Genomic DNA, 144,179 nt, shown 5'->3' with positions numbered 1-144,179 from the left:
GGCTTTCTTCTTCTTCTTTTTTTTAATGTGAATCATAAGTACTCCTTGAAAATAAATTGTCTGCTTGACTTCAAAAATAATTTTTAAAATTTGGGTTTGAATTACCTTTCATCTTCCTTCTTTTAATTTGAAAAATCTCACAAACCTTTTGTTTTATATTTTTTTGTTTACTAAGATATTTAAATAGTTCCCTTCTTATATAAGGACACTATCATATGACTTTAGTGTGATGACCACGTATTTTAAAATCAGCCCGAGTCAGGAATTCAGGTTAGGGGGAAATCGTCAATCTTTATTGTCAATGAAGAAAGATCGGAGGTGGAAGAGAATCTGCGATAGCAATGTGTGCAGCTGAGTCAAGAAGCTAGCTAGACCAGAAGCCAAGAGACCAGCACCACCAGAGTAGAACCCAGGCCCAATCTCTCCCCGCCTCTCTTCCTGTCTCTCTTCTCCACCCACCAAAATCATTTCCTATACAACACATCAGGACTTGCACAGAGAGTGGGCGGGGGCCATTGTTTATCCAAGCATGTATATTAATAGAGTATAGTCCAATTACTATTTAGCCTCACGTGCTTGGGACCTCAGTGCATCAACTCAAGCCTCAGCCCATTACACTTTAGTCATAAATAACAGAAATTACATAAGTTTTCTTTTCCTTCTCACTGAAACTATATATGATTCCAATAACCTTTCCTAATTAAAACACAAAGGCACACATACATACACATACTCATATATATATACTCAAGACCCAAGTGCATCTGTGTTGCCCTACATTGAACACCCTCTCCAAAGTATGTCTTTTATGTCCAGAGATGATTAAAACCAGTAACAGTATTCTTCATAGATGCCAATGAGTACTTTGCTGAAATAACTGTGCCTCTTTTCTTATGTGTTCTATCCTGTTGAAACCTAACGTAGTCCCTCATTTGTCCTATTTGATAGCTTTCTGAAAAGACAAATTCACTGATATCCTTAAATCCATTTCCTGATTAGATTGCAAGGTGATTATCCTGGTTAGCACACATTCCTTTCTTTAATTCCTTGTTCTGAAATTAATCATTTTTATACTTAGCTCCTTTGAACTGAATTTGCTGTTGTGGTTTGTTTCTAATTATTATTATTTTTTTTTTTTTTTGCAATCCTGTAGAAACAATAATCTCTCAAAACTTTGGTTTATTTCATATAGTTAACGTCAGAACCTCATGGATCTTGATTTCAGTGATATGAATATTTCATCCACAGAAGCAAATTATAATCCCTCTCTAACTCAATAGTTATAGAAGTTTTTCCCTTCTCTTTCCCCCCTTTCTTCTTCCATTTTCCCCCTTTCCCTTGCCCTTCTCTTTCTTACCCTTCTCTTTCCCTGATAGTTTGATGATTTGCTTCTTCAAACTAAAGCTAAACTAGACCTCTGGAGCTCAACATCCCTGATACTAGGAGACGGAAGCTGATTGATTACTTAGGAGTTTAGGAGTTCTAAGCTAAAGTAACACAAAGCTGATTGGGTATCCTCATAAAGACAATATAGTGATTCTCTAAGGAACACCCCTAGGATGCCCAAGGAGAGTCAAATTAGTCCAGGTCAAAAATGGAGCAGGTGAAACTTCTGTGCTGATTAGCTATGTGGTTGGGTCCATGAGTAGCCTCTATATTTCCAGCTTGGACAAGATTTTTATTGTTTAGTTGCTTCAGACACTTTATAATTTCATTTTTGAGTTTTCTTGGCAGAGATGCTAGAGTATTTTGCAATTTCCTTCTTCAACTAATTTTATAGATGAGGAACTGAGGCAAACAGTGTAAATTTTGATTTTCCTGGGGACATACAGTAATTGAGATCAGATTTGAACTCAAGAAGAATCTTCCTGATTCCAAGCCCAGTGCTTTGTGCCACCTAGCTAGTTGTCTTGGGCAAGATAGGGAGACTAATCTCAAGGTAAACAAAGAAAGAAACAAGGGAAGAAAAACAAACAAAAGAAAGAAAAGAAAAGAAATTAGCAAAGAAAGAAAGAAGGCAAAAGAAATAATGAAAGAAAAAACAAAAGGAAAGAAAAGGAAGGAAGGAAAGGAAGACAAACAAAAGAAAGGAAGAAAGAGAAAGAAGGAAAAAAGAGATAAGAAAGAAAATAAAAGGAAAGAAATGAAGAAAGAAAAGAAAAGAAAAAAGGCCAGTAGATATATAATATTTTTGGGGAAGGAGGAGGGAAGGAGGGGGAGTATGTCAGGTCTATGATTTCCTTGGTTATAGGGACTTAATAAGATAGAAATTCTCTACCTATACTGATAGAGATTTCCAATTCATCTTTAACTTAACACTTCTTTTTCCAGAGTTTTTCAGGGCTCTCTGACTTTTAACAGTGCTCACACAAATAGCATAATAGACCACTTATACAGTTTATCACCAGATGCATGCTCTGGAGTCTTCAAAGATTTTGTTCCCCTGACATATCCTTTGAGATCACAAAAATCTCCTTTGTGCTATATTATAGCATATGGGTGAAACCATTTCATAGACATGATTGCTCAAGCTCCCTGGTGTGCTGTCACAACTGTTTGACAATTTAAAAAATTCTTAATTTAATGCCTTTTTTTCTTTTATTCTCATTCTAATTGTATAGATTTTCCACTGTTTTAAATTTGAATAGTTCACCTATTCAAATTCAATTTAATCTTTACTTTCTGATTTATGGGTTTTATATGATTTATAGATCATGTTTATGATCTATACTTTCTGATTTTTAATACAAAAAGTCAACAGTGTGATGTGGCTATCAAAAAAAAAGCTAGTTTAGTGTTAGGCTGTATTAAAATAACATTTTATCCAATGCAAGACAGGTATCAGTTTTTTTACTTAGTATAATGTAGCTCATAATAGAGCACATAGTAGCACATAGTAGATATTTAATAAATATGTGTTTACTTGACTTCTATTTTACTGTGCATTAGTTATAGTCAATAGTGTGTTTATTGAGCACCATCTTATAAGGACATCGGCAAGCTAGATGACCAAGAGTTCTGGATAACATCAGTAAAAGATAAAATATTTCCAGTCTGTGTGTTCCATCTTGAGGGAAGTTCTGGCTGTTAAATTTTTCCTTATATCTACCTCCCTGAAATTTCCACCAATAAGTGTTAGTTCTTCCCTCTGAATTATACCCTCATCATCTTTATTAACTTCCTAAAAACCTCTTTTGCTTTCCTCAGTGACTTTAGCCCTTAGATATATTTTTCTCCATTTGTTCAATCCTATGCCACCATCAATGGCAATTTCAATCTCTATATGGAAGAATTTTCTAACACTTCATTCTCACAGTTCTTTAGTGTCTTGGGATCTAATCACTTTCCTTTCTGTTCCACTCCACCTAGTCATTGGTATGTACATACTTTGGTCTTTCTCACTAATAACTTCCTAGGTTTCAAATCGTAAAACAGAAATTTCTTAGCATTTAGTGGTGCAGGGTGATTGAAGGGATTGAAATGTAGCTGGCAACATTCATTAGATAAATACTATGAATCTCTTCCCACACTAGTATTAGTAAAAATTAAATATTTTCCTAAGCTCAATGTGTGTCTCTCTTCCCCCTATGCGCTTGACCTTATCTTTCTATCTTCAGTGACCTCTTCTATCTATAGTGACTTTACATCAGTTATTCTGTTTCTATCAAGGTGTATGTATTCTCTCCTTCTTCAATGACTTTCCTCTCTGTCTACAAACACACTCAGGTTTCCTCTCTCCTAAAGCAGAGCATCCCTTGATTCTGCTATTCTCTAATTTTTCTTCACTTTCAAACATTTTGATTCCATTCCGATGCTATTAGCCCAGTTTTAAACCTCTTTCAATCTGGCTTTTGTATCCACTATGTAACTGACATTGTTCTCTCTGAGATCACCAGTAAGCCAGTAAAAATCTAATCAAATGATTTCTCAGTATTCCAACTTCTTTGCACAATTTCATGCTGTTACTACCACCTCCTTAAAATTGTATTTCTGAGTTGTCCTTTCATAAAAGATTATAATTATTACTCTTGTCTCTTCCCTCTCCCTCAATCCTCTAAAGTCCAATCAGTTTTCAAGTCCGTGAATTAAAATTTATTCCATATCAACTAGACTCAGCTAGTTTGCAAAGTGGATAGAATGTTGAACCTGGAGTCAGAAAGATTTGAGTTCAAATTCAGACTCAGGCACTAGATGTGTGACCCTTGGCAAGTTGTTTAATTTCTACCTCAGTTTCTTCATTTGTAAAATGATTGTAATAAATAATAACATCTACTTTCTAGGCTTCTTGTGAGAATAAAATGAGATATAAATACAACGAGATGGCATGTTCAAAGTGCTTTGTTTAAACTTTAAACCTCTTTAAAGGATTATTATTATTATTATATTATCATCTCACATCTGTCTTCTGAATATTTATAGCTACAGCTTACCTAAATTTTTAGCAATGCATGAGGCAGTTCTCACATCATTTGTGTGAACTGAATGAAAAGATCTTGGTCAGATGATAATATGGTGAGGGAGATTCAGAAGTGTTTGAATGTCCAGATCCAAAGTATAGTTATTAATGTGAATTTGGAAGGAGAACTTTCTTGAAATGTCCCAGAAATCTGTCTGTAATGCTATGAAATGTAACATTTTTATCAATGACATATATTCAAGTGACAGACACAAGCTAGGAAGCAAAAGAAACAGCATATTGGATGACAAAAATGGAATCAAGAATATTTTCCATAGGTTCCAACAGTGCACTGAAACTAGGAAGAAATGTAATAGGGAAAAACAAAGTCAAAAAACCAACTTCCTAAATATAGACTGGGAGACAGAGATTTACTATGCCAATCTAACTATGCCTTGCTTCTGCTAACAAGTTGGGGGATGTATAGCTATAACTGAAGTTCATCTGAAAAAGATCTGGAGACTTTAGTGAACTTCAAAAATTTTTCAAGTCAACAGTGTGATTTTCAGGTACCTGTAAAAGTTGAAGTATCTTTCCCCTTCTGCCATTGGCTTAAGCCTCCACCTATTGTGTTCATTCCATTTTATGGGTACAGTGAGTAGCATTTTAACATGAGATTAGATTTTTCTAAAGCTTTTTATTTTCAAAACATACGCATAGATAATTTTCAACAATCGCCCTTGAAAAGAGTGTTCCAAGGGTAGCTAGGTAGTGCAGTGGACAGCGCACCAGCCCTGAAGTCAGGAGGACCTGAGTTCAAATCTGGTCTTTGACACATAATACTTCCTAACTGGGTGACCCTGGGCAAGTCACTTAACCCCAATTGGCTCAGAAAAAAAAAGGGTGTTCCAAATGTTTTCCCTCCCTTTTCCCTGTTCCCTCCCCTAGACAGCAAGTAATCCAATATTTGTTAAATATGTGCAATTCTTCTATACATATTTCCACAATCATCATGCTACACAAGAAAAATCAGATCAAAAAAGAAAAAAATGAGAAAGAAAACAAAATGTAAATAAACAAACAACAAAAAGAGTGAAAATACTATGTTGTGATCCATACTCAATCCCCACAGTCCTCTCTCTGGGTACAGATGGCTCTCTTCACCCCAAGACCATTGGAATTGACCTGAATCACATGAGATCAGATTTTACAAAAGGGTATTCACTTCAAAAATAGAGTAAGAACATATAAATTTTGCCCCAACATCTTGGAAGCATAGTTCTTTTTATTTTACCTGTTTGGGGAAGGAAGGGGATTAGGATTATAGCACACCTCAGTGCCTTCCTTATATTCCTTCACAATATATTCCTACCAAGCTCAACTCAAAACCTAGAAGTGGCATTTTTAACCAGGACCTAGAACTGTGAGCTTGAGGATGCTGCTGCTTCTGAGCTGACTGAAATATCTGGCTTGGATTCCTGGACTTCTGAAATCCATGGCTCACTGTTCCAGGCTAGGTCAGACACTCCATTCTCTGCACCTATATAAGAAAAAAATGAACAAAAACTAAAGGACCCAGGGCTGTTTCTACTGGCCAGATGGCTTGGGAGTGGGAAATAGAGGTAGAGAAGAGCTCTCAAGCCACATACCACATGGTATGAGTGAAGAAGCCCTAAGGCAAAAATATAGAAAAAAAAAAAAAAAAAAAAACCTTTCAAATACGAAATCAAGCCATTTAAAAAATGTCTAGAGTTCTGGTTACATCACTAATGGAATAAGGCTGTTTCCAACCATGTGGTAGGACAATGCAGAATGTCCATGCACATTCTACTCCTCACTGTATTCTCCTGGAACCAATTCTTTTTCATATGGATGAATCCATTTTAGCAAAGCTGATAGTGTTTGCACCCGGGCCTGACTTTTATTACATTAGAAAGGACCATTATAAACTGGAAAGCAAGCAAGTTGGCTAAGGGTTTTAAGACTGAGCCATGTGAAGATCAGTTAAAGGAATTAGAGATGTTTAACCTAGACAAAAAAAGACTTAGGATGGACATGAAAACATTCTTTAAGTATTCTTCCATGTATAAGAGAAGTTAGCACTTATTATACATAAAATGTATTAAATTTTCCTTGGTCCATACTGTGATTTGTTGGGAATAATCCCTAATCCAGACTGTCATTCTCTTTCTTCACCCCTGGAAATTCTACCCATTCTTCAAGATACAGTTCAAATACCATTTCCTTCATGAATATTCTTCTGATTCTGATGGCTAGATCTGAGCTCTCTTTATTGTTCTTTTTTTTTATACCTTTTTAAAAATACCCTTTTTTATAACTTTATTATTGCATCTATCTAATTTCAAAAAAAAAAAAAAAGTTCTAAAGGTTTCACCATACTCTCAAAGTTCCATAAAGAAAAGTTAAGATTTCCTTATTCATAACTTCCTGGAAAATGGGATTGAAATAACCCTATTCAATGACCATGTGATCATATCAGGAGAGGTATTAAATAAGAACATAAATGCTCACCAAAAGTATTTGCTTCTGTGAGTGAAAAGATCCATTTTTGTAAAGGGCTGAAACTCTGAGTAGGTGCACTGGAATCAGACAACCGAGCACTTAAGGCTAATTACTTATTGGACAATACTCTATTAGCATATGCTTGGAAAATGGCCCTTCCCACTATTCTGGCTTGGCTCGATCTTTTGGTGTATACAGAGAATTGTAGGAGGGATTAGGGGGTGGAGTAAGACAAGCCAGGGTCACTTTTGCAGTGGATGAAGAAAAGAGAGGTTGTAGAGAGCTTGTGTCCATTCCCTTCACTTCTCCCCCTAGAGACTAAGAATAAAGACCAAGGACTTTTGCTTATCCTGACTCCAGCTGATTCTAAGGCATCCAGGGTGCTAACCCAGACTTTACACATTTTAATGTCCAGGTTGAGGGACATTCCCAAGGTAAGATGAGATCCTATTTATAGGATAAATTGTGTTGATGGCATCAAGGCCCAGGACAATGCATAGCCTTCTGAAAATTATCTGTAATCATTCTAAGAAGTTTGACCTGCCAATGCACATAGGAAGTCCAGAGTGGAAGAAGAATGTGTATTACCTAGATTTCAGCATGCATTTGGATGTACACTTTATAGAGCTTGTCCAATAATGTGTATATGTGGATTAGATAATATAGCTGGACAGTGAGTTGAACAGAGAGTTGTAGATAAAGAGGCAAGAAGGCTATATTTTTTTAATAAATTGCAAAATTGTGTCTCATTAAAACAAAGGTCTACCTTTTAAAAACTAACATTTTACCAGTTACTATCTCATACCTCTCAGACTGCCTAAGAAAACAGGAAAATTTAATGATAAATGTTGGAAGGCAAATGGGAAAACCAGGACACTAATGCATTGGTGGTAGAATTGTGAACTAATCCAACCATTCTGGTGAGCAATTTGGAACTATTACCAAAGGGCAAAACAACTGTGCATGCCCTTTGATACAGCAGTGCCATTAGTGAGTCTGTATTCCAAAGAATTCATAAAAGAGGGAAAAGGACCCACATGCACAAAAATGTTTGTAGCAGCTTTTTGTGTGTGTGTGTGGTGACAAAAAAATGGAAAATGAGTAGATAGCCATAAATTGGGGAATGGCTGAATAAGTTATGGTATATAAAAGTAATGACATAATATTGTTCTATAAAAAATGAACAGATTGATTTTAGAAAGGCCTGGAAGGATTTTCATGAACTTATGCCGAGTCAAAAAAGCAGAACCAGAAAAACATTGTACATAGCAACAGCAAGATTATGTAATCATCACCTGTAACAGACTTGGATCTTCTTAGTGGTTCAGTGTTCCAAGGCAAACCCAGTAACTTTGGATGGGAAACACTACCTGCATCCAGAGAGAGAATTATGGAGACTGAATGTAAATTAACACATGCTATGTTCATTTCTCTTTTTTTCTGTTTTCTGTTTTTTCCCTCTCATGGTTTTTCCCTTTTTTTCTGATTTTTTTTCTCTCCCAACATGCTTCATAAGGAAATACCTTTTAAAAAAAAATGTGTGCATGTATAACAAAAAAAAATTGCTTTTACATGTAATCGGGGGGGAGGGGAATTAAAAAAAAATTCTATCAGTGCCACTATTAGGAAGCTAAGGAGTGTAGTGCATAGAATGTTGGAGTTGGAATCAGGAATATGTGTATCTGAATGTGAATCTGAAATCTGAATAATCATGTGACTATTAACTTCTCTCGGCCTCAGTTTCTCCTCTGGAAAAAAGGAATAATAACAGAATTTAGGTCACAGTATTATTTGAGGATCAAATGAGTCAGTGTATATAAAGAACTTTGCAGGGGTTGCTAAGTGGCACAGTGGATAGAGCACCAGCCCTGAAGTCAGGAGAACCTGAGGTCAAATCTGGTCTCAGACACTAAATACTTCCTGGTTTCGTGACCCTGGGCAAGTTACTTAACTCCAATTGCCTCAGCCAAAAAAAAAATAAAAATAAAATAAAATAAAAATAAAGCACTTTGCAGACCTTAAAGTACTATGTAAATGCTTCTCCTTCATTATGATCATCATCATCATCATCATTATATGGAATAGTTCTGTCTCTGAATAAATGAAAATGGGTTTCACAAAGATCTAAATGGAAATGTTCATTGGGATATGGAGATCCTAAGTGGGTGTAAACAAGTAGCAATATATAACCAACCAGGAGCTCTGAAAAATAACAGAAATAAATTATACTGTCAAAAAATTTTATAATATAAAGAAAAAATTGGTGAAGTATATAGTAAGATAAAAAATAATATAGATGTACACAGCTTTAAAATAAAAAAAAATAAAACTTACTTTCAATTAGAGGGAATAAAATGTTGAAAATGCAAGAAAAGTGCTCTAAACACATTGAGGGGTCCTTTCATGACAAATTTTTGGGACAATATAAATAAGAAACATAGGATAGGTAAGCATAGATGGAGTGTCATCTATATTGAATAGGGAATACCAAAATGGATGAGATCTTGTGTCTATCTGAGTATTTGAGGTCTAAACCAACAGAGAATTAAACCATATACTGGGTTCAGTAATTGTTCCATAAATTATGTTAAATAAGAAATTAATCTCAAATTTAAGCCTCTGAGTTTTTGTTATTTGTTTGGAATATCGTTTTGCTGTAATTTTATTCCTTGGATTTATGTCATGGAACTGGCTTACTCATGAATTAATTTCATAATTTGGACTTCTTGAAACTAAGCATTTCTGGATGAAATTTATCCAATAATGGCTGCAATTTTGAGAGGAGAGAGCAATAGGATTATAGTAAAATTCCAATGTAATAATCATAATTATGTTCTATAAATGGTCTAGTGGAAGAATTATATATTTTTTAAAAATTATCCTTTACTCAAGTCTTTGTTAATTATCAACTTCCAGTGTCCTAAAACTCATTTATAAATTTTATTTTATAAAAACTCAAATATAAATTTATAAATTTTATTATATAAAAACTCAAATATAAATTTCTAACACTAGATTATTGATCTCTCTAGTTCTAATACTAAATAAATTGTTTATCTCTCTTTTTTTACCTTTTAATTAAAGTAATGGGTTAATCTAATTCTGTAATGTTGTAATCTTCCATAATATCTTATCAACCTAATAACTTCTTTTAAAATAGTCATTTCAATATTTCATCAATTTCTTTGAAAAGTCATAAACATAATTTTTTCCAATTTCCTGCTTTGTCTAATTTAATTGAAAGTAATTTGTATTTTTTAATTTTAAAACTGTCCACATCTGTTGTCCCAGGAAAATTATTGTCTGGTTGAGGTAGCTCTACACCTGCTTTCTCCTAAGATGGAAGCATAAAAACATCTGGTTTCTTATCTCCAAAACAAAAGCCTAGTTACTGTCTTAATTAGTCTAGTCATTTACTTTTATTCGTTGCCAGTTTTTTTGAATAACATTTTACTGCCATTTCAGAGTTTTCTGTAACTTGGCACTTATTGTTTTTCTCTCTTCTAATATATAATTTTTTCTGTATTTTGGCTTGTTTACTTAGTTCCCTTCCTGCTTCACAATTTCTTGTAAATGAGTATTTTTAAATCTCTCCCATATGTCTGTGCAACAGGCCCGAGATCTCATTTTTAGGCATTGATTTGTGCTTTAAAAAAAGTTTCATTGAATAAATTCACCTTAATCTTGCTTCATTCTTTAGAAGGACTTTGAGGGAAACCACTTGAGATCAGAGATAGTCATGACAAGTTGAGGGAGGGAATAGAAAGACAAGTGAAGGAATCTGAACTGGGCAGAGTAGACAAGACAAAATTCCAATGAAAATATTCATGCCTTTGTGTATATTAAGATACAAAGGAATTTAAAACTATTAAATATCACTTTCTGAGAGTATATAAAAGCTTGGAGGGAAATAAACCAAATAGGAAGGGTGTCTGAAATTTATTGCCAAGGTATAGATAAGAAAAAGGAGTTCAGAATTTTCTTTAATTTCCTCATCTACTTCCACCCAAACCCCCAAAGGGTATAGTCTTTATGCATACCCTTTAATCCAGAAGTGCCACTATTGGTCTGTATCCCAAGGAAATCATAAAGGAGGGAAAAGGATCCACATGTGAAAAAATGTTTGTAGCAGCTCTTAGTAGATGCCTATCAATTAGGGAATGGCTGAATAAGTTGTGGTATATAAAAGTAAAGGAAAATTATTGTTTCATTAAAAATGATGAACAAGCTGTTTTTAGAAAGGCCAGGAAAGATTTACATGAACTGATATTGAGCAAAACAAGCAGAACCAAGAGTACATTGTACACAGTAACTGTAAGATTGTGTAATGATCAAATATGAAAGACTTGGTTCTTCTCAGTGGTTCAGTTATCCAAAGCAATCTCAATAGACTTTGGAGAGAAAATGCCATCTGCATCTAGAAAAAAAATGAGGGAGACTGAGGTAAATCAACATATGCTTTGTTCACTTTTTTTTCTGTTTTTTTCTCTCCCATGGTTTTTCCCTTTTGTTCTGATTTTTTTCTCCTAACATGATTTCATAAAGAAATGTGTTTTAAAAGCTTATATATAATGTATAATCAGAAAAAATAAAACAATTAATGAACCCAAAAGAGTAGTCTTGCTAGGGAAAACAATGTAGGTTGTCCTGGAGACAGACTTTTTATTTGTTTAGTACTATGTGGTGTGTAGCATTATTACCTAGTGATTAATTAGACTTATAGTGTAAACACTGGAATCATACCCAAGAGGTTATGAAACTGTCCCAATTGGTCAAATTTTGATATACTGAATTAAATTGTTCATTCTGTAATGTCATACCTTCACAGTCAGTAAAGATTTACTCTAATCACAGACCTGTTGTGAATGCTTTTCAGACTTAAAAGAAAGATATAATAAAGTTTACATGGTAATGACATTTGTTAAAAAGTTTTAGGTCTATCTAAATCTATGTAAATCACAAGCATGAAAAATAGGAAGTCCTTAAAACATTAGGTATAAATTAATGCAAATAAATGTTGTAGAAAGAAGCACAGGAGAGATTGCTACATCCAACCTTAGATGAGATACAATGTAATTCCTAAAAGTAAGATGGTCATCAAAGAGCTGTAAGGAAGGTTCCGTTTGGTGTAATCCTTTCATTTTAAAGATAAGTAAACTGAGACCCAGGGATGTTGAATAATATGCCCAATACCACAAGGTAATAATCATTTTAGGTAGGATTTGAATCCAAGTAGTCTGTTTCCAGAACTAATATTCCTTCTGTTGTTCTATTTTCTAACTGATGACAATAATTAAATGTGCCCTTCTTTTCAATGGTAGCAAATTAGCTATCACAGTGATTTGTGGATGAATAATAAGACCAAGATATGAAGAACACTCTATGTTACACTACAAATTTTGAGAAAATTATTCTTAAATTTAAGACTACACTTACTATTTGAAAAACTGGTATTAAGGACTTGACCTCATTAGGTTTCTACTAGTACTGAAATATTTGTTGAAAAAGAGCTACTTTGCTTATTGTAACCACCTACTACACTGGGTTCTGTTTTGTTTCTTAATTATATATTTCTTTATTATTCTGAAAGCTCCCCCCCCCCATTTCCTTATTTGCAAGAGCTTTTTCTTAATTTACCACACAGCCTGGATTCTGTTTTTAAAAAAATATTTTTTGTTACATTTTTTATTTTGAACTGTCTCTCTCTCCTCATACTGCACTACAGAATGCCACCATTCAACATAGATAATATATATGCATATATTTCTGTATATATAAATATATATGTATATTAGGTGTCTTGATGTCCTTTATTTTTAAAATATATCAAACCCAGATGACTTGTGGCATAGTGAGTGCTGTAGATATGAACTACTCTCATATTTGTTTCTAAAAACTATATGCCTTGACTGAATTCCAGTGACCCACTGGTACAACTTAAAAGTAGAAGTTGTACATTTTGCCTTAATATAGCACATATATAATTATTTTCTCCTCTGAAAGTAAATCTAGAATTTTTCTGTAATAACTACCTTGCATTATTCTCTCCCTATAAAGCATATTTTTGTAGATGTGTTTTGGAACCACAACAGTAACATTTAGACCAATAAAATTAAAATTACCTGCATTTTAATTCTGAAGCTCATTGTTCTCAAAACAAAGAGAAAAAAATCTCCAAAGAAAAAAAGCCTAATGAAATATTTGTACCTCCCTCATATATGTTTAGTTTATTTTTTATTACTATCATTTGTTAATGAAATTATAACAGAACAGTCTGAGAACCAGTATTAGGTCAGTTTTACCAATCAAGCCCAAAGTGTTTGAACATACCTAAAGTTAACTCCTGTCTTCCACCAAAGCACTACCCATAATGAGATTCAAATCAACCATTAGAAGATAAAATCACCTGAAGTCCTGGGAAATACTTACATAGCAATAGTGCCATTTGATTAAAGAAATCAACTGTCTAATTTTGTCAACATTGCTTTTATAAGCTTCATTAAACACTCTACAAATAATTCCATGAGAGCTTTATGAATTCACACCCAAGTATAGAGCCTTCCATGAATTTTACGTGTAATTGTGATTTCCTGTTACAAAGAAAAATCCTAGAAGTGGATTTTCTATATGATGATGCTTAAATTTTGGCTAATTCATTTAATTTTCACAACATGTTTTTCTAGGTCTCCCAATGCTTCATGGCAGCATGGAGATAATCCTTGGTTTTTGGCAGGGGGACATAACCTCTGCCAGATTCTACCAATTTATAAAACCTTTAAGTATTATCCTGGAAACAGACTGGGTCTGTCTCCCTAGAACTAATCTAAATAAATTTAGGGAGGTTCAAACCAATAGCTGGCCAATTGGTAATGAATTCTTTGGTCATGATATGATATGATATAAGCTATGATATGAACAAAATTACCAAACAAACTTTCTATAATAAAGGAAATCCAACACAAAGTTGAAGTTGAGGAAGGATTCCCTATGGATAGAAACTCACTGTCAGTATTATTATTATTATTATTATTTACTGTAAAGTTCTTTTAAATGCTTCTGTTTGTAAATGACATTGTGTTCATTACTTTAAGGCTCAGACCACTGCAGAGATTAGAAACCAATTCATAACCTCTCCAAAGAATCTAATTTGACAATCTACAAAGAAAAGCTCAAGTAAATTGAGAATATCTATTGTTGACTGGAATGTGCATTTGAATAGAAAATCTATTAAGAGTATCCATCCATCAGTCAATAAACATTTTAAGTCCCATGTGTTAGGCGCTTTGCTGAGTTCTAGGGATACAAATACAAATAAAAACAAAGTCAGTTTCTGCCTTCAAATGGCTTACAATTTAATACCTTATTTGCCTCAATTATAAAATTTGGAAATTCCAGTGCTTCGTGTCATCTAATATCTTTTTATTCCCCACCTTACTTTTTTATACTGTTATTTTGAGCTCTTTGAGGTTGTCTCTAGAGCAATGGTCCTAGGAGTCACTAATGCACAAGTAGGAAGTAGATTCACCAAACATCAAGATAAAGTAAAAACTAGAGAAAAGAACTATATGGAAAGCCCTATGGCCATTCAAAAACATTTTGCAAATATTTATTCAATATTTGTTGGGTCCATGAGACTGTGCAATGTTCTGGCAATATAAATACAAAAGTGAAATATTCCCCACCTTCAAGAAGCACATCTTTTACAACATGCATGAAGATGAGTAAATATAAAATAATTTAAGGAAAGAGAAATATGGGGACAATTAAGGAAGTTTTTCTGGAGAAGATGATATCAGAGCTAAATAATCCTTGACAGGTTTAAATAAAGAGGAAGTACCATTAAGATTGGTTCTTTCCAACTTTAGGAATACAATAGAAAAAGGGAAGGAGCATTGATATACTTCATATAAGCAATTAGGGGACTTTTTGTCATCTCAGTTTGCAAATCCTTTATCCTTGAGTCACATATGACCAAAAGAGGCCACAAAGTTGAAAAGAAGTTAACCAACTAGCTTTCTAGATACTGATGAAAAAACTGATGAAGGAAAATGAAAACAACTCTGAAAATTAGAATTGGGCAAGAGGAAGCCAGTGAAATAATGAAAGACCAAGAAATAACAAACATAATCAGATTCTGAGAGGTGGAGGTGAGAAGGGAGTACATTCCAGGCATGAAGAACAGACTGTACAAAGACACAGAGATAAGAATTGAAATGGTGTTCCTAAGAACAGCAGCCTACTTTTTTTCCATAATCTTCTTGTTTTTCTTGGATGATTTCTATTTTTTTTTATTGTTTTTAGTTTTTCTCAATGTTTTTCATTTGATTTTTAATTTTTTTTTTGGGGGGGGGTTTCTTCTACAAATTCTCTTTGGGCAGGGAGCCATTTCATGGTAATCTTTGCGATAAAAACATTTTTTTACTTCACTGTTTTTCTCTGAAGATGAACTCCAGTCTCCCCTGTTCCCATAGTAGGTTTCTATAGTTGGGTTCTTTCTCTCTTTTTTTTTTATGCCAGTTCATTTTATTTTAATAAGAGGTATTAATGAAAGGACTTCTGATGGTGGGATGGGGGTAAGTGCCTCAAGCTTCCCTCCAGCTCTCTCCTCAGACCAGGAATCCCAAACCAAGAGCTCCACCCTCCTGCAAGTGCCCGTAGCCAGCAGAGTTCCTGCCCCACTACTTCTGCCCTCACTGGATACTGGTTCCTTCTCTCCCAGGAGCACTCTGACATTGCTGGGCCTGGAGTTCCTAATCATCCAAGATTCCCTCAATCTTACTGTACTAAGACCCCCAACTCCACAAAAAGTCTGGAGGCAAAAAGTCTCTGTAATTCCTGTTGAGGCTCCAGTCACATCCAATTAGCCCCAGGACTCCCCACTTGGTGTTTCTGTGGAATTAGCCTGTAGGCGTTTGCACTTCACACAGATTAATACCAGTCTGTGGTCTTTCTTCAGATCTTGTTGAATTATACCAGGAGGACCCCTGCTCAGCCCCAAATTTTCTTGATTTTTCACCAGTCTATGTTCACCCTGAAGCATAAATTTGTTCTATTTGTGGGGGAAATCTGGAGAGCTTGAAATTTACCCATCTACTCCACCAACTTCCCAGAATCCAACCCCCTACATTCTTTTGCTTATATGCCTACAGTAAGATAGGTGTTATTTTCTTCAATAGAATATAAATTCCTTGAGAGCAAGAATTATTTCTCTTTTGTTTGTTATCAGAACAACTCCTGACACTTAGTATGTGCTTAATAAGTGCTTGTTAACTAGTTGATCCATTTATTGGATAATGGAATATGAAATATCTGACACTCAACAACTAAAATATGGCAGCTGAAACTACAGACAATTCTGATGTGTATGTTTGTAATTCATAGACAAAATGAGTAATCCATATCAATTGACTTCAGAAGATTCTTAAAGAAATTAGGAATGAAAAGAGATGGAGGAAGAATTACTGTTGGACAAAGAAAAGTCCCCATAGAGTATACTCTTGAGGTTGTCCTGTGATTGTAAATCTTCCTTTTTATAGAGGCTAGGTTTTTACTTTTAGAAGAAACAAACATCTGTGTTTATACCAGATGGTATCTAGACACTTCCTATTATTATTCATTCTTTTGTCCATTCCTACAGATGCTTCAAGTATATTTTACACTTTTCCCCTTACCCACAGGCTAAAAATGGAACATAGCATTAAACATAACAGTAAAGTAGGAGAAGAAGAAAAGCTAGGGCTGAAATCAGGTGTATAATTAGATAAATTTTGTCCTTCTTAATTGTTCACCTCTACAAAACAATACATACTTGCATTGTTACCAAAGCTACACGGTTCAGGGTTTTACTTTTTTTGTAGAAATAATAGTGAAAAAGGAACTACATTTTCCTTTACAAAAATTAATTTTATATGCTTCAAGCATATTTTATTTACCCTAAAACACAAATCCTAGATGGAAACTTTGTTTTCTTAGCTCTGATTTCATTCTCTTTATTAGCTAAAATTTGTACTGAAACAGAAAATAAATAGTACACATTTATCGAATAGTTTCTTCAAATTTTTATTGAAGAAAAGAAAAATACTTGTATCTTTTTACTAAGAGTATCAATTGGATGACCAAAGAATACAGTGACATTATAATAGACAAATTAAATTTAAAAACAAAGTTTAATAGAAGGGAAAACTGAAATTATAGCTAGCCTTTCTAGAGCACCTTAGGTTTGTATAGCACTTTACGTATGTTAACTCATATATTTGATTTGCACAACAATCTTGAGAGGTAGGTGCTATTTTTATCCCAATTTTCTAAAAAATGGACCTGAAGTATTCAGAGGTTAAAAGACTTTCCTGGAGTCACACCACTAGGTAGGATCAGATGAATTCAGATCTTCCTTATTCCAAGTCCTGTGCTCTATCTTCTTTGGCCCATTTAACCCCAGAAGATGAACCTCTTAACAATAGTTCTTGAAATCTTGTTTGGTAAGTTTTCTAATCGAATTAGTGCTACTATTAGCAGATCATACTTCTTTGCCTTATTATTCTCAATATGGGGAATCTCAGAATTGTATACTTAGTTTCTACCTCCAAGCAGCATTACTATTCCCACCTTCTCTACCTTGGTGATCTCAAAACTAAAGAGGAAGAAAACAAAAAGCTGTCTCACAAATAAGAATGGGGACTATTGATCTTTGCTGAACTATCCTTGTCCCAGGAATAAATGCAAGCTAGATACAATTTTCTCTTTATCCTTGCCAAAGTCAAATGTTCTGTTCATAACCTCAATCACATTTCCTTTCATTTTGCCCCCTCTCTCCTCTCTTTCTCTCCCTTTTTCTTCTCTTTCAATTGACCGATTCCTTAATGATTACAAATATATTTAGATGTATGATATCCATAAAAACATCTTCACTTTTTCTTGACATCCTTTTAATATATTACTCTATATCTCTCCTATTTCATAGGCAAACTCTTGGTAGAATCAACAGCCCATTGACTTTTCATCCTCTTGAAATTTAACTTCTAACTTCTTTACTCAATTAATTGAAATGACTTGACTACTAAAAGTTATTATGTTATCGTCCTTAACCTCTTTGTAGTTTCTAAGACTTTCATCTTCTTGATTTATTCTTACTTCTTGTATTCTATGATGCTGTTTATTTTTCCTGAAATCTCTTTCTACTTGTCCCACTACTGCTTCTCACTCTGTTTTGCTTAATAATCATCTGTCTCCTGACTGTTTACTTAACCTCTGTTCTGAGCTGTGTTTTCTAATTTTCTATTTCTCTATAGTCTTTTCTTAGTGATCTCATTTAGTGCCATAGATTTAATGTCATCTCTACAGTGATGACTCCCAAATTTGTATTTCCAACCTTGATCTTTTTTCTTAAATAATTAAGGCTTACTAAAGATCACTTCCTGGTTGCTCCTGCCTACATCTCAAAATCATCATGACCTAGTAGATCTGTAAATATCTTCACTTCTCTGTTTTTCCATTTTTCCAAATTTCCCCTTTACTATTGGTGGTACTATCGTTTTTCAACTAACATAGGTTTAATCTCCTAATCATCCTTGATTTCTCCCTCTCCCTAATCTTTATCCCTTATGTTCAAATAGTTGGAAAATTTGTACCAATTCTTCCTCCACAATACTGCTTGCATATATTACCTTCTTTTTATTCATAAAGCCAACACCTTGATTCAGCTCTAGCTCTCATCATCTCTTTCCTGGACCACTATAATAGTGGCTAATTTTTCCTTGGGCTTGAACTCTTTTTGTTCCACAATGCTTCATCCACACAATTGCTAATTTCTCTAAGGCCTAAATGTGACATTCCCTTGATCAAAAATATACAGTGGATCCCTCCTACCTATAGGATAAAATACAAGCTTTTTAGTCTGGCATTAAGCTTCTCCATGATATGGCTCTCACTTCCTTCCAGTCTTATTTCATGCTACTTCACAAACTCTGTGATTTAATCAAACATATCCCACCTTGATACATTTGTACAAGCAATCCACCACATTTAGAATGCAATGCTTCCTTATCTTCAGTGCACGGAATCCTTATCTTCCTTCAAAAGTCAGTTTAGGTTTCACATCTTATGTGAAATCTTCCTTGATCCCCTGAATTATTAGTACCCTCTCCTATCTCATTTTCCATCAGTTATTCTTCTTGGGAAATGGAGTTTCCATCTAGGAATTCTCTACACCAAAGTAAACACATGTTCAGATCACAAAATAAAAACAAAAATTTCATGTGTATATGTTATACCTAAATATAATCTCAGCTCCTAGAGAGCATGAATGTTAATTTTTGTTTCTGAATGCCCAATATCTATTACAATTCCTTATACATATTGGGTGATTAATAAATGTTTATTGATTTGGTGAAATGATGTAGCATTTACTTAAAGCTTTTTATGTAAGTAACATCTAAAACCTACCACAAGAGGAACAAAAATAAACTTACCTAAAGATCACAAGATTAAGGACTACTAGTTTCATTGAGGGAAGCAGAATTGGGAAATTAATAGAGTTCCAAAGTCAAACAAAATGATTAATAATAGGTTTTATTTGATCAATGAACCATCATGACAGGCAGAGCATGCCTATGACTTTAGAATGGTCTTATGATTTAGTAAAAAGGAGAAAAGCTCATAAGAAAAAACCTCAAGTTTCATGATAGGAACTTCTTGATTGATATATTGGGCTTTTACTTTCCAAGCCTTGATCTTAGTGGTTTTTCATATAATAGATTACATACCCTTTATCAAGATGCTTTAAAACCCTGCTGTTAGAGGAGACTATATCAACAAAATGCCTGTTGCACAGAAGGAAAGTGACTGATAGCTTGAGGATTTTCAAAAGGAAATGTCATTTAAAAATGAATAAGGATATCATTAACCCCTCTATTTGATTATCATACTTCATTAATAAAGGAGAAAAGAATACTCCAAGGCTTTATTTTCCCATAATTATGCAAACAGTGTAGATATGGATTTATTTGATAAAAGTCTTACAAAGAATTAGCCATTTAGTTCATATTGAAAAATATATTTATTGGAAACACTTGGTCCTGCTTCTTACTCTTCAACACTGTCATCTACTTGGGCTACTCTTCTCTCTTTCCTCCATTACGTTGTTTTGGTTTTGTAGACTGTGTACTTCATTCCCAATCCAGGCTTCTTACCACTGTGTCTTCTTCATACTTCTGAAGTTCATTCTTTCTTTCCCTAGGTAAGGAATTTTGGTGTTATGCAATGAAAAAGCGGTTATTTCTCATTCTATTAAATGTTCCAAATTTCTAAGTATTTCAATTATATTTACATGTGATAATACATTATTGAGCCTTTCCTTCTCATATAGCATTTACAATTTAATCAGGAGTCCAGAATATTTATGAAAATCATCATAATTCAGAAGGTCCTTGTATAGTAATTGTGAAACCTACATGAAATGAGATAACTGAGCTAGCTTTGTAAGAAGCCTAATGTAGCAAAATGTCAATAATTTAAGCTTCACTTATTTAGAAAGTATGATAATTTGGGAAAAGTGCTGGACTGTTTACTTTGTTCCCTGTCTAAAGCAAGGAAAGTTGATAGCCTAATGAAGATTGAATGGTTTTAAAGTTGCTTAAGAAAATGTTATTTCCAATTATTTTGAAGTATCCATTTATATTTTATACATTTAATTAAACAAACATTTATCAAATACCATTCAGTACATTTGTACCATGGAAAACTGAAAGAATAAAAAAACTGATGAATTAATTATGAATAATTCTTAACAACTCATTAAATTGAAAAAAACAACTTTTTTCTACTAAGGAATATTTTGCTGGTGAGAGAACTACAAATAATGCATTTATCATAATCCCAGTTTCTCTAGTACAAATTCTCCTTTTATTTCACTTATATAGAATTTTCTATTAGGGATCATAGGATCATGAGTTTAAGTAAGTTATTCCTTATATAGAAAAAGAGGTACATATATCTTATCTTGGAATAGCATAAGAGATTTTTTAGACACACATATGTGAAGCAATATTTTATGACAAATAAATTTTATTATTGTTTTTATATTTGTTTTAAAACATTTACTATGGGCATCTTATGAAATTATTAGAAGGGGAGAACAAATTCAAAAATGATTTGATTTCTATTTGATCAGTGTTGAAAACTAGGAAGGCAGGAAAGATAGCACTGATAAATATATGTAGAGCTAATGAATTTTGGAAAGACTATAAGTGTAGTGAAGACTTCAGAGAACCCTCTTGTATAAAGTAATAAATTACTAGGCAAAATGTTATTTGGGGAAAAGATTTTTTTCCAACATTTATTTATGGAATTATTAAGGAAGACTTGAAACTTATTATTCTTTAAGGTATATATATATATATATATATATATATATATATATATATACTCTTGGTTTTTTTTTTTTTTTGAGGCACAAGATTTTCCAGATTTAGGACTAGCAATGTTGTCATTCTGATATTAAAGCTGAACGAGTCAAAGCATTTACTATTCCTTTTCATTCATAAATAAATTATATATATATATGTATATATATATATAAAAAACATATAATTATTTACTACATTACCTTGCTTGATTGAAAGCTTTACACTACACATTATATAGCTGTATAATTTGTAGTTAAGTGCATATGAAGTGTTGTAATAATTTCTATAAAAAGTCAAGCACAGGACCCTTAGAAACATAAATTCCCAGTATAACATTATTTCTACAGGAAAATTATATTGGACATTATTATTTCTACATATGACATGTTCTCTAGGAGAGGATCTTGTTGGGAATTTGAGACCATTTTTATTAAAGCAACTTATTGTAGGATATATCCAAATAGGTAGCATTGTGCTGATAAATATAATAATAATCAGCTCTTTAATAAAAAAAAAAGTGTTCATGACATACTTTTAAATTTAATCTGCTTTATTAATATTTTCCCATCTATTTTTTTTAAAAATCTAGACAATAAAAAACAAATTAAAATCTGATTTATAGGATTTGCCATATTCCAATGTATAAATATTCTCACTGAAAATTCAACAATCAACTTTTAGCTCTAGCTCTTTCTAATACACCTCTCTTTTTTTTAGACTAGGTAACTATTTTTAGTCTAGATCTCATCTTTAACGTTATAAATTTTATATATAAATATGTATATATATATACATATATGCATAATATATTTGTATACATATATCTGTACACATAAAATATATATACATGTGTTTATGTGAAATATTATTCTGAACCTAAGTCCAACAAAAAATGAACATTTCCACAGAAAAAGAACAGAAAGAAAGATTATGAGTGTTAGTAATAAGAGAATTGGTACTACATATAGTGTTTTAAAATATACAGAAATTTCAATAGTAGCTTCACAGCCATTTTTTATTTTTGCATGTCTCTTTTGAATCTCTTGTTTTCTTCTATACATTCTTTTGTTTCTTCTCTCTTCTTCTGAATCTTTGTCTCTAGCTTTTTTCTCCCTTCTAATCCACTCCCCCCCCCCAATTAATGAAACCTTTCTCTTAAGAAATAATCATAATTAAACAAAACAAATCTACATATCTGCCATATCTGAAAATGCATTTAATTTTACCTATCTAGTCCATCTATCACCTCTTTGCCACTAGATGAGAAGCATACTGCATTGATCAGAGTTTTCATGTCTTTCAATGTTACTTTTATTTATAATGTATTCATTGGATAAATTTTTCTGGTTCTTTTTTACTTTGCTCTTCTTTAAATCATAATCTCAGATTTCTTTGAATTCATTCCCTTGTATTACTTTAATATAGCATATTTATCCAATTGATGGGCACTCCTTTAGTTTCCCAGTAATTTTTGCAACCAGAAAAAAATGTTAATATAAGCATTTTTGGATCTTTCCTTACTTTCATTGCTTTAGGTATATATTTAGTGGCAGTATTATTGGGTCAAATTGTATGTACAGTTTATTAACTTTGGAGATATAGTTATTAAACACACTGGATGAGAAGGCTATGCAGTTTCCATGTAATTTTCATAAATTTAATAATTTTCATTGTCAGGACACAAGGGATTTGAAGAAAGGAATAGCAAAGCAATTAACAGGGACATCCATGGAAGGTCAAGGTCTTCTCTTTAAGCCTTCTGTTTAACCAATGTAATCTTCACTCTTCCTTACTTTGCTTATAATACTTTATCTGTACACATACGAAGGGGAGACAAAGAAGAGAGAAAATCTTAAAGGAAGGAAATAGATTATTTGTACTATATATAAATAGGGGAACAAAAAAAATTGTGTTTTGCCATTATTTTATTTGCACATGTTTATATCTAAGGTATCCTGTTAGGGTGTGATAATTCTTGAAAGTTACCTCCCCACCTCCCCTGGCCTGGAATTCCAATACAACAATATAATGCAATAAACAAGCCAATTAAAGTTAAGAATTATTAAGACTCTAGGGCTCTTTCAACCTCAAATTAGTTCACCATCTATGAAAGTCCCTGGTGGAGAAATATTGGATCAGGCCATCTGGTCTCAGATAATATGAAAAAAAAAAAAAAGAAAGAAAGAAAAAATTAAAAACTCAACCTCAGTCTCTTCATTACTGTCTCTAAAGGGAAGAATTTCTTTCCAAAAAAAAATCTAAAATATTTTTGATGCTTAGATTAATTACACTAAACCTTTGCACTACAATTGTAGATTATGTAGTGAATTTTTATCATTCACCACAAATAAAGCCTAGTACAGTTTTGTGGCAGAAAAGTCATAGTGCTCAAATATTCTTGAGAATAGCTTTAGCATTTCAGAGCTTTTCACTTCAAATTTCCCTCTGGTATCATTGCCAGTCTTAGAGTGGTTTAGGAATAGTGATAGAAGCCAGGAGAAGATCAGCCTATTTCATTCAAATAACATGCTATATACACTTTTGCCTTTGCCCAACAGCTGTTAGCAGATCTGCCACTATAGACTCTCCAGTTCCTTCCAGACATTCCAGTGACCCTGACCCTCATGGGTGTTCTGATGCCCAGCATGAGAAGCACTGAGCTATGCAAACAGAATTAATTATCTTATATGGCTTTATTTTTATCTGCCGCTGTTTATTCTGGTCCTAGCATTTTTTTTTTCTTTGAACTCACCTGGAAGGGCCTGAAAAATTCTCGAGTAAGCACTGAAACTATGTTCCAATAGGTAAGGGGAAAATGAAGAAGATAAAAATGGAAGGATATTATCTATTGTTGGTTTTCTAGTCTAAAAAATAAATATTCTCCCAATATCCCTATAAGTTGAAATACTAAGAAGAAGACATTGTATTGCAATGCATTCTTACTATAAGGAAAATGAACAAAGCTGCAAATAGAATATATTTCTAGGTCATGGTGGGTTCTTCTATTTCCCTTGGTTTTGTTTGTTTGTTTGGTTGGTTTTTTTAAGAGGTTGGGGAAAATATTTGTGTTTAAGTTGTGTAAGGTATTCCAATGTAACTGGCTGGAGTAAATTGGGGAACATTTAAATTAGCTTGTCAATTTCAGGAATGTGTGTCATCAAGAAAAAAGTAAGCATTGGAGAAGAACAATATTTCATTTTTTGAGGAGACACCAAAATTTTATTTCTTTTGATTCTCATGTCTTGAATGTAAATAGTTCTTCTATGTTCTCTTATAGTTGGGATCATGAATCACCAAACAGTGGGACAAGACCCCTTATTTACCAATACCTTGGCTGTGCAACCAAAGCCTGACATCCAGACTCTGTAGGAACTATTTATAATATTAGGAGGTAAGGCTCCCTGAGAGTCACTTATTCCAGAAGATGGTTAAACAGCAAGTAAGGACTGAAGGAACTCCGATAATGTTTGCAGAGAAAAGAGCAATTGGAAAGAGGTCCTGTGACTTTGGGGCATCTCAGGGGGAGAGAATAGGAGAAATAGATTTACCATCACAAATAACTTAATGTGTTATCTGTTTTCTATTAAAATTTTCTTTTCTGCTATGTTGCAAGGCAGTATTTAAAGAGTTATATTTTTTGGTGTTTTTTTTTTTTCAATTGTGTGACTCCATTTTAGAGTTTTCTTAGCAGAACTATTAGAATGGCTTGCTATTTCCTTTTCTAGCTTATTTTGTAAATGAGGAAAATGAGCCAGAGTTAAGTGGCTTCCCTAGGATCACACAGCTGGTAAGTGTTTGAGGCCAGATTTATACTCAGAAAGATGAGTCTTCCTGACTCCAGGCACAGGCACTTTACTATTACATTACCTAGGTCACCTCCATTGTGTAAGTGGAGAAGCACGGCCTCCAAGTTATTCATCTGTGGATGATTTTCCAAGTTTATAGATGAACTCAACCCAAGAGAAGAATGGTACACCCAAATTAAACTGGATCCTTCCTACTCTAGAAGTTTCTTTTTCTTTCTTCTTCTTCTTGTTCTTTTTCTTCTTCTTCTCCTTCTTCTTCCTTCTCCTCCTCCTCCTTCTTCTTCTTCCTTCTCCTCTTTCTTCTTCTTGCTTCTTCTTCTTCTTCTTGCTTCTTCTTCCTTCTCCTCCTTCTCCTCCTTCTTGCTTCTTCTTGCTTCTCCTCCTTCTTGCTTCTTCTTGCTTCTTCTTCTCCTTCTTCTCCTCCTCTTCCTGCTCCTCCTCCTCCTCCACCTTAAACAAGGTATTTAGCTTCCCTGAGGGTTTTCCCCTCCCTTAGATAGTTTATAAGTTGAAGCAGAACAAAAGTTGGTTCATGGAGAAAAATTTCAATTAGAGATGCCCCACTCACCCCCTCCAGTGGCACTGTATATACTTTACAACCATAGCATTAAATTATAGTGGTAACCCTGACAGGGTTACCCCTCTCCAGGCCAACTTGGTTGCAGATTTCCTACACAGTAGCTTTTTGTTTCTTGCTAAAGATTCCATGCAATGAGCTTTGAATGTGCTACTATTATGCTAGAATCCAACTACAGGTAAAGAGGTTCCAGGGAGCCTTTTATTCAGAGGACTTCTTTGCACGAGGACTGCCAAACCAAGCTTTTTCTAAGAGTTCTCAAAGTAGCTTCAAAATAATGGCAATCCTTAAATTACAGAATGTCTGTTGAAAATCCTCAGACAATCCATTTTTAATTTTTCTCAATAACAGATTTTGTTTTTATTTTTCTTCTTCATGGAATGTGGAATTAAGTCCTTGAATTTATCCCTTGGATGCATTTACATTTTATGTCTAATTTCCTGATCCTTTTAATCAAGTCTTTACTAGAAAATGTCTTTTGGGGGATTATAGTGCTTATTCTTGTTTGCCTGACAAATATATGACATCAAATATTCATCACTTAAATGTAAATAAAATATAGATTCCCTGAAACATCATTATAATGATTAAAATTTCTCTGGCTTTAATTAAGGAACTTAGGGCAATGGGGGATTAGGAACATAATAGGACATATGAAAGACTGTATTTCTATAGGTTTTTAATCATTAAAGCTCTTACAATTTTAAGATTAACATATTTTGGAGTAGGGATATATATTTATCAGAAACAAATAGTAAGAAAGTTAAAAAAAAATTTAATATCAATGAATAAAGACTTAGCCTTACAGAGAGATGTAAAAATTTCTTAATTGTCACTCAGTTGTTTCAATCATGTATGACTCTTTGTGATTTCAATTAGGGTTTTCTCAGCAAAGATACTGGAATGGTGCCATGTCCATCTCAATTTATAGATGAGGAAACTAGGTAAACAGGGTTAAGTGACTTGTCCAGGGTCATACAGCTAGTAAGTGTCTGAGGGCAGATTTGAATTCAAAGCCCATCACTCTATTCACTGTATCTTTCAGTAATTCAAATAAATTGTAGCTGCCTAAGAAAAAGTGTTAGATAGCATTATCTGTGGAAAACCAGATGGCAACTGTGAGATTTTTGCTGATCATAGGATCATAAATTTAAAACTGAAAGGAAAGGCAGAGAAGTCACAAGATAAAAAAAGTCACTTTACATCTCAGTCAGTTAATAAACATTTATTAAGCATTAATTCTGTGCAGTATAAAGAAAGGCAAAAGATAATCCATACCTTGCTCTCAAGTAACTCACTATCTAATAGGGGAAGGTAACACTGAAAAAGAAATTAAAAGGTAGAGGGAGGAGAAGTGAGGTTGGATAGGAAATGAGGACATTCTGAACAATTAGGGGTTGAGTTAGGATAATAGAATCAGAACTGCAAAGTACCATAGGAACAATTTGGTTCAACACCTTCATTTTATAGATAATGAAATCAAATTTCTTGTGTTCCAGGTCACATAGGTACCAGGTGACAAAGTCAGGATTTGAATCCAGTTCTCCTGCTTTCGGGCTTTCAAAACCAACATCCTTTCTACTATACCAAACAAGAATTCCTATATAGAAGTAAAGGAAACGTGCTGTATTTTAAATTTTTCTTAAAATTCTTCCTTGCTTGCAGCACTATTTCTCTAGGTTCATTCTACTTTATAATCTTGGGAATTGTGGGGCTATGCTAATTTGCATAATTGGAAGAGGTAGTCTAAAACGTGCCATGGTGATAAAACCTAAATTATAGGTCAAATTTTCCAAATTAATTGACACCATCATCATTCAGCTGACCTCCAAAGTGACTCCATATAAATTATATTGCAAAGTATAAATCGTTCACACTTTGGCTGTCACATTTTCCATATAAACTAACAGCAGCTATAAACAGTGTGAATTCAAGCATAAAGCCCTTTCCCTATAGAGGTACTAAATGGGAAGTCTCTTATTATTTTCAGCCTTGTATACTAACACAGTCAGCCTCTCATCCCATTTTTAATTGCACTATCAGTACATAAAGGAGTACCCAAGCTCAGTGGCCAACCAAATCATACATTCAGTTCTGGATGCAGGCACTTCTATTTCTCTCTTTTAGCCTCACCTCAAATCAATAAGGGCACAATTGTAAAACTACAGCAACACAGAAATGCTTGAACTTTTCAAAGTTGCTATGTGGTCTTCCATAAAGAGTTTCATCTGGAGATGACCTTGAGAGAGCATCTGGTTTAACTTTTGCATTCAGACCAAAGAATTATTGTATCCAATCCAGATCCTCATTACTCTGAAGTTACAATTTCACACTGCAATATCCTAAGAATAAACTTTTCTTCCTTAACTTGAGAAGATCATTTTGCTATGAATTTTTGGCAATAAATTCAAAATGTCATCTTGGATTTATATATCTCTAAGGTCTATGATAAGACATATGAATCTTATCATATGATCTCTTCCTGAGTCAGGGAGAGAAGGAAAGAAGGAGATAGGGAAGAAGGACACTTCACTATATATAGATAGGCTTGAAACCTATGGTGGATTCCATATTCTCTTTGATTCCTTTCCTGCCAAATCCATCTTGAGGCTAACCCTTGTAATTACTACCTTCTTACAGATAAAGTCCTGCGTAACTAGGTGGGGTTAGCAGAGAAAGCCTAAAGTACTGATAAGATTATAATACTCCCTGAGGCAATCAGGGAAGGGCACTGATGCAATTAACTCAGCCTTGCAGTCCCATTTCTGGGGAGGTCTTGGGAAAGGTTTCCATAAAGATGCCTTAGTGTATCCAATCAGAAATTCAAGTTATGAATTCAAACCCCTGAAGTTAAATTTCCTCTATAAATCTGACCATGGTCTGTGCCATCTTTGTTAAAATCCCTTTTTAGTCTTCCATGTTCTGCTTCTTCACTTTCTCCCCCATGCCTCATGGTGTCTTTCTCCTTGTTATAGCTAACTGTTTTAGGGTGCTAAATCCTTTTTAGAGTTATCAATGGTATAATCTCTTTCCATTGCAAACTCCTTTTTGAGATTAGTCTGCTAAACTCTTCTATAGTTTTAACCTGCAAGTTAATGGCATATTCCCACCTCATGGCATGTTACCCTTCTCCTGATTAATTGTGAGTTTCCCTTAAGGAAACTTCCTTTTCTATTAACTGTTAAAAGCCCTTTCCTTGCTAACTAGAATCTTTCTATTGCTTTTTTGAATCTATTTTTTATTTACCTCTCCTGATGTCCTGATGTCTATTTTACTTTTTCATTTTGTTCGTAACCTTTTCTTATAAATAAAGGTACCTTTTGGCAAAAAGGATGCCATTGTGAGTTCTTCACATGTGCCTTGCACCTTGTGCTTTATACCTAATATTTCAAAGTAAGAATTGCTATCCCATCTTATCATTATCACCTCTCATATTTATTGCCTTCTCTCCTCTCACAATGACACTACCCTGCTACAGGTCCTTATCCCCTTGGATTAGAACAATAGTTTGCTGTTTGGCCTTCCTGTTTCATTTTTTCTGATTCTAGTTCATCCATTTAGCAGTTATGCTCCTAAAGGAGAAATCTGACCATATTGATCACCCCACTCCCATTCAATAAATCTCTGACTTCTTGTTATCTCTAAAATCAAATATACTTTGGCTTTTAGAGCCTTTCAGATTCTGGCCATCTTCAACATTTCCAAACTACCTATACCTCAGTCCCTTGCATTTAATCTACTGGTCACCTTACTGTTTCTTGTGCAAGATCCTCCATTTCCTTTCAAACATTTTAACTGGCTGTCTACCATATTTGGAATACTCTTCTTCCTAGATTCTTGTTGGCTCTCTTTTACTGAACTTCCTTCATGCCTCATTTAAAATCCCATTTTCTACTAGAACTCTTTCTCAATCTATCTTAATGCTAACTAATGCCTTTCCTGTGAGGTTATACCCGATTTATCCTGTCTATTTAAGTTATCTCCTCCCATTAGATTGTAAGCTCCTTAAGGGTAAGGTTTGAATTTGCTCTTCTTTATATTCCCATTAAATAGTAGGCACCTAATAAATACTTACTGATTTGATCTCTATTATTTTACATACTGGATGGAGCTCTAGATTTAGTCAGAAAGACTTAATTTCAAATCCTACTTCAGGCACTTACTAGTGTGATTTGGGAAATTCATTTGACTCTGAACCCTACTTCATAGGATTATTGGAAAAATCAAATTAAAGAATGTATACTGTATGTAAAGCACTTTATAAAACTTAAAGTATCATACAAAAATAAGTTACCAGGTCTATAATTATTATTCAAGACCTCTAAACTCACATGCTAATAAGCTGCTAGTGCTTGTGAATTTCATAGACCAGAAAAGTTGAAAATGAAAATTATGCTAATAGAATAAATCTAGGGTAAAAAAAAAATTTAGAGTAAAACTAAGGACATCATATAAATTTAAGTTCTCACATCTGAGGCAGATCCACACTGGAGTCAATTTGAGACATTTTTATTGGCATATTGAAATGTGCCCCAAGTGTCTATTCATTGGGGAATGGTTGAACAAATTATGGTATATATAAACATAATGAAATATTATTTTGTATGAATTTATGCAAATTTCAACAAGAACTAAGTAGAAGCTAATGACTTTATGAAGCTACAAATATAAGTAAAACAACTGATCTGGTAAACAGACCAAGAAGAAATATTTTACAATCACTGGACTGTCTGAATGCCAAGAATATCATATTTCAATAAACACTAAAAGGAAAACTGTGATGACAGCCTTAGCACCCTGGATACTTTAGAATCAGCCAGAGTCAGGATAAGCAAAAGTCCTTAGTCTTTATTCTTGGTCATTAGGGATAGGATTGAATTAGATGGAAGCAGAATTGTTGGGACCTTCTTCTTCTTCTACCGCCGAAGTGACCGTGGCTAGTCTTACTTCACCCTCTAGTCCCTTCTACAATTCTCTGCATACATCAATCATCAAGCCAGCACAGGATAGTGGGAAGGGCCATTCCCCAAGAACATGCCCATAGAGTATTGTCCAATCAGTAGTTAGCCTCAAGTGCTCGAACTGATCTCAGTGCATCAACTCAAGAGTTTCAGCCCTCTACAGAAAATTGCATAGAGCTCTTAGAACCAGAGAGCAAAGTAGAAATAGAATCTTCCAATCACTTCCTGAATGAAATTCCAAAATAAAAACTCTCAGGAACATTATAACCCAAATCTAGAATTTCCAGGTCAAACAAAAAAAAAAAAAAATTTACTTACTGCAAGCAGCTAGAAAAGGAAGAAAAAAAAAAGTATTACTGCAAGGAGACAGTCAGGATCATACACAATTTAGAAGTCTATAGGTCAGATAGCTTACAGTATGATATTCCAAAAGAAAAAGAGTATGGGTTTAAATTAAAAATAACTTACTCAGCAAAACTGCTACAGAGGGAAAATTATTTTTTTCCTCTTTTTTAATGAGAACATTTTAAAAGCATTCCTGATGGAAAGAGCAAAGCTGTGGAGAAACTTTGAAGTTCAAACACAGGGATGAAGAGAAACCTGAAAAGGCAAACATAAATGAATAATAAAGGACTAAGCAAAGATAAGCTGTTTACATTCAAATATTAAAATTGATATTTGTCTCTCCTCTGAACCCCATCATCATCAAGGCTTTTAAAGAGAGTCCAATTAAATGAGATCTGGGAGTGGTTCTGTTTTGTCTTGACAATATTAAGAAAACAATGGAAAGAAAAATATACTGGGAGGAAGGGGTGAGGAGAAAAGAAAGGTTAGGGGAAAATTATGCCACATAATTATAGTACACAAGTAGATAATTATAAAAACAAATAGAAGGGGATAGGGAAGTGTTGACTCTTGAATCTCACTCTATTCTGAACTGTGCAAAAGATGGAAGAGTACACTTGTACTTGTACTTGTGTGCACACACACATACTGAGTTGGGTACAGTAATATATTTCATTCAATGGGGAAATAGGAGGGAAAGTGGAAAAGGGAAGGATTAGAGGAAGAGTAGATTAAGTAAGGGATTAGTCCTAAGCAAAACAAAATCTAAGGATTTACAAAAATATTTATGGCTCTTTTTGAGGTATCAAAGAATGGAAGTCGGAGGGGGTGCTCTATTTGAGGAATACAGGTTACTGTATATAAATGTGATGAAATAACATTTTACTGTATTCTTATTAGTGTAAGGACCAGCCAGGATTGATGAAACATGTTGCCTACCTTCAGATAGGACTCAGAATGCAGAATGAGCAGTTTTTTGTTTTTTTCTCTCTTTTAAAACATTTTTTAATATAGACAAGGTAGAAATTTGTTTTGATCAACTCTACATTTGTAATGAGTTTTGTTTTTCTTGTGTCCTTGGGAGGAAATTTTAGTTAAGAGGGTGATAAGGTGGATCTTGGATGATTAATACAAATGAAAAAAAAAATTATAAAAGAAAATGTTTCAGGGTGAGGAGTTCTTAGGTATTGAGGGAAATATAATAAATAAATATATTAGCTCCAAAGGGAGTAAGAGACTGTAATTGAGTGTGCCAACTCCTTTTGGATCCTGATTAAGGATCTTAAATGGAATGTTCTTGTTTTGTTATATCAGTTTTTGGAGGACTTCATCATGATCATAAATGCCAGATAGTCATTAAAACTGACCCATGTAAGTGGATAGTGTAGTGGATAGAGTGTTAGATTTAGTCAGGAAAACCTGAGTTCAAATTCTAACACTAACTAGCTATATGATTTTAGCCTTAACTTTTCAATTTCAGTTTTCTCATCTAGAATATGGGTATTATAAACCCACATATATACCCATATATAGCACCTACTCTCTCCCTATATATTTATATGTACATATATATGTCTATATATTTATATATATATATATATATATATGTATGTATATATATATATATGTGTGTGTGTGTGTGTGTGTGTGTATGTATGTCAGGTCCAGTACCCTATCTACTGAGCCATCTATCTCAAGACATGAATAGAGATATAAATGCTAACTATCAAGTTAACTTAAATGGAAAAAAAAAAGTTATTGTTCATTTATCATTTTTGAAGCAGACCAATGACATCATGGGTGATGCCTTGACTTGCACATGAATTAGATTTAAATTTCAGAGTTACTCAAAGTCACCAATCTTACTCTCTTTTCCAGAGTCATCAAAGTCCAGTGGCAGACAAAAGTCAAGGTGACAGGTGGTGCCAAGGGATGCATCTTCAATGTCTGATCAACTACTCCACAGCACCTGCTTCTCACAGAGCTATCACCCCAGTTAAAGCTCTTAACAGCCTTTCACCTGGACTACTTACTGTAATAGCCTATCTGACTGTGATAATCACATCTTTGAAATTTTAAGACATGTATTTTGGAACCTGGGGAGAGTGGATTGGTTGGGTAGAGAGAAAGATTGATGTGATTATGACCGGCCTGTGTTCAAATCCCAATAAATGTCTCCCTGGTGTCTCTAGAGAGTCTGCCCTTTTAAGCTTTCTAACCTTTTAAAAAATATATTCAAATTTAAAAAAAATATCAACTGTCTTCGGACTACAGCTGCTTCCTTAAAGAAGAACTGATGAAATGGGGGTGCTCTTGATGAAGTGAATTTATTGCCTGGGTTTCACAGGACAATAGATGAGATAATGTTTAAAATCAAGCACGATGCCAGAATGCCTAACTAGGCATATGGAGCACAGCACATGGACACTGAAAACTAATTCTTTTCTGAAACAGCCTTAGATGCACCCTCCCAAATGCCCTCCTGTTTCTGGGCCACACAAGTTAGGGAGGGGGATTAAATTAAATAAAATATATATAGTTGATTTTAAAAATATTTTAAACTAGAAACTTAGTAAAGAAACAAGGTTTGTCTGGCTGGGAGGAAATGTTAAGGTATCTTTCCAAGTTCAATGCAAATTCCTTTTTAACTGATGAATATGAGAAATTGGTTCTCCTTCCCTTCTCTATAGGAAAAATTTTAAAACATCATAGTTCAGGATAAATAGTTTAGCTCATGATAATATAATGTGTATTCTTGTAATAAATACAAAGGGTTATGACACAAGAATGGTAACTGGTTTCCATAAAGTTATTTAACCAAGAAATGTTTTTCCAATGCACTATTACTTTTCTGTCTTTGTGTCTTCAATGCTTGGTCTTTAGTAGGCACTTAATAAATGCTTAAAAGTTGATTGATTGATTCCATGTGTTAAGGGATGATGGTGCTGAGGATCCAGACTCTTTTAAATTACCTCCTGGAACTTCCATTTTGGAACTGTGTATGGAATGGGATGAGAAGGGAAAGAAGCATAAAATTATAAAGAAATGAGGATTCATGTGACTGAGGCATATATTTTCATGAAATAGGTTATTCCTAAACTGAATTTTGAAGGAAGAGGATTCTGAAAGGCAGAAATAAAAAGTTATGGTATTCTAGAAATTGGGGGGAATAGCTGAGAAGGCTAATAATCTGTGTGAGTATGTAGAAATAAGAGGCAGTATGTCTGGTGAAGAAAATCACATTTTATTTGAAGCTGGAAGACCCAAGTTCAAAATCAAATCCTGGTTTTGCTATTGACTAGCTTTACAACTTAAGGAAGGTCAGTTTCTTCATATCTTGTTGTTGAATGTGAGGAATTCGGAATAAATGACTCTATGGTCCCTCCCAATCTAAATTTAGGATCCTATCAGAAAAAAAGATGCCATTTCTGAGGAAAAATTGTTCATCATCTGTTTAATTTTAAGAATGGAGGCAACATTTCCAGGAGAAGGGGCATCTCATCATTGTTCACATTGATCTAGGAACCCTAGAACATCTTCAGACAACTTAACAAGTCCATCAGGGCCAATTCTATCTACCGTGCCTTATTTTTCAACTTTATCATTACTTGTGTTCCTGTAGAAAGGGGAACTTAACAGCGAATTGAAAGCTGACCTCAGTGTCAGTAAGATCTGGCTCACAGTCTCTTTGCTACACCATCCTGAGGATTCTGGGGAAATACCAGAATCTTCCAGGCCCTGGACCCCTTTCTAAGGGTATACATTGTTACTTATATTGGTAGAGGTAGTTTCTTCATAAGAAGTTGCCTATTCTAGTGAAATCACAAGTCTGGTTAAACCTAGAAAAAAATCTAAAAATGTGGTAGAAAGATCTGGTTAAAAAAAAATCATTCATTCCAATTAGTTCTTTATATCAATCATAAATTCCATAGCCAGAAATTCTGTCAGAGCTATGGGAGTTTGTTCAAGACTTTACACATAAACAAATAAGAGTGAATTTTGGTGGCTAACTTATGAGATAACATCAGGAAGTATATCCACTGGTATGATAATTAAGTCTGGGAAGGCCAAGAGTAAATACAACAAGAATTTATAAACGCCTAGTATGTACCAAGCACTATATTAAGCACTTTACAATATTATCTAATTTTATCTGGAACAAAGGAAACAGTTAGCAGGCTTGCTATGACTTTGGGCAATATTATTTCAACCTGGATCCTAGGAAACAATGACATTAGACTTTGTTACTGACTTGCTCACAGCTCAAGGACATAATATCATGATAATAGTGGCAGATGCCTTGATCAAAATGACTCACTTCTTCTCAAAGGTTGGATCTCCCTCCCTCTGCTGCTGGGGCTACCTGTTCTTTAAGAAAAAAAAAAATTATGACTTTATCTGATCAAATTTCCCAGTTTACCTCAGATTTGTGAATTACTCATTTATTCACAATCTTTCAATTTACATGTTAAAAACCATCATGACCTCTCCATGGTTTATCTTTTCTAATTTGATGAAAACAGAATGTCCCAACCAAAACTTAGTTGTAAATTTTTTCAGTGCCATACCTTTTACCATTGGGTTTATAGAATTTCCTACTGCTACATTTGGCATAGCTAGTTGGTCCATTAAGTGGCACAGAAGGTAGAGTTTTGCTGGACCTTGAGTTAGAAGGTCCTGAATTAAAATCTTACCTTAGAAATTTAATATCTGAGTGATCTAAGGCAAGTCAATTTAGCCTATGTACCTCAGTTTTCAAATATAAAATAAAGAAAGTATTACCACTGCTTCTTTAGTTGTGGAAATAAAATGTGACAATGTTTTAAGGAACTTTCCAAACCTTAAAAATGCTATGTAAATGCTAGCTCTTATTATAATATACCTTTTTACATGAACTATGGTTTCTCCCACCATTTTTTTTCTTTATTTACCCCATATTCAAGAGTTCCTACACTCAGCAAGGGGAGAACTGGAGGCTACCCAGAATGATTTGTATCATGTTTGAAGAGCAGTCATAAGGGTATACAAATACAAACTGAACACTACCACACTCCTGGGGAAACTTTGAGTATAGGGTACCAGGCTCAGCAATCTACCTACAATCTCTGTAATAGTGCACCTTCCTAGACACTTATAGGAAGAGTGTTGAATCCTTTCCCTAACACTCCAGGGATTTTCTGATAGTCTTGTGGCCTATAGCTAGGTAAAAGGCCCATATACTTCTTGTTCTATGGGTCTTGGTTATGAGGGGCTAGCTTGACCTCAAAATTTACCTTTTAGGTTCCTGTCCACCACTGCTAATAGTAGTAGTAAATGGTATCTTCTACCCTGACTTTAGAGTTACTTCTAATACACAGAGGAGGAAAACACAAGAGCAGGTGAACAGTGTACATTCTCTGGCCTTGGTAACTCCATCCTACCAAACTATAGGTGGCCTCAAGCATTTTTTCTTTGGAAAGGAATACTGTACATATTGTGTGACTGGGGGACTGAAGAAGAAGGAGTAATGAGGTCTTCCCAGGAGAGAGGAGGGTGTCCGTGTTAGCCAAAGTAGCACATACAATGGATGGCAATGGGTCTTTCATCTTTGAAAGATGTGACGAACAATTTGGAACTTTGTTTTTAAAAATCACAAAAATTTCACTTCTTTGTCCAAGAGATCCCACTAATAGGCATCTACCCAAGTGGGACCAATGACAAAAAATATAAAATAAAGGGTCCATATACAAAATAAAAATATTCACGAAAACATTTCTGAAAGAAAGAATTAGAAATAGAGTAGATGTCCATCAGTTGCAAAATGGCTTTAAAAATTATGGTATTTATTTTAATTTAATATTACTGTTATAGGAAATGATGAAAATTAAGAATTCAGAGAATGTGCAAAGTTTAGAATCAAGAAACAATATGAATAACTGCAATGTTATAATAGTAAGAATAATAGCAAAAAAAAAAAGAATTTTAGATTTATACATAGTCATATGTAAATTATACAGGATTATATGGTGCAGCTAGATGGTAACAGTGGATAGTGTGCCAGGCCTAGACTCAAGAAGACTTATCTTCCTGAATTCAAATTTGACCTCAAACATTTACTAGTTATTTGACCCTGGGTAAACACTTAATCCTTTTTAATCTCAGTTTTCTCATCTCTAAAATGAAGTAGAGAAGGAAATGACAAACCACTTCCGTATCTTTGCCAAGAAAACCTCAAATGGGGTCACAAAGAGTTGAACCTGACTAATAAATGACTAAACAACAAAGAATACTAAAATAAAACCTGTTAACTGCATTCAAGTGTTTAAAGTCATATGAACAAGACATTAACCTTCTTGTTTTGCATGAAACTAGAAGAAATGGATAGAAATTGCAAAGGGGACAAATGTAATTTTGATGTAAGGAAAAAATTTCCAACAATTAAAGCAATCCAAAAGTGAGAGGAAGCAATAAGTTTGCTCCTCAAGGAAAGTCTTCAGGAAAAAGTTGAATGGATATTTGTTGGTATCTTATAGAGTTGATTGTTGTTTGAGCTTTGGGTGGGCTCAATGGCCTCTAAAGTACTTTTCAAACCTGTGATGCCATATTTCAATGAAACAGAAATCTTTGACAAGTAAAATGATTACTTGAAGACTTCCAATTAGGAAAAATCTTTTAAATTGAGTAGAAGCCAATCAAATCTTTTAAATTCACGCACTTTCACTCATCACCTTTTTAGAATGCTTGTTCTCCTTCAAACATTTCCAATTTTCATACTGGAACTTTCAAACTCTAGTCTTCATACAAAGAGTTAATTACAACTTTTAAGAGGAAATTTTTTACAATGTTGACAAAACAGAATTTCTTTTTTGATAACCTCAAATCTATGTAATTCATTTTGCCTGCATGTCAAAGAACTTATAATATTTCTAAATTGACCAATTAAAGCTTAATTGGTTAAGTAATAGGTAGAAAAAAAAGAAGTAACCTTCTTACTGAAATAGTCTCTATTGATATAGAAGCTTATTTGAGTTATAACTAGACAGCAGTTTAAAACAGTGAATGCTGAGGCCAACATATGGGACAGGAATTCAAATGGGTGGAAGTATGAAAATAGGGCAGGAAGCTAAAATAGATGTGCACTCAATTTCTTTAGTATAAATAGCATTGTCTGTAATCTTAGGTACATGATTCAGCAATTGCTAACGTAAATCATTTCCAGCAATACAAATGAGGAAACAGCATATCTATGGAATCAAATGAATTAAAGAGAATGAGTTTAAAGAGGGGAAAAGCTACAGAAAGACCCTAAGAAATCTCAATTTAGAGTCAGCTAATGTTGTGGTTCACAAAAATTCAACCCTTGCTCCCATTCTTATAGTTTAAGAAATGGCCTGAAAGATGATTTGGAGACCATTTATCCCAAGTCTCTCATTTTTGAGATTAAGACACTGAGGTACAAAGAGGTTATGTGATTTGTTCTATGTTACCCAGGAAGTCAATAGCAGAAGCATAGTCAGAATTTAGTATGAGGGAGGTAGAGCCAAGATGGCCAAGTAAGTGCAGGAATTTGCCCAGCCTTTCCCCAAACTGCTACAAATTCTTTTAAATAATGACTCCAAACAAATTTTAGAGCATCAGGACACCCAAAAAGACAGAATAGAACATTTTCCAGCCAAAGGCAACTTAGAAGTTCAGCAGAAAAGGCACCAGAGCGGGAGTCCAGCATGCAGTCCCAGTGTGCACTGAAACCCACCCCTGTCTGACCCCAGCCCAACCTCTGAATCATTGGCATTGCTGGAGCTTTTCAGACCTCTCAGTTCAGAGACACCAAGGAAGCCTCAAAGATTAGCAGAAAAGGACTGTGGAACCAGAGTGGGACCCTACACAATCCAAGTGCAGGTCCAGCTCTGGCCCCCACTTCTGACCCAGACTTCAGAGTCAGTGAAGTGGGACCTCTGACACTGTACTGGGACTTCTGGCACTCTTAGCCCAGAGACATCAGAAAGGTGGAAGGAAACTGTGGTGATGAGATGGGAGTGTGATGTACAGTCCCATTACAGCCCCAATTAGCAGAGCCCCAGCCCAGCCAGCACACTAAATCTTACAGCCACAGTGGAGCAGGGACACACCCAACTGCTCCAGGGCAGAAAAAAGAGTGCTTGTGGTCAGATTCCTAGAAGGATTTCTGAAAACAAAAACCTGGGACAGTGTACCCTCCACCCTGGAAACAGAGCCCCACTTTAATTAACAGTTAAAAGCTGAGTAATAGGCAAGGAAAATAAATAAAAAACAAAACAAAAAAAGTTTCAAAGTTATTATGGTGACAGGAGAATCAAAATACACACATTTAGAAAATGATAACAAAGTCAAAGTTCCTCCATCCAAAGCACCCATAATAAGAATTGAATTCAGGCCATGAAAGAGCTGAAAAAGGACTTTGAAAATCAAGTAAGAAAGATAAAGGAAAAATTAGGGAAAGGATTGAGAGAGATGCAAAAGGAAATTAAAAAAAAAAAACTAATGAGGAGAAGAATGCCTTAAAAAGCAAAATTGGCCAACTGGGAAAGAAGATACAAAAACTCACTGAGGAAAAGAATTCTTTAAAAAAATAGAATTGAGCAAATGGAAGCTAATGACTTTATGAGAAATCAAGATACAATAAAGCAAGAAAAAAGAAAAAAAATGGTGAAATAGCTCATTGGAAGAACAACTGACCTAGAAAATGCATTCAGGAGAGATAATTTAAAAATCATTGGTCTACTTGAAAGTCATGATCAAAAAAAGAATCTGAACATCATCTTTCAATAAATTAGCAAGGAAAAATGTCCTGATATTCTAGAACCAGATGGTTAAATAGAAATTGACAGACTCCACTAATCACCTGCTGAAAGAGATCCCAAAATAAAAACTTTCAGGAATTTTATAGCCAAATTCCAGAACTCCCAAGTCAAGGAGAAAATATTGCAAGCAGCCAGAGAGAAACAATTCAAGTATAGTGGAGTCACAATCAGGATAGCACAAGATTTAACAGCTTCTACATTAAAGGACAGGAGGGCTTGGAATATGATATTCTGGAGAGCAAAGGAGCTAGGATTGCATCCAAGAAATCACCTAACCAGCAAAACCGAGTATAATCCTTCAAAGGTGGTCATTCAACAAAAGAGAGGATTTTCAAGCTTTTGTAATGAAAAGACAAAATGAACAGAAAATTTGATTTGTAAATATAAGACTCTGGAGAAGCATAAGAAGGTAATGATATGAAAATGATATCATAAGGGACTTAACAAAGTTTATTTGTTTATATTCCTACATGGAAGGATGACATTTATAACTCATTAGAACGTTCTCATTATTATGGCAGTTAGAAAGAAGGAATATATAGAGAGTTCATGGGTGTGAGTTGAATATGAAGGGATAATATCTCTTTTTAAAAATGATGAAATTAAGTTGTGAGAGAGAAATGTACTGGGAGAAAAGGAAAAGGAGAAGTGGAATGGTGCAAATTATCTGCCATTAAAAAAAAAAAGAGGCAAGAAAAAGCTTTTACAGTGGAGTGGAAGAGGGGAAAAAAAGGATGAGTGAGTGAACCTTATTCTCATCAGAATTGGCTTAAATAGGAAATAACATACATATTTAATGGGAACATAGAAGTCTATCTTACCTTGCAGGAAAATAGGAAGGGAATAGGATGTGGGAAAAGAAGGGGGAGGATGATAAAAGAGAAGCCATATTGGGGAAGGTAGTAGTCGTTGAAAAACACTTGAGGAGGAACAGAGTAAAAGGAGAGAGAGAATAAATGGGAGAAAATACAATTAGCAATTGTAATTGTAAAAAACCAAAAAAAAAAAAAAAAACCAAAAAAACTTTTTTAAAGAAAGTTTTTCCTGATGGATTATTATTGCTCTCTGGAAAATGATGAGCAGGATGCACCTCAGGGGGAAAAAAATAACCTGGAATGGAATATTATTGTTCTATAAGAAATGATCAGCAGGATAATTTCAGAAGGGCTTGGAGAAACTTACATGAACTGATGCTAAGTGAAATGAGTAGAACTAGGAAATCATTGTATATAGCAACAACAGAATTATACAATGATCAATTCTGATGGACATGGGTCTTAGATGATTCAGACCAGTTCCTGTTAAGGACCATGCCTAAGTGAAGGAGCAGGTCAATTCTCTGAGAGCCTCCACAGCTGTGAATCATAACATCTGAAGGAGTTGCAAAGCAGCCTTTACTAACTCAGATGTTCCCTGTGTATTGGGAATGAAATAAATTGGAGGCAAGAGGGAAGAGGAGAAAGGTCAGAGAATAGCAACAGCCTCTCAGTCTCCTTGTATCATCATTATCCTCTCACATGAAGAGATCCATCTGAGTTAGACCTCCAGCAGCCACTGGCATGTGGCTCCTATATCACAACAAGTTCCAATGATCTTGTAATGAAGAGAGCCATCTACCCCCAGAGAGAGGATTGTGAAAACTGAGTGTGGTTCACTATATAGAATTTTCACTCTTTTTGTTGTTGTTTGTTTGCATTTTTTTCTCATTTTTTTCCCTTTTTGATCTGATTTTTCTTGTGCAGCAAGATAATTGTATAAATACGTATACATATATTGGATTTAATATATATTTTTAACATGTTTAACATATATTGGATTACTTGCCATCTAGGGGAGAGGGTTGGAGGAAAATTTGGAACACAAAGTTTTGCAAGGGTCAATGTTAAGAAAATTATCCATCCATATGTTTTGAAAATTAAAAGATTTAATAAAATAAAAAAAAACAAATTAAAAAAGTATTTTTTAAAAAATCTGGAAAGCTCTCCATGAACAAAGTGAAATTTGTTATATACAAAGTAATAGCAATGTTCTGGGATGACAAGTTGTAAATGACTTTGTTATTCTCAGTAGTGCAATCATCCATACCTACTCTAAAGGACTTATGATGAAAAATTCTATCCATATCCAGAGAAGGAACTGATCAAGTCTGTTAGATCAAAGCTGTCTCTATTACTGTCTTTATTTTTCTCTTTATTTTTAACTTAATATTTCTTTAGGGTTTTTATTTTCATTAGAGTGGAAAATCTTTTTTTTTTTTCTTTCACCTTAACTTTTATGGAAACATTTTGCATAACTTTACATATGGTTTCTTAATTGTGGGTGAAGATAAATGAAAGAACCTCGAACTCAAAATCTTAAAAACAAATGTAAAAAAAATGAATGTTACTGGGAAGAAAATATTAAATAAATTAATTAATTAAAGAATTTAGTGTGAAATCTATTCCAAAAATCAATTTTGAAATACTTGGCTTGGATGAATATCAAGAATAAACTTTTGAGGTCCCACTTTCATTGGGTAAACAAACCAAGAGATGTTATTTAAAGCAGATTTCCCCTGCTATCATCACTTGGTCATTACTGATGGGTTGGCCTACTTGTTATGAGTCATAGTTCAGTGCTTGGGACTGTGTGAAGAAAAGAGGGTCTAAGGACAAAGACCTGTGGAATAACCATGGCTAGCAAGTGAAGATTTAGTTTATTTTTTCCCTTGAATTTTTTAAAGCTTTTTATTTATAAAACATATGCATAGATAATTTTCAGTATTCACCCTTGCAAAACCTTGTGTTCCAATTTTTTCCCTCCCTTCCCCTCACTCCCTACCCAAGATGGTAACTAAGCCAATATATGTTAAATATGTACAATTCTTCTGTACACATTTCCACAATTATCATGTTGCACAAGAAAAATCAGATCAAAAAGGGAAAAAAAATGAGAAAGAAAACAAAATGCAAACAACAATTTAAAAAGTGAAAATACTATGTTGTGAGCCACACTCAGACCCCAAAATTCTCTCTCTGGGTGCAGATGGCTTTCTTCATCACAAGACCATTGGAACTGACCTGAATCACCTAGCAGGTGAAAAGAGCTACATCAATCGGAATTGAGCATCATATAATCTTGCTATTGCTGTGTACAATGATCTCCTGGTTCTACTCACTTCACTTAGCATCAGTACATGTAAATCTCTCCAGGCCTTTCTGAAATCTGGATGAAGATTTAGTAAAGGAGACTGAGAAGGAATAATAGGAAGAAAACCAGGAGAGAGTAATGTCATGGAAACTTGGAGAGAAGAAGAATGTCAGGGGTAAGAGAGTGATGACAGTATCATAGGCTACAGAAAGAATGAGAATTTAACCAAAGTCATTAGATTTAGCAATTTTAAAATTGTTAGTAACTTTAGAAAGAGCTGTTTCTTGCTGAGGCCAGAAGCCAAACTAGAGAGTTAAGAACAGAGTGGGAGGAAAGGAGCTGGAGACACCTTTTGTAGATGGCCTTCTTAGTGAGTTTAGCCAAAAAAAAAGACAGGAGAAATGTGGGATTAGTGTAAAAGGATATGGATGGATCAAGTGTTGTTTTGTAGATAGGAGTGATATAGGCATGCTGCAGGCAGTAGGAAAGCAGCCAATAGTTGGGGGGAGATTGAAGATAAGTGAGAGAATGGGGATTATAGAAGAGACAATCTGTTGGAGAAACCAGGATAAAACAAATCACTTGGGCATGTAAAGGAATTAACTTTTGCAAGGAGGAAATTCACCTCTTAAAGATAGGGATGAAGGAAGACATAATGGCAGAAGGTATTGCCTGATGTGAGAAGTACCAGAGGGGAAAAAAAGAAGCTCTTGGCAGATGACTTCATTTTTCAGCAAAGTATGAGGTGATGTTTTCAGGGAGAAGAGAGGGTAGACAAAGAATAATGGTAGGTTTGAGGAGGTTTGAAAAGGTTTTGAAAAGCCATTTGTGGTGAATGGGATAGTGGCAACTGGAAAACTCAATGTGGATGTCCTATACATATCTTAACCTCAGCACATCCAAAACTGAAATCATTATCTTTTCTCCAAAAATCCTTCCCTCTTTTTAACTTCCTTCTTATTGTTGAAGGCATTCAGCTTTTCACTCTTGTGTCTCCCTACCTCTTCCTTCATTTATATCCTCTGCTGCTTAATCCTGTCAGTTATATCCTTTATGTTTGCAACATCTTTCATATATGTTCACTTCTCTCTTATGCTGCTACCACCTCATCACTGCCCATCTGGACAACTACAATAGCCTTTTGGTCAGTTGACCTGCCTCAAGTCTTTCCTCCCTCTAATCTACCCTTCATTCTGCCATCAGATTATAGGTCTGACCATGTCACGTCCTCCTATTTGATAAACTCCTATGGCTCCTTATCACCACCAGTATCCAATATAGCCCTCTTTATTTGGCATTCAAAGTCTTTCATAACCTAACCTTTTCCTACTTTTCCAGACTTCTAACACCTTGCTCATTCTCATGTACTCTACAATCCAGTGACATGGGCCTTCTTCCTGTTCCTCTTACAAGACCCTCCATATCCCATCTCTGTACTTTTCCATTAGCTGTCCTCCTTGTCTGGAATTTTAGTCTCTTCATCTTAATCTTTTGGCTTTCGGATTCCGTGTTCCAGTTTAAATCTTGCCTTCCATACCTTTCCACATTCCCCTAAAGTTGGTGCTTTATCTCTACTGATAATCTTATTTATCCATAGATGTTTGGGAACTTACTGGGAGCAGGATCTATCTTTTTTTGTCTTTGTATTACCACTGCTTAGCAAGGTTCTTGACACATGGTAAGTGCTAACAACCTGACTCATATCCATCCTTTTCTCTTTATTCACATCAAAATCACCTTAATTCAGGACCTCCTCACCTCTTCCCTGGAGTGTTGCAACACCTACCTAATTTGTCTCCCTGCCTGCAGCCTCTTTCTCTAATTCAAATTGTCATTGCAAAAGGACAGGTAACTCCCTTGTTTAAAAAGTTTTGGTTGTTCCCTACTGCCTCTTGGCTAAAAAATGGATTTCTCTTTTGGGCAAAGTCTTTCACAAACTGACTCCAGCCTACATACTAGAGTAATTTCTCATTATTTCCCTTCATGAGCTCTATACTCCAGTCAAGCTGTCATTTCCCTATTTGTGACATTCCATCTTCTGCATCTATACATCAGCCTAGATTGTTCCCTAAGGCTAGGATGCTCTCTCCCTCCCCACCTTTGCCTCCTGTCTCTTAAAATCACATTTTCTATTCTAGATCAAGCTCAAAGTCTACCTTTCCCAGGAAATCTTTCCAGATTCTGGTATTAGTGCCCATGAAATTACTTTGCATTAATTTTGCATGTATTTTAAGTTTTCCTTGCATATGTATGCTATTCCCATGCTCAAGAGAAAGTGAGCTCCTTGAAGAATTGGGATTGCACTCTTTTTTGACTTGTCTTCACCATCTAGTTTAGTTCCTTCCTCATACTGGCACTTGATAAATGTTGCTTAAATGGAATTTACTTTAATGTGATGGACCTACAGTTGATTCATGATTAGAACCTGAGCAGCTCCGGTGCATCAAAGGGAATCTGAGCAGTGATTACATATCCTACATATTTGTTTTTGAACTTCATCTCTGAAGCTCACTACTGATTTCTGTCTCTGCCACTTGGAGAGATTGTCCAGGTTTCAAGAGTTTAAGCTGGGAGTACCTATTGATGGCAGTTGATGTTCTGGCTAGTACTCTGGGCCTGGAATCAGAAGAGACCTGAATTAAAATCTAACCACTCATACTTAACTAGCTGGTGACCACAAGGAACTTTTGTTTGCCTCAGTTTCTTCAACTCTAAAATGGGAATAATAAAAATATCTACCTTTTAGGATTTCTGTAAAGATCAATTGAGATATTTGAAAAAAGCATTTAGCACAGAGTCTGGCACATAGTAGGCTCTATATAAATGCTTATTTCCTCCTTTCTTCCCACTATACCATCCTGCCTTGTATCTATATAACCAACATAAAAAGTTAAATGAATAGTCACACAATAGTAACACAATTAAAAGATGAATTCTGGCCCACAAAGACAATAAAGCTGAATAAATAGGCTAAATATTTATCTATTATACCTTTTAAAATGGAAAACATCATATATATATAATTATAGAAAGTAAAAATGCTTTTATTTATTCACTACACAAGTATGAATGTGGACTGATTTCTGTATGGTTTGTTGCTTTAGAATGAAACTTCTAAGGGATAGGAGCATGTAAATTTGATTTCACATCAAATGCTTTTGGTTTATATTTCCCTAAAAGAGAGGTTTAAATTTGATACAATTATCCATTTATTTTGGGTGAAAAAAAATCTACTTGTTCTTAAATTACTAGTTACCTCAAAACACCATTTCCCTTTGGCTTTGGGGCCATTGCTTAATAATGCTCAATAAATATTAAACAACTGTCTGGGAATCACATGATTGACACTGTACTCCCTTTTATAAGTGTCGTGCAGATGGATAAAAATAGCAAGTGAATAAATAAAAATAGCATGAAGAAATAATCTGACATGAATTATAAAAATATTGGTAAATATTTTATTTCTTGAATATAAAACATTGTTTTACAATTCTATAACTAAAAATATATGGATGTACCTTTTAGCAGTGAATGTAGGGCAAACCTTACTTTACAAAAAAAAAATCATAGTGTTAGCACTGAAAGGATCTTAGAGGTCATCTCATCAAAGTCCTTCATATGAAAGATGACAAAATTGAGGCCTTTTGAAGATAAACACTTTCTTAAGCTCACTCAGGGATTCAATGAGCAATGCAGGGACAAAACCCCAAATTTTTCTTTTTAATTTCATTAAAAAAAACTATAAACTTAATGAATATTAGCAAACACAAATATATACAAATGTAAAGGGAGGTGGAGGTTCATCCTCATCCCCTACCAACCACAAATGACCCAGACATCCCAAATGAGTCATCAATAAAAAATAAATTGTATGTGAATAAGTTTAATAAATTTGAAAGAATAATAAGAGCTTTGGGATCTGCTTCCAATACAAGGCCTTCCACACGGGAAATATCTTATGACTTGTTGAAGAAGATCAAGTCATGATTCTTGAGTTACAGACTTTAAGAAAGAAAGCAAATCATTGGAGCTGGTTTGGAGCTAGCCATTCAAGTAGGAGAGAGCTCAATTCTTTCACACTCCCTGAGGCAGTAAGCAATCTGTTAAAATTTATACATGTGAAATTATGAAATATTTCCATATTAGTCATTTTGTGCAAGACTACTAGAAAAAAAAAAGGAAGAGAGAAAAAGAAAGAGAGAGAGAAAGAAAAAAAGAAAGAAAGAAAAGAAAGGAAGGGAGGAAGGGAGGGAGGGAGAGAGGAAGGAGGGAGGGAGAGAAGAAGGGAGGAAGGGAGAGAGGAAGGAAGAAAAGGAAAAAATGAAGGAGGGAAGGAGAGAGGAAAGAAGGAAGGAAAAATAGTATGGTTCAGTCTGTATAAGACAGCATAAGTTTTTTCTCTAGGGTTGGATAGTATAAGACTTTATGAAAATGTTTTGCATAAATTCACATGTGCCTTCTTAATGAGGAAGTTGAGATGGGGAGGGAGGGAGAGAATTTGGATCTTAAAGTTTTAAAAACAAATATAGAGATGGACAGCACTTTTCATCATGAGGCCTTTGGGATTGTCTTGGATCATTGTATTATTGAGAATAGTTAAGTCACAATTCTTCATTGTTCTTCTGGTTCTGCTCTTTTCACTTTGTATTAGTTCACTTAAGTCTTTCCTGTTTTTTTCTGAAATCACTTGTTAATCATTTCTTATAGAACAATAGTATTCCATTACAATCATATACCACAACTTGTTCAGCCACTTTCTAATTGATGGACAACCCAGTGATGTCTAGTTTTTAATTGCCACAAAAAGAGCTGCTATAAATATTTTCATCCTGAGAGGTCCTCCCCACACCTTTTCAATCTCTTTGGGAAATAGACCTACCCAGGATATTGCTGGATCAAAGAACATGCATAGTTTTATAGCCCTTTGGTCAAATTGCTCCCTACAATAATTAGATCAGTGAGGAAATTGCTCTTGAAGAAAGTAGAAAGTACTTCCCTCTTTTTCTCTCCTCTCCCCTTTCCACTGACCATGTTATCAGAGAGACTGAACTAGTTGGAGAAAATGAATCAAACTGAGTGTGGAGAGAAGCATTCTAAGGACAATTATAAACTCTTCCCCCCAAAAAATTTTAAAAAGTATTCAGAAATGCAATTGACCAGATTATGACCAATTATGATAGATTATGTGAACTTCAAAAGGTGGAGACTAGGAGATACCATCAGCATCACTAGCAATGTGCTAGAGCCAAGAGTAACATCTTTAGTTTCACCATTTCACAAAAACTTTGAACTTTGGAATTCAGAAGTATTACACCTCAGGGGAACTTTATGAGGACTCCACAAAGGGATTTCCAATAATCAGAAGCTGTGAGTGCACATGGGCCCACTGCCACTAAATTTAAGCCCATTCTTTCCAAGGACTTTGTGTCTGCATAGGGGACAATGTACTTCTAGCTTTGGATGATGATAACTTCACTAATATTCTTGCTATACTTTTTCACTAATAACCTTGAGATGACTGACTGATAAACAATAGGAAATACATTCATTTGGGTTTATAAATAATAGTACCAGAATGTCCTAAGTATCTTGCCCACCACTGAGAGTATGGATCAAGAATACCATCCCCAGAGGGGAGTACCATACAAAGAATAATAAAGAGTATTGCATATGAAATAATGAATTTCAAGTTCATTCAAATTCAAAGTTCAAGCCCCAGTTCATGCCTGTTCTTTCTAATGTTGACAGTTACAGTTAGTATTTCTTTTATATCATTGCTATACTTTAGTGATTAGTACTCAATGTCTTTTAATTAGTTAGCTTTTAAAGTTGATAATTTCTTAGGTGATATATCAAGAATAAAAGTACAATCACCTTCTTCTAACAACCAGAGGCACAATTGCTACCTTAGATTCTAGGGAGAAGGAACTGGGGTTTAAAGCACTCGCTATAGAGCATTCTCTCCAAGAAGTTCAATTTTGAACATAGCATGGCCAACAGAGCCAAATCCTTGCTTGTGTGAGCCAGCATCTTGGCTGCAGGCACTGCTTGGTTACATTTCAGCTTGTTTTTCAGGGTCTCAATAAGCACTTTCACGGAATCTCTGGTTTTCCTATCTTTTGAATCTTATAAGGTCAACAACTAGTCTACTCCATCTCCATACTACTTTATCTAAGAAAAGGAAAGAATAAACATATACCAAGAGACAAAGAGAAGAGCATCATGTTTGTGGTCAAAGCAACTCAGAATAAACAAGGTCACTCTCTTCAACTAACGGTTTACATTTCTTTTCACTTAAATGAGATCAAGAAACAGATTGAATTACCCAGTTAATACCTTTTATAAGCACTTACAGTTCCAACAACAACCTATCAACAAAATCTTTTCTTCATCATTTAGTAAGTAAACTAGAAAGAGAATACCTGAATATGAAGCACCATGGTTCAGAGAGTTGGCTATATCATGAATTTTCAAAAGCAGACTTAAACCTCCATTATTCTATCTCCATATGGGGGATTGCAGCAGGCAAAACACTTCAAACTTAGAAGAGAAGACTCACATTTGCCAAAACTTCTCTTTATGTAAAGAATTTATTCAATTTAACCTTGTATTAGCAAACCTTTTTTGTTTGCTTATCTCCTTTTCTGAACTTTTTGTATTATTCTGGATATTTTTAATGTCTATTGGCACATTTCTTTTTTCTTCTTCCTTCTTTTAATGTCTTACTTTTGTTATTCTAAACTCACCAATAGAGAATCCTTCTTCATAATAAATAAGTGTATTTAAGCAAAATAAATCAACACATTGGTACTGTCTGAAAATGTAGGTTTCATTCTGCATCTTAGGTTATTACCTCTCTGTGAAGAGGTAAGAAACAAACTTTCATCTTTTCTGAAGGCATAATTTGTTACTGAATTGACAAAAATTCTAAAATCTTTAAAAGTTGTTTTACCTTGCATTTTGGTGGATATTGCAAGTTGTTCTGGATCTGCACATTTCCCTCTGCATAATCATAGATGTCTTTCCAGATTTCTCTGAATGTTATATCCACTATTTCTTTTTTTTTTTTTTTTTTTTTTTTTTTGCTGAGGCAATTGGAATTAAGTGGCTTGCCCAGGGTCACAAAACTAGGAAGTGTGAAGTGTTAAGTGTCTGAGGCCACATTTGAACTCAGGTCCTCCTGATTTTATAGGGCTAGTACTCTACTGCATTAACTAGCTACCCCTATATTTACTATTTTTTACAGGATGATAATGTTATTACATTATATACCATAAAGACTCAGCTTTCCTAAATTCCAGGTGAGGCCTCTTTTCACTAAATCATGATATTTGTTTAAAAACATTATGAAATATTAAGTGTTTGTTTCTTATTTATCTGCTTTCAAAACATTTTTAATGTTTTAATTTTGTTTTCTGGTCAACAAACACATTGTTGTTCTGTTAAGAGGCTGATTATCTGCAAACAAATAAGGGAATTTCCTGTTTAAGGGAAGTAAAATAAGGTTGCTAAATTAACTCTCAAAACCCCTTTTCAATTTGTAATAGAGCTAGTATTCCTAGTATTCCTAGTACTGCAGTTCCTAACACTCTTTTGGCTTGCTACGTATGGAGGACCTAAATGAAATCAGAGATATAAAAATGACTCCAGGTTGAAATCATGTCACATAGCTATCTAGGAGCAGGGGTGGACATTTGAAAAAGAACCTTCCTCAAATTTAATGGCAGAATTTCTCTGCCAATTTTTGACCTTGAAAGGATTAGTCTTCACCTAAATGGCACAAGTCTGACTGTTAAACATTTTGTTTGGATAACTTGATAGTAGCAATCTCTAACATTTATATAGTACTTTACCATAATCAGAGATTATATAGCAGGTATTTGTAGACTATAAACTCCTTGAGGAAAAGAACTATCTCACTTTTTGTATTCACAGTACTCAGCATAGTGGCTTAGACATAGTAAATGTTTAGAGAATGTCTAATGAATTGAAATAAATTGAATTTGTTTTTAACAAATTAATAAATAAAATAAATAAGTTTATTTAATAAATTAGTAAGGATTTTTTTTTTCTGAGGCAATTGAGTGATTTGCCCAGGGTCACACAACTAGGAAGTGTTAAGTGTCTAAGGTCAGATTTCAACTCAGCTTCTCCTGACTTCAGGACTGGTACTCTATTCACTGCACCACCTAGCTACCCCAAATTATCAAGGATGTGGACAAATAGTGCAAAGGACAGATTAGTAGTGAACATACCTATACTATTTTTATAGGCTGTAGGAACTACTTAAAATCAGGAAAGGAAAAGGAAAGATATTACTCCAAGATTAAAGAATAAAAGCAGATGATTTTGAGTTATTGTTGAATAGCCTATGCAGTCAAATAAACAGTCAAATAAAAAGTACTTCAGTTACAGCCTAAACAATCTCATGTTTACATGAGAGTTATATTTTTACATTAATTAAGTAAGGAAGGTTTATGAACTGTAGTATCAGGGGAAAATATAACCATACCTCCGAAATAGTTTCAATATCTATAGCTCTATGAGAAGTTGTGAATTGTTTGTGGCAACAAAGCCATGATATAACAGCCAAATATTAGATCCAGGATTCACAATGGAGTCTTGTGACTTCAAGCCTAATTCCCTTATACTGAATGAACTGATTTTTTAGGCATCGAACTATTCCAAGAACAAATCAAGATATTGGAAAACAAAGCACAGAAAAAAACTAAAAAAAAAAAAAAGCCCAAACTCCACTCCCTAAATATATATATATATATATATATATTCCTTGTTACTTTCTATAGTAAATTCTTCCAGTCCTTACAGAATCATAACTACTCTACTTTGTAATCTGGTATAGATAGCTAACTTGATTAAATAGAGAAGAAGATGAAGTAGAAACTTAAAAGACACATCAACTATAACAAAGAACACATCTAATATAATTTTTCTATTGGGAAAGCAATAGTGCTCATAGCCAATCTGTGAAATTTAGTCTTGGTGCACTCCAGAGGGCCTCAGGTGGTGTCTCTACTTGGAGGAAGAAAGAAACAATCACTTCTGGCAGTGAGCAGGAAGGCAAGACCAAGGTGGAGAATATGGAAGAGAAGACAATCCTGCCATTGTATTGGTCAATATTATATGGGTTATTGCTAAATTGGAACATTATTGTAGTGGATTTTATCAAGTGATGTCCATATGTTATTTTTATGTTGAATCTCAGCAGATCACAAGAATATTGATTCTAAGTGATAGAAATACAAAAGAAAACATGTATTTCTTCAACTTTGCCCACTCTGGCAGATCCATTACAGATTTCCACCAATTTGATTATTTTGCCTCTTCTTTGATTAATTAATCAGCAAATCTCAAAAATGAAATTGAAATTGCTTAAGGTTTTTTTTTGCAAATTTTCCCATACTATAACTAGATATCTTTATTTAAAGAGAAATAAACAGCTAGATATCATGGTGACAGAGAGTAAGACAGAGTCAGGAAGCCCTTACTCTTCAAGTCTTGCCTCATTTATTAGCTATATGGCTCAGGACAATACATTTAACTTCTCTGACATAGTTTTCTCATCAATAAAATAGGGATAATAACAGTATCTATCTCACAGGGTTGTCATAAAGATTAAATGAGCCTATTAAAGATTAAAATTATACTAAGACTTTTAGGACACACTGGATCTTTGTACTTTGCAAACCTTAGAGTACTATGTAAATATTGGACATATTTATAAATATACATATAGATATAAAATCTATATGTATACATACATCTGTGTATGTCTGCATATATACATCATATATTCTCTATGATTTAGCTAAATCCATAAGCTTCTAATTGAAACAACAAAACTTGAAATAAACTGATTTTGTCCCATAATTGGGAAGTTTTTTCTTTTATGGCTTTAAATAGCTCTTGCCATTCTGTTGAAAACACTGTAAATTCATTGCTAATCTGTTTTCTGCACTACTTATTGACACCTTTATTATATAGGCTATTTATAGGAAAACACAATACATCCACTGATTGATTAAACATTTAATTTTATATCCTGAGCCAACAAGATGATACAGTAAGTAAAGCACTGAACCTGGAGTCAGTAAGCCCTGAATTCAAATTTTACTTCAGATATTTTCTAGCTTTATGACCCCAAGGAAGTTACATTAGCTCTTTCTACCTTAGTTAATTCATTTATAATATGGAGATAATAATGTTTATCTTAACTACCTTGTGTGAAAATTGTTTAATACAACTTTGTTCAAATAATATAGGAATGTGAACAAATATATTTTAAACAGACACATAGTTATTGATTTGAGGCAAGTCAATTAACCTCATTGAGCTTGAGTTTCCTTGTCTCATTAGTGTTAGATATTGGTGTTAGATGACCTTTAAAGTCTTTTCCAGCTCTGAATCAATGGTCTTACGATCTGAGTGAGAAGTAGTGCTAGAAGTACTAGACTTGCAATAAAAATGACTAAGGTTCAAAACTGGCCTTTAACACTTTCTAGCTCTGTGATCTTGAATAAGTCACTTAATCTTTCTCAACCTCAGAATCCCCAAGTATTAAGTAGTGATAAAAGTATCATTTGTACCATAGGATTGTTTTAAGGATTCAAGGAAATAATGTATTTAAAAGACTTTCCAAACTTTAAAGAACTATGTAACTGTCACTTATTATTATTCTTTGAACAGATATTAAGGTATGAAAAACAACCAGCCTGGTTGAACTGAATAAGAATCTAAAGGTTATAAAAAATTAGGAACAAGGCCCATAAACTGGGCAGTCACTGAATATGCTAAGCCCTGTTTTAATGAGGAAATGCAAAATTAAGACCAGACATTCATTTTAATAGGAAAATTGATTGCAGGGTAGCATTAAACATAGGAGAGATTTGTGCAATAAAAATGTGTTGAGTTTTCAGAAGGTGAAAAACAAATTTAATTTCTCTGGCAGTTAGGAGAATAAGTATGAGCCATTCATGCATTGCCTCCCTCCCTCCCTTTTCAAAGCTTCTGCCTACAGATTCTCCAATGGCTTTGCAAATGACTGAATCTGCTGGGAGGCCTCATTTGGTTCCTCAGATGTATTTCCTCATAAAGGAGCTATCGTCTCTAACAAAATCACTGCAAATTTTAAAAGAAAAATGAGAGGGAGAAGCATGTGTGCAATTCCCTACGAAGCTGAGAAATAAAATGCTCTCTCCTTAGATGCCCCATCAAGGGCTGCAAAATGGAAAATAATACATTTCAGGATTTTAGATCCCAGATGCCTTCACAGTTGGAGAGATGGAATGGTCTTGACTCAGACTCTTGAGAGAGTCTTTATGAAAAGAAAATCATCTTCCAAATGACATACCTCAGAGACTTACCAGCTGTGAGACCATGAACAAATCACTTGGCATGTCTGAACTTGTGTTTGTTTATCTTTAAGATGGGCATAATATTACCTATAGCATCTACCTTGCAGGGATGTTGTAGGCATTGAATGGGACAATGTACACAGAGTGTTTTAACAACCTGAAAATATCATGCAAATATCAAACAATTGTTATGGTTGTTATCATACAAATTATATTGTGCTTGGATCCTTACCTGTGAAAGAAACAATTATTAATAACCAATAATTTGGAGAGATCCAGAGTTATCCATTTTTTCTAAAGTCCTGATTTCAAAAGTACAGTTGCTTGAAGGACATTACTGGTAAAGAAGGAGGGAAATTTTCCAACTGACCAGTTCCAGTTTGTGGGCCAGCCCTCTCACAGAGTTTGTTGTTCATCCTTTGTTCTGGAAGAGGACCATGACATCAAAGAGGTGATGCCATGACATGCAAGTGAATTAGGTTAAGGAAGGACTGTGCAAGATCACCTGTCTTACTTTTCCCATTGGAACCATCTGAGTCCAGCGGACAGATATAGATCAGGATGACTGGAGATGACACTAGATGCAATAGGAAAACTTGGCCTTTCTTCCACCCTCCTTTCTTTCCTCCCTCCCTTCCTTCCTTCATCCCTGACTCAGATTGAATATAAGGAGCAATCATTTTTGCTTTGGCCAGAAACCCTGAGATTCTTCCTCTCACAGAGTTATTTATTTATTTAGAATTTTTTTTTGATTATGTGAAAGAAGACATTCTTTGCCTTAATTGCTACCCAGCCTTAATCACTGAGTGGGTGTGGCCTCAATCTGAGATCTGTAGAAGACCTTAGCTTAAAACAGTGTTTCCCAAACTTTTGACATATGTGTACACCTTGTATATTTTCTTAATGCTAAGTACTCCTCATCAAAAAAAGGATGTATTTTAATAACAATGAAAATATATTTATTTGTTTTTTTGGTACATTCACAAAATAATAATAAACAAAAAATAAAATTATTTATAATAAAATATAAATCCATGCCAGAGAGTTTGTTGCATGCGGAAAAAGAGCAATTGTTGGAATTGGCTTCAGATGGATTCTTGAAAAACAAACATAAGAAGTGTACTTTAACATTATCCTGGTTACAGATTCAACATGTGTATCCTGTTTTAACAGAAAAAGTTATGAAATACATCTTGCCTTTTCCAACTTCATATTTATGTGAAGTTGCTTTTTCAGCATTTGTAGACATTAAGTCAAAAAAAAGGAACACACTATTGGACGTGGAGCCACATCTCAGATTAAAATTAACAACCAGGGAACCAAATTATGACGATCTGTTATCTTAGCACAATTTCATCCTTCTATATAAAAATAATCAAAATCAGTGGGACTTACTAAAGCACATAACAAACCTTTCCTATAAGAAAAATGTCACAAAAGCTAAAAATACACAGGCGCCTGGAGAAGCCACTAACTATTAATGGAGTAAGTTGTCTCTGTAATGAAGTGCGGTATATTCACGCCTGTCACACTGGACCATCTCACGCCTCACACGATTGTCTTGACTTGACTCATGAGAACTTAGGCACAACTAAGCACGGTGCAGGGCATATCCCTACCAAACTCGGGTGCAACGCGTACTCCCCCACCAAACTCTTCCCATACACCTGGGGGTACACGCACCACACTTTGGGAAATGCTGGCTTAAAAAGACCTAGGTCTACTATTGCATCCAAGGCTATGCCTAGTTGTTCTGATCTATATTTGCCCACTGGACCCAGATGGCAATTGTGAGAAACAAATTAGGGTTAAGTATCCACAGAACAGTTAAAATTCAATTCCTCAGAAACCTTGAGCAGACAATGAGATATATTGAAAAGCTAAGTTTCCATAGACTTTTGTAAGTTTCAAGGTAACATAAGAAAGATGTCTAGTCTAGAAACTGGTTTAAACTACTCTAAGATACCACTACACAGATTGGCTAAGATGACAGGAAAAAATAATGATGATTGTTGGAGGGGATGCGGGAAAACTGGGACATTGATGCATTGTTGGTGGAGTTGTGAACGAATCCAACCATTCTGGAGAGTAGTTTGGAACTATGCTCAAAAAGTTATCAAACTGTGCATACCCTTTGATCCAGCACTGTTACTACTGGGCTTATATCCCAAAGAGATTATAAAGAAGGGAAAGGGACCTGTATGTGCATGAATGTTTGTGGCAGCCCTTTTTGTAGTGGGTAGAAACTGGAAACTGAGTGGATGCCCATCAGTTGGAGAATGGCTGAATAAATTGTGGTATATGAATATTATGGAATATTACTGTTCTGTAAGAAATGACCAACAGGATGATTTCAGAAAGGCCTGGAGAGACTTACACGAATTGATGCTGAGTGAAATGAGCAGGACCAGGAAATCATTATATACTTCAACAACAATACTATATGATGACCAGTTCTGATGGACCTGGCCATCCTCAGCAATGAGATCAACCAAATCATTTCCAATGGAGCAGTAATGAACTGAACCAGCTACGCCCAGAGAAAGAACTCTGGGAGATGACTAAAAACCATTACATTGAATTCCCAATCCCTATATTTATGCCCACCTGCATTTTTGATTTCCTTCACAAGCTAATTGTACAATATTTCAGAGTCTGATTCTTTTTGTACAGCAAAATAACGTTTTGGTCATGTATACTTATTGTGTATCTAATTTATATTTTGATGTATTTAACATCTACTGGTCATCCTGCCATCTGGGGGAAGGGGTGGGGGGTAAGAGGTGAAAAATTGGAACAAGAGGTTTGGCAATTGTTAATGCTGTAAAGTTACCCATGCATATAACCTGTAAATAAAAGGCTATTAAATAAAAAAAAAAAAAAGAAAAGAAAGAAACTTGTTTAAACTGACCAAGTTGAAGGACCTGGAAAAAGCTTTTATTTATTGCACTTGCTTAATAAACCTCATGCATATAAGCAGACAAATACTACATAGAATTAGAACCTCATTAACACAACATGGGATGTAAGATGACAGACGGGGAACAGGTTTAGGAGTAGCATGTAAGAAATGATGTAACCCTAAGGAAAACTAACCAATTGATTCTTTGGGAGGAAGGAATTCTGACAAACTAACAACATAAAGTTTATTTGCTTCTGTACCTAGTGCTCCCTCTTCCCATTAGAGAGTCAGATCCTGCTTCTGACCAGAAATGTCCAATTTCTCTGGACTTTCTCTCTCAATAAAGTTTCTTTGTTACCCAATTTTCAGAGTCTGCTTGTTTCTAACATTCTGGAGGGTAAAATGAGGCACTTGATCTTGCACAGCCCTTTTTCACTTAAATAAAATTCACTTGCATATCATGGCTCACCTCCCTGATGTCATGGTACCCTTCAGAAAAGAAGGACAAACAACAACTAATAATGAGGTTGGGTTAACTTTCCTAACACTATTGTTGAGACACACCCAGTTAGAGAAGCCACTGCACTCTTCTCAGGTTTGAGTAGGGATAAAATTTTTAAATAAATTGTCTAATGTTAGATGTAACTTAGAAATAATAATCAAAGTTCAATTGACCAGGTTCAACCCCTCATTATAATATTAGGTCTCTCATTAATTGTTAATCAATCAAAGTTGAATCAATTGCCACCCTCAGGAAACTGTGAGACCATTAGCCATGCTTGCTTTTGGCATTCGAGAGTACCACTGGCCCTTTTATTTAAAATGTTGGCTTATTACTAAAATGCTTAAATTGCCCAGAAATTGTCTCTCAAATTTTTAAAAATGTCACACCTGTCAAAACTCAGGGAAACAATATATTAAATGTACTTTCTGCCCATAGGTATAATTAGGGCAGTAAAATCAACTTTGAGCCAAAGTATGAGAACATGCTGATTGATATAAAGGGCACTTCCATCATAACCTTAAGGCAAAAATCAATCTGTAGGATCAGGGACTTAGAGCTGAAAGGGATCTTAGATACCAATTAGCCCAGCCACCACATTTTATAAATGACAAAATGAGGGTCATGGAGGTTAAGTGATTTGCCCAATCACACAACTAGTGTAGCAGGACTGAAACTTAGATCTTCGTGATTCCAAGTTTAGAATTCTATCTGCTTTGCCACTTAGATCCTAACATGTATGTATGTATGTGGGGGGGGGGGAGAGGAGAGGGAGGAAGAATTTTGAAAAATAGCTTTTTTTTCTTCTCTTCAAGTAAACAGGGTTATACTTCTATTATTTATCACAAAGCCTTATTATGAGATTCCAGTAAGATAATATATGCCAACAATTTTATAAATCTTAAAAGTCTATATAAAAGGGGACTTGCTATTACTTGTAGGTTTTAGTTGAGGTGTTTTTTCATTTCTGATTGTCCTATATCTTGCAATAATAATAAGAGAAGCTATTTTTCATTTTCCTAAATCTTTGGGACCACTAGAATTGGGGGCAGAGTGGTAAAGAGTTCCCCTAAAGAGGTTGAGGATTGGGAATATCCAGAGAAAGTACTGATATTAAATTGCTATGTAGAGGTGAGTAAGGAGAATTGATTTTAATTGCTGACCTGCCTACTGGACATCCTGGCAAACTTTAGGGAAAAGAGAAGTGAAACCATGGATTTGAGTAGCTACAAGGGAGGGTATGAGATCTTCTGCTAGGACTCAGTCTATTGGTTTGTTACCTTTAACCCAGGGCTTATGATCCCTGGTCAATTCTATTGGATCCCACTGATTTATGCCTAGGGTGGATTAGCTTTGGGTGAGGAAAAAAAATGGAGGTTATCTATTGTAACATTTCAGAAGGGTTCGGGGGTTTCAGTGATCTGACTATTTCCAGAATGGATTCATATTTCTATCCAAGATTGAGTCTTGCTCCTAATCACGTCCTTGGTCAAACAAGAAACTTTTTAGTCTCTTTGAACCTAAGCCAAACCTTGAAATGTATTGTCTGATACAAATCTTCAAAAATCTAAGAGAGAATTCTCGTTTTCAGTGTAGGAAAATGGATGAGAAAGCATAAAGTTTCCTAGATCCTCTTGAGTGAGAACTTCATTTTTAAAAAATGACTTCCCAGATGAGAGTTATATTTAAATGATAAGTATATATAACATGCGCACACATATTATATACACTTTGTATATATATATATGTATATATAAAATGCTAAGTGTATATACATATATATATTTCCTATATATTTCACATATATTTCCCAAAGGTAATTAAATTCCCAAATAATTTAGGATTATTTATGCCTCTGTTCTCCTTCCAGAGTTTTCTCAATGTTTGACATTTCCTACTCTCCATTATTGTAAAATGAGAAAAGTTTTGAGCTGTGAGTCAATTGATCTCCATTCTCTTTAATGACTAACTCTGTGATCTAAGATGAATTAATTAGTTCACATCTGTGAGCCTCAAGTAAATGGGATTATACTTCTATTATTTATCACAAAGCTTTATTATGAGATTCCAGTAAGATAATATATGTAAACCGTTTTATAAATCTTAAAAATCTATATAAATGAATTTATTATTACTTGTAGGTTTTAGTTGAGGAATCTTTTTAATTTCTGATTGTCCTATATCTTGCAATAAATTGAGACTTCTTTCAGTACATGAACCCCATTGTTTTGGTCTGTCTCTAGGACCTAAGCCAGTGCTTTTTTTTTTTTTTTGTCTGACCTCTTGAGAGTCCTAAACTCAAGTGCCCAACAATAAAAAATCAGTAAATGATATCCAAAGAACAGTTTGAACAAGTAAATATGTCTTTTAGTGTATCTGCTGTAATAATAATTGCTAGTATTTATATAGTGTTTTAAAGATTGAAAAGTACTTTAGAAATATTATCTTGCTTTATCCCTGCAAAAACTCTATAAAATAGGTACTATCATCCCCATTTTAAGATGAGGAAATGAGACAGAAGTTAAATGATTTGCCCAGAGTCATACACAGAGTGAGTGTCTAAGGCAGGATTTGAATGCAGTTCTTGCTAATTCCAAGTCCAGTGCTCTATCCATTGCCACCTAATTGCATAATGAATAGTCACAGAATCTCTTAAAGAGTATCACCCCAAGAAAACTTGCCTGCTAACACTTTAATTAAAAGTTTCTCAGATACATGGTTGTAACTCAAGTCTCAAATCTCATTGGTATGAGACTCTTACCTCATTGGTGAAAATAAAGCATTCAATGTCCCATATTTTCATAAAGAGCAGAGTTGGTGAGTTCTAGAGAGAAGAGACACCTGGTCTTGTGGCTTTCCATCCGAGAGAAGATGCACCATTCCAAGCTCTCTTTAGGTCATTGAAAGGAGAAAGACTCTAGAAAGAAGGTGATATGTGGAGGATCTGGAATTTCAAGCAAGTCACTATTCTTAGCTTACATACAACAGACCAGGAATTTTCCCATGGATGAGATCTAGGACTTAGGTCTCTCTGTGTCTCTCTGTTTCCTTCTGCCAGTCTATCACATCATTCTCTCTCTCTCCCCTCTTCTTTTTCCCCCTTTCTCTTTCTCCCCCTCTCTCATTTGAATTGAGTTATCTCAAACATATAGTTATATCACATATACTTCATTCACTCTGTATATCATTTGGTATATATATTTAGGTCTACTTTCTTTAATTTCTATTTGCTATTGGTTTCAATAAATGGGTTTATATGCTATGTGTATTCATTGTGGAAGTGACATCTGATGGGAAAAGAATCAAACTTTGGATATATACTTTGGGATTCTCCTCCATTAAGGAATAGTGAGCAGGAGTACAACTTGAGCCTAATAATTATTTCCCCTAGATTAACACTATTTAAAGGAGTAGATAGATATAATTCCAGCCTGGTACCCTGTATCTCTGAGGACAGTTGAGTGGCTCTGGATGAATATTCTGTTTCCTCTCCTGGCAGGACTCAAAGTCTCCTTTAGAAAAGAGAGGTGGTGGGGAACAAGCCTCTAAAGAGATGTTATTACTTCCCCGTGAGCTATGGGGTCAAGCTCTTCATCTTGAGAGACCTATGTGGACACATATATCCCACATGGGTAAAACAACTGTGTACACACACATACACAAACATACATACACATGTGCACATGCACATATATTTACACATTTTATTCATTTGAAAAATGTAACAATGCATACTCAAAGAGATTATTCTATCTTTTGTATTCAAAGATTCATTAGGTTGTGAAAATTATAAATAAAAAAAAAATTTGGCACATTTTATATTATAGAAGTGAGATTAATAAATCTTTATCAAATGAGTGAAAAATATAAAAGTGAACTGAATATTCAAATTATACAATAGACAAACATTTACTCTTTTTATTTGTCAAGAATTTAAGAAAGATGAAATAGGTTTTTAATATTCAACATTTCTGTCTCTAGAATATTAATTATAGATTTAGAGTTCTCTAATTCCATTCTATTTATTTTGTACACATATTAATCACATCACTGATGGCATTTTGTGTTGTGTTTTTCATCTGTGCCTTTGTTTAGTTATGAGGGCAATAAAATAGCTTTATAAAAAGAGAATTACATACAGTGAAGATGGAATAAAAGAAAATTAACAGGAAAGAGGCCTCAAAAGCTATAAATTTATTTTATAATTATCATCATAACAGAGTATAGAGCTTGCCCTAACTTTATTCTTTGTAACTTTACCCAAAAGAATAAAAGTGATGTATATATATACATACATACATGTACACACATATACATGCACACATATCATAAGATCCTATTTAAATTAAATAAAGTAAATATTCTGGGAAATCTTTGTCACTTTGTACAGGAACTGAAATATTGTAAAAAAAAAAAAGTTAAAATTTTAAAAATAGCAAATAAAGTACTATACCCATAGCCATTAAGCACACATTTATTCAGTTGAAAGTTTCATGGATAACAGACAAGTAGTCTTCCTCTGTAATAAAAAAAATTGGTGTGGTCAAGTGTTTAAAAGGACAAGCATGACCAATGTTAAACAAATCAATTTTAATGAAATATTTACATTAATTTATTTCATGTCATTTGATATAATACCTAATAAATGTAAAGTATACACTGTCAAGCATACATGTCTTAATTATTAATTGGTTGATACTTTAAAAATAATGCTATGTCATAAACATCAATACACCAAAAATATTCACATATATACAATACTGTATTCGTTAAAATATGATCTCTAAAATGAGATCTTTTTCAAAGGAAAATATATGCAAAGAAAAATAATCCTAAAAAAATTATTGTAAATATTTACTTTGAAAGATGGGGTTTCTTTTTACATTCTTTTATTTCAAATAAAGATGCTTTATTCAAATTTATCATCTTTTTATCTTTTCTTTTGCTGTCATTCTCATTTTATCATTTTACTACTATCTATTGTACTTAAAAGACAGCATAAAACAATAACAACAACAAACCAAACCAAAGCTGTTCATTTCAGGAAATAGTCTTTCCCACACAGGTGAAATAAACTGGCAGAGAAAATCCACTAATTGCTTTTTAATTTTTCCACCTGGTTTGTGGTTATGTCTGCATTACAAGAGCAAATAAAATACTGCCTTCAGAGGTTGTTTTGAAGGACTTATGCTCTGAAACACTGAAGACGTTTAATTGAGACATCATGTCACCAAGAGGTTACCTACACGGTGCAGAGAATAGAGAAGTGGGTTTAGAATTAGGAAGATATTCAAATCCAGCTGCAAACATTCACTAGCTGTGTGATCCTGAGCAAGTCACTTAACCTCTGTCTGCCTCAACTATCTCAGCTGTGAAAGGGGGACTAACAATAGCATTTACCTCTGAGGGTTATTGTGAGGATCAAATAAGATATTTGTAAAGTTCTTAGCACAGTTCCTGGCATACAGTAGGTAACTTTAAAATGCTCATTTCCTTCCTTCCTGAAAATTTTGACCAAATCTATTTTAATGAAACAATATATTTATTCACTTTACAAGCAAGGTGTCCTCTAAATGCATCTATCTTTAGCATTGCCCTTTTTCTGAAAATATGTCAGGTTTTTCACTCCATGTCATAATCAGTTAGTCATTAATTCAGCTATAATCCAGTGTCTTGTTTTAACAATTATTTCATTGGGATTGTTTCATTTTCCTTTCTGTTTTTTACTTGTGTGTAGGCACTATCTTGTTTTCTTGAATTTGCATTCAATGCAGTGCTGGACATATTATTTTAGAGTTAATAAACATGCTTTTATCTCTTATCCATCTACCTAGTCATTGATTTTTCAGGTATCTATCCATCTATTTTTATCTATCTATACATTCATCTCTCCTTATCTATTTAATTATCCAGTAATTTATTTAATTAATATTATTTACTTATTTATTTAATTAATATTACCTATTACCTAATAATAAATGAGTATTACCCAGAAGAACATGATGGGTATGAGCAGTCTGCAATATATAACCAATAAGGAACTCTAAAGAACAAGAGGAGTAAAAATGTCAAGGAGGAATTGTTTGCTAGGAATATAGATGATCTGGTCACATGACAAGAATGAGAGATGACTGATAGACAGCCATACTGTTCCAACAATAGCCTTGTAATGCCAGAAGAAAGTGAAGATCTCTAGGACATTAGGTGGCCACCCTATGGTGAATTTATGAGTGGACATGGTTAAGAATTACATAGGATTGGCTGTTACAACTGAATTGTGATCAAGTCAATTGGATCCCAAACCCATTATGGTAGTTCATTATTACTTAATGCAAGTGATTAATGTAAATATTAAATAATGGTTAATCACAGATCCCTGAGGCATGCCACTAGAAACTTCCATCCAAGTTTATTTAATTAATGACTATGCTTTTGCTCTGGCCATCCAAGCATTCCAAATTCATCTAAATGACTACCCTATATGTCTCCATTTTTGTACTTCCCATACATATAGCACATACACACACACACACACACACACACACACACATGCGCACGCCAAATGCTTTGATAACATGTAGATAATATATGCATAGCATTCTTTTGACAATATAGTTATGTTTAAAGGCATAGTATGAAATGTTACATGGTGAGAACTGAGTATTAAGAGATTATTATGGCATCTGTGTACAGGTTAGATTAAAAAGGAAAAAGAAAGGAAAGAGAATGGAAACAGGAAGGCCATTTAGAAGGCTATTTCAATAGTCCAGGCTACAAGTATTGTGACTTCTATTATATTCAGAGCCATTGCCTGTCATCCTGATCAATGTCTTGCCACTGGACTTGGATGACTCTAGGGAAAGAGTAGGACTGATGACTTTGCACAGCTTTGTCTCACTTAAATCCAATTCATTTGCAAGTCAAGATATCCTCCTCCTGATGTCATTGGTCCTCTTACAGAAAGAAGATCAAACAACAATAACAATTGTAGACCTATACTAGGTTGGTGGGCATGATTATAAGTATCTTTTGATTGAATTTTGGGGAAAAGGAGCATAGGACAAAAAAAGTCAATTTATTTCTCCAAAATGTTAAGCCTGAATAACTAAGAATTTGTTGTTGATCATAATCATGAATAAAGAAGTTGAAAGTGTAATGCTGGAGAAACTGAGGCAACATAGAGATTTACAGGGGTCCTCAAACCACACCACGGGCCAGATGCAGCAGCTGAGGTCGATTATTCCCCTCACCCAGGGCTATGAAGTTTATTTAAAGGCCCACAAAACAAAGTTTTTGTTTTTACTATAGTCCAGCCCTCTAACAGTCTGAGGGACAGTGAACTGGCCCCCTATTTAAAAAGTTTGAGGACCCCTGGATTAGAGAGTATTTAATGTTTATTTGAAAGGGAGAGATTTACTGGGACCAAATGGATCCATGGTTTGGTCCCAGGCCTGAATGAGACTCTCGTCTCTAAGAATCCAGCAAACAATGTGAGAATCCAGCAAACATATATATACACCTTGTTCAGATACGGGGGTAGACAGAGGTAGGGGCAGAGTCAGAGCACTGAGAACAGGAACTAACAATCCCATTCTGACAGGGTCAGGGGGAGGCATGGGGGACATCTGATAAATTGGGATTACAGAATGGGGAGAGGCACTGAACATTCTGATGATGTCTAAGATAGAAGGTTTTTCTCCTTATCTAGATCCTCATGATTAGGAAAGAGGGGTGGCTGAGCAAAGCAATTAGAAACTGAGGCACTCAGGAAAAGTGAGGCAGGACAATTTAGCGAAACTAAGTCAGGATAATTAGGGAAACTGAGTCAGGATAATAAAAGAGAACTGTGGCACAACAAAAGGAGGGAGATACTTAGTAAGGAGGGATGATAAGTTTAGAAGCAAACATATTAAGTTTGACATGCATGAGGGTGGTTGAAGTAAGAGTGCTGAGCTGATGCTGAATGTGAGAGATCTGGTGGTATTTGAAATTATAGGATTTAGCAACTGGGTGTTTCTATGAGGAGTGTGGGGAAATAAAGGGTCAAAAAAGATCTATATCAATCTGTGGGCTTCCACTCTCACTAAAATATCTCAAAGATATTTAGTAAAAGGGTCCTCAGTTGCATTTGTCATCATCATATTATCTTTGTTTAAAGAATTCACTGTTGTGAGCTTGCTTTATCAAGGATACAAAAAAAGAAGACAGCCTGTTCCTGATTAAGTGAGGAGGAGGAACAGCAGCTATGACAACACAAACTGGAGAATCCAAGGCAGAGAATCCACTGAAAGCTGACAAAAAAGATTATGGCAATGATCTGGTTTCTCAGTCTCATTCTTTCTCTATCTCCCTTTCCCTGTTGATATTATGGGCTATTGTATAAGCAGAGCATGAAACATGAGTATTATTGAATATCTGGAAATTTCTAGGTGATACCATAGTGCATGGAACACCAGGTACTGGAATCAGAAAGACTTATTTTCATTATTTCAACTCTGACCTCAGACACTTATTAGCTGGGCCAATCATGTAATACTATTTGCCTCAGTTTCCTCATATGTAAAATGAACTAGAAAGGAAAATGGCAAACTGCTCCAGTATTTTTGCCAAGAAAATGCCAAATAGAATCATAAAGAATCGGACATGACTAAAAAAATAAGAAAAATGGAAATTCCTAATATTGGCCTTTTATGGACAAGTAATCTTTAGAGGAGAGATGGGATGGTTGGTAAGGAAGGAGTATCAGAGTGGGATAGGTAGACAACAGAAGAATCCGTATGTAGCCTCTGGAAAGTGAAGTAGATTGGCTAATATCCTACACTTCCTGTTTCTATGATTAAAGTAAGTTAGGTAGGACCCTAAAGCTGAGAAGCATCTTTGAAATTCTGTCTCTGTTACCTTATGACCTCATCTATCTCTATTGGATGCAGTAGAAAGAAATCATGTCTGGAACACAGATTAAAGGGCTGATAGATGAAACTAGGAAATGGGGAGGATAACTTCTTATTAGTAGAAATAAAACAGGAAGAATGGTTTTGGAGGAAGATAAGTTTATACATGTTGAGTTTGAGGTATTTGAATGTTATCTAGGTATAGTTACGCAGCATTTAGTTGCAAATATAGAAATGGAGCATTGATATAGGGGAAGGAAAGTAAAGATAGAGATTTGGGAGTCATCTGCATAGACTTTATAGATTTAGAGTCAAGGATCATTGATTTCAATTTATTTAGATAATCAAATTAGAGGAAGAAGTGATGTAAGTCTTGTTAAATTTGAATTTGAATAAGATTAAAATTAAGTGGAAAATGTTTAACAAAATAAATAAAAATACAAATCAATATAATTTGTGGCTTTCTAAGACACTATGTGTGCCTGTAGTGATTTATTCCTATTTGATTCTAACTTAGTCCAATTCCATCATTTTACAGATAACGAAATAGGACACAGAGAAGTTAATTGAATTGCTCATGGATCATATTTGGCTAAAAAGAAGTAGTAACCTTGGAGGGATGATTGATAAAATACTTGTTATATCAACTTGAAAGAAAATATTTCAGGTTTGAGTAGATTTATACATAGAGTGGGTATATGAAGGACTCAATAACTGCAACAAGTTCTAAGTGATTCTATCATTATCAAAGTTTTATTTTTTCTTTTGTTCAAATAAGAGAGAAGAAATAGATAAATTAGATACTATGTCATTGGCTGATAGAGCCTGAATCCATGAAACTGAAGTATGGCTTCCTCAAGAAGACAAGTTGAGAGAGGAGATCATGAATCCAGAGTAGAGTCTTAGAGGTCTCTCACAATTGATTTTATCTAACTTACACAAGTATCCTGGCTGAATGACTAACACTGAATTTGATGCCTGCTATGGGATAGGGAAGCAGCTGGAGAGGATGAGTGGGAGAAAGATCTCATCTAGCTTCATATATCACTAGAAGGAAATGAAGTTTGAGCTCAGCAAGGGCCCTTATCTTTATTCATCCTGCTGCTGAAGGCCAATGTTTAAATAACCTCTGATTTTCAGAAATTGAGAGGAAAGTATTTTTACATGATTTTTAGAAAAAGTGGATTGACTTTATCTAGTGATTTAGTTTTAATGACATCCTAAGATATTTGACAGTCCATTGTTATTGAAACTATTACAAACCTAATGGAGATATTTTCAATGACTAATCTACCAGACTAAAAAAGACTCACTTATGAAGTACTATCATCTACCTTTCCTACCTTGTGTTTTTATAGTATTTTCTATTTCCAGAATCCAACCTGGAATTGTCCCTTTGTAACAAGTAGCATTGTGAAGTGCTCTTGAAAGGTAAGCTATTATTTACTAGAGATTATGTTTTATTTATCTTTGAATCTCTCCCAGCACCTGGCACCATGTGGTATCCCTTCTAAGCACTTAATTCACGTTTATTGAATTGAATTGAATACTGCATCATGCTTTGTCCTTTCTTGATTCAATATCTTCTGGCTAAAGATTCTATCAGAAAATTCATAGTGCTCCTGGGGATTCACATCTCAGCTTAAGCTAGAAAGGGCACAGCCATAAACATGACACACTTTTTCTAATTCTGATAATTAATCTCAGCCATACAAGTTGGCTTCTTTGCTCCTGTACATGAGACTCATTCCCTCTCTGAAAGTTATCTCTACTACCCTAGTGAAGAGGATTGTAGTATACTGACATTTGTTTGACTGCCTCCTCATTGATTTTTGTGGTTGTTTGTTCGGTGGCCAAATCAATAGTTAATGAAGTCAGCAATCCTCAGGTCCAATATTGATTTTTAGTGGGGGAAAATCAATTAAAAAGATCTTTATCATAATTTTGCTTTGCACTTAGCACATAATCTAGATTTTCACCAAATGTATTCCCCTATATACTCTTCTATGGGACAACTTCTAGAATGGTTAGCATATGTGGCTGACAATGCATAAAACAATAGTTCTAAAAATAGGACACTGAAAGATAGAAAATAGGAACTGCAACTCCAGGAAAGTGAGTTGCTGCTTGATGAGATACAGCTGAGCCAGGCCAAGTAAAAAAAAATGAAAGTGACCTAAAAGCACAGAGAGCAGAAAGGTCTCAGAAGGAGAAAGACTCATTTTCAAGGTGGAGGAAAAAATGTCTTCCCAAGAGGAAGAAACACAGAAACAATCCTTTTTATTCAAAGAAAAAATGCTTTTTGTATCAAATAGGGAAGTTGAGATGATTCTATTACCTTTCTATTCTCCAATGCATTCATGATTACTGAAAGAAAAGGCTCAAAGTCTATTTACCTAAGCAGAGTGTCTCTCCTCTTCTCTGATAAGTAAATACTAAAAACCCAGATTCTCATGATTTAAGGAAACTTTGGAATGACTCCTTGGGAATCAAGAACATTTCTTCAAATGACATTTCAATTATTTAATTTTATTTAATGACAAATTAAGTAGTAATCTGAGATTGCTAAAGAAATAGACTAATATTGAAAGCAGACTATTAGCTAAAAAGATCGACTTACCTAAAGATTTAATGCATTATTTAAAAGAAGGGTCAAAATAAGTCATGTTGGTTTAAAGAGCAAAAACCAATGTGACAGATGTTAGCCACAGGGCTTCTATCAAAGGATCAAGTTAATTTTATAGTCAGTCATAGAAGAAGAAAGATGAGAAGGAGAAAACTGAAAAATGTGAAGTCCTTGATTTTACCTACTATGAAATTATAGTTCCCTACAAGTCCTTAGGGAAAAAAGCAAATTAAAACTAAACATCAGTGCTCTTATACGGCATTGTTTGAAATTTTCTTAAATGCAAAGTTATCTATTTTTCAATGTTATTTTGAACAGGAAAAGTGTTCTACAATTGATCAATGAATATTCTAATAACTTTCCTGACTCTGGAAAAGTTTCCACCAGACATATTCAAAAGAAAAATAGAATCTTGCACATATTTTTTTTTTTCTTCCTTTAAACTTGTACATTTTTAGGATAAGTTTACTTTTTCAGGGTAAATATAAAATTTTAAAATGTACAATAGATTCTTATGTTTGGGAAGGACATCATATTGACAAGGGGAGCTCCAAAACTCTTTCTCTTTCTCTCTCTCTGGCTTTGGGGGTGAGCCATGAGGTAAAGCACTTGAGAAGCTCCTTGAAGGAGAGAGTCTAGTTGAACCCTGCCTCTGTGAAAGACCCCCCCAGGGAATCAAGATAAAGAGGTTTTATTCTGTTATCTAGGTGGGACTGGTTGAGTACCACTCCTACTTAGCCAAAGCTGGAGATTCCAAACCTATTGAGTTGGAAATTAGCCCAGAGACACTCATTCAATTCCAAGATTTTTTATTCTGATGCCAGCTCAAACTGCTCCCAGCCCCCATCAAGAGCAACCCTCAGTTTCTAGCCAAGGTTTCAATTATAAAAAGAGCCAATTTGGGTCTCAGTCTTTTCAGAAGACCTAATATGCCATACCAAGGAACCTCTCTCTTCCCTTGGACTAAGCTGCAACCCTTTGCCCACTGAAATGATATTTTCTTTCAGTGTTACTTCCACTTTATCTTATCTCTCTATTTCTCTAGCAAGTCTTTATTCACTTTCTCTGCTACAGGATTTCTCTGCTAGAAACTCTCTCTGCCAGGACTCCTCCACTAAAAACTTTATATCTCTCAGCTGGGACCTTGCCACCAAGGAATTCAGTCTTTCTAGCAAAGGCTGACTTCCCAATGCCAATAATAAACTTCTTTTTGCCAGTCTAGCTTTTCAGGTTTGTAAATTCTTTTACAAAGGACCTCTGCACCTACCAAAGGGGTTCCCACAACTCCCTGCCCTGTTCTGAATCCTAGGGTAATCGAGGGGACCCTGCACCAAACCTCATAATTTGGGGACACAACCTCAAATCTCTTCAATAGGACATCAAGAACTATTTCCCTTATACAGAATCCCTTCTACAAAATCCCAGAGAGACAGTTTCTGCTTAAACAAATTCTCCAGGGACAGTGAATTCACCATTTTATGTGTCAGCCAATTGCATTACCATACAGTTCTATCTTTTGGAAAAATTAATTGTTTCATTATTATATTGATATGACAAAATAAAATAAGTCTAATTTCTCATTTCCATATGACAACCTTTTAAATACTGAATTGTTCAGTCATTTTTCGGTTGTGTCTGACTCTTTGTGACTCCACTTGGGGTTACAGGAGTGATTTACCGTTTCTTTCTCCAGTTCATTTTACAGATGAGGAAACTGTGACAAATTGGGTTAAGTGTCTTGCCTAGGGTAACACAACTAGGAAGTATTTCAAACTGGATTTCAACTCATGGAGATGAGTTTTACTGACTTCAAACCCAGTACTTTATCTATCCAAGAGAACTATGTAATTCTTTTTTTCTTGAGACTAACCCATTCTTCAAGCCACCTGGTTTTTGGTCCCTTAACCATGTTGGTTATCCTACTTTGCGTGCTTTCTAGTTTTCCAATGTGTCTTTTAAAATGTTCTGCATCCCCAGAATACGACAAACTACTTTAGCTCTCTTATCAACACAAAGTACAGTGGGCTGTTACTGCCTTTAACATAACCCTAAGACTATCTTAAAACTTTTTTAGTAATGAAAATTTAGAGGTCTTTTGTACTTGAACTGCTGACAAGCTTATGTATCTCCCAAATTATATTTGTGTGACTGGTATTTTAAGTACAAAATTAGGTTGTGTGGTTCAGTAAAAAGAGCATTGTCCCTGGAGTCAAATCCCGTATCTGAGAAAAAGTATGTGTGTGACACATGGCCATGTCATTTAACTTGTCTGAATCTCAGTTTCCTCATCTTAAAATTATTTAGTTTTACTAGATAACCTGAGATTTCTTCCAGATCTATGAACCTATACTCCTATACTTAAGTCTGTTGAGATCAAATTTATATTCTGAGTTTTTCATGCAATATATGTTTTCCCTCCAAGATTTGTGCTATCCATAAATTTGATAAGCATGATAATTTTTTAATGTAAAAAACATATTGAGTAGAAAAGAATTAGAGTCAGACTCATGGCATGCAACCAGAGACATGGCACTCTTCAACCAGCTATACATCCATGTCATTATTGAATCATTTTCAATTGTGACTTACTCTTCATGATCTTATTTGTGGTTTTCTTGGCAAAGATACTAGAATAAGTTGCCATTTCTTTCTCCAGCTCACTTTACCATTGCCATTTGAGACAAACAAGGTTAAGTTATTTGCCCAGGGTCACACAACTAGAAAGTGTTTGAGGCCGAATTTAAACTTGGGCCTTCCTGACTCTAAATTCTGTGGTTCTATCCACTGTACCACTTAGTTACCTTCACATTCACATAACTACAATATTGGGTGGCATTTGTATGGTATTTTAAAGTTTATGAGGTGATTTCTTTAGAAACATTAACTTTAACATGTTTCTATCTAGTTCCCATTTCTCTATCTTGTTCACAAATGCAGGATCAAAAACTTTTACAAGTTCTTTATTGACATTACAAATCTAATTCTTACTTCTTAAATCCAATTTACATAGGCAATTCTAGGCTGGAGCTGACCATGACTTTTCTCATCTCTTATATTTCCTCCAATTCTTGTTAAATGTGTATACAGATTTTAAATCAGTACACACCATAAACCTTGAACCAGCAGAGACCTAGGAACAGCCTGCTTTCACTAGTCAATACAAAGATATAAAGACCTAGAATCAAAGAACTTAAAATGCTGCAGATACATTATTTCTCCTAACCAGAACCATTGTTGTTCCTACACTCAATCCACTCTTAATACATTGCAATTTTAGACTGGCTTGATCCAACATAAAACTGCTTCCTTCCTACTGTGAATCACTTAAATACTGATAGAAAGTATTGATGACATCATTATACACTTAAGCTTATAGTTCTAGAAATGTAAAAGATGTCAAAATAGATCCAGTCCAAGATTCTCATGTTGCAAATGAGGAAGTTCCCTACACTCTCCAAAGTTTCCAATAACTTTAATCGCCAAAACCAATGGCCTTTACTCAATCTTCATCCTTTTTTATTTGTCTGCAGTTTTTAATATTGTTGATCACTTTCTTATCTTTGACACAGTTCTTTCTGCATTTCTGAGACATTACTTTATCCCAGTTTTCCTCCTACCTGAATGACCCCTTCTTTCCTGGATTTTCAATCAGATACCACTTTCAAACTGTGGGAATGCATAAAGGCTCTGCCCTTTAGGGGTACTTTTCCCATTCTGCTCAATAATATTTCACTTAGTGGTCTCATCAGCAAACAATTCAATTATAGTGTCTATGTATATACAATTCTGAAATTTGCCTATTCAACTCTGCAGGTTCACATCTTCAGCTGTTTATTAAATGCCTCAAACTGATGATATTTTAAACCTACACTCAAAACTGAACTTATTATTTTCTTCTTAAACCCTCTCTTCTTCGTTTCTTCATTACTATCAAAGGCACTGTACTTTCCCCAGTCACTTGGACTCACATACTAAATGTCATCTTTTTCCCCCTGAGACAATTGGGGTTAAGTGACTTGCCCAGGGCCACATAGCTAGAAAATGTTAAGTATCTGAGATCATATTTGAACTCAGACTCTGCTTACTTCAGACCTCTGTGCAACCTAGCTGTCCCCAAGTCAGATTCTATTTGATACAGTATCTATTATGGTTGTTACAAAATATATTTTTAGGTAAGGCTTCTTATAGTAATTAAGGTCTCATCATGTACAGAAAAGCCCTTTAAAATATTTTGCAATTTAGTTATCCATTTTCAAGTAAAAGGCAAAGATACGGTAAATGGCAATTTATAGCAATGTTGCATATTTTGAAGGTGTTGTTTAATATGTCCCTATCTCTTGTCTGACAACGCCAAAAACTCAACTCATATCTGTTTGATTTCTCTGCCTGAACTCCAGTGTACCTTCCACTCAGCTACCATTGTATTTTTTCTAAAATGCAGGCCTAAATTCATAAGTTCTAGTGGCTCCTGTTACTTCTAGGATCAAATATAAAATTCTCTGTTTTGGCTTAGTATGCTCTTCATAACCTTGCTATATTTCCAGTCTTCTTACCCCATATTCCCCTCTACATACTCAATGATATAGTATCACTACCTTCCTTGCTGTATTTCATACAAGTCACTCCTGATTCCAGTCATTACTTCCCTCTTTTCCATTTCCTGTTTTTTTTTTTTTTCCAAGTCTCAGCTAAATGATTATTCTCTACAGGAAACCTTTCTCATTCTTTCTTAATATTATTGCTTTCTCTCTGAAATTATATTCCATTTATCCTGTGTTTATCTTTTTTTTTTTACACAGTTATTTGCATGTCCTCTCCTTTGTAAGCTTTTTTGAGGGCAGTAGCTTTTTTGTCTTTCTTTATATGGAGAGCAATTAGCATGATGCCTGGAACTGTGTTTAATAAATGTTTATTGACTTGATTGGAGGAAACTGAGACCCAAATTTAAGTTATTTAACCAAGGTCACATAGGTATTATGAATCTGAATTTAAGTTCTCTTACTTCCATTCCAATGCTTCTTCCACTATACCATATCAGCTGCCTTCCTAGCTCCAAGGATTATAGGAACATCCTATCATTTTTACCCTCTTCTATCTCTGGCTTCAAAGGGGAACCTTTCTGCCTACTCTCCTAACATTTATATTATGTCTACACATTCCTCTCATTTACAACGCAGATGATTATTTGAAAAAAAGCTAGGGATTGAAAAATAGAGAATATCTTAAAACGTTAAATGGCTTCCCAGACACCAATGATTGATAAGTGAAATGAAAAAGAGAAATATTATTAGAGAGTAAGCATTCCACTTTAGAGGCAAAAGGTCCTGACCAGAGGAATTTATAGAAGTAAAAACTGAAAACATTGTGTTGAATGAGTCTATGGAAGATATCTGCAGGATAAGTATAATTCTGCCTCTACATCTCAGACAGGGAGGGTCTCTGTATTTTTTTTTTTAAATTAACATTTGAGGTTACTTTCTTTCTTTCTTTCTTTCGCTATTGTCTTTTCTCTTCTGTCTCTCTGTCTCCTTCCTTCCTTCTTTCCTTCCTTTTATCTCACTTTTGCTTCTAAGAATGCCTGGTTTTCTTTAAAAATCAGTTTAAGCACTACCTCTTCTAAAAAGGCTTTTGTGATTCCTACAGAACTTATAGTTTGCATTTTTTTCACATAGTATATATACTTATAGTTTCACTTGTCTTCTCTTTGGGGGCATTATTTCTTTCTTTCTTTTTTTTTGTCTTTGAATATCTCAAAACTAAAAAAGAACTGGACACATAAAAGAATCCTCAAAAACATCTTCGGACAGTTCTAATTGTTAGGAAATTTGTCTTTTCATGAAGCTGAATTCTGACTCTTTGAAACTTCTAGTTCCTATTTTTTCTTTCTGGCTCCAAATTTTCTCTCTTAAATTTAGAAAATAGTTATTCTTCCCTGCTCCATTTTCAGCTCTTAATCTCTGACCTCAATGGATCGATATTAAACTAGAAGAAGGTTTCTAATTAAGTCCAAAGATTCTGTCTTTGGTCTAGTTACATTTTCTTATATGAACATACATAGATGGTATATTTATCAAATTTGCTGAAACTATAAAACATGCAGGAAGAAATAGATCATATATAAATTGGCAGTCACAATTCAAAAAGATCTTGCCAGACTAAAACAATGATCCACATCTAATAAAATGAAATTCAAAGTAATAAGTGTAACGTGTCATATATAAGTTAAAAATAGCAAGAGCATTAGTAAAAATACAATAGTTCATGTGAATGAAATAGAGAGGTTTTAGAGGGATATTAGTTTGATATAAACAAATAATGTGACATAGAAGCCAAAAAAGCTCACTTAATCTTAGGCTATAATGAATGTAAATAAATAGCAGTCCCACAGTACTATAGGCTGGCCAAATGATCATAAAGATTTCATTCTGGGAACTAACTTACAGGAATGATATTGGCAAACTGGAATTGCTCCAGAAGAAAGCAGTCAGTAGAATTCATACCAAATGTTTATCTCCAGGTGGAGAGAGAAGTAGCAGTAGTTTCAAAGTCTGTTTTAGTAAAAGCCCTAGTCACTATTGGAACAAAGAGATAACAAATTGCCTCCCATGGAAGTCTTTTGCACATATACTTAGTTCCAGATCAGCAGCCAAAGAGGCATTTTTTAAAATCACATGTTAATAAGACAGGAAATAATCATAGAATAACTATCATTCGCCTAGAGGATTGCATCTAGCCAAGCAGGCTACACATGTTCTTTTGGCTGGGATATCTTTGGCCAATTTCCCAATATGGAAGATGTGTCATGGACTATTTGAATTACATAAGATTGAAAAGTTTTTAAAGAAACAAAATCAAATAAAATTAGATGGGATTTAGTTTCCTGAGAATAATCATATTAGAAAATTTCTTTGATAAAGATTTCAAATCAAAGATTTAAGGAATAGATTAAAATATATGTGTAATGCACTTCCTCAAGATAGTTGTTGGAAGGGATCTGGGAAGACAGATTCACTGTTCTACTATTGGTAGAGGTGTGAATTACTCCAGCTGTTCTAGAAATGAACTATGCCCTCAAAGTCAATAGACTATGAGTAACCCTTGACCCAGCAATATCACTATATGTACTATACCTCAAAGATTTAAGGAAAAAGGAAAAAGAGCAGTATTTATGCAAATATATATAGCCATTCTTTTTGTTGTAGCAAAGACTTGGAAGATGAGGAAGTGGATATCAATTAGGGAATGGTTGAACAAATTATAGTTGTCATAAGAATGTAATGGAATATTATTGTGCTAAAGGAAATGAAGACAGTTTCATAGAAACCTAGAAAGACTTGTAGAATGAAGTGAAAGAATCAGGAGAACAATCTATATAGTAACAGAATCATAAAGAACAGTAACTTTTAAAAACTAAGGAATTCTATTCAATGAAAAGATCAACCCTAATTGCAGAAATCTGACAATATAGCAAGCTGCTCACATCCTAACAGAAGAATGAAGGGCACAGAATATGTCAAATAAATGAATTTATTTTTCTTGACTTTTTTTTTTGTTTGAAGGATTGTGAGTTTGTTTTTTGTAAATTTATGGGGGAGAAGGAAACTAGAGATGGTGTTGCCAAAATAAAACCTAAAGAAAGGAAGGAAGGAAGGAAGAAAAGAAGGAAGGAAGAAAAGAAGGAAGGAAGGAGGTAGGTAGGCATTAATATTAATTAATATTATTAATTACTAATAAGGCTGACATAAAATGTAGATTTCTCTTTTGACTGAATAATTGTTTGACTTTGAGATCAATGATAACTAGCTCTACTACTTTTTTCCCTAATAAGTTCTACTCCTGATTCTTGTTATTGTGTGTATATATATATTTCCTATCCCTGCCAACTTTTTTACTTTAGTTCTACTCCTTAAGCTTGCCTTACTATTAATTAACACCCACCCCCCACCATCCCTTTGACTTCCTCTTTATCTATGTCTATCCCACTCTCATTAATCTACACACTCTTCTATATCCCACCTTATCCTACTTCCCTTCCCACTTTAATTCTCTATGGATTTTGGAGAGTGTTATATATACCCTTCTTGGCACATATTTACATACCTACATATGTATACATATACATAACACTTTCTACATGAAGACAGATCCGAACAATTGGAGAAATATTAATTGCTCATGAAGAAACTGAGCCAATATAAAAGAAAATGACAATTTCATCTAACTGAATTTATTTAGTGCTATATTAAAATACCCAAAAGTTATTTGATAGAGCTAGAAAAAATAATAAAAATCCATCTGAAAAAAGAAATTGCCAACAATATTAAGGGAAACAATGAGAAAAATGTGAAGATACTTGGACTAGCAGTAACAGATTTCAAACTATATTCCAAAGTAATAGTATCAGAACAATCTGATATTGGCTAAGAAATAGAGTGGTAGATTAGGGAAATAGATAAAATATACATTACACAATAGTAAATTACCATAGTCATCTAATGTTTGCTTAACCCAAAGATCCAAGCTTTTGGGGTAAGAATTCGAAATTTTACTGAAATTGCTGCGAAAACTGGAAAGCAGTTTGGCAGAAACTAGGCATAGACCAATGTCTCACACTATATACCAAGGTAAGATCAAAATGAATAAATGATTTTTAACATAAATGGTGATATCATAGATAAATTACAGGAGCATAGGAAAATGTATCTGTAAGATCTATAGATAAGGAAAGCATTTATGACCAAAGAATATATAGACAGAATTAAATGAAGTGAAATAGATAATTTTGATTACATGAAATGAAAAAGGTTTGTAGAAACAAAACAAATATAGTCAAAATTAATAGGAAAACAGGAAATGGGGATTTTTTTACATGCTTTCTCAGATGAAGCCCTCATTTCTCAGAAGGAATTAAGCTAAATTTAAAAAAATAAGAGCCATTCCCCACTTGTTAAGTGGTCAAAAGATATGAACAGGAAGTTTTTAGAAGAAGAAATCAAAGTTATCAAACAAAAGTCACATAAAAATGCTCGATATTCAAACAACTCTGAGGTACCACCTCAAAACTATCAGGTTTGCTAACATGACAGAAAAAGAAAATGACAAATGGTGGAGGGGATGTGGAAAAATTAAGTCAATAATACACTGTTGGAGTTATGAACTAGTCCAACTATTTTGGAATACAATTTGGAACCCTTCCAAGGACTACAAAACTGTACATACCATTTGACCTAGCAATACCACTACTAAATCTATATCTCAAAGAAACAAAGGGAAAAGAAAAATGATCTATTTATAGAAAAATATTTATAGCAGTTCTTTTTTTTTTTTTTTTTTTTTTTTTTTTTTTTTGGTGACAAAGAATCAGAAATTGAAGGGATGCCTTTCAATTGGAGCATGGTTGAACAAGGTATAGTATACGACTATGATGGAATACTATTATATTATAAGAAATGATGAGCAGGATAGTTTCAGAAAAAAACCTGAGAATTCATATGAAGTAAAGTTAGTACCAGAAGAATAGCATAATAATAGCAATATTGTAAGGATGATTAATTGTGAAAGACTTAGTTACTCTGATCAAGACAATGATCCAAGATAATTACAAGGACTCATGATGAAAAATGCTGTCCAGCTTCATAGTGGGAAATGATGAATGGACTGAACAATGCAGACTGAAGCATGCTTTCTAAAAACTTTATTTTTGTTGTTTTATTTTGTTTTTGTTTTCTTTTTCAACAATGCAAAAATGGAACTACATTATGTAGTATGTCAAATTGGTTACTTTCTCAAGATAGTGGAGGCACAGAAGAAAAGAATTTGGAACTGAAAATTTTAAAAAAAGGATGGTTGACTTTCTTTTACATATAATGGGGAAATAATGAAACAAATAAAAAATAATTTTAAAAACTAGTGCTTAGAACTGAAGGCAATACTTCAAATGTAACTTGACTGGGGTAGAACACAATGGGATTGCTGTTTTCTTATTCCTAGAAGGTTCCTTAATGTAATAGTGTACAAATATATTATAGTGACACTATATTCAATTGCCCAACATGCTTTCCCTATATTCACTGGATATTAATTTGAAGGAGGCCAGAGAAGTGAGGAGGTGACAATGAAAAGAGCATTCCAATGCGAAGTCAGTGTCCGAGGAAGAGCAATGGAGTGAGGGTCCCTGGATCAATGGGTTCTTGAAGGATGAGGGACTGTAAGATATGAGTAAACTGATTTGAATGTCAAATTGAGAATTTTATATTTGACTCTGGAGGTAATAGGGAGCTATTAAAGTTTACTGAGCAGGAAAGTTGACATGAAATCCTGTAAGTAATTTAAAAAATTACTTACCTAAGTGGAGGAGTAGGGAGAGACTTGTAATAGGAACATCAACTAGGAGACTATTGCAAAAGTCCAGGTTAGAGATTCAGTTAATAAACATATATACAAACACATACATACATACTATATTCTTCAATAACAAGGGTTTTTAAAGCATACTATAAATAATTTTTTTTTGTTTTCAACTGCACTGTAGAGAATGACTGTCAGAATAATATCTTCATCAAAGAACATTTATTAGGTGGCTAATTTTATATTATATGGATTTAGGTGTTGAATAAAGAAAACTATAGTGATCATTAGTGAACATGTTAGCTTATGTTCTCTTATGAACATTAAATATGTTTCAGTTCATAAATATGTCCACAAGCATAGATAAGCATAATAGAGCTCCTTTCCATATTTTATGTAATATGTAATGAAGATCTTTATCTTCATGTTAGTATCTTATGTTTAAAGCTGTGCTTTTTCTTGTTTCACCACCAGAATATAGGGTCAGGAGGCACTGCATTAATGGTTTACAAATATCTCATTTGATCTTCACAACAATTATGTGAAAAGAATATTATTCTCTTCATTTTACAGTAAAGAAAACTGAGGCAGAGATTAAGTGGCTTGCCCAGAACCAGTCCTCTTATAAAAACTGAGAATGGGTTTCAATTTAGTTCTTCCTAACTCTAAGCCCAAACTCTGTGCACTATCCTATCAATATATCCTGGAATTTAGATACTATTTGTATTGACTGATAGTATCCCTCCCCTCCAATCTAGCCCTCTGATTTTATCCATGTATGGATCTCCTGGTATGGGAAGTCATTCAACCAATTCAGATCAGCAATTCATTTATAATTTATAGTCTTAAGGAGTTGTCTAGGACACTGAGGGATTAAATGACTTCTCCATGGTAACAGAACTAGTGTGTATTAGAGGCAGGTTTTAAACTCAGAGTTTTCTGGCTTTAAAGCTATTCCTCTAAGCCATGCTGGCTGGTATTTTGAAGTGTATGACCTTAGAATTCCCATGCCCATAACATCCCAACCTTGTGAAAGTTGACTTTTTTCTGGAATATAACCGTAACAACTCAATTTAGATTTATTCACTCATATTTATTAAGAATCGAATATATTCTTATATAATAGTTTATTTTATATATATATATATATATATATATATATATTAGTTTTATAAACATTGTGAAAGTCCATTCCTCATGAAATGTACAATGTAGTGATTGTACAATTGTGAGGAATTGAAAAGGCCTCAAAAATTATCCACCTCATTTTACAGATGAGGAAACTGAGGCAAATAGGTTAAGTGACTTGCCAAAGCCACACTGCTAGTAAGTATCTGTGACTGGGTGCATGAAAATGAAAATTCCTGACTTCAGGCCCAGTGCTCTATCCGCTGTATCACCTAGCTGCCCTTCTCTCCACCTTAATTATGTTGGGGCTTGTTGAATTTTGTGGGACTTGAAAGTAAAAATGTCAAGAAGCAAAAAAAGAGAAATTCAATGAGTCATAAATGAGCTTCTGAGAGGGAAAAAGAGGAAAAAGACAGAAAATTCATTGAAACATTCAAAGAACAAATAATTTCAATACTAAAAAAGGCATTTGAAAAGAAAATGGGAAAAGATGTGTCCCATAAAATTTCTCTTATGATAAAAATATGGTCTTGATATCTAATCCAAGGAAAACCAGAGACAGAAAACTACAAATATCCCTAACGATATTAATGTAAAATTTGTGAATACAATTTTAGCAAGGAGACTATAATGACACATCACAAAGATTATATTCTCTGAACAGCTTAGTTTATATAAGGAATTATCGCCGATTCAACATTAGGAAAATGTTAAATATAATTGGCCATATATAATTTTTAAAGACCAATAGCAAAATCATATGATTATTTCAATAAAGAACCTTTTAATAAGCTAAAACACCAACTCCTGGCATAAAGCAAGAAATATGGTCAGCTAAGTGGTGCCATAGTGAGTATATCTGGCCTCAGATATTTATTTACTAGCTGTGTGATTGTAGGCAAGTCACTTAATCCTGTTTGACTTAGTTTCCTTATCAATAAAATGAATTAAAAAAGGAAATGCCAAACTATTCTAACATCTTTGCCTAGAAAATCCCAGATGGGGTCACAGAGTCAGACATGCCTGAAACAATGGAACAAAAAAGCAACAATGTACATTATCAGCATTCATAATTCAAAATAATATTACAAATACTGGCTATAGTGATAAGACAAAAATAGGGAAGAAATAAAAGTATCACTCTTTGCAATGATATAATTGTTTACTTAGAAAATACTAGAAAGTCAACTAAAAAAACTTGAAATAGTTAACAATTTAAGCAAAATTGCAAAGATATAAAATAAACCCACATATATTATGTGAGCATTTCTGTATTAACAAAATTTAATAGGAAGAGATAGAGATTCCATTTAAAATAGCTATACAAAATATAAAATACTTGGAAATCTACTGACAAATACAAGAAATAGATGACTAGTTGTAATTTTAAAAGGGATTTGTTGTTATTGTTTTTCTCAGTAATTTGGTGAAAGGGAAGGGGAAGAGAAGCGGGAAACAGAGAAGGTAGATATTTGTTCATGGAAGAAAATAAAATTTTAATTTGAAATCAAATATTTGATTTTAAGACAAAACACTAGACTTCCAAATCATCCTGATCTGTAAAAATAGAAGCATATGAAGCAAATAGGAAAATGAAAAAGAAAATCCAATAGATTGGGAATACCCTGAGAGTAATAGCAAAAACAGAGTAACAGAGTAAAAGATACTATCTTTTTCATAGTTTTCTCTTCTACTCTTACATGTTTAATTCATTCTCTGTACTATCTTTGATTTTTTCCTTATTGTTCATATCCAAACATTTACAAAGTATTGTATAACAAAGATTACATTGGATGGGAAAATGAAATTATAAATTTGGGACATGGTTAGTAACAGATCTTATTTCTCAAATCAGAAATCCTTGTACTGTATTTTTCCACTAAGAATAATATATTTTTTATAAGAAACACATTTGAAATATATACCAGTCAACAAAGCTTAATTAAATGCCTACTTATTTGTAATCTCTACTAGCCTCTTAAAGGAAAAGTGAAAGACAGTCCGGACCCTTCTAGAAAGTTCAATAATATGCAAACCATGTGCAAACAAACTATATGCAGGATAAGTAGAAAATAGATCAATAGAATTGAAATCAAATAGAATTAAAAGGAATTAGAAAAGACTTTTTGTAGAAAAAGAAAAATGATAAATGTTAGAGGAGAGTGTGAAAAAATTGGAACATTAACATGCCATTGGTGGAGTTGTCTGGAAAGTAATTTGGAACTATGCTCAAAGAGCTATAGACCTATATATAGCCTTTGATCCAGCAGTGTCCATCTCAAAGACAATTTTTTTAAACAGAGGAGTTCTTTGTACAAAAATATTTATAGTAATTCTTTTTGTAGTATCTAAATGGCTGAACAAGTTGTGGTATACAATTGAAATGGAATACTATTGTGATATTAAAAAAATGAGCAGAATTTAAGAAAAACCTGGAAAGACTTATATGAATGGGTACAAAACAAAATGAACAGAACCAGGAGAACAATAATGGACTGTGAATGACATAGTTATTCTCAATAATATAGCAATCCAAGACAATCCCAAATAACTCATAATAAAAAATGCTATCCACTTCCAGAGAAAGAATAGATGATATCTAAATACAGACTTATGCATGCTATTTTCCCTTTCTTCCTCCCCTCCCTCTTTCCTTTCCTCCTTCCTTTCTTCTTTTTTGCTCGTTTTCTAGCACAAAATGACAAATATGGAAATATTTTACATGATGAAACATGTATAACCTATATCAAATTGCTTATTGTCTTAGTAAATGGGAAGAGGAAGAGAGAAATAGAATTTGGAACACAAAACTTTAAAAAAAGGTAAACATTTTTTAAAGGCTTCTTATAGATGAGATTTCAGATAGGACTTGAAGGAAGCCAAGAGGTGGTGATGAGGAGGAAGAGCATTCCAGACCCAGTGGCAGCTAGATGACATAGTGAAGAGAGTACTAGGCCCAAAATCAGGAGGACCTGAATTCAAATCTGACCTCAAAACTTTTATTATCATGTAATTTAACTGTTTGCCTCAGTTCTCTATCTGTAAAATGAGCTGGAGAAAGAAATGATACATCACTCCAATACTTTTTGCTAAGAAAGCCTCAAATGGAGTCATGGAGAACTGAACGTGACTACAATAACTAAAAAACATTTGAGGCATGGAAGGCAATCAGGAAATGCTTGAAATCAGGAGATGGATTGTCTTGTGTGAGGAAAAGCAAGGAGACCAGTATCATTGGATCAAGAAGTATGAGGGTATAAGGTAAACGAAAATTGGTTAGAAGGGGGAGGTGATAGGCAGCCAAGCAGATGGGACTTGTGCTTTAGGAAAACAAGACATCTGAGTGAAGGATGGACTGGAGTGGGGAGACTTGTGATAGCCAGATCAACCAGCAGACTACTTTAGTAATCCAACTGTGAAGTAGTAAAGATCTGAACTAGGGTGATAGGTTACTCTATTATGGTGAAGTTTTAGAAGACATGGGGCCGTGGGGGAAGTTCCATAGGATGAGCAGGCATGAGTTGAAATGTGCATTGCTAGAGAACCCATGAATAGAGGAAATCACAGATCCAGTTGAATCTTCATAGATGTGTGATCATCTTACTCCTTTTCTTAGAAGGTTCAACTTGGGAGTAAACAGGGGACATTATTAAATTATGGCATTGCTTAGCCAAGAGATTTAAATCTTCCACTTAAACAAGAAGGGGTCCACTGAAGTCTTCCAAAGAAGTTCACAACATACAAAAGGGTTTAGAAATCATGCACTAGAGAATGTAATCCCTAGCCCTGAAAAAGAATAATTATGATTTCCGTTATGAGTCGCAACCCACAGTTTAAGAAGCTGGGCTACAGAAAAAACATTCACCTTAGCAAATGAAATCATAATTATGATAATCATGATTTCATTCATAATTCTATCTAGATGTAGATGGCTCCTAGAATTGTGCATTTTCTAAAATGCTTCCAGAATCTCAGCCGATTTCCTTGCTTTCTCTTGGGGGAAGGGAAGGGTATGTAAGTGGAAAGAATAGTACAATGAAAACTAGCACCAATAAACTTGGGGCTACTTTTTCTTTGATTGGGTTAGTAAGAAAATAAGTTTGAGGTGCTTTTGTGAGGAGTATAATCGTAAGTCCTATTTTAAAAAAAAAAAGTTGAACATGCAATACAATAAATTTAAATGTGGCAAATGTTTTTCTCAGAATACGACAATTGAAATTATATGATGAAATTACACATCCTGAGACTGAAGCTTTTACATTTTTCCATGTTCCTACTCCTTCATTACTCCATCAGTGCATGTATGGTCTACAATACCCTGGAATCAGATTAAGATGCAACTGGGAATTATTTAACAAAATGAATAAAAATACACTAAAACATAGGTAATATTACATTTTAATATTAAGTCAATATATGGCTTGCAGAGATCCTTATGTATGAAACAGTCACCTAATTTCCATTTGAGTTTGACACCACTATTTTATATAACTTTTCATATACTGAAATACATACCTTTCTGGATGAGTATTCAAGTGTTTTCATTGGACTACAAGCTGTGCTTAGGCAAGAGTAAGTTGGGTAGTGAATATAAATAAAAGATTCAATTAAAATAGAAACTGAAAAGCAAGACTGACCTTTAGCAAACTATTTGGATAATTCATTCAAGATAATAAAGATATGGCTAATATCATAGCTTTGACAGATACTTCCATTAAAAGACTGTATTTCAAATATTTCATGGCAAATATATTGCACCAATTTTAACATTTAAAGATGTTATCTTGCCCAAAGCTAAAGATTGGCTATAATTTCTAGTCCACTGTCCCCTCAAAATTTGACTTTGATCACACTGGCTAAATACAATGAATAAGCAAACTTCATCTCTCTACAGAAATTAACTTGTTATCATCAAATACTGGTTATTAAAACCCTTCCCTGACCCAATTTTCCACTATGCATGTTATTTTGCTCTTCTCATATTTACTGCCAATACACAAGCCTAATGAGCATATTTCTAAAGCTTTGATTTTTGATCTGTTTATGTCTAACCATCATAGATTGTGACAGGTATTTTATTGGTATCTCAATTACTTCTCTCCTGGGTACCAGACCTAGTACCCAGGTAATTAATAGGGGTTTATTGAATGAAAGCAATTCTTGAGATCTACTAAAAAATTTATGTAGAAGCCTGTATTTTTCACAAAATGCTTTCAAATGTAGGTGTTTCATTTTTAATAGAAAGGAATTTGTGAAAAACAGACTTTTATTGAAGGCCTTATGATTTCATTTGCTAAGGTGTATGTTCTTTCTGTAGCCCAGCTTCTTAAACTGTGGGTTGTGACTCATAACTGTGTAGATTGTGGAATTATGATTATTGCTATTTGATTTAAATACCTACTTTGTATACTCAGATACTCAAGAGTCATGTAAAAGTTACCTGAAATTTAAGAAACCCTACCCTACAGGATGTGTCTATGTATAAATACACCAAGCTTTAGAAAGGTCGTTAAGAGATGATTTAGTCAACTTTGTAATGCTAAAATTAAACTAAGAGCCAGAAATTGAATGACCTATGTTCCCAGGCTACTAGTGCTTTTTATATTGCTGAGCCTTCCACTTGAGTTTTTGAAAGTTTGAAAGTTAATTTATGTTAACATACAAACAGTCCATGACATTTCTTTCTTAAAATTTTAGTATTGAAATATGTCATTCTTTACTTTAGGCTGAAAGGGCATTTATATCTCTTCTCTCCTTTCTGGAAACTCATTTTATTGTAAAATTTACATTTATTTATTAAGGAAATAATCTGCAGATATGCTAGACAGCATGGTCAATTTTTAGATAGGATGAACTTGCAGATTTTTATAGGTTTGGTTTCTGCTTTATCATGTGAGAATCTGTGTCTTCAACTCTTAATTGGTACCTTACTTTTATTATACTCAATATTCAAAAAAAAAAAGCTACATTTGCATCTGCTTAGATTAGTCCCTTGGATTAGGGAGATGAAACAAATAATGCAAATTCATTCCAGACTTACAGTCTACTTGCTAATTTCTCAACTAAATAGAAGAGTGAAGTCACTAGCCAAAAGAATACTCTGACACCTTTAGTCATGTATTTTTTATGTCTAGGTTTTATAATAAAAGTCAGAAATTTGATTTACTAAGTGCTAAAGACAAAATATTATTATGAAATTTTGAAACACCAAATCCATTGATTTAAATGAGTTTAGTTTCTTTAAGATAATTGATAGAAAATAAGGGAAAATGTGTGTCAATAAATCTGGTTTTTCAGAGGACATTTTTTATTTAAAAAATGTAAAAATAAATTATTTCAAATGGTGGGGTTTACACAATGATGAAAATCTTTAAAATTATTCACACAAAACAATTTGAATAATTTCAATCATGGTGTTGATATTTCTCACTACTACATGTCCTTTCACAAGGATGTTAATAATCCCCATTGAAAATATATTACCTTACTGTAGTAATATTTTGTGTGACTAAAAAAATGGTGTTATAAAAAATTTAAAATTTAAATCCAGCTTTATTATGAAATCCAGTTAGAAGATATTGTCATATATTGGATTACATGCCTTCTAGAGGAGGGAGTGGAGAGAAGAGGAGGAAAAATTGGAACACAAATTTTTCAAGGGTCAATGTTGAAAATTTATCCTTGCTACACAGTGACATATTCAACATGTATAGGACTGCTTGCCATCTGGGGGAAAGGGTGAAGGGAGGGAGGGGAAAAGTCGGAACAGAAGTGAGTGCAAGGGATAATGTTGTAAAAAAAAAATTACCCAAGCATGGGTTCTGTCAATAAAAAGTTATTTAAAAAAAAAAAAGAAATTTAGAAAGCCAGAATAAAAAGAAAAGAAAATTTATCCTTACATATGTTTTGAAAATAAAAAAACTACAATTAAAAAAAGAAGACATATTATTGGCATATTATTGGCATATTATTGGCAAAGTAAATGAGGTCATAATGTAACACGAAGACCATTTAAAGCTAAGTAACAAAATATTCCTAGGAGGGGGAAAAAGGCTATGCTCATCTATATATGTACAAGATGTAATATGCGACTTGGAATTATATCTGTACCTTTTAAAAACTTCAACAAAAAAACAATGAATAAATTAATATTATTATGTCCTCAGACCACCAGGAAATATTTACAGAAAAATAATTTTGTTACTGATAAATACACTGATTTAATGAGAGTATGACAATTTTATTCACAAAATAAAAGCAAGAATTACGTTCTCTTTAGTGAAAATGTTCTCTTCAAATATATTTAACCAAAGGGGAAAGGTTATTTTTTGAGGGGTGAAGGTGGGGAGAACTGATTATAAAATACTTTTCACTGAAAACTTCTTAAAATGTATAATACAAAACAGTACTTTATACAAAGGTTTTTTTGTGTTTTTTTTTGAAATAAAGTTCAGTAATAAAAGTAAAAAAATTCAGTTCAGACTGAATGTCAGGCATTTAAGTATTATTTTCGCCTTCCTGGAGAGTTTTCTCTTCGTCGGTCATGATTTCTCCTTGAGTCTCGGGATGGCTCAGAACGTCTGCTGTGCTTTTCAGATTCCTTTTCTGTACCATTCCAATGTCGATCTTCTTCATCTCTGAGTTTTGGATTATTTCTACTCCTTTCTCTTGACTTTGATCTCTCTTTCCTTCTATGATTCTCACTGTCTTTGTTTTGGTGTCTGTCTCTCTCATTTTCAGAAAAAGAATTTCTTCTTTCTCCTCTCCTCTTCTTGATATCACCAGATTTACTTTCGGGCTCTATGTATTTATCATGATCTTTGTCCTTTAAAACTCTGTAATTATTTCGTTCTGTAGTTTCTCTGTCAGAGCCATGTTTTGATGAATTCTCTCTCCAATTTGAATCTCTTAAATTTCGGTCAATATTTTTTTCTGATCTTCTCTCCCCTTCACTTCTTGTCTCTCGCTGTCTTTTTTCCATTTTATTTTCTGTGTGTTTCTCTTCACTTGTTTTCTTTTTCTTAACTGTTTTATCAATTTCTTTGTTTTTCTTTTTTCTTTGCTCTTTTTTTCTTTCATCTTTATCTAAAAGTGAAAGCAAAGTACATGTAAATTAGCATTTACTTTAATTTCTTAATATATAACACATAAAAATAATACCATTTATAGCTTGCCAATAGAGTAAAATTTCATTAACTTCAGGTTAACTGGAAAGAAAGCAAAGATTAACTGACAAAAAATACTGAATCATGTTTATTTTTAAAAGAGCCATGACCAATCTTCAGGCACAAAATGTCATACAAATCCTCTTCATGTTGTTTCTAAAAGATAACATAAAAAGAAAAGTGACAGATTTTATGCCACTGATGAGACTTCTATGCATTCTTTACAACTGTTTTTCCAAAATGTTTGAAAAGTAAAAGAAAGCCTCACACAAGTTCCATTATCTCTGCAGTGATAAGGAATCTGTACTGTGCCAGCTCTTCCTGGAATCAAAATAAATGAAGGCCACAAAGACAGCAATATTTTTTGAAGATGTGGAGGATGCAGTGATATGTTAAATATTTTATATATTTTTCTAATCAAGTAAACATTTATGAAATATGTGCCAGGCAAAGGAACAAATAGGTGGGGGGACACAGACAAAATGGAAAGCTTTTTGTGAGGCCCATAAGGAGCTTATATTTAACTAAAGATTCTGGAAACATAAAACAAAATAAATAGCTGATGATACTTTTAACTTTAGAATTTGACCTGTTCAACTTCTGGCCAAGATGGCAGAGATGACACATACATTTATCTAAGCCCTCTTCTTGCCCTCAGACTACATTTTTCATGCTATGACCTCAGAATTAGTACTTGACTGAAAAAACACAGAAATACATTACCAACAAAAGATACCCTCAAAATTTGCCAGAATAGGTCTGTTTTTTGCTCACAGGTAGGGATGGTTAGACCAGGTGTAGACTGCAGGCAGGTAGGGAGAGCACGGAAGGCAGGTCACACTGAGCAGACTGGAGAGGGATGGGGTATATTCTCAGCCATTAGAAAATTTGAGGGGAGAACTTTACCCAGTGTGAGCTTCGTTGCCCTGGCAGCAAGCCAGTAATTCAGCAGAGAAGCAATAAACACAGGGGGTCAAGACTTCAATCCCAAAACACTGGGGTCTCTTGGGACCTGACCACACCCACCCAGCACCCAGAGTGACTCAGCACGTTTTCAGAAAGTAGCCGCTGTGAGTGGCAGCACAGCTATAACTGTTCCACTGCTGCCTCATGGTAGTCTGTAGAGGAAGCTTTTTAACACCACACTGCCCAAAAAGCAGGCCTATTTGCTTTTTTTGTTTGTTTGTTTTGATTTTTTTTTTTTTTGTGAAAATGAGTAAAAAATTAAAGTGCTCTAACTACTGATAGCTTCTATATGGATAGAGAGCAGACTTTAAACCCTGAGGAGACTAAAAACAACTTGTCTCCAGATGAATACCCAAAGGGGGACATGATCTAATCTCCAAAGGGGGATATGATCTGGTCCCCACCAGACAAGGCTCTCATAGAAGAAATTAAAAAGGCTCTTACAACAAGAGAGCTAGAAGAAAAATGGGGAAAGGAAAGGGAAGCTTGGCAAGAGGGTCTGGATAAGTCATCCCACTCATTTAAAGATAGAGTGGATAAAGAAATCAAATTCCTGAAAAACAGAATTAGTAATTAGAAAAGGTAAACAATTCTAAGGAAAACAGAATTAGTGAATTGAAAAAAGAAAATAGCTCTCTAAAAAATAAAATTGGTGAAATGGGAAAAAATATTCCACAGAACAAAACAACTCATTTAAAACTCAACTGGACAATTACAAAAAAAAAAAAGTAAATGAAGAAAATAATTCATTAAAAATCAGAATTGAATAAAATGGAAATGAATGATTCGAGGAGACATCAAGAATCAGTCAAGCAAAACGAAAAAAATGAAACAATGGAAAAAAATGTCAAATACTTACTTGGGGGAAAAAAACAAACCTGGATCTAGGAGAGATAATCTGAGAATTATTGGACTTCTTGAAAATTAATGAAAGAGCCTAGACACTATTTTTCAGGAAATCAAAGAGAACTGATCAGATGTTATAGAAACAGAGAGTAAAATAGACACTGAAAGACAATGTTGAAAAATTACCCATGCATATGTTCTCTCAATAACAAGCTATAGTAATAATAAAAAAAGAATTTGATCTGCTCTTACTGCCTTGTTAATATTTTGATACTATATACTCACAAGGACACACAGAATAATAATAACATCATTGAGAGGTAATTAGGGTCTTGATGTGATTTTTTTTCCCCTTCAAATTAAGATCCTTAAGATGGCAGCAAAAGTTTTGTTTTCATATACTTATCAGAGCAACACTTACTATACTATATTGACTATATTGCAGAAAAATATTAAAATATAAAACAACATCTTAATAGGCATTTGCTTTCTGAGAAAATATCTCAAAATTATTTAGATCATTCATGAATAATAAGTCAAAAATGTTTATCTCAAATTTTAGCTACAACACAATATTTATTGATTTTTATTTTGCTTTTCCAGTTTGGATACATAAAACAAAATAAAGTGCTGAGATGAATAAAATTATTCTTTTTATAGTATTGGTTCTTACACAGCCAAACAAAAATATGGTAGAAAAATATCCTAAATTAAAAATACTGCCACTCCACATCCACATTCTCCTTCCATCTTTTTCTTCCCCAGCATGCTGCAAAATCAGTCATTTTGTCACTCAAAACTCAACTCTCTGATTTCTGTCAAGCAGTTCAGCTGTGTTGTGGTTAGTTGTCTTTGCACAAGCCAATTCAGCTCTTGGCTGAACCAATGTCTTTCTAACGCTGATGCACCATGTCCTCACCTTGTGCTTTGCTATTATTAACTTATATGCAGTCTTATAAGGATGCAACAATATCAACATGATGACATGGCATATGCATAATTCATCTTACCCACATAATGTTTACTGACTTATTAACAAATATTCACTGTTGAAATCATAAAATAAATCAAATTAATTTTGAATCAGAAAGCTTCCTTACTACAGAAGTTCATGCTGTGTTATCATCTGGTCCCAAACCAGACTCAATGAAAGAATATGTTATATTAACTGTCATATTGCATTAGTCACATATGAAAAAAGAGTATTACACTCCCAGAAATTTTCAGGATCTAAGGATCTAGAAAACAACAAGATTATATATATTTGATTTGATGTCCCAAGGCAAAATATTGTACAGCCTCACAGTATATTGGAATAAAAGAACAGGATTCAATTTATAGGTTTGTAACTAAGAAGTCATTAAAAAGGAAACAGAACTGATACAAGGTGAAACCAACAGGGCTTCTGGAAAAACTAAAACTAGTATATTCATACAATGCAAACTTAAAAATCTTTTAATAGCTCTTATGGCAAAAGGGACAATGTGACACATAGACATATGCATGAGAGTGTACCTTTATGCATGCGTGTGTATATATGTGAGTATGCATATATATGTACGTATCAAGAAGTTCCTAGGATCATAAATGCCATGGAAAATTTTATTGAAGAATGTAATCAGTCTAACCTAGTTCCCTAATTCATAGCATTATCTCCCTTGGGAGATAAATTTTGTAACTATTTTGTATTTAATTTTCTATCTACTTATTGTGTCCCCTTAAGAAAGTGCAGGCTCCTTGAGGGCTAAGACAGTTTTGTTTTTCTTTCTGTATCTCCAGCTCCTAATACAACATGTCCTGGAACCCAATAAGTCCTTAATAAAAGTTGGTTGAATGAATTACATATTCTCTTTAAAAAAAAGATTAAAATAAGTAAAATGCTGCATTACAAATACCATATAGAGGAATACTGAACTCTGAATTAAACTTACTTCTCACTAAAACCTCATGAGTACACACTGGATAGCAGAGGCAAAGTCATCTTCATATATTCATTTTTAATACCTGAATCTGAGCTGTGGTCACTTGAGGATGAGGAGTCACTGGCACTGGAGGAGTCTGAGCTGCTATCACTGCTGTCAGAATCAGAGTCTGAAGAGTCAGAGTCTGAAGAGGAAGAGGAGGAAGAGGAGGAATCTGATGACTCAACATCCGGTTTCTTTGCTATGACGATCTTGGGTGCATTTTTAAGATGTTCTCGTAATTCATCCCTACCCAACAAGAAAATTTCATTTAGCTATTTTTTTTTCTCCCAAAACAAGTATTGGTTAATTTTAACTTTAAAGAAGATACAATTAAAATGTAACATTGTCAAAAAAAAAAAAAACAAAACATCTTACGTTAAACCTCCAAGACCTATGGAAGTAAAGAAGTTGATGGCAAATCGGGTGTTCCTTGGATTATCTCGGGGCAATAATCCTTCAAAGAACGGCTGCAATGTTCTAATAAGAATAAAAATCAGAATAGAAACTGATTGTAGCAGAATTTGAATACTTAAATAAAAAATTCTGGAAAACATATTAAAAATTTCAAAGCAGTCCATATATACAACCAAATAAGTAATTTTCTCAGTAGTATATTAGATTAGGTTTCCATGAAACCAACATAGCAAATCATCACATGATAGACTTGATTGTGAGATAGTGTAGTAAAATGAAGAGAATTCCACTTTCTCTTGATGAATTACAAGGCAATTTCAGCTTAACCACTACCTGTGTGACCCTCAAGAAATTATGTAAAGCTCTATGAGATTTAGTTTCTTTACTTGCAAAACCGGACAAGTACTTAATACTACCTACTTCACAGGGTTGCTGTGAAAAACAAATCATAGATGTGAAGGTACTTTGTAACCACAAGAAAAGGTGGTCAGGGCAGCTTTAAAATGTAATTAGCTCAAAAGTATAAATGTTACAAATTTACAAAACAAAACAATTATTTAGAATTTTAAATACTGATTTTTAAAAATCAAAATCCAAACTATAATCTTGTGTATAATTGCTCCAGTCAATCTTCAAACTTTAGAAATGTTAATCATTTGTTCAGTTTGCATCTGTTATCCTATTCTTAACATTATCTTAAGAATGAAAATTGTATGTATACTTGACAATTTTGATTGTTACTGCACAAGAAAAAAATCTAGTGGAGATAGATCACATGACCAAGGTGGCCAGGCAAGATGAATTGCACTACTGATTTGCCAGTTTAAGAAAGAGGTCACATAAACAATGCATAATGACAGTGTTTACTTGTTAAAAATAAAAAATTACAATTTAAAACTTACCAAGCTCAAAAAATTTTAAGAGAAATTTAAGTATTTAAACTTTTAAATAATGGTTTCAGTTTTTTTTTTTCCCCCCTGAAGTTATTAAAGCTTAAAATTGCATTAAAAGTTTGGGGATGTGATGGACAAATGAAAGTTTATATAATAATAATGTAACAGTGATAGCATGTGATATTTAAATCTTCCAACAAGTAAATGATTCATAATAAACAATTATAAAAATGCCCAATGAACCAAAGAGTAAATTATAAAATCATTCTTAATTGCTGATTAACAGAAAACTATCAAAAGCTAAGAGGAGAAACATCATAAGAGTACAACATAAATAAAACTTTAAAGTATTATGAATGTTTCTACATATGGACTTAAAAAGTATCAAATCACTATCTTAATATTTAATGATGCTAATAAGCAAAAAAGTATTACTTTGAGAAATGAATATAAAGTTCTTTATCTGCCAAAATATCATTTAATTCATTAATTTTCATTGAATTCTTACCCAAGGAAGTTTTAGTATTTTAATTACAGATCAAAGTCATATATCTTATCAATGTACATAAATTCAATAGAGAAATGACATTACCTTAATTATCATTTGCAAAAAAATCATAGTTCAAACTTGTTACAATTAAAATGTTATTCAGATTTCAAAGGCTTAATTAGTGAATCATTTATTTATATTTATTTATAATACAAGGAAATCCCAATATAAAGTAATTTTTTTTGGATGATGGGAATATTAAATTCTATATATGTGTACATAGAAACCACATATGTAAGAGAAAGAAAAGCAAAAATAGTGAGACTGAAATGTAAATAATATTTAAAACATTAAGCTTAAAGAAATAGAGTGAATCCATGTATGCAGCATGAATTTAGTGTTCTTTCTTCCAAGTATGCTGACTTTGATTCCAATCCCTGATATTATCTATTCTAAATCAGCTTTTAGAATTTCAAAGTGAATTTGTTATTCATGTTTTTGCAATTGGGCTTTATTGTGGGTGGGGGAAAAGGCAGGATTCCAACACTGACAAAGATAAAGAATAAATAATAAATCATCCACTTACTCATCCTTTAGTCTTGCATTAAGTTTAGGAAGTCCCATGTATTCACAAAGTTCTTGAAAAAATATTTTGACAAAAATTCTGCTGGACGAAGTAGTAGTTTCTTCACTCAATGTTATACATTCAAGAACCTGGAAATGGGGGGGGGGGGGGGAGAAAAAGGCAGATAATTTTATTTTAGTTTTCAGAAGATGGAAACAAAGAAAACATCAGATTAAATTTGACAAGATAGTTTAGAGATTGCTTTCATTTCTGGGCTTCTATGATCTATACTTACAAGTAATATTAAAAATTACAGCACATATTTACCTTATATCAGAAAGTATTTGACTAGAACTCTGACTTTTATATACATGACCACTTAGCTAAGTTTAAAAGAATATTTCTCTGTATTAGTTTTCAAAACACAAAGGAGATCCCTATGATAGGCTCACTTTTTTCCTTGAAGAAAACAATTGGAAGTAACATGGAAGGGGACTCAACATCTAAGTTAGATCTGCTTACTGAAATGATGTGAGGCCAAAAGCACAAGGGGCTTCACATCTTTAGGCTTCAGTTTTCTGTCAAATGAAAGGGTCAGGTCAATGACTTCAAAAGCCACTGCCAGTTTTAACATTCCTTAATTTTTAACTTGCTTTTATACCAGGACACTAGCTTTTAGAAAATTATTATTATATAATGATTAAGAGCAAGGATTATTAGCTTCTAAAAACTTTGGAGCTTTAAAAAAAAAAATAGTAAATATATGTACATATGTGTATGTAATACAGAACTAATACATTATACAGAATTCTTGAGAAACATATGGCAAATATTTAAATAGTAGGTATTCAGAATATCAACTGGGAATCTCCATTATTCCATGAAGGAATAAAGCTTTATAAGAAAGTAAAGCAAAATAAAAGCAGTTTCTAATAAATGAGTAGTTTATACTCAAAATATTAATTTGAAATATTATCTTATAGAAACTAAGTCATAAGTAGGTGTTATGATCCCAAGCTCAACTCCCAAAAATCTATTTAACTCCCTATATTTGAGAATATTTATTATTTATAACATTGCTTCTATGGGGAAAAAAAGGAGGTCCAACTCAAGACAGAACCCTATATCTCTTCCTACTTTTTATTATACTGAAACCAGCCATGATAGTTGTAGAAAAAAGGAGAGGCCAAGTAACTCGTTCATCTCGTTCTATCACTCTAAAAGATGACACTTCTTTTTCTTGTTTTCTTCTCAGTGAAGGTGATCTTCACTGAGAAATATAAGGCTGTTACGACTCTGCTGGAGTTAGGTATTCAATATGCCAGGGATAGCCAACTTTACACAGGAAATCAATTAAGTTTTGCAGTTAAGAGGCCCATAGGTTGTAAAGTCTAAAAATGGCAAGGTTTTCAAGAAGATTTTTTTATAAGTTTATAGATTACAATCTGTTGACATTTAGAGATTTTTGGAGAACATTTTTAAACTTTTGTGATCAGTACAATGGAGAGGAGATAGTATTCTAAAGATATCTTTTAGTACTATTGTTAGAAACATAGTAGCTGTCAAAGAAAACTTCGTGGAATAATGCTAGATTGTATTTCTCATATACCTATGTTAACAACTCAATTTTTTAGAACTTTTATTGTGAAAAACATGTTTATAGTAGAATCATCAATAGTAGTAAGGCACACATTTCATTTGAAAGTTTATTTTCTCGAAAGTAATTTTATGGCTAGATTTTTAAAAAAATTATTTAAGAATAATAAAGAATTTTGGAGAAAGCTGCAATGTAAGGTATTACTTACACTCCATGGAAGTGAATCAGTATATAAGAGATGAGCAAACATCTTAGCAACATTTCGCAATTTGTTTGTTTCCAAGCGATGTATGGTATCATATTGTTCCTTGAAAATACCCTCAAAGGATTCCATGTATTCTTTTTTCAACATGCAGAAACGCTGAATAAAAAAAATAAGTAAAATAAGTTCTCAGCACAACTCCTGCAACCTAATTAATAAATTAAAACGTACATTTTCTACATCAAATAATGCATGCACATATGTTATGCAATATTTGACAGATATCTCACTATAGTGCAGTAAGTTATTTTACAAAGGAAATTTAAAAATGTATAGCCCTTACTGATTCAGAGCTTACTTATATGATAAAATAAAGTTGTATTTGTAAAAGATTATAGAAACAGGTATTTGTAGAGAAGCAATGCTGCAAAAGAAGTTGAGCCTAGAAAATGAATGAGTACAGGTTTTAGCATTAATATTCTCTGGAGCACTGACTAAGCTGCCTTACATGAGGAACTAGAGGAAAACAAAATCAAACCTATACTTAATTATATAAGGATGGGAAAACTGCCAGAAAGAGGCAGAAATTTCCAGAAGTCTTGGAAAGATTGTCCACTATGTCACAGTGTCAGGATTCCAAACAACACTGTTTGGATTAGTGATACAAAGGAAAGCTAAGAGTGGGTTTAGGAAAATCTTACAAGAGATAGTAAAATTACACTAATTTTAAGCTTCTCTCTGTTTTCCTTCAACAAAATGCTAAAAGTTAGTTCATAATATTCATGATAAAAATCAACAAACTAGCTGTATCCTCTGTTATGACTCAATGACTGAATTGTGGAACTCACCCCGGCCAACAAGCCAAAAAATTTTTCATATGTCCTCTGTTGGGCACAGCAGTCAAGTATCATGTTGCAAAGTTCTTTCTATTCAGGGGAAAAAAAAGTAATGCATTTATTACTCTCAAAAAAAGTTTGTATCCACTCAGCATATAAACATGTCAAAACATCAGATACTTACTTAACTTTCAACACTGTAACAAAGCTTTGTTGCATGAGAGCAAAATGAAAATATCAAGCACCTCAGAATAAGTCTATAGTTTAAAAAAATCTTGCCTTGTTGCTATTTTTCAGTGTCAATCATAGTAATTAGACTGACTTTTTTGGGCAGGAAGGGTTTGTCCCTTCAGACTTAAGACATGTGAGGAAACTCCTACTATAGCAGATCTGCAGATGTGCTACAATTTAGTTTTCTTAAAAAGTTGCCTGGGGCACTAAGTGATGAATTTGTCCAAAGTCCTGGAACCTTAAACCCAGGACCTTTTCTCCAGGGCCAGCACTGTTATGTATTGCACTATTTTATCTCTCAATTAGATTAGTTAATTAATTATAGCTACTTAAATGCAAATCATTTTGTCCCACTTGAAGGAAATCTAAAATCTAAATCATATGACAAATGAAGGGAAGAATTTCCACATTTTTTTGGGGTAGGAATTCCTTCAACAAAAAACTATCAGGCATTAGGCTAGGCCCCAGAAACACAAAGGCAAAAACTAAAAATCCTTTTCCTCAAGTTTACATTCTATTGGAGTGAGAAGGGATTATGGTGATAGATGATAGAAGAGAAAATAGGTCCAGAGAAACAACCTTCAGAAAGAAAATGAAATACAAAATATAAACAAAGTAATTTCTAGGGGTATGATACTAGGTAATGGTAGAGAGGGAATCAGAATGGGTTTTCCTTTGTATGAAGTGACATCTAAAGAAAGTCATGAATTCCATGAGAAAGTATGAGAGGAGTGCATCCTAGCATAGAGGCTGGGAGCAATCTGGAGGAGGCAGAATTTTACATTTAGAGAAGAGCAAAAAGGTAAATTTAGTTGGAATAAAAAGTACATGAAGGAGAGTAATATACAATATGATAGCACAACATACAAATGAGTAAAGCAGCATGGAACCAAATTATAGTTTGGTGTGAAAAAAAAAAATCTTTCCTGTATAGAATTAAGTTTAAGATAGGCAGCTGATGATGTTGATCTGGAGTCTGAGGAGGTGAAGCTAGATGTATAAAGCTAAGAGTTATCAAAGAGATGATAGTTAAACCCATTGGAGCTGATGAAACTGCCAAGGCAGCAGGTTTAAAGAAAGAAGAAGAGGACACTGGACAGCCCCTGGGACATACCATCTAGAGAGGGTGGAACATGGAAATGATCCAGCCCAAGACACTGAGAAATAGTAAATAACAGAGGAGAGCAGTCAGGAGACAGCATTATCTTCCAGGGAGGAGAATGCCCAGCAGGAGTGGTTCACAGAAGAACAAAGAGAAAATGCCATCTGAATTGACAATTCCAACCTAGCAGATAGCTTTAGTTGATGAAGTTAGAAAGAGTAGGACTGGAGAAGTAATTGGGAGATGAGAAGATGGATGTTTCTAGAAATAGCTTCTTCTAGGACAGGGTTTTTTTTTTTTGTTTTGTTTTGTTTTTTTGGTAATTGTATTTCAATATAGTTTGTTTCTCAGTAACCCTGTGTATTTCATTTTATTCATTTAAATATTATTTTGAGAAAGGGTTATTAGGTTTCACCAGAATGTCAGAAATCCAGGATATATATATATATATATACACACACACATACATACATACATACATATATATAGTTAAAAATATCTTTTCTAGGTGTCAGCTGTACTTCCTAAGTTAGGGTGGCAGAGATCTAAACATATCTTTAAGTAGTAGGAAACAGCTGTTAAAAAATTGAATATTAGGAAAAAAGAGGGGTAACTGAAAGGGCAAGCACATGAAAGACAGGCACAAAAATAGCAACTGGAGTTTACAAAGATAAAGACTCATCTTTTCCTCCAAGACAGAGTAAAGAATAATGAGGAACGAGGTAGCAATAATATATAATATAAACATGGGAAACAGTCAGTGCTTGGGATAGATGGTCTCAATTTTTTTCAATAATAAGTCAAGGTTTCCTGTACATTTAAAATAATTCAAAAGATCAAGATTAATTTATAATCAATTTATTACTTTAAGGGATAAAAAGCACACCTACAGATTCATTATAAAAGGACTACATCTTTAATTAAGACTAAGGAGAATGTTATTTATAATTCAGAAAATATTTAAAATTGGATAACCCAGCAATAAACTAAGTTAAAGATTGATTCATTAAATACAATGGCCTTTCTTCTGTCCTGACTCTTACTGCCCTCTCTTCAACGCTGGTCAATGTCCTCTTGGCTAGATCATTATTCATGATGAGTGGGTACAAGTCAAACTGTTCTCTCCAAAAGTATCAATGATTTCTCAACTGCCAAAAAACTAATGGGGTTTTCTCAGTTTTCATCCTTTTGACTTCTCTGAAGCCTTTGATACTATGATCACTCTCTTATGTCACACTCATTAATTATCTACTTTTTCTTCTATGATCAAAGTATCAATAGCCAAAAGAAAAAAAATCCCTAAACCAATAACAGAAATGCAAATTAAAGCAAGTCTGAGGTTCTATCTTATATCACATTAGATTGACAAAGGTAACAAAAAGTTAAATGACAAATTTGGGAAGGAATGAGGGAAAACAAGCACATCACTACATTGTTAGTATAACTCTGAATTGTTCCAGTCATTCTGGAAAGCAATTTAGAACCATGCCCAAAAGACTAAACTTTTTGACTCAGCAATTACATTAAAAAGGATTACATGTACAGATTTGGCAGCTTTTTTTTTTTTTTTTTTGGGGGGGGGGGGACAGGGTATGGTGATAAACTGGGAACTAAAGAGAGAAGTGAAGGAATTCAAAGACAGGAAGAAAAGTCTTATATGTGCCCAAACCTCAGTGATACTGAAGTTTTTCTTCTTCTTTTTTTTTTTTTATTAGCAAAAAACTAGAAACAAAGAAGAGGCCCAAGTATTGGGAAATGGCAGACAAATGGATGGGCTATATACTGTAAGAACTGATAACTTTGAGGAATTCATGGAAACATGAGAAGCAAAGGCTCAAAGATCAATTAATGGGTGTGTTTTGGTAGGGATTCTTCTTTTCAGGCAAGGGTGGCCACTAAAATTTCTCCCAACTCTGAAATTCTGTGACTCTGTGAAGCCTTACATGATCTGACATAGTAAAGTAGGAACAACAAAAAGAACCATTCAATGGTTCTATTTGCAATCTGCAGTAGAGAAAAGACTACCCATGCTAATAAAAGAATGGATCTACCAAAGTGGTGCTCAATATTTACTTTTGATTTCAGAGAAATCTCTTTTCCCACTTGGCCAGTTCTGCTTCCTAAAGCATTCTTCTTTTCATCAGTTTTTTTTATCTCTTAGCAAATGACAGTCTGATGTCAAAAAGCTCAGTCTAATGGGGAAACAATAGGCAAACCATTACATACAAAGAGATACAAAAATTGGGAGTAATCTGAGAGGCAAAGCAGGGATGTTAAGGAAGGCATTCTTATAGGTGGTGATTCTGTAGATGGGACCTGAAGAAGCCCGGGACATGTCTCCTCCCCCCCCCCCCCCCCCCCAAATCCTGTTATACTGCTACTTCTGTAATCCTATTATTTGATCCAAACTCCAAATCATTAAATGTTCAGTCAAAACTTACGACCAATTTGACTACTATCTTTGAGAACCTTGGGAAAACTATCATAATATAGGGGAGAAAAAAAGATAGTTGGTCTTTGTTAACTTATTGAGCTAGGTCCAAAAGAGGAAGTTGGTCCCTAAATTCCTGATCTGGATAATTTAATGAACATTTATTTAATTCTGTAATGCAAAGAACCATGCTAACTGCAATCAATAACATATAAAATAACAACAAAAAAAGAAAATATGTTCTCAATCTTCTAAGAAATTACAATCAAGTTGAGAAGACTAAAAAGAAATATCAAACAACAAGAAGCATACTAGTCACTTTCCCACTCAATTTCCCTGCAAGACTAGCAACTATTTGTTATTTTGATAATTAGAAATTTTTTTGGCATATGCACCTGGAAATGGAGGCAAAGCAGTGTAGACTTACTTTTCTGTTCTACAGTTCCAATGTGATATAACAGCAAGATCCTGTGATCTTTGCTATTTGCATTACAAAAGAATTTTTCATTGTATAAAAAATTCAGCACAGAAATCAAGTTCATCAAAATATTTAAAGAATAATTAAATTAATATCAAATCTTCCAAAAGCATTTATATATGCAAATTCCAAATTTTGTGCTTTCCCTCTTTACTCATGAATAGATTAATTTTTAGGATGGACAGCGTTAAACATCAAAAGAAGGATCTGTGATTTAAATTGTTAAAGCATACGTTTATGCTCAATCTCTTTAGCCCTTACTATCTAATATTTTCAGTTCAGAAAACCTAACTTAGCTAAACATCACATTATAATTTTCCTTGTAGAAAATGATAAATTTTCTTACTGTTTGGCTGTCAGGGAACTCCATTTTCAGCAACTTATGAGCACATTCTTCAAAATCTAAACTGGAGACAAAAAATTGGCAAATTTTAAATTTGCAACTTGTTGAATTCATTTAAACAACAGCACAATTGAAGACACAGAGTTTCCTTTTATTGTTAATCCTATTTTGATTATATTTTTTTGTGATTATATTTTTCAGTGGTCTGATATGTGAAGGAAAATAAATGATATATCAGATGCATAACTATCATAGCAAAGACAGTAATATTATCTCATACTTTTCAATGCAAGGTCTTTGTATTTTAACTGTAACTTTAAGGAAAAATCACTTAATTTGTTGTGGTTCTTATAGTTATTTAATCCACTCGTTGTCTTAAGTTACAAATTCAGTAAAATAAATGACAGTGTAATCTTCCCTAGTGGGGGAAAAATAATTTTGAAAATGTAAAATAATACTGAAATAAATATTAGAAGAATAATTATATCAGTGCATGTTTTATGCTCTGAAGGATTTCTCAAATTTTCTAATTAAATAATCCTGTAATTCAGTCTAAAATATTTGTTTAAATGTATGGATTTTAGGATATTTGACTCCTAGGCTTCAAAATATAATATTTTATGACCCAGATTTCTCCAGTAAGCCCTTTTTTCATATAGCCAGCCATATTCAAATCTAGATGAACCTAAATAACAAGAGAGTTTAAAAGTATTCACTTAAATAAAAATAATAATAATAAAAAAGAAATAGTGGAAGCACAAAGCAGAAACAGAAAGAAAACAAGATAGAAATATATCATATAAATATTTAATTCAGTGAAATATTCAAGTGAAGTCAACAAAGATTTATTAAGCACTTATTATTATTAAGCACATGTGCAAGGCACTGTGCTAAGCATTAGGAAAACAAAAAAGGGCCAAAAACAGTCCTTGTTCTCAAGCTCACAGGTTTCCTGGCACAACCCTCTCATTTTACAAGCCCAGAGAGGTCTTATAATTTGTTCAAGGGTCACACAAGGATCATGTAGCCAAGCCAGGATTTGAATCCAGGTCTTGTCGTTCTAGGTTTACCGCTCTTTCTTCACACCTCATTAATACTAGAAAATCTGAACTTCACTAAAGAATAATGTCGACACTGATATGGTTTTACAAGAGGCATGTTTCCATATTAATTCTCATTCTGCTTAAATTTAAAACTCAGAATATGAAATATTCAATAGAAATTCTGTGAGACTCACCTATGTTTTCATCTCTCACCCTCAATTACCAATTACTATTTATGAACACAAGACAACTTATCACTAGGGATGAATTTTATGAAGCAATGGATCAAAATAAGCATAATGAGGAAAAACCACCTGCACAAATAAACCTTTAACTTTTATAGCTATGATGTACACAAATATAGTTTGCAATGAGAAAGTCAATTTTTAAGAGATCACTTTCACAAAAGTACAGAAATAAAATATTAAAGTAAATGGAAACAATGTAAGCATTTTCCCCCTTAATTTTTTTAAAAGCTGAGCTTTTGTTAATAGGAATAAAAACCTAAATTCTGAAAAAAACAAGTCAAATAGTTGATGGAGAAAGTAACGAATATCCTGTTTTCCTTGTTAAATTTTATTATTTTCCTTCGTGTCTAGTAAGTGAAACATCATTGAAAAAGCCAGCTGCAAGAGGCTTGCTTTTCTTGTTCATAATTTTATTTATAAAGTATATAGTCATTTTCCCATATAAGAGGTCATTCTGAAGTTATACTCATTGTTCTATTAAGTATTTTTACTTAAAAAAAATTAAAAGCTCATATAGATTACTTGTTAGGCATAAGTTCTAATTTTTCAGTAACTCCAATAAAATTTTACTTTTGGTTCAAAATTATGGAAGTTAACCATTTTTAACAATGCAAATTTACATATAAAAACACATTTTATGTTTAAGTCTTAATATCTCAGATACTGTATTGGAAAGAAGTAGATGCATTCATATTGGAAAGAAGTAGATGCATTCAATCTGAGAATAAATTTTTAGTGGTGGAGGAATGGATAAAGAGAAAGGAATACATATGCTATAGCAAGCATTGGTCAAAATTGGTTTGGTTGCATACATATACTCAAAAAAAAGGAAAAATCAATGGAGAAATAGCTGTCCTACCTATTAATATAAGTCCAAAGAAAATGGAGGACTGAAATCATATGAAATCCTTCAAGATTTGAATAAAGGTCAAATCAAGCAGAATTGTATCAAAAACAAAAACTTAAGCCATTTTAAAAGGACAAATCAATTCTCTAGGGAGGAAAAACTTGGTGAGCTGAAATTATTCAAGTAGCCCTCATAAAACTGGAAGAATAAGATAGTGATGGGATGGGTCTTAATAGGCCAATATTAAAGATAAGAAATGGAAAGAGATTAACTCAAATACTTTGGAGAAGTTTGTCAAAAGGTAACCTAATAAAATTGGGTTTGATCTGTTTAAAATTTCCCACAAGCTACCCACTTCCTTACAAAGAAATGATGGTCCCATAAGGGCAAATGAAGCACACATTTAGGTTATGGCAATGTGGGAACTTGCTTTAAAAAATTTATTACATTTTAAGAAATGTAATTTCACATAGAGGCAACATTTAATTTTGTACAATAAAAACACTAGCTTTATTGTTATGCCCCAAAGCAACATCACAGATCTGTCCCAATCACTTTAAACAATGCCTTTCAAATTCTAACTGCCTAAGGAAGTAACTAAGTTCAATTAAACTACCAACACTAGAAGTTAGGAATAAATAGATAAAAGAAAAGAGTCTCTACATTCCAAAAAATTTATAAACTAGATTTATAGACACATCCCACAGAAAAACCCTAAGGATAGTTGGATGAACAGACAAGAAAATCAAGCTTAGTTCCTTTTCTGGGATCCCTGTTGATTCTACCTAATTTGAAAGCTTGCTCTGTTTCTTGAAATCATCTTGTCAGCCCTGGGAAAAGAACTTCTTTGGGTTTATAGATTCCAAAAAGAAAAGAGTTTATTTAGAATCTGTAAGTCTGTTATGTTAAGTGAAATCTCTTAGGTATGTTATCTAACTATTCTTAGGTAGGTGAGTTTTAATTGGTTGTAATGAGTCATCTTAAAGCTGTTCCCATTGTTTAGGGGGATTCTGAGAACAGTGGTCTCTGTCTTTGTCCCTTTTTATATGGTTAATAACTGAACATGTTTTGCTACAGACTGATTATTGAGCATCTTAAAATAAAAAGACTTGTGTAATATTGCATTTACATAGATATGAAGATAGGCTGTGAACTGTCTAGGATGAATCTCTTACAGTTATCAATGTAAGATTAGTAAATACTTACTTAGGATATGTGATCCTTGAGAGCTAAATTCACCTTAAGCTTTGATTAATGAGACTTGTCATTTGAGATTAAATCTCTTAGGACTGTAGCTGTTATTATTTGGGGTTCTGAATTCAATCATGATTGTCTGATGAATCAAGTCAGCAACCCACTATCTGAAAAAAATAAGTCATAAGCTACTCAGAGGAATGTGATCCTGACTTGTTACAGGTGGGAGACATCTGACTCAGTTTCCCAATGGTATTCCTTTGAATAAGAACCTGCCTGATTATCCCTGAGTCTGGCTATAAGGTAAAATTATTACTGCATGATTGATTGAAAACTGTGACAATTATCTAAAGTCAAACTGAGTTATGGATGCTTTATCCTGTCATTTATGTACTTAATTATATTCCTACTCTTTCTTCTTATAGAAACTTTCTATAATCAGAGGAAGAGATCAGTAAGTACAATTCAAGTATATAAGATTTTGCAGTTTTCAATATGAAAATATGTGGTCATTATATCTAAATAAGTAGGTAAGTGAGTATTTGGTCTAATCATGTATCTGTTGCTAGATGCTTATGTCTGAGTGTTTCTTTTAGCATTTCTATTGTTGCTGACTTTTGTGATAGACATCTTTATTTTGAAGGGTTACCTACTCCAAATACTGGGGACACAGATGGTTGGGGTAATAGATGGTCCCCCCAGATGGGAGTTGGGGGTATAGAACCCCGATTATATGCTGAAATGCTTATTAAATTCCAGACTGTGATCAAAATAATTAAGGCATTGAATTTTTTAGCAAGCCAGGCTCAAAGAGATTGGAGACTGAGGACAAGATGGTTGAAGAAATGTATCAAGAAGGGTGTGGGAGATGTTCAAAGGTTAATAAACTAGAAGAGGGATTGAATGGGATAAACTGAATGAGGACTTCTTATAAAAATGTAGTCTCTACCTATACCCCTAATTATAATCTGAAACTTTGCAAAAACAAGTTGTGCTATAGTCAAAAGCTGCAGATGTTCAATTATATCAATTAGAAATATATATATTTCTCTCCAATTCTACCCGCTCTAACCTTTTCATTAGCTCTAAGTTCCTAATAGGATAAAGAATGTGATTTCAGCTAGTATTCTTTCTCTATTAGGTAGACTTCCACAATCAGAATGGGAGGAAGGGCCAAGGAAGGGGAGGGCCTTCCACATTAAAATCTATATAATCCTATATTTTGCAGTTTATGGTTTGCACTCCAATACCAACATTGCTTGAGAGGGGTCCTTTCTCACGAGGTGGTAATAAATCCTTTTTGCTTTTTACCTTGAGAGTCTTTGATTTTAATTTTAATTTAAGTAAGGGTCACTATCCCACAGAGGATTTAAGTTGATTCTTAGAAAAATATTCAACAGGTAGAAATAAAAAAAGATGACATTTTGAGTAGTGAGAATAGATAATCTGACATAATCATAGATTTTAGGAAAGTAAAGGAACGGTATGGGGAAAACAAAGACATTCAACTTAGCAAAAAAAAAAAAAAAGTCTTAGAGAGACATTTCAGTGGAGTCATCATGATGGATACAAGATAGTAAGCTAAATAAAGAGTAGATTGAAAGGAAATAGAGGTAGCATGTATAGTTTATAATCTACTCTTTTTAGGATTCAGGCAGTAAAAGTTGATAAATTTATGGGGGAGAGTGATAGAATATTGAGGGGAAGGTATGGAGGAAAGAAAGAAGGTCAAAGTTAAAAATTTGTTTATTTTTAAATAGATATGTGAAGCCTGAGCTTGCTTATAAGCACTGGAGAAGTTGGCAACAAAGACACAGGACGAGAAAAACTAATGATATTCAAAGGATCAAGATTTTAGGGGAGATGGTAAAAGGTTTATTGCTGACAATGATGGGTCCTATATAATTGAATTCAAGTAGAAGATTAACAGATGAAAACACAAAAGGTCTGTGATGCAGGTGAGGTAGCACCTGCCAAATGACCTGGACCATCTTATAAGAGTGTCAGGCAACTAAAGAGTAAAAGAATAATCATTAAAAGATGGGAATAGCACAAGTATAAAGTGGCAGGGTGTCTTGTGTGCCAGTTGGCATAGGTTGAAAGACTGTGATTTAGAGCAGAGATCTCCAAAATGGTGCCCACATAGAAGTTTTTGACACCTGATGACTTGAAATTAGGAAGATGGAAAAGGGGAAATTATATTTGTAGTTATTATATTCCATATTAGCTCCACCATAATGCTGATAATCTTTCATTTTCACTACATATTAGAATTCTATGTCTTCCAAGTTCTAGAAGAAAAAATATCAAACTATTACCTCTGGAATATCCGACCCAAGGAAAGGAAAGCAGTGATCTAGCAATGAATGATATTTTTCATTCAAAGACTAATTTGGTAAAAGTTAGAAGGTTTATCATTAGACGGTCGATCAATAAAGTGATGAATTTTTGAGGGAATGAAGGTGTGCATGGCAATTACGGAGATTGTTTATTAAAGTGTGGGAGGAACTGTAATTTGCAAGGGTAGCAAAAATAAACTGAATTTTGTACTTTTTGAAGTACTAAGAGGTAATAATTTATATTATTCAGGTTATTAAGAAAATGTGGATATTCTCAATGGAAAAAAAAAAAAAAGGAAAGAACATTTATAATAGTTACAGGGATTAACAAAAGTTAGTAGAAATTGGTTTTTGATTAAAAGAAAAGACCAAAATGGAATATCAATCTATTATATTGGAGACTTATTTATTCATTAGAGAAGTCTAATTTTCTATGATAATTCAGTTTGAAAAGAAGTATTTATTTTATTTTATACTTTATTTTATTATTAAGAGGTATTTTTCATCTTAGAAGAGAGATGAATAAAGTGCTAAGTACAAACCAAAAAAATTTCCAACCAATATCCTGCTCTTTAACATTCTTGCATTTTAAGATTAATTTAAAAGCCAAGAAAATTTTCAGACAGACTGAAAACAAGATGACTCCTACTTATGAATCATAGATATTACATCATATTAAGTGGAAATATATAAAACCTAGTAACAAAACAAATCTGTGAAAACATTCTGCCTCTAGTATAAAATGTAAACACTGTATTCACCATCTCGATAGGTTTCTTCCTATTTAAAACAACAGCTGTATTAATTGTTTAACATTTTCATGGATTTCTCTTCATAATTAAGCTCAACGACTTTTAGTTTAAAAGGAAGTGCTTTGTTTTCAAAATGTAGTTATTGTCTTTACTTAACCTCACTTTGGAGGGTCTTTAAAATTTGTCTGGGGACTTTTTTCTAATATTATTTATATTTTTCCATGTAGACAGATCTCTTCCATCTGTACTACAACACACATCATTAAAAAGTTACCCGAGAACAATTCTTTTCTTAAGAACCATAACTTGGAATCCAAACATGTAAAAATACACTTAAATTTACACTAAATCACAAGAGTATGGGTGAAATGAGTAGCAGTTCTCAAGATTTTGTTCAAAATTATATTTGACTGCAAGAGAATAAAATGACTTAATAGCATCTAAGATTACCAAAGAAACCAAAGGTTATACAAGTGCTTTCAATATATACAGACATGAGCTTACCTTGACTGAATTGCAAGATAAATTGTACGACGAAATGACACTAGATTGATTTCTGTTTTGTCATGGATAGTCACTTTTTGTCCTGGAAGAAAAAAGCTAAATTCAGAAAACATCACACAAAGTATGAAACAAATGCAAATAAGCCTTTTTATATTATGCTTTAAAAACATCAAATCAGACAGATTTTTCAAAACTATTTTCTTTGTTTCAGTTCTAGAATCTGTAGTCAATAATTTTATTGAGCCATGAGGGAACAATCTAGCATGTTCTGCGGCAGGCTCTAGGAGAGGAATCAACTATATTTGCAAGATCTTTTAGAAATAAACTCATGAGAGCAATCTAAATGTGACTTTTTTTTTTAATGAAAAAAAAAATAAAGTGAGCTGTCTTTTAGTAGGCAAAATTGCTTCAAAAAGTTTTTGAACCAAACTAAGAAAATTCCCCGTTTCACACACACACAAACTATTTCTTTTTAGAAAGGACTTCTTCCACGTTGCTGTCTGATAAAATAACATTTCAAAAGTGGTAAATGGCACCTAAATACTTGAGAAGAATTCAATCACTTATGTGTGAGCTATTTATTAACCTTATGAGGACTCATCACAGGAACAATATAAAATCTTAAGCACAAATGTTAATGTTAGTATGCAAATGTAGTCCCTCTAATTTCTGAAACCTTTGCTCATATTTGTTTTAAAATTCTAAAATGAAATAGCAAGTAAAAGTAGAAATATCAATCTGTCTTTATAAAAAAATTACCAGACTTATTGTTAGAGTTAATTACATAAGTATCATTATATTTTTCTTAAATAGCATTGAAATAATTTGGAAAAATGTTTACCTTCTTCATCTTCATCCCCCTCTTCTTCTTCTTCTTCCTCCTCATCTTCTTCACTATCTCTAGCATCTTGATCTGTATTTGAATCACTGTCACCTTCATCAAGAATTTCTAGAAAAAACAAAGTAGATAATAAAATCACAGCAAAAATTCAAAGGTCAAATGTTGCCTATGTCACATTTTGAAAACTGGTTCATTCTGTACTTTAGGGTAGAAAGAGATCACCAACCAACCCTTTAAATATATATGAGCTAACTCAAAGTGCTCTCCTAAGGAAAACAAACAAACAAACAAACATATCTATTATCATTCCTCCAAAAATCCTTGGTAGTTAAGATACAAAGACTAGACAAAGAATAAAGAGAAGAATTAACTGCTAGCTTTTCAAAACAATGTGGAAGATTTTAGACTGGAAACTGGCATACTCTGAGAGTCAACAAAGACATTTATTTTATCTTAAGAAAAGTTATCAACTATGGGTTGAAGTGTAAAGAAGAAAATAAATTAAAAATAATAAAACAGAAAACAGAAAAGATAAAAAACAAACTCACCTTCCTCTCCCCAAAAACCCTAATTCATCATTCTTTTATTATCTATTGCATGCTATACATGGCCATTTTTTAAAATGGTGAACAACAAAACCAATAATTAATCCATACAAAGAGTAGTCAGATACAAAACAAACAGTTGCAGAAATTTTATTTTGAAAAAGTACTATTTGTTCTATTAGTTTTACAGTAAAAAAAAAACCTTTTTTAAAACCTAAGGTACTTTGGGCTTCTAACATCATTTGTTTGATGATATTGTCCATAAGATCAATGAGTTTTTCATCCTTTAAATCACTAATTTTAATAGCACAGGTAAACACTTCTGCATCCTAGTCAATGTGATTTATGAGCTACTATGCCTTCAAATCATCTGGAAACCAACCTTACCTTAGCTTCTCTTATATAGCAACCTTCTAGATATAAGGGCCTCTGAACTTATTAAACCTGGAATTTGGACCAAAGCACAGTCTATTGATGAATCTATACTTAATGGTCAACAGGGAGGTTAGGGCTCATTATATAAATTTGAGAATCATTAGCATCCACATGATAACTGAATCTCTGCAAAGTAATGAGATCAACAATGAAACAGTATAGAGGTAAGAAAAGAAAAGGATTCAGGATGGAGTCCTGTGGGATACTCATGGTTAGCAGGAATGACCTGAATGCAGATATTTAGTAAAAGTCAGAGATGAGTCAAAGAAGAAAAGCAGGAGAGAGCAGTGTCATGAAAACTTAAAGAGAACAAAGTATCCATGAAAAGAAAGTGATCAAAGAGTGTCAAAGGCTGCAGAAAAGTCAAGAAGGATAAGAACTGAGGAAAGGTCATTAAATATGGCAATTAAAAGATGATTAATAACTTTGGAGAAAGCAACGTTGTTTGAGTGATGAGATCAGAAATTAGTCTGTAAAGAAGACACCTTGTTTCTAAAATGCTGCCAGACACAAAGTCAAGTAAATACAACTCATTAGGCGGTCCTGTAACTAACACTGTCCATTATTACATTTCTCTCTCCATTTTATTTTCCTATATATTACATGAAAATGTGCCCCAGTATTTTTTAAAGAATGAAAGTCAAAGAAACTCTCCATCAGTTTCTCTTGACCTAAAGTGAATTTTGCTTAACTTGGAGAAATGTTTAATCTTTAATTTTTAAAAGTAAGAAATTGTATTTCTAGTTATTAGCACACTGACAATATCCTGGAGGATAGGAAAGGGAAATTACGGAGTGGAATGGATTTGAAATATATTATTCAGGACATATGAGAGGAAAGGAGAATGGCGGGGGGAAGAGTTGGTGGAAGGGATAGGAGGAATAAAGATGGGACTCCTAATTTTTCCAGGAACAAATGCTACAAGAAAAAAAGAATTAGCTCAGCTAGAATTTCCAACTGTGTTAATAACCTAAGGAAATGTACTTGTAATTACAATTAAAAATTTCTTTAACTTTGATTCCTCAAATCAAAATATCCAATTTGAATAAAAGAAACAAATGTTTTGGTTTTTCCATTAATCAGTAGACATTTATAATACATCTACAATGCATTATACTTGATGCTATAAAAGTTCCACTTCAAGTAGTTTTCAATCTAGGTATAAAGACAATACTAAGAGACAAGACAATTAGGAACAATTCAAGATAATATATAATTGCTGAATTGTGAAATACAGATGTTTGGTGCTATAAAAGGAATTTTAAAGGAATGGGGAAGAGAGCATGAACAAATGTTTATTGACAAATAAATGAAATATGATCAGAAAGTAGGACATGCTAGAGCAGAAGGGCTAAGGAAGAGAGAGACAATCAGATAGATAAGAAGAATCAAATCACGGACAGTAGGAGGATGTATATTAGTGTTATTTTAGGAAAATTTGGCAAATTAATTCAGGATACCTAAATTTAGTGAAATCAGTCATGCAACTGTTGAGTACGCATGGTATGAAATGATGAGAGTGCTTTCTAACGATATTTTGAGGGAAAAGTTGATAGGACTGGGAGAACACACTGGATTTAAAGGACTAAAGAGATTTGACAGTCAAAGACAATTGTAAGCTTTTTTGGCTTATGATATTTTAGCCACCTTGGAAATATCACTTAATCTCTCTTGGCTTCAAAAGAAGTAAAGAAGGTGGAGGAGAAATAAATTAGACAACTTCTAAGGTATTTTATTATTCTAAATCCTATATTACAACAACAATGGGGGATTTGAGAAGGGATTTAAGGTAAGAGGTGACTCAGTTCCATTTTAGACATGTTAAATTAGATATATAATAAGATATTTGAGAAGAAATGTTCAGTAGATAGAAATGCAAATATGATATAAAAATAATAATAGTGGCTAGGGATGAAGATATAGGTGTCATCAGCATTTGCATTTGGCTAAGTGGCTGATAAAAACAGGATGTAAGACACACTATTTTTTTAGAAGTAGAGATGTCAGCACCATGGAGTTAAAACTAGAACTTAGAAGAGATCTCAGAAGTCCACATTCCTTCATGTACAGATGAAGAAACTAGGCACAAAGAGGAAAAGTTTGTCTGAGGTTCCACAAGAGATTTGGTTTGGTAATGTTTGAAATGGAATTTGAACTTCGATCCTCTGACTCAAAATCTAGCACTCTGTACCATACTGCCTCCTGTAAGGCCAGAAACTGGCTCAAAAGAAGATAATCAAGTTAAATTCTCAGTTTCCTTGCTGGTTCATCATTCATCATACCCCTAACTGGACACATTTTAAGGTTATCATATGTCCTTTTCTCATCCCTTTCTAAATTTTCTCACTCAGTGACCTCAGCAGCTCCTATGGATTTAAGTATTATTTGTATGTCTACATTCATAGTTGTTCTCCTGAGTGATAACAGCCCTACATTCTCAAAGCAAAATGTCCAATTTGGATAAAATAAACAAATATTTTGGGTTTTTCCATTAATCAGGACACTTATGCATTTATAATGCATTATACTAGATGCTATAAAAATTTAACAACAAAAAAGACATTTTAAGTAGTTTTCATTCTAAGTATAGAGACAACATTAAGAGACAAGACAATCGGGAACAATTCAAGATAACATAATGGTTGAATTGTGAAATACAGACTTTTAGTTCTATAAAAAGAATTTTAAAGGGACAGGAGAAGATAACTGCTAACTGGACATTTCAAATTTGAGATCCCATAAACATCTCCAACTTACAAAGTTTGAAATAGAGCTTATTATTTTACTCAAAAGCCACCCTTCTGAAGTCTCTCTTTTCCCCTCTGTCAAGGACACCAACATCTTACTAGTCATCTATGTTTATAACCTTAATGTTATCCTTTCTTCATTCTTCCTCAAATTAAAAATAAAGTCAGTTGCTATTTCTTCTTCACAAGTGTTGTAGCTGGTCAATTCTGCCTATTTGTGGCCTCCCCTTTTAGGTTCTTTTCATTTCTCACTAAAACCTGTTTTAACAACCTGTTAACCTGTGAACAAGTCTACCCCCTTATTCTACCAATCATTCATTGAGCCATCTAAGCAACTTTCCCAATTCATAGGTCTTACTATTTAACTTTCTAACTCAGTAAAATGTGGCAGCTTCCTATTATGATATATAAACTTCTTTATTTGGCATTTCTAATCTGATCCCAATCCTTTTTTACATTATTCCTTTTCCCAGGCTTCCTACCAAACTAGCTTTCTTGCTTTTAACACACGACTTTTCAACTTTCAAATGTGTGACTTTACATTGGCATTTCCTTGACTAGAAGATACTTTTTCCTCATCTCTGCCTCTTAGAATGCTGCATTTCCTTCAAAAATTTAACTCAAGTACCACCTTCTGTATAATGCTTTTTTTAAAGGTCACAACAATGTAGAATGCTAATGTCCACTGTCTCCAAATGATTCTGCATTTTGGAGGGTAAATATTCTCCATATACTTATTTATAGACATCATGCCCCCCTCGCCTCCCCCCCCCCAAAAAAAAAAGTTTAAGACATTTTATTTACACAGGAGTTATTTCATTTGTTATCATATTCCCTGTGTCTAATGTAATTCCTGAAATATCGCAAATGCTTAATAAATGCATACTGATGCTGGTTGATTGAATACAAAGGATATATGCTCAATTCAATTAGAAATGAATACATTTTAGTTCCTAAATAGTTTTCTATTTTTTTAAGTTCTTGAACTTTTAAACAAAGCAAACTTCTTACAAATTAAATATTTTAAGATAATCAGAAAAACCCTACATAAAAATATAAAATTATAGTTGTCTAAGTTGTTTTTAGTAAACTTGAGAATTAAAATAAAATTCTACTTACCTTTTTTAATAGTTTTGTATTTCTCTTCATTTTCCTTAAAATTAGGATCCAGCTTGAAAACATCTTTTAGGAAACAAAACCAGTACATTTTAAAATCATGAAAATCCTTATGATATTTATATTGAAATTCAAACTGTTTAAGCATGGTTTTTTTGTGTGTGTGTGTGTGTGTCTGACTTACTAAGTACATCCTCTGGATTATACTCATCTTCCAGTGGAAGCATATGCGTGAATTGGTCTTCTTCCTCCACAAGATCAAGTCCTTCCAAAATAACAGGGTGATCCTTGAATCCATCCTTACGTACTGCAAACATCACTTCAATCATATATTGAACTCGTTTGTCAATTTCAGATTCATGGAGAATATTGCGAAGACGTTCAAATATAGCTGTAATTCAAAAGAAAAAAGTTATTTGAATAAAACACTCACACAATATTCAACCAAAACCTCAACTCTATAGTAAAGGATATACTCACCATTAATTCCTCTAGGAGATACTTCTGTTAATTTTAGGCCACACTCTTTAAGAAATCCAATAGCTACTTCAACGCTGTCATCTGTTGGTCTTTCAAGAAGTAAGGTGAGCATCTCTAAACATAAAACTTCATGTGCCTGTAAGAGTGAGATGACATGATCAAAAGAACATGCTTTTGGATAATTATTTATAAAATGATACTTTATGTTATATAATGTCAATGAAAATCTCTTGTGAAGCCAATGCTAGGCTGTAAGCCAATAAATTCTATTACTTATAGACACTAGTTTCTCAATTGGACAGTAAATTTATTTCTTCTACTTTCATTTTCCACTTTTGTACATCTAAGATCTATTAACAAATATCCAAAACTGTTTAAAAATGTTAACTCAGCCTGAATTAGAGTTTGGTAGATTTCTCTCTACACTTGCTGCATATGAAATTCCTTCTATCAGATCCAACCCTTCATTCTAGAACCTTATGCTAAAAATGGAATTCCACACTGGATACAAACTCAGTTCCAGAGGATTATCTAACAAGACAGCTTCTCCCAGAACATTTAGTAAAAGAGTACCTCCAAGTCAATCTAGATTAATTCTGATCTAGATGTACTACAAACTTCTTGAAAAAAAGGGAGGGGCAAACTCCATCTCCCTCCATCCCCTTTTCAGTTTCCTTTATTCTTTGAGGGCAGGGACTTTCTTTCCACTAGTATTTATATTCCCAGCATTTAACAAAGGCCTGACACACAGTGACACAGTGGCTGCTATTCAGTACTGTTAGATTCTTTTTGACCTGTAGACTACAGCAGGCCAATACTGCCCAAGAGATTTTCTTGGCAAAAATACTGGGAATGATTTACCCCTTCTCCAGAGAATTAAGGAATACAGAGAATAAGAGGCGTGGCCACAGTCACAAGCTAGTAAGTGTGTAAAGCCTGATTTGTATTCACAACTTCCTAACTTCAGGCCCAGAAGTCTATCCACTGAACCACCTAGCTGCCTTGATACAATAAGCGATCAATAAATAATTGAATAGCTGACCAATGAAGGAATATTTTCTCTTCATATTTCGATAAATGCTATATTTTACCATTTTAAATCTATAATATATAATTCAATATTCAAGTTGAAAATATTTTTAATAATTCTGTATTAGGAATATGTTGCACAATTTTCTGATTAAAAGATTTTATATATATGTACACATATAATAATGCAACTTTTTAATATCTTTCATATGAATTGCTTCAAAAACCAATTTTTGGTAAAGGGATAAAATGCTATATATAACTATGAAATGACACAAATTATCAATGCAATAAGATCAGGAGCCATGTTTAAAATTTCATTTTGATAAGCAATGACATAAATAATTTATGAGCAAATTTAGAGTAATTTTATTAGGAAAATTCATCATAAAAACAACATTTCTCATAATTTAAGTCAAAGATTTAGGCAATCTTTTCTAAAAATCACAGATATTACAAGGAAAGGAGTTTAAATTTCATAATAATCAAATAACCTTGTGTCTGACAAAAATGTTTCTACTTCATAGAAAGGAAAAGAGACAGAAAATATGCCAACTTAACTTTTTGGAAAAAGCTCTGAAAATATTTTTAATTAGCTTTATACTATTCATTAAAGTGTTTGCAAATCTTCCAATGTCTCAGCATAGGTAAAATTAATTATCAATAGGAATAAGTTTTCTTGTACTCTCATGGTGGCTAGGGAAGTGCTGCTCAATGTTTTTTTAGTAAGGAATTCCTATAGTTAAAAGAAATGACAAGTGACACTGAAACCCTGCACTTAGTAACCCTAAACAAAGTTCATTTTTATTTAATCCTAAAGTTAATTTTCGTTTATTATTTTTCTCAATCTATTAACAACAGATATGAAAAGCAAGTTTTTAATTGACATAAATATCACTGTTACTACTTCCCAAGAGTATAAACTTCTAAATTATTTTGGAGGAAAAAACTATTGAGTAAGGAAATGTATTTGACTTTGAACCAAATGAATTAAAAATTGTCACATCAAAACTAAGATATATTTATCAATTATATCTATGACAATTATTTATTTGTTTAAACTGAATAACCTGAAGGCATAGATATAGAGGAAATAATATTTCCTACCATGCTCCCATAATTAGGATCTACTAAACAAGTGAAAGAGAAAAACAACTTCCAATTTTAGTCTCAAGATTAAAAATAAATGAAGTCACACTATTTGAAAATATAGTAATTTGTAAAGAGTGCCCACACTTGTAGTTTGCTAGTAATATAAAATGAAAATATAAAAAACCTCCAACTATACATTTTCTTATTCTTTATAAGTGTTGTACTTCAGAAGAAAACAGCAACAATAAATGATATGTTATAGGGCTACTAGATTCCTTATTTTATGGAATAGGTCAAAGTTTCAAGACTAATACTTACCACATTCTGGTTAATTAGGTGGGCAACAAATTTTGAAGCAGTTAAACAAAGTTGCTGCAAAATGAAGCAACAGAAAAAGTTACATAATAATAAACGACTTCCTGAGTCTTAATAAAGTATCATTAAATGAACATTTGTATATGCATAAAGTATTGAAAGCTGAAAGTTTTTATGAGTGTCCATTCATTTTAATTTATCAATAGGAAAATGCTAAGGAATAAGAATATAATTATTTTTAATCTTTCTCTATATTGTTTTATATCAGATCTGTACCATTTAATAGTTTGTACCATTACAGCATTTAGAATGCAAGTATATTACATACCTTATCATTTCTTCGATAGCCTTTTCGAAAATTAAGAATTAACCTCTTGAGGATAAGTTCTCCAATGTTGGGGAATTTTGAATTTATAATTGCCACAAGGGCTGCATATACATGAGTAAAAATTGGAGATGCACTTTGTGCTTGCAAAACAGATCGAGACAGCAATCCCCTGTGATTTTTAAAAACAGGAAAACACATATAAGAAAATTTATAAAAATCCAATATAATCTTTCCAAAGGAAAAACTACATTTATCAACAATTTTAATGTATTTCCTCCTATAAATAGCCATGAGAAGCAAATGAAGACCAAATTTTTCAGCACTTTTATAAATATAGATTAGAATTTCTTTCTTTCAGTTCCTATTTCTTCTACATCATGACCTCTGGAATTTTGAAAAAAATCAAAGTTTGGAAAGAAAAAAACAAAGGAAAAATTACAAAATCTCAAAGATAAATGAACTGGATTAAAAAAAATAGTATTAAAATTGTTGCTGTTCAGTTGTTTCAGTCATGTTTGACTTTTCATGACTTCATTTGGACTTTTGTGAGCAAAGATACTGGAGTGCTTTACTGTTTCTTTTTCCAGCTTATCTTATAAGTGAAGAAACTGAGACAAACGGGTTTAAATGATTTTGCCCAGGATCACATAGCTAATAAGTGTTGGAAACCAGATTTGAACTCAGGAAGATGAGTCTTTCTGACTCCTGTTGTGCCAATCTATGCATTGTGCCACCTAACTGCCCTTCACAAGAGATATTAGCTACAGCACTAACACATATTTATGGCCTAAATGCTAAAGGCAGAAGAAACGATTTTTTTTTTTATGAAACTTAGACTACTGTTATCATAAGAGTGGGCTTAGAGATAAAAAATACCTCCCCTGCATTATGCCATTTCTTATTTTCATTCACCAACCCTCCTGCAAATCAATACCTTATTGGTTATGTATAGTTGTAAAAGCCTCCAATTTTAGAACCATAAAGAGCTCTGCCTGACCCCTTTATCTATATCTACTTTCTACCCTGCTGCTCCTCAATCAAAATTAGTCTTGGCTAACTAAACTAACAAAGCTAACTGATTTAAGTTATATTACAATGTGAATGCTCAACAGAATTAAGTCTTCCAGCAGGGAATTTGTTTTATCCATTCCTCCCTCCTCACAAGTAAACTGTAAGAAATCTTTTTGGTCTTTTTTTTTTTTTTTTTTTTAAACCACTTGTACATATCACATTTAGATACCTTAATAACTGTTTGGTAAATGAATAAGTGAATGGGGTATACAGAAGTACTTTTTAAACTATTAAGAATCTGTAATTTTCTTACCTTGTGACAACATAGTCTAAAGATAACAAAGGGTATGGCATAGCCCTCTTTTAAAAACATATTTCCCACTTTCCAAATTTTCAGCCTATTTCTTTCTTTATTTTTTTAAAAGCTTTTGAAATAAAGTTGTTAAAAGTTCGAGCAGTTTAAGACATGGAGTTATGATCAATAACAATTGGACAAGTTCTTCTGTAAATAGTTACATGTGTATGTGTGCACAAGCTTCATGATGACTTATTAAAATCTAGTTAATCATAAATTCACATGAAATGAATACCGATATATATCACTGAAAGAAAACAGGAAAAATTACAAAGATTAGTATCCATATTTTAAAAGAGTAGTGTTTGTTTTTGCCATTGTTAGTAGGTTACTTTTTAAAAAAATACTGTGGAATGAAATATTTGATACTTACCGTCCCCTAACTATATTTTCTTTAAGTAATTCTTGAATGATAATCCCAATGTTAGAAATGTTCACTTTATTGATGAGACCATTGATTGACTTCTTTAAGGCTTCCCAGCTCATTCGTTGGTATGCTAAGCTATAAGAAATTTTAAAATAGGTAAATCAAAGGATCTTATGCTACTTTCTAAATATACTCATAATAATAACAATGAAAAATATAAGAATTCATCAATAGTTTTTTAAATTTTCAATTTGACTATAAATACACAAAGGACACTATTCAATATATTGTAACCATAGAAATAAATGCCTGTCAAATTAAAAATTCCCTCTAATTAACCTGTTCATATTCTAAAATGCAAAACTGATGCTCAAACCTACCATACTATGGGAAAACTGACACATGCTATAATATAAGAAGGATGCAAATTTTTCCAGAGTAAGGTAAAATAATGGTGAAAGATTATAATTTCTTCTTAGTTATCACTAAAGTTTTCATAAAGAATTCATCTCATTAAAAAAAAAATTTCCCCCCAATTACATGTAAAAACAATTTTAAACATTTTTTAAAGTTTTGAGTTCCAAATTCAATTCTCTTTCCTCACCTCCTTCCCTGCTTCAATAAGCAATGATACAAACTATACATGAGCAATCATGTAAAACACTTCAAGTCATGTTGTGAAAGAAGTGTAAGGAAAAAAAAATCATTTCTTAAAGTTTAATGTGTAAATATTCTTTTGCATTCCATCTCTTGTCAAAAACCACTGTTGTAAAGATAAACTAGATTTTTTTTCCCTAATAAAGGCAAAAAGCTATTTTTGCTAATTATAAGATAAAATTAAAAGTGAAACTAATGTGAAATTAGTGTGTATTTTACTTACAATGAAGGAACATAAGCAGATCATGTAAACAAACCAAAATAAAATAGGCTAATAAGAGGGTTTAAGGGATGTTTTCTCTTCCTAGAAATCTTTTAAGCAAATGGTCAAAGATTCCTTGTGAGATATGTTGAAGACAATTGTGTAAATTTATGGCTTGTGCCAGATGACTTCTGTAGTGTCTTATAAAATGGACAGTCTGTGATATTTGCATAAATTCATGTCTAAAAGCATAGTTGTTACCGAATTTTTTTTTTTGGCCTTAAGAGAGATTTATACTAATTAGTCCAGGAAGATGAATAGCTTCTCTATTAAAAAAAAATTGCACTTTGTCTTAGGCAAATTACTTAATGTCTAAATGAGAAAGCTGAGTTCTAATAATCTATGACTATATTCAAAAATTAATTTCATATTCTTCCATGTGAAATGTGGTTTTTGGCTGAACAAATCTGTCAATAAAAATTTCTCTGAGTCTTACTTGAATCTCTTTCTTGAATTACTAGAATGGAGTATCAAGTATATTAAGAAGCCTAAATTTCACCTGTTTCATTACTAAATAACAAACATATATAATAACAATAGTAAGAAATAACTAGTATTTACAAAGTGCTTTAAGAGCACTTTCTGTTATCTCCCTTGAACCTCACAACAATCCTGTGATATTGAAACTATTATTTATCCCCATTTTACAGAGGAGGAAAATGATACTGAGTTAAGTGACTTGCTCAGGGTCACACAGCTAATTAAGTATCTGAAGCAGGATTTGAACTCAGTTCTTTCTGATTCAGTCCAGTGGTCTACCCATTGTGTCACTCTGCTGCTTCTATTCTGTTTAAAAAGAGGTTTTTTGGTAGTGAATAATTTTTATTAAGGATTTCACCTACTTTCACAATATTTTTGGTAGTGAAAAATATTGTGAAAGTAGGTGAAGTCCTTAATAAAAATTATAAGGAGACTGAGAGCTCCTGGAAATAAGAAAAAATGAGGAAAGGAAAAACTAATCACATTTTATGAGAAGATCCATTTGAACTGGTTGCCCTCAATAATATTCTAATTTCAAAATGCTCTGATTTTATGCTTCCCTTCAAGGATGGAGAAAATGGGAGATGATAAACATATAAGCAGTACATTGGTCTACATTTGAATACTGCATTGTCACAATGATACAAGAAAGAATCTCTGCTGTGATTTCACTTCTCTGAGCCCATTTTTTTTATTTATAAAATATGGGCACTGGACTTGATTTCTCTGGTCCTAAAGATCTTTTGTGATCCTTGATGATCCATTATTGCTTTAGTTAGTTCCAGGGTTGCTTAGCTCATTACTTTAACAGGATGCATGTCCTGCTCTTTCTTAAGTCTATAGAGCAGCCCTTTAAATGTGGAAAGTTTCCTATGTTCCTCGAATCTTATTTTTTCCAGGTTAAACAGTTCCAATTTCTTCAATCATTTTTCACATTGACAGTTTCCAGATCCTGATCATTCTGGCAATTCTCTTAAGGAATACTTCAGTTTGTCAAGTGTTCCTTTTCAATTATGACTGACACCTAGAATTAATCTATGAACTAACAGTGATAGAGTTAAAGAGTAGTTAATTTCCTTTTCCTCTAAAGGCTTGTCTAAAGAATCTTACAATGGTTTGACATGTTTTAAGGGAATTATTTAATGAAGGCAGTATATTGAACATTATTTTGATAATGAGGTAGACAGACTAGGAGAGTAGAATAGAGATTAGAAGTTGGGAGATAGTAATCTAGTCCTGAGGTGATAAAGATCTATAAAAATTGGTGGCAAGAAGAATAGATAAGGATGAATTAGCATTGTGTTTTTCATACAATAAGCTCTTAATAAATGCTAAATGAATGCTGAATAATCAATAAAAACCTGGTGGCTATGAGAGCAAGAAAAATCAAAGCTTGTTCTTAGTCAACATTTCTATCAAAGACTTTATCCATGCTTACAGGCACATTATAATTATTTTGTTGAACTGAACACTTACAAAATATATGCATAGGATCCAAGAGATAGCTAATGAGAAATAAAATAATTAAGATTCTAAATGATGTTCATAGCCTAGAATGCCAAATCCAAATTAACAAAATGTCATTTAATTGGGGGGAAAAAAAAAAAAAAAAAGAGAGAGGATTCCTGCAAGCAAACTAAAAATAAATAAATTACAGGTCTGATAGTAGTAAACGAAAAGAGCAGATACATGTGGTAGCTGGAATAAAACAAAAATCTGTGTCTTCATAGCTGTTCTATTTTAACAGCAAAAAATTGGAAATTACCTTATATTCCCAACAACTGGGAAATAACTAAACAAATTATGATATATTCATATGATAAAGTATCATATTGCCATAAAAATCACAAATGTGAAACATACCAAAAAACATGTATAAGGTAATACAGACTAGAATCAGAATTAAAAACATGACGGAAACTACATGGAAGGAAAAAAAAATTGAAGGAAAATTTGAACCTAGATGGCAGAATTTTAGACAGGTCTTGATGAAAATATACAAAAGCATTTTATATGCTTGGCTTTGTTTATAAATTCTTTTAATTCTACCGCTTAAAAGGGTTAAGTTTGGGTTAAGACCTTGACCTTTCTTTTGTATGTATATATGGTTACTTGCCTTTGTTGCTTAAGTCAACTTGGGGGAAAAAAAAGAACTTTCTAATGCTCTATCACTCTAGTAGAGTCTATCAGGTCTGTTACAAGCTAAGCAGCAGCTTGGATGGACTAATGTCCCCAGCCTTCCAGCTCTGCTTTTGGTTCATTTAGCCATTTCAATCTGTTTAAGAGCTACGTGTATAATTCTATTCCTGTGACCAAACTTGACATGTTCTCTCCTTCTATTTGTAGGGAGATGAGATAGTTAGGACAATATATAATGATAACATGTTTTACTATAAAATTAAATGGCTATTGGATGGGAATATTTTTTTTCCATGCTAAAAACAAATCTGTAATTCTAATTAGAATGAAGAATGCACAGGCTCATTCTTACACAGATTGCCTTCAAAAATCAGATCCCCCCCCTCCAAGTTTATGACTACTTATAGAAGATACAGATATAGCAACTAAACACAAATCAAAGAATAACTGGATAATAAAATTACAAAAAGTACAAACCATATAATCAGGAATTGAATTGTCTATTTCTTTCTCATCAAGAGAAGGGAAATGATAGGATGGATCAATGTCGGTTTTCTAATGAAACAAAGGATATTATCTAAATATTATCACCATTTCTTTCCAAAAATCCTTTTGCACCTATATGATTTCTACAAACATCATCTAACTGGACATCTAGTAAAATGGTGAAGTACCTGTTTTTATCTGTGATTTGTTCTTGCATCATCCTGAGCTTTGCTGGAGGAATGTAAGCACCACCTGTGCGAGTGAGGAGTGGATCCACATCATCTTTCTTCTTCTTTGTTGGGGGCTCATCCTGAGATGAGCTCTGAGTTGTTGCTCTTTCTGTACTCTTTCTGCTTGGTGAAGGAGATTTCCTGTACCTTCTCCGATCTGAATCTCTCTCTTTTTCTCTCTCCCTACGTTTTTCTCTATCCCTCCCTCTGTTGTGAATGAAAAAACAAATGGAAAGAAAAAAAAACTAAATTCAATTCATTCAGTAACTACAATGCACAAAACACTATTCAAATTACTAGAAGGGGCAAGGCATTAGAAACAATATAATATAGTTCCTATTTTTAAGAAACTGGTTGAGGATACAACTACACAAAAACCAAAAACATTACAGAAAAATACAAGATATATATCACAATGTGCTACTGCACATGATTAGGTAGCAAGCAAGCAACAGAGGTATGAGAATCTCAAGTGGGTAGGCATTCTTGGGCACAAGTCAGAGAAGAGAATTAACAAAAAGGATAATTCATGGTACATTTGTGGGAGAGCAAGAAGATTTTTGTGTGTAGAATAAAGGATTTGTGTAAAACAATAATAGGAAAGAACTTTGAAAATGTAGGTTGAAACTAGCTTATGAGCTCTTCAAAACAAGCTTAGTAAGTCTGGGTCTTTTAACCTAGACCAGGACTTCTTAACTTTTTGCACTCATGATCCTTTTTTCCCAAGAAACTTTTATATGACGAACGCTGGGAATGTAGGTATATAAAACAGGTATACAAATCAAATCAAGCATTAATTGATAATACATCATAAAGAAATTTATTTTAAAACAATTCTTTGGTAAATATTTTACTACTTAATAAAGATGAAAGCAAAATGGTATAACAATGAGATGGATGACTTGTTTATTTTTACATGAATTAAATCTTGGTGGAATATTTGTTAATTTTTACTGTGGACAAATTTTTCATGGCCCCCACATTGAGTTATATGATATATGATGAGTTATATGGGGTTGTAACCCAAAATTTAGGAAGCTTTGCCCTACACTGCTGACAAAATTTCCTACTTGATTTCCTTGCCTCAGTCTCTCCTCCCTCACTCATAACTACCAAATCCAGATTCTTAAAGCCAAGGTTTAGCTGTAATGTTCCTGCTCAGGAAGCTCCACTGGATCTTTATAGGTTTCATCTTTGCGATATTTAAAGCTCTTTGCAAGCTATTTTCAGTTTGTCTTTCCATGCTCACTGTATGCAACTTCCCTTCACTTATTCTAATTCCAGCCAGACAAACTTACCTGCTGCACTCTGTACATGCTCATCTCTCTTGCCTGTGTTCAAATAGTCCTTTACATTTAGGACGGACTCTTCCATTTTTAACAATCCCTAATTTTCTGAGGCATTTCCTTGAGTTCCTCAACTCATTTGCTACTTTATAAAAAACATCAATCCCAATTCTTCTCTTATTCTGATGCTAGTGTTCTCAAAAGCTTACTCTTTTCCTCTTTTAATTTAGACATAATGCATGCTTCTTGAACATAAGAATTTTTTCATTTTTGTATAGCAAACTAATGAATAATTATATATGGTAAGTTACAGCATAACATATATGGAATCAAATATTTTTAGCAGGACAATGATATGATGAAGCAGGTATTTTGGAAGAAAAAAACAAAATATATAGTTTAAGGTATGTGTATGTGTTGAAAAAAACAAAACAAACAAAAAAAAAAACCACGTGTGAAATATTTTTGGAAGCAATCAGTTAAATTCAACAAGTTAAATTCAACAAACGCTTATTAAAGATTTATCAGAGGTATAAAAAGACAAAAACAAGACAGTTCCTGTCTCAAGGAATTTACATGTCATGCAAATAAATAAATATAAAGCAATTTTAAAAGAAGAAAGTGTAAAACAATTTGGGAGAACAGTGGAGAGCTTTACTGAAATGGTGATATATATGACAAAATTTTAAAGCAAATTATGATTCTGAAGGTAATGTGTTACAGTGAAGAAAGTTGACTTTGAAGTCAGGATATACCTAACTTCAAGAGTTTGATAACTTAGGGTTCAAAGTCTATTTTTGAAAAGTGGGAGCAAGTTTGTTCCTCATCAAATCCATGATACCTCTCTTCTTTGTTCTAATTTTCCCAGCATAAAGAAGAAAGGTGCTTAAAAAACTTATTTTGCACTATACTGCATCCATTAAGTCTACTCCTATTATGGTATCCAACCTTAAAGAAGCTAATTCTAAATTTTTGATAAGAAAAATCAAATGTTAATTCCAAATTTTTTTATAACACTAACCGCAATTCCATGGTACTATCATTAGAATGTCCTCGTCCTGAATATTCTTGATCTGATCTGCTGTAATCTCTGTCTTGGGGGGATCGTTCCCGTTCTTCATATCTAAGAGATAAAATAAAAAAGCAAAATTGACAAGATGGAAAATAATGTGGTAATGAATACTCATTGCTAAGAATCCTACTAGTTGGTATCACATGATCAAATCAGTTTTGACCATATCTGGAAGACCAGGAGTGGAATAGGTCTGATCACATCATCTTTTCTATTCAATAAATTCCAGTGGCTCCCTTTCACTTCCAGGGTCAAGTATAAAATCTGCTTTGGGACATTCAGAACTCTTTATAACCTAGCCATCTTCCTCCTTCTTCAATCTTTTTATACCTTACTCTTTGCCCCACCTTCTTTGATAGTAATGGCACTGGTCTCCTGGCTGTTTCATCTCTCAGCTCCGAGCATCTTTCCTAGATGTCCTTTATGCATGGAAGGTTCAACCTCCTTTTCTTTGCTGTTCCAACTAAATTAACTCCTTTAAATTCCAACTAAAACCCTGTCTTCTCCAAGAAATCTTTTCCCAATCCTACTTAATTCTAATGTTTTTCCTCTTTTAATTAATCTCTTATTTCTCCTGCATTTAGCTCATTCACACATATTTGTTCGATGATTATCTCCTCAAGGACTATCTTTAGCCTCATTTGGTTTACATAGCACTTAGCAATGTGCCTGGTGTATGGTAAGTGTCTAATAAATGCATAACGATTGGCTGGCTGTTACTTAAAAATGTTGGCAGCTAAATCTACTAAAATCAAATCCGTCAAGCTTTGAAAGAATTTTTGACTTATATTTAAGATGGGAGGCTCAAAAATCAAATATTCAAGGTCCATTTTGTTCTATCCTCTCATTTTATCTAAGAGGCAATGGAGACCGAGCAAGATTAAATCACTTGTCCAAAATCATACAAGGTCTTCTAAAGTCTTAGGAAATCATAATGATCAAGTTTTTGGTCTTGGTTGAATTTGGTGCAGCCTTTAGTTGCATATGTGCCAGCTCAATTTCCATCTGGAAAGGCACTATGCTAGAGGTTCCAATAGCCTTACTGATGTGTTTTGTATCTAGTTGCCAGTACAAAAGGTTAGATGCCCGGTGAATTGTTCAACTTTCAAAGAAAAAAAAAATCAAAAGGAAAAAAGGAGCAAGCCACTGTAGTAGTGTATTCCCTAATTCTCTTTGTCCTTACCCAACCCAACATAACAAAATAATGATTTCATTTCTGTGTGATTATCTAACTTAATTAGTTTAAGTAATTTAAATATATATATATATATATTATGAAACTGTCATCAATTCTAGAAATGAGGTATTCAGGTATTTGTCAGCTTTGATTTTATAATGATGACAAGAGAAGGTTTATTCAATAGAGAACAGAGAAACCTTTATAATTTCTGCTTTCAATTTTTTTTTCACTAGCATTTTAAACTGAGGAAAATTTCAAATGTTTAGTTGATTCATATTAGAATGTTTGACTCATGTAAATATTGCCTTTTACCTAATAATTAAAAATAATAATTCCATATAAAATCAATCAACAAACATTTATTAAGCATCAATTATGTGCTAGGCACACTATGTTAAATATGAATGATAGGGAAAAAGAGGCAAAAAATATCATCCTTATCCAAGGAGCTACCACTCTAATGGGGGACACAATATGCAAATTATTATATACAAAGCAAACAATATATAGAATAAATAGAAAATAATTAACAGAGGGAAGGCACTGGATTTAAGAGGATTTGGAGAGGCTTCAAATAGACAAAATTTTAGTAGGGACTTAAAGGAAGTCAGGGAGATAAAGTAGTTGGAGCCTCATGAGGAGAGAGCACATTCTAGGCATGAGGGACAAAACAGTTCATATGGCCAATTCTTCACCTTGGGAGTCCCTTTACAACAAAAACACTGATGGTTTAGAACAAAAATTTTCATTGCCATTTAAAATTTCCTTCTGAAACTCACCCTGATGTACGAGTTATAACATCACTACAAACCTTATCACTTGAAAGTGAACTGAGGACTCAACTGTTTGATAAGATAAATTCCATTTTTAAAAAGGTCAAAACGTCTCCACTTTCACTCAGAATAGTGATGGCTTTTGTTGAACTGAGTGTATCCCATTTAACTGTAATATAAAAGCATATCATAGCATTGTGGTTCAGTTGGAGGAATGTTGGACCTAATCAGAGGAACCAATCAACTCTCATACTTATACTTCCTTGCCTCCATGACCTAGGCAAGCATTTAATTTCACAAAGCTTCTATTCCTTCACCTGTAAAATGGGACATTTGAATTGCAGGACCTTCAAATCCTGCCTGATATTTACTATGCGATCCTTGAAAAGTCAATCTCTCTCAGTTTCAGTTTCAATTCCAGGATCAAATACAAAATCCTTTTTTTGTTATTGTTGTTTAAATATTTTATGAGTATAACCTTATAGTACATTATTTGTAGCTATAGCTAGAAATGTTCAAAAAAATTGCAAACTTCATTTTAATGGATAGATTTTGAGATATTTTATCACTCAGCTTTGATAACTGAGTTTCAAAGAAACTGAACATATTTCTAGTACATGCCCCAAACTTTGTGATGTAATGATATTTATCTCCTCTACTCTCTATCTTTCAATTCAGGGCATTTTCCCTGGTTGTCCCTCAAGTCTGGCATGTCTCTCTTATCTCTACTTTCTGGCCTCCCTGATTTCCTTCAAGTCTCAGCTGAGATTCCACCTGTTAGAAGAAAGTTTTCCTACTCCCCCCTATTTTAGTGGTTTCCCTTTGTTGATTATTTTCACCTTATCCTATAATTAGCTGTTTGCAGGTTGTCTCCTCTGATAGACTGTATTTCTTGAAAACAGGAACTGACTCTTCCCTTTTTTTGTATCTAAGTAAGCATTTAATAAATGTTTACTGACCAAAATGGGAATAATAGCATTTTTTCTCAGAAGGATTGTGAGCATCAAATGAAAAATAGACATAAAAAGAGCTTTGCAAATCTCAAAATTCTGTGCTATCATTATGACTACTCTATACGCAAGACTTTCAATAGCACATTGCTTAGAATATATACATATTAGAGAAATAAATTTAGATTAACTGAAACTCAGCTATCAAAACTGACAAAATATCACAAAAACTATCCATTTAAAGTTTCAAAATTTTTGAACTTTTCTAATAACAGCTAGATAACATGCCATAAAATATACTTGTAAAATATTTAATTAAACATCACATAGAAATATCCATAAACTCATGTTACCATGTAACCACTTATTTAATATTTAGAAGTGCTCGTTTCCAAATGAAAGAAATAAAATGGGTAGGAGAAAATAAGTGTTTTCTTCATTTTTAATTGTAGTAAGTAGGCCCAATTACAGGAGATAATAAAATGAAAGATTTATTAAATATTATGTTAATTATCAGCCTGATACTAAAACAGAAATAAGAGAGGGTTTTTAACATTTCTTTAGAATCAAATTATCATAGATTTATGAAGGAAAGTCTAACACTCTTGATTTATAAGGGAACTATATTATTGTCTTTTATTTAATACCAAGACATAAACACCAATAGCGTTTACTGTAAAGGACTGAAACTATGAAAATGTGTACTTGAATCAGATAACCAAGAATTTAAGGCTAATTACCTATTTGATGTGAGACAATGACTATTAGCATAAGTTTTGGATAAATGGCTCTTCTCACCATTGGTGCTGGCTTAATGCTTGATGTTAAGATAAATCATAGGCAAGGATTAGAGGGTGGGGTGAGAGAGGTAAGATTTCACTTGGCTCAGGACCAGGAGGAGAAAGGTGGAGATTCTGGACTCCAGAACCAAGAAGAGATCTTTGGCAAAACTTCTGGCAGTTTCCCTGCTTTTTTCACTCCTCCCCCTAAAGACCAAGGACTTTTACTTATCCTGACTCTGGCTGATCCTGAGGTCTCCAGGGAGCTAGCTTGGATTTAACAGATTATTATTCTTATACTGCTATATGCTGTAGTAAAAGTGATTAGCTTGCAGCGCTATCCATAAAAAGCTCCTGTGCAGACTGATTTTTTGATCAGCTGTTTCTATCTTTAACTATTAACATCAAAACTTGTGTAATCAGCAGCAGCTACTTCCCAGTTCAGAACTATACTACACTGTTTGAATCTAAGTGTCAGATAATCTTTGAAACCTTTTTTCTGTTCTTGTTCTTATGAATGACAAATTTTAGATAATAACAAGCACTGAAAAATTACTCATAGATTCCTTAACCTGGAGTCTGTTTTTAATGTTTCAAAAATTTTTTTTCTACCTATACATATATACAACTGTAACATAAAATAATGTAAAAACACAACAAATAAAAATGTATTGGCAAATACTATTTGAGATCATTATATATTCACTGAATTAAAAGGAACAATCGATGACGATAAAGTTGTGGAAATAAAGGTACACAAATACATAGCTATTAGAGTTGGAATGGGTATAACTTCTGAAAAATAATTTGGAAATAGGCAAATAAAGTGGTTAATATGTCCATATCCTGTGACCCTGAGATTGTGCTTCCAGGAATATATTGCACGATAAGAGATCTGAACCCCCCCCCCCCCACACACACACAAAAAAAGTTTTGATAAGCAGCAAATTACTTATAACACCACTTTTCTTGGTAGAAAGTTTTATCCTGGACTGGGGGAAAAATGGAAAGAAAGTGGATGATCATTATCATCTTTTCAGGAATGAAGAAACAAACCAGGTGGTATATGAATGTAATGAAATATTACTGTCCTTCAGGTAATGATTGTGATGAACACAGAAAAGCAAAAAAGACTTATATGAATTGATGTAAAACAAAGTAAAGAGAGTCAGGAAAATATACACAATGATCACAGCAATGTTACTGGAAAGAACCACCACTATAAACCAATTGAAACCAATTGTTGCAAAGTTATGAACCAATCTTGGCCCCAAAGAAAAGATATAATTAGATATGGCCTTCTATGCTTTTGCAGGGGGTGGTTGGATGGGTAAACAGTGTAAAATACTAAAGAGATTGTTAAAATTTGAAGGGTGTGTTGGTCAATTTTAGTATTAGTTTGTTTTCTCCCTTCTTTTTCCTCCAGAAGAGTGATATAGTCAGTCCTACGCTTTAGGACTGTCAATTCATTCCTTGTTGCTAAAGGTATTTATTTATTTGGTACCTTTGGGTCTAGTACTATAGGCAATCAAAAAAGTAAACAAGTGCTAGAAATTACAAAATCATAACTGTAAATCAAGAGACCATTTTTCCCAGAACCTTCCAGCATGCACAGTAATTTCACACCAGAGCAAGCATGTCAAGTTAGAAAGATGCTTTTGAACAGAATATTTTAAGTAGATTATATTCAATCACATGTTTTTAGATAAACATCTATTATAGACTAATAATATCTGGAAAAAGTTCAACCCATATGAAAGACATGACAAAAAAAAAAGAAAAAAGAAAAGGAGAAAGATGGAAGAGCAGCAAGAATGGACAAGAAAAGTAGACAAAAGCAAGGCAACAAAATGAAGCATATACTAACAACAGAACCATCAGAATTTGGGGAATTCCAGCAGTCATTTAGAATCCAATATGGTAGCCCTTAAAAGGCAAAAGCAAATTCCAATTTGTGTTTTAAGTGAATGAATAATTAAGTCTCATATATTGGGTCATCTGTATTCTCTGCAAAGTTTCAGGTTCAAATGCAAAAATCATTCATCATATACAACATTATGATAAGTAATTTGTCTTATTATTCACACCATCTACAGAGGCTAAATCATGATGAATATGCCCTGTAAATTACAAGAGGGTCACTGTACCAAAGTTATTTCTGCTATTTTGTCTTTCAAAGAATCTTATAGAATTCTGACACGAATAGAAGACATCTTATTAGAAAAGAACCTTTAATACAGTATTTTGGTCTACCAAATCAAATGCCTTTTTGTAGACAGTCAAGTAGAATGGGATTTTATACTCTCTGTCTTTTGTTAAATTATACAATAGTACAAGAAGTGTGGTCTAGATGACCGTCTTTAATGATTAATATCAGATAGTATTAAAACAGAAGTATACTCAACAAAGGTATTGCTACTATGGAGAAGATCTAGTGCAAAGACCAAATTAAAGGGAATAACCTATAATCTCCAGATGTCTCTACTAATATATGGCTATCTTCTAATTACATAAAGCCCCAGAGCAGTTTGGAACTTCCTAAATTAAATTTATAATCACTCAAAAGATCTCAGTGGTCATAGGAAAAATGAAATGAAGAATGTCTTTGTCCAGACAATGGTATCCACAATCTAGACATGTTGAATGTGCATCTTAGAATGACCCTGAAGATGTACAATAAGTTGGACCAAGGATTGAAAAGAAAAAAAAAAAAAAATTGGCATTAAGAATTAATTAAGAATTTTTTCACCCCAAATTTCTCACTCAAATAAAAGTCCATGTATTTTAATGACAGTATTATTCTGGAGGCAAAACCAAGATGGGGGAATAAAAGGCAGGGATTCCCTTGAATTCTCCCCCAAACCTCTCCAAATACCACTGCATAATGACTTTAAACAAATTCTAGAGCGTCAGAATGCACAAAAAGATGTTGTGAAGCAATTTTCCAGGCAAAACCAACTTAAATGGTCAGCAAGAAAGGCCTACTGAACCAAGTGAGGGTGAATCACAGTCTATAGTAAGTAAAGATCATGTCCCAGTCAATGAGAAATCATTGGGACCTCTGAATCAGTGACAGCAGTGGTGGTTTCTAGGCATCTATGCCCACAGATGTCAAAAATTACTTAGAAGGTCAACAGGGAAGATTTGTTTCTCTAGGGTGGGAGTAGAGTGCTGTCTCAGCTAGCTACAGCAAATCAGGACATTCCCTGGGAACCACCAAATTAACAGTGGCTACTTCTGGTAGTCTCAGATAGGTAAAGAGTCAACTGGTCATCAGATTACAGGGGGTCTCTTTGCTAGGATTGAAGCAGGGATCTGTTGCTTTGCTCATATTTAGATCCAGGCCACAAGGAACATTAGCACACTACAAGTTAAAGCCACAGTGGAGCAGAAATCCTTCTAATAGTTCCAGGGCCAAAAAAAAAAAAAAAGGGCTCGTAGTTGCTCGTAGGTCAGAGCACAAGCTGGAAGAGTAGTAAACACATCTCTTTTTACATCAAACCACATTGGAAGAAGTGGAAGCTTATATAGGTCCCTATAAGGATTTCTGAAAACTCCTAAAACTTGGGACAATGCACCCTATTGCCTGGAAATAGATCCTTACTTTAACAAAGAGTTAAAAGAAGTAAGGCTGGGGAAATAAGAAAAAAACAGAAAAATATTTTGACCATAGAAAGTTATTATAGTGATAAGGAAGATCAAAATACACTTTCAGATGATAACAAAGTCAAAGTTTTTGCATCCAAGAAAAATAAGATTTGATCTCAGGCCATGGAAAAGCTCAAAAAGAATTTTCAAAATCAATTTAGAGAGACAGAGGAAAAACTGGAAAGAGAACTAAAAGTGATGCCAAAGGAAGTACTATAAGCCAATAAAGATTACCTTAAAAAACAAAATTGGCCAAATGGAAAAGGTACAAAAGCTCACTGAAGAAAATAATTCCTTAAAAAAATCAGAATTTAGCAAATGGAAGCAAAGGACTTTATGAGAAATTAAGAAACAATAAAACAAAACCAAAAGAATGAAAAAAAAATAATGTGAAATATCTCACTAGAAAAACAACTGACCTGGAAAATAGATCCAGGAGAGAGAATTTTTTTAAAAAATCATTGGATTATCTGAAAGCCGTGATTTAAAAAAAAAAAAAAAAAAAGAGCCTAGACATAATTTTTCAAGAAGTTGTCAAGGAAAACTGCCTTGATATTACAGAACCAGGGGGTAAAATAAAACAGTGAAAAAAATCCATCAATCACCTCCTGAAAGAGATCCCAAAAAGAAAACTACCATAGCCAAAATCCAGAATTCCCAGGTCAATAAGAAAATACTGCAAGCATCCAGAAAGAAACAATTCGAATATGGTTGAACCACAGTTAGGACAACAAAAGAGTTAGCAGTTTCTACATAAAGAATCGAAAGACTTGGAATATGACATTCTGGAGAGCAAAGCAACTAGGATTACAAGAATCACCTACCCAGTAAAATTGAATATAATCCTTCAGGGGAAGAAAATGGACATTCAATTAAATAGAGAATTTTCAAATGTTCTTGATGAAAAGACCAGAGCTGAATACAAAATCAAACCATTTACATTCCTACATGGGAAGATAATACTTGTGATTCATAAGGATTTTTTGTTATTGAGGAGGGCACAAATATTAGCTGAATATGAAGGGATATCTGAAAGAAAAATAAAATGGTGAAAGAGGAATGTACCGAAATAGAAAGGGAAAGGTAGAGTGATATATATTATATTCTATAAAAGAGGCAAGAAAAAGCTTTTACAATGGAAGGGAAGAGGGGGAGTTGAGGTGGACTGAGTAAAACTTAACTCTCATTAGAAGTGACTCAAAGGGTGAATAACATATGTACTCAATTGGGTATAGAAATCTATCTTATCCTACAAGAAAGCAGGAGGGAAAGGAGATACGAGAAAAGAAAGACACAAGGGTGATAGAAAAGAGGGCAGACTGGGGGAGGAGCAGACAAAAGGGGAAAAAAAAAACATTCTAGGGGAGGGAGAGGGTGAAAGAAGAGAGAGAACAGAACAAACAGGGCAAGGGGAGAGAGAGGCAATATATAATTAGCAAGAGTAATTTTCCCAAGGCAAAGAACTGGAAACTAGGGATTGTTCATCAACTAAGGAATGGAGAAACAAATTGTGGTATATGACTGTGACGTAATACTATTGTTCTATAAAAAATGATGAACAGGATGCTCTTGGAAAAAACCTGGAAAGACTTCCATGAGCCGATGCAAAGTGAAATGTAAACAAAGTAACAGTAATATTGTAAGATGATCAGCTGTGAATGAATTAACTATTTTTAGCAATACAAAGATCCAAGAGACTTATGATGAAAAATGTTACCCACACAAAGAACTGATTGTATCTGTATACAGATTGAAGCATACTTTTTAACCTTACAAAAATATATATTATTCTGATGCAAATCAGGAAGCACTAAAGTTTCTAGAACTCAAAGTTGAGGAGGACCTAAGTCAACAAAGAAGCACATAGGAAAAGAATGTTATACAATGTAAACAATTAATCCTGAAAACCAGCATAAAGTGTTATGAAATGGTGTATGATAGAGACAATACAAAATTTAATTATGCTGTTAAATGTTACATTTTTTTCTCCAGCTATTCCTCTTCAGTTTTTACTAGCCTTTTTCCCAAATGAAGTTTTAAAAACATTCTTTCTTTTTTATATATTGTCTTATGATACATAAAAGTTGTTTCTTTTCTTCTTCATCTCTTTCTTTTTTTTTTTGGTTCTAAGTTATTTGTTGGGCTATCAGGAAGGAACCTATATACTCACTCAATATCACAAAATGCAAGTATACAAGTGATAAGATTGCTAACATTTGATGCTCTAGCAGTTCCATCAAAACAATGAATACAGTAGCAGTACTATTTATAATTATGCAGGAGAAGTCTGTAGGGAAATTCTTGTGATTCAATATGTGCATGTTTGGTAATTGGAAATTCCTGAGATGAGAGTAATTTATATAAAATTTATAGCTTTCTCTGCTCTTAGAATTACTATATGGGTTTTATGATAATACATAAATTGTCATCCTGTTACAAGTAACCAACTCAGCAAGATTATACCTGTACTTTCCTGCACAAGAATATTTTAGAGCAATCACAAAATACTAGTTTGAGATTAGGTCTGAGAAGGAGTTCCCAATCCTTAGTTTAACATAGGACATCTAAGTATGGTCCCAGAAAACAGTGTGTTTGCTTTTTAAAGAGCATCCTAACTAAATATAGAGAAGCTTAACACCAACAGGCTAGTTACTTGGTGATGACTTTTTTGAATAATGAAAAATAAAAAATGGTCTTATCATCCTTTCCAGAAATGAGAAAATTAGTATGAATTCAATGAAATAGAGATCCAAAAGAAAACACATTGAAGATCACTAAAAGGAAACTAAACTTTAACTGAAATACTGTTGGTACAATGTTGGATAATGAAACTATCAGATTAATCATTTTAATTGTTTTTCTTTGTCAAAAGGGAAAGTTCAATATAAGGTGGGGCAGTAGTTGTTTCTTCCCTATAGGAATGAGTTTGATAAAATACAAAAGCCATCAATGAAACATTTTTTTTTCCTGAGACAATTGGGGTTAAGTGGCTTGCCCAGGGTCATACAACTAAGGAAGTGTTAAATCTGAGACCAGATCTGAACTCAGGTCTTCCTGACTTCAGGGTTGGCACTCTATCCACCGCACCCACCTAGCTGCCTCTAAAACATTATTTTTTAAAAGTTAAATTTTAAAACAAAGCAACTTTTGATAAAACTGACACAGCAACATTTGTTGTTAATTAAGGTGGAAGAGGAAATGTTATCAAGAGCTTAAGATCTAAATTGAATCAACACATTTTGATACTGTAACTTTAGAGAAGTGGGGGGGAAAAAGAATGAATGGTGAAAAATCTGTTGAATAATATGAATCCGGAAAAAAGAATGAGAACAGCCAGAGATAAGTTTCATATCTATACACAGGATACTTCCAAAATTTGGGCAGTTTTAAGCTTTAATTTAAGTTACCATCAACTCATGCCAGGCAATAGATTGCTTGGTCTTCCTTATCTTAAGCCTTTCCCCACTCCAGTCTACTAAGAAGACAAAAGTAATTTTTCTTATGCACAGTTGTGACACTACTTAACTCTGGTGGCTTCCCAACATCCCCAGGATTAAATATGAAAGCCTCTTCAGCTTTCAAAAACACCCACCACCTGTCCCCATTTTACTTTTCTAGGCTTCTTAACATTTTATTCAATTCCACATTCTACAATCTAGCATCTAGCTGCTTCTTGAACTAGGCATTCCATTCTTTAATTCTATGTCTTTTCGCTGGTTATCTTCCATACATGGATGCTCCCATTTCCCATCTATCTTATGGTTTCCACCAAGACTCAGCTCAAAAGCTATCTTCTGTGGGAGGTCTTTCCTATTGTCTTCCACCCAGGCTCCCTTTCTTTTGCCTTCCTTCTGTGATTACCTTCCATTTTTATTATATATATTTAATTTATTAATCTCATCTGCATGAGGGCAGAGGCCATGTTTTTGCTTTTCTATTTATACCTAGATATAAATGCTTAATAGATGCTTGACTGATTCCATTTCTAACCTAAACTCATTTAAATACAAATATACTTAAATATATAAAGCTCAACTATATATATTCAACCACCTTTTAAATCCTTGTCCCTCCTGTATGTGCACGAGTATTTGTGGCAGCCCTTTTTGTAGTGGCTAAAAACTGGAAACTGAATGGATGTCCATCAGTTGGAGAATGGTTGAATAAATTGTGGTATATGAAAATTATGGAATATTACTGTTCTGTAAGAAATGACCAACAGGATAATTTCAGAGAGGCCTGGAGAGACTTACATGAACTGATGCTGAGTGAAATGAGCAGGACCAGGAGATCATTATATACTTCAACAACAATACTATATGATGACCAGTTCTGATGGATCAGGCCATCCTCAGCAACGAGATCAACCAAATCATTTCTAATGGAGCAGTAATGAACTGAACTAGCTATGCCCAGAAAAAGAACTCTGGGAGATGACTAAAAACCATTACATTGAATTCCCAATCCCTATATTTATGCACACCTGCATTTTTGATTTCCTTCACAAGCTAATTGTACAATATTTCACAGTCTGATTCTTTTTCTACAGCAAAATAACGTTTTGGTCGGGTATACTTATTGTGTATCTAATTTATATTTTAATATATTTAACATCTACTGGTCATCCTGCCATCTAGGGGAGGGGGTGGGGGGGTAAGAGGTGAAAAAATTGGAACAAGAGGTTTGGCAATTGTTAATGCTGTAAAATTACCCATGTATATATCATGTAAATAAAAGGCTATTAAAAAAAAAATAAATAAATCCTTGTCCCTTCTCCTCTCAACCTCTCCTCCCTAAACCCTAATCCTAAATTAGCTCTGACATCTATCTTCTCTTTTACTACTCAAGTGCTCTTTAAATATGCCAAAAAAAAAAAAAAAAAAAAGTCACACAAGCTGCAACCTAATCTTAACTGTTCCATGATCCAGCAATATAATCCTTCTGTCCTTTTCTAACAGATTATCCCAGTCCCCCATAATTGCTCTAACAAATATTTTCATATCTCTTTTTGGGCATCAGCATATACCCTTCTAAACACCCAGTTTCACAACCTCTGCCATCTCGGGTCTCCTTTGTCCCTTACCCCTCAAAACCTGTTCACCTGACCTTTACATCTTGTCTTTGTCCCCTTCTTAATACTCACAAGGGGTGAGTATTAGCTCACCCTAACTAGCTGAAACTCTCCCAAGTTGAATAATGAATAAAAAAAAAGTTTTTTCCAAGCTTCAATTAAATGGCAACCTCCATTACCAGCAGAGACTCTACCTCAGGTGTTTTGTATGCAATTCTTCCTAATAAAGTTGTGGTGGTTTGTACTTTGTTTTCCAAGAGGACCAGGACTTCAGAGAGGTATAGCCAAGACATGCAAGTAAATAAAGCGAAGGAGGGCTGTGTAAAGTCACCTGCCTCTTTTCCCTCTAGGGCTTTCTGGGTCCGGTAGCCAAATATAGTTCAGGAAAAGTGGAGTGGTTGAAAGTAATGGGAACAGTGAGCTGGTGCAAAGGAAAGAGCACTGACCTAGAGTAATAAATCCTGCCTCACCAACTTACTAGCTGCGTGACTTGGTCAAGTCACGTAAACCCTGCTTACCGCAGTAGGTAAAGACAGAAACAGGTGGAAGTGAAAAGAGCGGGGTGAGAAAAAAGGAGAAAGCAGAGAGGTGGGGAGAGAAGGAGGAGGGAGAAAAAGGGAAACAGGAGGGGAGCAGAAGATGCGGGAGAGAGGGAAATGAGGAAAGAGGAGGAGGGGAAAAGTAGACAGAAAAGTTAAAAGGGGGATTGGAGACGTTGAAAGAATGAGAGGAGAAATGGCAGCACAGGGCAAAGGTGAAAAGAGAAGAACGGGCTACTAAGGTAATAATTACGTGCTTCCTAGGTGCCAACCTTATGGCTCACAGAAATCCCCGGGGAGGCTGAAGCTGGTGTGGGGCCATCTCTAACCGCCCTGAACTCCCCGATTCCTCCCTCCTGGGGGCAGCCAGACGCTAGCCGGAGTCCCGGGACAGGAGAGGCCTCCCCGGAACTCCGGCGCTACCGCGGGGGAAGAAAATAGGTCCCCTGGCCAGAGCAGGGGGGGGGAGCGACCCCTTCCGCTCCGCCCTGGCGGGCCCAGCCAAACCGCAGACACAGACGCCGGCCCCACACCTCGAGGAACGGCGGCTTAGCCGGAACTTCCGGTGAACGACTATCAGCGGAGTCAGTCCGAGACCAAGCTCCGTTTTCCCTCAGCCCTTAAGACCGTCCTCCCCACGCCAACAAACGCGTTCTGTGAATACCTGGAGCTCCAACGCGCCGCCATAATGCAACACCACGTAACTTCCGGTTCCCCTGGCCTTCCCGCCCTATCGCGAGGGTGAAGGTGAGGGCTTGCGTAATGAGAGCAAGTCAATGAGAATAGATATCAACATCCGAATACGGAGTAGCCGTCGGTATTTTCAGAGCTGGATTTTTTTCTTTTTTTTTTCTCGTTTGAAAATAATCCAAAATCCTGACACCCGTCGCGAGAAGCAGGCACCTTCCAAGCCACCGAACTTCCTACCTCACCAAGATGGTCACTAGAGAAGCGTTGAAGGAAACTACAAGCTCCAGCCCACACCAACGTAGAGGGGAGAATTCGCGCGGTGCATCGTGGGCGTTGTAGTACCGCAATGCTCGTTGGGAATCAGAGTTCCCTTGTTACAGCTGGGCGTGCTGGCTTATTACGTAAGAACTGTGGTCCTCTGCTTGAAAGCTATCTTGGCTGTGATTAAGAAGTGTGATAATCTTGCGGAGATACTCCAGGAAAATCCCGTAAATTGCTGACAATGTATTTGCTCCTTGTACTTAGAAAGCCTCTAGAACTACAAAGCTAAGTTCACAATACAGGAGCACGTGGCAAATTACTGAGGGATCAGTATTGAATTGGCTAGAGATGTGACTTGAAGTCCTAACTTTGTTCAAATCCTACTTACTTTACTAACTAGGAGACCCTGGGCCTGTCATTTCTTCCCTCTAAAGTGAAAACAGTAATCTTAGTGCTTATCTCTGATGACATCATGATTGTAAAGTACTTTGTAAACGTGAAAGTGACAGTTTGAACAAATTACCTTATATGGGGGGGGGGTTGTTTTTTTAATATAACAAGAAATCTGTTTAGGAATAAAAGCAAATGAAGGAGGGAATGGGATTTTGAGGCCTCAAATTATACTATAGTAAATCAGTAATCATTAAAATAGATTTGATATTAGTTAAAAATAGAAAAATTAGTGGAAAAACAATTAAGAATCAGAAATAAATTCATTTGGAATAGTAATTGATAAAACCAAAACCAATTACTTACTATTCAGAATTGGAAACTAGTTCGGTAGAAATTAAATTTAGGCCAACATCTTACAAAATATTCCAAAATAAGCTCAATATGGATACCAACCTTAATAACAAAGTGTGCTCTTTCTCTCTCTCTTCCTCTCCCTGTCTCTCTGTCTCTGTTTCTCTCTCTCTCTGAATCTGTCACATGAAATCATAAGTTAAAAGCCATAAAGGACCCTGGAGCTCATTTATTCTTATCATCTCATTTTATAGGCAGAGGCCCAGAGGAGTTAAGTAATGTGCTCAAGTCACAGAGGTAGTAAGTAGCAGAGCTATGATTATCTTGAGTTATTTGTTCACACTCACAAATACACACACACACATAGAAACATACATATTCACAAACACATCTATATATCTACCTTTGCTTCAGCTGTCATTCCACTCTTACCTCTGGCTCCAAGAAGCTTTATCATGCTTAGTGACCACATGATAAAATTGCCTTGGCAGTTATTCCTGGTTGGGGGTAATCAAAGGATCTCAAACCTTCCAGTAACTTAGAGAACTGTCTTCCCCAAGCATGTGAAGAATGGGCAGATGAGATGACTGAAGTAGGTGCTATGAAACACTTAGAGCTTGGTCAGACATGAAAAAATGCCAATGTCATCTACTGCCTCCTGGACCATTAGCAGTTGTTTTGACTTTTGTCTTGCCACTGGACATTGATGACTCTGGAAGAGAGAATGAGGCTAATGACTTTGTGCAAATCTATCTCACTTCAATTCACAAACAAGTCAAGATATCACCCCATGATATCATTGGTCCTCTTTGAAAAATGAAGGATAAACAATGATAGCAAAAATAAATGAATTAAGAATATAAATATACTTATGCACATATATAGTGTATATATTGTAATTAATTTAATATTTGGAATTCTATTCCATATTTTGAAATATTTCTTTGTGCTTGCCATTTGATAATTTAATTTTTTATGCAAAGGTTTATCATTAAGGAGACATAGATTGAGTAACATAAGACTAGGAGGCAGTAAATAGTGAAAACTACTGGTTTGAAAATAAATGCCTCTATTTTCTAAAAATGTTGCCCTCAGGTAGAATTGATGAAACATGATATCAGTGGTATCAGAAGTATGTATTTACCTCTTTTTGTCCCACTCTTTGCCATCTTATTAATCTTCTCTCTTTCTCCTGCCTGTCACTTGAATTTTTCACTAAAACATCATCCATGGGTTAGATCTAATAATATTTAGCAATAAAAAAGCATTAAGTTTAAATGTACATATTATTCACACTTCCACTCCTTAATACTTATATACTATCAAATAGGCACATTTCAGATTGGCAATGGCAAGATGCATCCTGAAGAAATAAAGGATTACAGCTTTTGGGATAAGAATTTGCTATTTGATAAAAACAGCTGGGAAAATTGGAAATTGGTATGGCAGAAACTAGATATTGACCCACATCTAACACCCTATAACAAGATAAGATGGAAATGGGTTCATGATTTAGACATAAATAAAGATATAAGAAAATTAAAAGAACAAAGAATAGTTTATCTCTCAGATGTGTAGAGAAGGAAGGAATTTGTGACCATAAAAGATCTAGGATACATTATGAAAGCAAAATGGATACTTTTGATTATCTCAAGTTTAAAAGTTTTTATACAAACAAAACTGATGCAGATCAGAAGGGAAGCAATAAATTGGGAAAACATTTTTACATTTAAGGGTTCTGATAAAGGCCTCATTTCTAAAATATATAGAGAATTGATGCAATTTTTAAGAATTCAAGCCATTCTCCAATTGATAAATGTTCAAAGGATATGAACAAAAAATTTTCAGATGAAGAAATCAAAACCATTTCTAGCCATAGGAAAAGGTGTTAAATCACTATTGATCAGAGAAATGCAAATTAAGACAATTCTAAGATATCACAACACACCTGTCAGATTGGCTAAGATGACAGGAAAAGATAATGATGAATGTTTGTGGGAAAACTGGAACACTAATACATTATTGGTGGAACTGTGAACGGATCCAGCCATTCTGGAGAACAATTTGGGACTATGCTCAAAAAGTTATTAAACTGTGTATACCCTTTGATCCAGCAGTGTTCCTACTGGGCCTATATCCCAAAGAGATCTTAAAAGAGGGAAAGGGACCCATATGTGCAAAAATGTTTGTGGCAGATCTTTTTATAGTGATAAAAAACTGGAAACTGAGTGGATACCCATCAACTGGAGAATGGCTAAACAAGTTATGGTATATGAATGTTATAGAATATTATTGTTCTATAAGAAATGATCAGCAGGATGATTTCAGAGGGGCCTGGAGAGACTTACATGAACTGATGCTAAGTGAAATGATTAGAACCAGGAGACCATTATATGTGGCAACAGCAAGATTATATAGATCATTTCTGATGGACATGGCTCTCATCAACAATGAGGTGACCATTCTAATGGTTTTGTGATGAAGAAAGCCACATACACCCAGAGAGATGATAGTGGGAACTGAATACGGACCACAACATAATATTTTCACTTTTTTTGTTGTTGTTTGCTTGCATTTTTTTCTCATTTTTTTTCTTTTTGATCTGATTTTTTGGAGCAGCATTTTTATGGAACTATATATAGAAGAACTGAACATGTTCAACATATATTGGATCACTTGCTGACTGGGGAAAGGAATGGGGGAAGGGAAGGAAAAATTAGAATTCAGGGTTTTGTAGGAGTGAATGTTGAAAATTATCCATGTATATATTTTGAAAACAAAAAGCTTTAATTAAAAAAAATGAAATAAAGGTTTAACATGAGGGACTTAACTAGAAAGTTGTAATGGGCTGAGGTTTGAGTTGATGCACTGAGGTCCCAAGGCTAAATAGTAATTGGGCTATACTCTTTTAATATACATGATTGGATAAAGAATGGTCCCTGCCCACTCTCCATGCAAGTCCTGATGTGTTGTATAGGAAATGAAGATTTTGGTGAGAGGAGGCAGAGAGAGAAACAGGAAGAGAAGCTGGGAGAGATTAGGCTTGGGTTTGAGACTCCGAGCTGCTGGTTGTGTGGCTGCTTGGTCGAGCT

At 33.8% G+C, this 144,179-nt stretch overlaps 1 protein-coding gene across 3 annotated transcripts; it reads right to left on the bottom strand.

The window, feature by feature from the left end:
* Nucleotides 1–87,949: 87,949 nt before the first annotated feature.
* Nucleotides 87,950–140,730, bottom strand: CWC22 (CWC22 spliceosome associated protein homolog). Of its 3 annotated transcripts, none has more exons than XM_003764015.4 (18): nucleotides 140,057–140,730; nucleotides 126,402–126,503; nucleotides 124,053–124,301; nucleotides 119,847–119,975; nucleotides 118,108–118,276; nucleotides 117,783–117,836; nucleotides 115,344–115,479; nucleotides 115,048–115,254; nucleotides 114,867–114,929; nucleotides 110,021–110,128; nucleotides 109,180–109,261; nucleotides 102,256–102,316; nucleotides 97,680–97,757; nucleotides 96,838–96,990; nucleotides 95,054–95,181; nucleotides 93,046–93,147; nucleotides 92,711–92,916; nucleotides 87,950–88,814 (listed from the first exon to the last, which is right to left on the bottom strand). In XM_003764015.4, exons 1-18 carry the CDS (start codon nucleotides 140,077–140,079, stop codon nucleotides 88,234–88,236), a joined length of 2,631 nt encoding a protein of 876 aa, XP_003764063.1. In that variant the 5' UTR covers nucleotides 140,080–140,730; the 3' UTR covers nucleotides 87,950–88,233. The 3 variants fall into 3 exon arrangements, with proteins under 3 accessions (XP_003764063.1, XP_023355085.1, XP_023355084.1); XM_023499317.2 differs by lacking the exon at nucleotides 140,057–140,730 and adding an exon at nucleotides 139,926–140,043; XM_023499316.2 differs by lacking the exon at nucleotides 140,057–140,730 and adding an exon at nucleotides 139,665–139,911.
* Between the last annotated feature and the right edge of the window lie 3,449 nt (nucleotides 140,731–144,179).

Source organism: Sarcophilus harrisii, chromosome 3, assembly GCF_902635505.1.
Source record: "Sarcophilus harrisii chromosome 3, mSarHar1.11, whole genome shotgun sequence".
NCBI classification, from domain to species: Eukaryota; Metazoa; Chordata; class Mammalia; order Dasyuromorphia; family Dasyuridae; genus Sarcophilus; species Sarcophilus harrisii.
Note: the sequence above shows the minus strand (reverse complement) of the source record. Positions and strands in the feature narration are given on the sequence as shown.

Coding starts and splice junctions, on each gene's coding strand:
- CWC22 (XM_003764015.4), bottom strand. CDS start 140,079: ATGGCGGCGCGTTGGAGCTCCAG. Junction 118,277..119,846: donor GAAAATATAGTTAGGGGACG/GTAAGTATCAAA, acceptor TAAAAATCACAG/GGGATTGCTGTCTCGATCTG. Junction 110,129..114,866: donor ATACAAAACTATTAAAAAAG/GTAAGTAGAATT, acceptor TGTTTTTTCTAG/AAATTCTTGATGAAGGTGAC.